The sequence below is a fragment of the Cryptomeria japonica genome, chromosome 2 (assembly GCF_030272615.1).
Source record: "Cryptomeria japonica chromosome 2, Sugi_1.0, whole genome shotgun sequence".
Taxonomy (NCBI): domain Eukaryota; kingdom Viridiplantae; phylum Streptophyta; class Pinopsida; order Cupressales; family Cupressaceae; genus Cryptomeria; species Cryptomeria japonica.
In genome coordinates this window covers 183,752,987-183,897,165 of record NC_081406.1, presented here as the reverse complement: position 1 = coordinate 183,897,165, position 144,179 = coordinate 183,752,987, and the positions used below count along the sequence as shown (strand labels likewise).

The 144,179-nt window shown below is 38.4% G+C and overlaps 1 protein-coding gene across 1 annotated transcript; it reads right to left on the bottom strand.

Annotated features, from left to right (window-relative positions):
* Window positions 1-46,456: 46,456 nt before the first annotated feature.
* LOC131053677 (protein APEM9) lies at window positions 46,457-130,858 on the bottom strand. The gene is made up of 6 exons (XM_057988283.2): window positions 130,665-130,858; window positions 130,248-130,487; window positions 77,025-77,102; window positions 76,535-76,823; window positions 48,066-48,439; window positions 46,457-47,046 (listed from the first exon to the last, which is right to left on the bottom strand). Exons 1-6 carry the CDS (start codon window positions 130,730-130,732, stop codon window positions 46,917-46,919), a joined length of 1,179 nt encoding a protein of 392 aa, XP_057844266.1. The 5' UTR covers window positions 130,733-130,858; the 3' UTR covers window positions 46,457-46,916.
* Window positions 130,859-144,179: the final 13,321 nt, after the last annotated feature.

The window sequence follows — 144,179 nt, the reverse complement described above, 5'->3', positions numbered from 1 at the left end:
AACAGGGTTGCTCCATGAAGGAAGTGTAAAATCCTTTTGCAAGGTGAATCCTAATAGATTCTAAGGTATTCTTAACAGGATACCAGTCATCTTTAACATGGTGATGTTCTTAAAAGGAACAGGATTGTAAGCTCTTAACCGGGCACTCTTTTTACTGCAGTAAAAGAGATTGTGAGTTATCCCCATCATGGTTTTCTCCCTCTAACCGAGGGTTTCTATGTATAATTGCTAGTGTTATGTGATGTTTATTTGATGCATGCAAATCTCTTTCCTTCAATGTTCTTACCTTCATGATTAATGCAATGTTTTAAGTTAATTTAAAAAGGGTAGTTGCAGACCGGTTAATTTGGAATATTATTGTTTATAAATTGTTTTTGCTGATTCACCCCCCCCCTCTCAGTCATCGGTTAATACCAACAGATACGTGAAAATATGAGTTACAATTAATAAGCCTTCAACATCACTGCATCCAACAATCTCCTTGAAAATGTAGCTACTCTTGACTCTCTACCTCAAACAACAATTTGGCAATTAAGCTCCAATACTTTAACCACACACTTCCACTACCTAAAATTTGCATATTCCTTAATCTACTCTTATCTTTTACAACTTGCAAATGAAATGATCTTGTATATATATACTATTTGCATCATCTCAAAACATCAATTAGGTCAGACATAATAGGGGAGAAGGAGTGATCCCACTAGGTCAAGTATAAAACATAATTGTGGTGCAATTGATCCAATCTAGGAGATAGAGAGGATCTAAAAACATCTTATTACATCCTCTAATATAGTCCTAAACATCAAACACACTGGCTCACATCCACTCGAGTCCGCAACAAGGTACTGTATATGGTGAAAATGGATAACAATAACAACAATATTGAAAGGCTAAATGAATTCAACCACAAAACCCTAGCCTAACAACAACAAAGATCCACCATAACATATGAAGATTACCTAAGACAATGCAAATCACATGAAATCACAAAGATTATACCATCACATGTCCAATAGGGTTTTGATCTCCATTCTTCCTATCTCCATTGATCTTGCTTGATATATTTGCTCTCAGATTTTATGTGCACAAGAGCTCAACAAAGAACGAAATGTGGTTGCAAGTAGAATCGTAGTGTAGTCAAGTCCTTAAGATGATTCATTAGGGTTTGATAATGAAAGAAGCATCTTCTTAAATAGAAGACACAATATGAAATGGAGGGATAAGATTGAGAGGTGTAAAAGGAGGTCGGCTAAGATTAGAGGGTAGGTAGAAGAAATAACAAAATAATGAGAGGGGTAGGTAGTGTATGAATTAAGAGATGAGTGACATGTGTTATAGGTAGAAAAGGTTAATGAATTAATTAAATAAATAAAGATTTATTTAATTAATAGAAGAAGTGGGATAATTAAATAAATACATGTGTTATAGGTAGAAAAGGTTAATGAATTAATTAAATAAATAAAGATTTATTTAATTAATAGAAGAAGTAGGATAATTAAATAAATAAGAATATTTATTTAATTTAGGAAAAGGATAATTTAAATAAATAAATGTATTTATTTAAATGAGAAATAAGGCTAGAAGAGGATAAATGAATTAATTAAATAAATAAAGATTTATTTAATTAATAGAAGAATTAGGCTTAGATAATTAAATAAATAAAATATTTATTTAATTAGACATGACAATTTTAGGTGTCTACATTTTGCCCCTCTTTGAGACAATGCAGCTTGTCACGTTGTTTCAAAGAAGATAATATGAACTGATATAGAGTTGCCCCAAGATGGGAATGATATGCCCCCTCGAGAGATTGGATGAAAATGTCTGAAAAGATTGCAGACAATCTCTTGATAAGAAAGAGAGGCTAGAATGGATTGACCGGATAAAGTGACAAAGTCACGGGATAATGAAGGCGAGGGCTAGGGTAGGCTATAAGATAGACCACGGGGGAAAATACATCCTCATTGTCATCTACACATTCACAAGAGCATATTGCAGAGCGAAAATAGAGCAGGAGCAGTCAGCAGCGATGGCTTTCGTGCATAGATTCGACCGTGTTCGTCGATTTCAGAGGCCAGCAGAGGCAGGAGAGCTGGTAAGTACCACCAAACCTCCTTGTACTTTGATGTATTTATTGTTGTCATTAATGCATGCTAGGTAAAGTAATAAATGCATGTTTATGTCAGGAAAGCACGTTTGCGTTTGAAAAGTATGAATTTGCATCTTCTAGGTCAAATCGGCAGTTCTGTGATGAACATACGCTGTCGATTGGATAAGCTGTTGAGGGGATACACTCAAGCAGGTCCTCTAGGAAGACTAGGATAGATCAAGGCACTTTGTGATGAACAGTGAGTACCAAGATAGAGTACTTTGTGATGAACACGGAGTACTGAAATATGAGCAGCACTTTGTGATGAACAGGGAGTGCGAATGTGAGTAACACTTTGTGATGAACAGGGAGTGTCACACACGTAGTACTTTGTGATGAACAGTGAGTACCACTAGGATAAATAGCAACACTTTGTGATGAACAATGAGTGTCACTAGGGTAGATAGCCATATGCATTCAGATAGCGAGTAGCATTTTGTGATAAACAGTGAATGTCACTATAACTGACATGATTGAGTTGTTTGACTGCAGGAGTATTTGCCTATGCTAGAGTCACGAGAGAGATTCCCGTAGATGTAGAGGTTGCGACCTGAGTTGTCATTTCAGGATAGAGCTGCCATGAAGGAGATGGGTCTGAGACATATATTGTATGTGCCTGAGTTTCGGGCAAACATGGGTTTGCTGACTGCGCTAGCTGAGAGATGGCACTCTGAGACGTGCACGTTTCATCTGCTGATGGGTGAGATGACAGTCACCCTGGAGGATGTATATAGGATACTGAGGATACCGATTGATGGGGAGCTGATTCCTTACGATCGAGACGAAGACAGGGATGCCCTTCGACGAGTGTTCTAGGAGCCAAGACTGGAGATGAGGGTGGGACACGTGGCTTGGAACACGATGACATAGACAAGATTAGCACTACCAGTAGTGTTGGCAGGAGTGATCAGTGAGTTCCTCTGTATCAGTTTTGTACCATTTTGTATAATGATGTAGACACCTGCGGGTGATTGTAGCCATATGATTTTGACATCATTGTATCATGACACTTTATATATATATATGAGATGATGCATCTTTGCGGCAGCTATATGCATGTGTACCTATGTGATGAGATGTTCTTATGTGATGCTTATGATATGGATGCAAATATGTATATGATGCAATGCAATATATATATATTTTTTGTTCGTTTATGTTTTATATGTGTATGCATGATGCAAATGTGAATGTATGTAATGTAGATGAATATGATAATGCAAATGTAAATTGTGCTAATAGGTGTTGTGTGCAGGATGTGATGCAGTTGTGATATCTATATGTATGTATGAAATGCTTATATGTGGTAATGTAGGTGTAGCTACATGAAATGCAAATGTTTTTGGTGTGTCATTATACTCAGTCATATGATAGCAGGCTACGCGGACTCGAGAAGGATGATGGAAGTCAATCAAGAAAGGGGGATGGAAGACAGAAGATATGAAAGTGAAAGAGCTTCTTGTGCGTTATCATCATTAAGCTTTATTATGGCAAGTAGGTTATGACAATCGAGGCATATGTTCGACCCAGAAAGTCATTGTACCTGTTTGCATGGAGATAAGACAGTCACAAATAAGGAATGCCCCAGTTCACACTAGACTCACAGTGTCCTCATATCCTTGGACAAGTCATAGAATTACTAAGAGACAATCCATAGATAGCAAAAGAAAATGGGTGACGATACCCCATCCTCGCCTTTCTAGTCAAAGACATCCTAGAGATAGAATCTCTAGTCAAAGACATCCTGGAAAAGCTAAAAGACATGTCACCAGAAAGATAAAATCAAAAGAAAACCAAGACTCGACACCAACATCCACTGTAGTCCTCAAGTTTAGTGTCTCTTGTCACTTGTATAAGTCTTATTTGATTGTGGTCACAATGTTTACTTTCACAGAAAGGATAGATAGCACTGAACCCTAATGTTGTTTGAGTCTGTTGAAAGATTTGATTTGTTGAAGCCCATTGTTGCTGTTGTGTCTCATCTGAAACTGACTGAATCCATGAAACTGATACTTTATTGCGGAGAAGATGAAACTTTATTGCGGATCTGTGATGCAGATGTTGCTTTATTGCGGATTGTGCGCGAATAGACTGAAGAAAGCTAGAAGAAACTTTGCTCCTCAAAACATGTGATGTTCTCAGTTCCACACCCATCACTAGACGTAGGATTTGCCTTAGCCACATATAGGGTCTGATTTGTTATGGATGGAAAGGGATGTGAAAAGGGAGGTTTATTATGAATGGCTAACAAATCTTAGGTAGATCAATAACAAGCCATGATGGGACTAGGTAAGTTTATTATGGATGAATAGGTTGTGAGTGTGTGCAAAGTGAAAGGATGAAAGTGAATCCTGAAGGAGGGAGGAGCAATGTCTCTACGCATGGCGCTAGTGACCCAGTTTTCACCATGGTACTTGCCCAGGGCGCCACCAAAGTGGTTTTCACCGTTGGACGAAATTATTTCTCTTTACCTTTTTTGATTTTTTCAATGTTTTTTATGTCACAAGGCGCCTGTTTGCTAGGTTTTCACCAAGTAACGATTTTTTTTGTTTTATAATTTTTTTTTGTATCTTTGAATTTTTTGATTTTTTTTGTATTTTTGAATTAGGATACTCTGAAGAGCTATGTGTAAAACCTGCGAAGGTGAATGCTGTTGATAAGATCCTCCAAAGGTTCACCTTCTGTAGTTGAGAGCTGATATGCCTCAGAGCCATATACTGCTGTGATGATGTAAGGACCAAGCCAGTTTGGTTCAAACTTGCCCTTCTTCTCTCTGTCTTGCTGATTTTTGGGGTTTTCTCTGAGAACCAAGTCACCTACCTCAAATGTGCGGGGCTTGACCTTGTGATTGTAGCTGCGACTCATTCGTTGTTGGTAAGCCTTGAGATGATTAAAAGCAGTTTGTCTCCGTTCATCTAGCAGTTCCAGTTCTTGTAAGCGAGAGACCCTGTAGTCTTCATCAGTGATGATGTTTTGCAAAGAGACCCGTAAAGAGGGTAACTCGACCTCAATAGGCAAGATGGCTTCAGAACCATATACTAGTGAATAGGGTGTAGCTCCTGTAGGTGTACGGACGCTTGTGCGGTAGGCCCAAAGTGCAGGATTAAGTTGGATATGCCAATTACGGCCAGCATCGTCGACTGTCTTTTTGAGGATTTTAAGGATTGTTTTATTAGACGCCTCAGCTTGGCCATTACCTTGGGGGTAATATGGTGTGGAGAAATGATGAGAAATATGGAAGCGATCACAGAGTTCGCGAACATCCTGATTTTTGAAGGGACGCCCGTTATCAGTGATAATGGAAACAGGAATACCATATCGGCAAATGATATAGTTAAGGATGAATGTAGCAATCTGTTTTCCAGTAACTTGTGTGAGAGGCACGGCTTCAATCCATTTTGTAAAATACTCTGTGGCAGTGATAATGAATTTATGACCATTGGAAGAAGGAGGGTGAATCTTGCCTATGAGATCGAGTCCCCACTGACAAAAGGGCCAAGGAGACGCAAGTGGTTGAAGTTCTTGTGCTGGCGCATGTATGAGATCTCCATGAATTTGACATTGCTTACATTTCTTGACAAACTGATATGAGTCTTTTTCCATATTGGGCCAGTAATATCCAGTCCTAATGAGTTTCTTGGCCAAGGTAGGACCACTAGCATGTGGACCACATATCCCTTCATGCACTTCACGTAACGCAATCTGAGCTTCGTCACTTTCTAGACATCTAAGAAGAGTGCCATCTAGACCTCGCCGGTATAGGGTATCAGCTAAAATGACATATCGAGAGGATTGGCGAATGAAGGTGCGGCGTTGGTTATTTGATAGATCAGGAGGTAGGATATTGTTGCGAAGGTATGTGAAGATGGAACCATATAACTGGGATTCGGGACCGACAACACATATCATCTCAGTAGGAGTGATCTCATATGAAGGGACCAAAAGGTTATCCACCAAGAACTCATAGCGGGTCTCGTTTGGAGGTAGATCAATCAATGAAGCAATTGTAGCCATGGCATTTGCGGCTCGATTCTGCTCTCCTGGTATCTACTCAAAATCTATCTTTGTGAAGTGTTGTTTCAGATCATCCACCATTTGTTTATAAGGCATTAACTTTTCATCTTTTGTTTGATAATCACCAGTTGCTTGACGGATAACAAGTTGGGAATCTCCAAAAACACGAAGTTCCTGGATCTTCCATTGAACTGCAATTCGTAATCCTGTTGTTAATGCCTCATATTCCGCTATATTGTTAGTGCAAGGAAATGATAAGCGGTATGATTTGGGTATAGAATCCCCTTGAGGAGTTATAAAGAGGATGCTAGCTCCTGCCCCATGCTGTGTGTATGAGCCATCAAAATATAGTTGCCATGGCTTTGCATGTGACACTGTTAAAATGGATTCATCTGGAAATTCTGAACTTAGAGGAACATCATCTATCATGGGAGCATCTGCTAATTGATCCGCGATGGCTTGTCCTTTTATTGTTTTTCTGTCCACATACTCAATGTCGAATTCACTAAGGATCATTACCCATTTGGCTAGTCGCCCAGTAAGTGTTGCTTTATTGAGAAGGTATTTCAACGGATCGATCCTCGCAACTAACTTAGTCTTATGAGTGAGCATGTAATGTCATAATTTCTGTGAAGCAAAGACCACAGCAAGACATGCACACTCAATTGGTGTGTAGTTTAGCTCGTATCCCACCAATGTGCGACTGATATAGTATACTGCTTTTTCCTTGCCCCCAGCAATTTGTTGTGCTAAGAGTGCCCCCAGTGCTGTTGGAGTAGCTGATATGTATAGTAGCAGTGGTTGATCTGGAACTGGTGGCATCAGAACCGGTGGATTTAGGAGATAGTCTTTGAGCATCTGGAAAGCCTGTTGACAGTTGTCATCCCATTTGAATTTGATGTTTTTATGTAGCAGGTGCTGAAAAGGATTACACTTATCTGCCAGTTGTGCTATGAATCTTCGTATGGACTGGAGTCTGCCTTGTAAGGATCGAAGTTGACTGATATTTCTTGGTGGTTGCATTTCTAAGATAGCTTTGACTTTTGCTGGATCCTCTTCAATTCCTCTTTTGGACGCAATGAATCCTAGGAGCTTCCCAGAGGTTACTCCAAAGACACATTTCTTAGGGTTTAATCTTACTTTGTATTTTTCCAACCGATCAAAGGCAACTGAGAGTATGTCCAAATGTGTATTTCTGTCTATTGATTTGACCAAGAGGTCGTCAACATAATCTTCCACAGCTACATGCATGAGCTCATGAAAGATAGTAGTCATAGCTCTTTGATATGTAGCACCTGCATTCTTTAACCCGAAAGGCATGACATTCCAGCAAAAAGTTCCCCACGGACAAGTAAATGCTGTTTTATGTTGATCCTCGGGTGCAATTCTTATCTGATTATAGCCAGAGAATCCATCCATTAATGATAGCATTTCATGACCTGCTATGAGATCAACAATCAAGTCAATGTTTGGTAATGGGAAGTCATCCTTTGGACAAGCTTTGTTAATGTCTCTGAAATCTGTGCAAATTCTGATGCTGCAGTCTGGTTTACTGACAGGTACCAAGTTAGAAATCCATTCAGGATAATCAATTGGACGTATGAATCCGACATCGAGTAATTTCTCAAGTTCTACTTTGACTAGTAATGCCACTTGTGGATGCATTTTTCTCAATTTCTATTTTACTGGTTTTGCCCCCAGTTTGACTGTCAGATGATGCATTACCAAATCTAGATCCAATCCAGGCATATCAGCATATGACCAGGCAAAGTTGATTTGTCGCTCCTTGAAGAAACTTATGAATTTTGACCTTTCAGACTCTGTTAGTGATTGAGCTAGGAATATGTTGTGTGGAACCTCTTCTGTACCGATGTTTGTTTTGATAGTCTCCTCTACCAACATGGATGATTTTTCCTCATATGATGCTGGGAGAATGTCGAGCCTTCCATCTTCGGGTGCCTCAGAGAGGTTTTCACCCTCAGATACGTCCTTTCTTTTTACTTTTTTGGAATCAGATAGCGCCACAGTGTGGTTTTCGCCATAAGACCCTTGATTTGTTCTTATTTTCACATTTTTGCGACTAGAAGGTCCGACACCCTCACCAAAATATGCCACGCTATTGAGTTCTATGGTGTATTCCACTTTATGGTCTCCAGGGGGAAGATCATCTCGTATGCCTAGATAATCAATAAAAGCTTCATCGTTTTGGAATGTATCCAACTATGCAGGTCCTTCATTATCCCAATCAATGAGTTGGTGATGAACAAGGGGAAAGCCATTAATGTCTTCGAAGTTAGCGGGGCTAAGAGTGAAGATGTGGTTATATTCGGGTATGTCAAGGTAATTATCGAGGTCATCAATGGCACTCTCCTCATCAGTCTCGATCACGAATGAATCCAAATTATCATCACTAGTAGCGCATTCCAGAATAGGTGTTCTCATCCTATGTGATTTCAACCTAGAACCTTGAGACAAGGACTGTGTAGACTCCTCATGGGTTGTTTCTTGACCAACTCTGAATTTGTTATAAAACTCCTCCTCTTCTGTGGGTTCACCTGGCTCTCTGAATGTCTCGGTGAGCTCATAGTCATTGGAGGATTTGTCTGAACCCCATTCCCATTCGTTGGAGTCTGTGGAATAGCAATCCTCTTGTTGAATTTTGGCAATTTTGATTCGTGATGCCTCTTCTGTCCTTTTAGTGTGGATATTGGAAGTCAGAAAACCAATTCCCTTCGAGCATTCCCTTTTTACAGTCAATTCAGTTTGTAAGGGCTCCATAATGCCTTCTTTTCATAACCCAAGAGGGCTTTTTCCATCATACCCAAATTTTTGTAGAATCTTGAAGCCTTTGCCATATTTCTCACAGGGTATATTGATCTGATCTTGTGTGTCATCTTCAATGTCTTTGTAGAGCATTTTGTATAAACCTTCCTCTTCCAGTTCGCCCCATCTTTGAAAGGTAGTAGGATCCCATTTGAATACCATGATGGATGTTTGCTTGTTAGGATGTGGCCTTCCATATTCTTTTGGAGAGTTCATGACTTGTCGTAAATACATGGTCTGATTTAAAGTGTATTCTCCCATGCCTTTGTCCTGAAATTTGCCTTTAAGTTCACCTTGTTTTGATGTCGAAGGTTTTAACGACTCAGGGTCAATGTATGCCGAAGAAGGAACAGCTTCACGATTACTGGGAATGATGGTCTCAGTATGTGATCTCAAGTTATTGCAATATATGAACGGATTAGGATCGCCGTTAACTGTTACCTCGACTCCATTGTGAGGAAACTTAATGCATTGGTGATATGTCGATGGGACTGCCCTCATTTCATGAATCCAAGGACGTCCTAGCAATATATTATAAGTGAGATCTAAATCCAGGACTTGACAAACCACATCCTTTGTAACTGGCCCAATTCTTAGAGGTAAGGTGACCGTGCCCTTGGATGAGCGTTCTTCATCATCATATGCCTTGATGGTGATTTGATTTTTTGAATTCACAGCTTTATCGAAATATCCCAATTCTTTAATGGTGCTCAATGTGCAAATGTTTAGACCAGCTCCTCCATCTATCAGGACTCATTTTATTCGATGTTTGTGTATGAAGGCTTCAATATGTAATGGTGCATTATGTGGCTGACTTACGGAGGCGTCATCGGCTTCTGTGAATGTAAGGGAATGTGGAATGGAAAGATATCCCACCATGGCTTGAAACTGGTCCACGTTCAGATTAGTAGGAACGACGGTGTCTCTCAAGATTTTGTCAAGAATAGCTTTATGAGCGGGGGATATGTGTAAGAGCTCAAGGATGGAGATGAGCGCGGGTGTCTTCCCTAACTGTTCCACAAGGTCATACTCAGGTTTGGTAGATGAAGAAGTGGTGTTTTTATTTGAAGCACCTGGCAAAGTAATTTTACCTCAACGAGTTGTAACATGACATTCAGAGGTAGGCTCAGAAGAAGATCCAACACCTCTTAGGACAATCTTGGGTTGCTGAGGAGGATTCTCAGGGTTTTTGTTCTTGATGGTAATAGTAGAGATATGATTGTCCATCGAGATATGATTGATAGTTGAATCATAGTTGTAAGGTGCTCTAGTATAGTTGGCTTGATCATCTGTGACTTTAGCTTTACCATTGTCGTGCTTTGGGAATGGTTCCTTAAACATCTCATGTTCTTGATTGGATGAGTGTCCCTCAATCTCAATATCACCTCTATCAATGAGATCTTGCACAATATTCTTCAGTCGATGACAATTACCTGTTTTATGACCCTTGCTTTTATGAAATTCACAATACTCATCATCATTCCACCAATTTGGTTTGACCTTTGGTTCATATGGCGGGAAATCTAGAATTGTGATCACCTTGTTTGCCACTAACTTCTTGAAAATTGACTCAAGTGGTTCTCCCAAAGGAGTGTACTTCCTTCGTGACCTGGAAGTTGTTTGAGTATTCACTTGATTGTTTGTAGAACTTGATCCCGAAAAGATGAATTTGGGTCGCACCGTGTTGGCATCAACAACACCATCATTGACTGTGTTCTTGTTTTTATTCTAAAATCTTGGCTTATCTTTTCCTTTAAAGTCATCTTTGTTTTCCTTGAATATCTTGATGACTCCTTGTTCAATTAGGACCTTTTCTGTTGCTAAGCCTTTTTCGATAACGTCCTTGAAGGTAGACAAACAAACTTTCCTTAGATCATAGCCAATGTCTTTGTTAACATTTTGTGTGAGCATCTCTACCATTTGTGATGAAAAAGACTCTCCCTCTTTTTGCTTGGTGTTGCATAAAGTAGTGACTGATATGTCTGTCTCTATATTGTAGGAGAAATGTTGAATAAATGCCTCTGCTAAGTCACCCCATGACTTAATTCCAGGTGGAAGTTGGGAGAACCATTCCATAGCTTGATCGCCTAAGCTTTGTGGGAATAATCTCATCAAATATGTCTCTTCTGAAGCCACTTCAATGCAAGCTGTGAAAAATTGTCTTATGTGTGCCTTAGGATCCCCTTTTCCTCTATACTTGTCAAATTTAGGCGTCACAAAGTGTGTAGGAAATGGAGGCATTGGAATGCTCTTGTCAAATGGATAAGGACATATGTCTCTCATTGTGTATGTTGGCTTCGGTGTATTTATGTCCTCCATTTTCTTTTGTAAGTCCCGGATTTGTTGCTCCAAATTGCTCTTAGGTGGAGATCGACTTCTTGGACCATATCCTATGTTTGAGGTACCCATTGGAGGAGGTGCATGTTGCATATATGGATGATATTGATCATACACATGTTCATATGGAGGAGGTCTGTAATGATGTTGCATATATGGACCACTTGGTATAGATTCATGTTGAGGAACACCATATCTATTTTGTGCATGTATACCATACTCTACAGGCATGTCATGTTCTATTGTATTGCCCCCAAATTTGACATGAGGTTTCCTTGTGTCCAAATTTTGAGCATGCCTTGGAATATCCCATTGCTTTGGTGGTTGATCCTTAGCATTGATATGTGATTGAGCATATTTTTCTCCATAAGACTTCCATAATGGTCTGCGAAGGTGAGTATCATATGTTTGACCATGTGTATGTGAGACCTCTGGTTTTTGAAGCAAAGCTGATGGTGATTCAGGTACCATGTGTGGTCCTCTATTTCCTTCACTATTAGGTCTCCTTTGATCCATGTTGGAGTGAGTTTGTTGCAACGGTCTATGTTCCATTATTTGAGACATGTCAAAATTGTGAGGTATCTTGGCTCCACTTTGTGCCATCATGTGTAAGAATTATTGTCTATCCCTCCTCATTATTTCCTCAACCAATCGATTGAAATGGGGATTCATAATGGATTCTTCCACATCTGCTGAATGTATTGATAAGTTGTCCAAATTGTCATTGTGTGTAGCATTGTTGTTTAGAGTGTCCATGTTCTCAACATTTGGAATGTTTCTATAAGCCTCCATGTCAGGTAATGTAGTGTGATCAGTATTGAAAAATAAATCATTGTCATACTCATAAGAACTCATGTTTGCAGACTCTTGAGCTTCTTTAGTTTCTCTCCTAGATTTTTGAAGACGGGTTTCAACCATGAACTAGGTATTAACCAAGATGTGTGAGACTAGATGAAAAATGGAAAGAGTACGGAAGACCAAGAGTTGGATGAAATGTAAATGAATCTGAAGTGTACTTGCAATGTCCAAAGTGTAAGACCAAGTATGTATGTAGTAGAGTAGGTGTGACTTCCAAAGAGAGGATAGTTTCTCTTGATGAGGTAAGCTGACCTTGACTCTAAGTAAGACCAAATGAGACCCAAAGGTAAGAAACCTTGATGAGGGACCACCTAGGAAAGTGTTGTTGTATGTAGTGTGTTGACAAAGTATGATGAGGACAAGCAAGTGACCTTTTGACTCAAGTTTAGACAAGTATGAATGTAAAATGAGATGTGAAGCAATGATGGACTATGTGAGACCCAAGGACAGGTTGAATGCTAGATGACACCTGAAGAAACAACCTAGAAAGCTCAAGTATTCCGAAACTGATTTCTTTTGTTTGCTGGACTATGAAATTTTCTTGCAATTTTAAACACAGACGCGATTGTATACTTCACAGACGCGGTTTCCTGACACAGACGCTACTCTTTTTAACACAGACGCACTTCTGAGATTTTCTTGTTTATGTTTGCTGGACTGTAAAGATTTTTGCAATTCTGGACACAGACGCGACTGTATACTGCACAGACGTTGTTATCCGACACAGACGGGTTTATATTCAACACAGACACTATTATAAACACAGACACTATTCTGCCCTTCACAGACGCGGTTAAAACAGACACAGACGCGCTTCTGTAAAATTTGTGCAATTTTTTCCAATCTGTGAAGTCGTTTTGTTGTGACCAAATCTGACTGTTTGACTGTTTTTCGTGACAAGAGGACACAATGTTGATGAGGACTCAATGTTTGCAAGTGTTTAGACTCCAAAATGACTCCAAGAAAAGTGTGTTGTTTGATGTAAAAATGTTTTGCATACACTTGAAGACACAAAAGACACAATGTTTTGCTGTTTGGTCTTGAATGTTTTGAATGTTTAACATAAGTCAAGCACAATTCTTATGGCTGGCCAAGACAATAGTTGTTGATCCCACATGGGGTTTTACCCCCGAGGCTACGCTATTCAGAGCGGATACTTAGATGCTTGATCTCACTGGCTCCACCCTCGGCACTCACTTCTCGGGTCAGCCAAGCATCAATCCCCATGAAAACTCCCCATGGCGAACTTTGTATCTCTACTAAGAACCGTATGTGTGTGGGCCGCTACCAGAGGTCTGACCTCCTGCCCCAACAACTAGAAGGATTTGGGCCTCTAAAACAAAATGGTGCTAGTAAGGGCATCCGCTCGTGTGGCCATACATGCGGCACTTTCAGCTCTGTAAATACAGAAGGCTCCCAGCCGGTAGGGGTTACGCCCTACAACTGATCAAATAAATTTGATCAAATGGGTTTATGGGGAGACATAGTGTCGGTATGAACTAATCAGCACATGTTATTCATAGTTTTCACCATGAATGCATTTGATTATAGTGGTTCGGATGAGGTGGGTTTTCCTCGCTACCACTTGGGTCGTCCTCTTCTCACTAGTAGTCCTAATGACCACACGGGAAGACAGGCCCTCTAAAGATTAAACAAAAAGAGCCTATTGCTCAAGACACAAAAGACAATGATTCAATTTTAGTGCACCAATGGAAGTGTTTGCTAGTCTATGAAAACAAGGCACACAATAAAAATCCAAAAAAACCCTTGCCAAGGACCTGCACCAAAGATTTGTTAGTAGTTTGGGTTGTTTGAAATGATCACCCCTTCCTGCAAGCACACAAGTTAGGTAAATTTTAAAACCCAAAAAACTTTGTGAAAATAGGGGCCTTCAACCAAACGATTTAGCTTCCAAGACAAGCTGCACCAATTTTGTTAGCTAGATATGAAAATGTTAGCTCGAAATAAACCAGATCTGAAACATTAAATGCAAGACAAAATGGCGAAAAATGAAAACCTAAATTTTTTTATTTTATTTTTTTTACATAGATGCGATTTTACCTTACATAGACGCGATTCCGTCCTACACAGACGCGATTTTACACCTCACAGACGCGATTTAACACCTCACAGACGCGTTTCTGCAAAAAAATGCAAAACAGAAAATCCTGCAGAGCACAGATGCGATTAAAATGATCACAGATGCCACTAGATCTCACAGACGCAATTCCACAACACAGACGCGTTTCTGCAAGAAAAAAAAAATGCAAAACAGAAAATCCTATAGAGCACAGACGCGATTAAAATGATCACAAACGCGATTAGATCTCGCAGACACGATTAAAGTGCCCACAGACGCGCCTATAATGAAAACCTTTCGAAAACCTGCAAAATAAAATTTTGTCAAAAACACGGACGTGATTCCAGATGTCGCAGACGCGGCAGAAAATCAAAAATGCGATCTGAAAGTATGCAGATGCGAAAATGTCGAAAATATTGTCGAAAATGCCAGATCTGCAACTTCAAACACAAAATCTGCAACAAAAGGTTAAATGCAAAAGGGACAAGAGTCCCACCGGGCATGCCAAAATGTATATGGTGAAAATGGATAACAATAACAACAATATTGAAAGGCTAAATGAATTCAACCACAAAACCCTAGCCTAACAACAACAAAGATCCACCATAACATATGAAGATTACCTAAGACAATGCAAATCACATGAAATCACAAAGATTATACCATCACATGTCCAATAGGGTTTTGATCTCCATTCTTCTTATCTCCATTGATCTTGCTTGATATATTTGCTCTCAGATTTTATGTGCACAAGAGCTCAACAAAGAACGGAATGTGGTTGCAAGTAGAATCGTAGTGTAGTCAAGTCCTTAAGATGATTCATTAGGGTTTGATAATGAAGGAAGCATCTTCTTAAATAGAAGACACAATATGAAATGGAGGGATAAGATTGAGAGGTGTAAAAGGAGGTCGGCTAAGATTAGAGGGTAGGTAGAAGAAATAACAAAATAATGAGAGGGGTAGGTAGTGTATGAATTAAGAGATGAGTGACATGTGTCATAGGTAGAAAAGGTTAATGAATTAATTAAATAAATAAAGATTTATTTAATTAATAGAAGAAGTAGGATAATTAAATAAATAAGAATATTTATTTAATTTAGGAAAAGGATAATTTAAATAAATAAATGTATTTATTTAAATGAGAAATAAGGCTAGAAGAGGATAAATGAATTAATTAAATAAATAAAGATTTATTTAATTAATAGAAGAATTAGGCTTAGATAATTAAATAAATACAATATTTATTTAATTAGACATGACAATTTTAGGTGTCTACAGGTACCGTGTAAGTAAAAATGTGTAGCACATAACGAGTCAACCCAAAACACATCTTCTAAATGAATTAGCTCAATGTAAATCCCCACAAGCCATTGTAGGTCCCAAAATGTAATGCCCTATTGTCTACCCTTCTGCATTGTATTCTTCTTGATGTGGAATTTGCATTGTGTCTGTGGATTGTGCCATTTGCAATTTGGGTGTAAATCATTATGTGGTTCTTTGATCTTATTCTGGATACTTCATTTGTTGTACTGAATGACCTTGCATACATATCTTATGATTTGTTTGGACATATATTTTGTGATTGTTTTGGACCAATGATGCATAGAATTGTTTCATTGTGATCTTGATTATGTTGTTGCATTTAGATGTGTGCTACCTTCTTGTGTCTGGTTGTGAGAACCATTGTGATTTTGTTTACCACGTATCTGATTGGATATTGGATCTATTGGGGATTGTTACCATAATTAAGATTCTAATTTGATTAATGATTGGAATGAAACAAGTGATGTTAACTTCATTAGTTGATTTAAAGGTGGTGAAATATATTTATGTTGTTAAGGAGATTAAATGCTTATAGATACAATTAATGATATGCATGTTAGAACCAATAGAGGATTATAATCAGTTTGATTTGATGAGATATCAGGTTACTAACAAAGATATTATGATGTTGACCTCATTCGGGGAATATTTATATGCCTATTATTGCAATGAAATAATAGTGATGTTGTTATTTAATGTAGTTAATTAGATGAAATTTCTATTAGTTTGCTTTAGTTGATGATTAGATTTGCAAGGGATGATATCACTTTTTTCAAATATATGAGAATGCATGTGATCTTAAAATCCCCTTCCAATGAATTTAGTTACTTCAATTATTTTTATATACATATATATATGCATGTGCACGTACACTTGACATGTGAATATTTTAGTGGCTATAGGTATAGAGCATTGACTCCGCCTAGCTCCATAGGTTTGAGTGTGCCCATATTCCTAACAATGGTTACAATAGATAGCACACTGGCCATTAACGTTACCTAGCCACAACCATCATTCCTAATTTGGATGATTTTTCGTAATTTCATGTGTTTACACCTCCAATTACCAATTTGGTAATGTTTGGTTACCATAACGCATATTTGTGCAAGACCTATAAATATTGTTTGTGCATAGTCAATCATATGTGAATTATTGTCATTTTATGTGCATGTATTAAATGTATTGTTGACCTTTTTCTATCAACAAAGCTACAGATCCAATCTAAGAAATCCAAGTTTTTTCCATAACTTGTGTATTATGCACACTACATTGGCAGAAGCAAAGGAGCATTTTTTCTTTTCGGGCTCCAATTCTATTTTTGAGTTGACCGGGTCAGGTGATCAACTCACTTAATCTTCACCGGTTGGAGAGTCCTAGGTTCATGGTTGTACTGACCCCTTCTAACTCGTTACCGGCTGGCGAAGGTTGCTATCAAGTGATCGCATCAGGCCGGAACACTTTCCTCCTTTTTGTTCCCCGTTCTACTTTTCCATTTTCGCACGACTGTATGACATGCGATGTTGGGGCCATTTTTGGCAAGAGTTTGGTGGTCGAAGGAGGGTTTTTCTATTTTGTTGAAGTGCTTAGTTACACCAAAATGTGTTGTGCGGGAAAAGGCCAGAAAGCATTTTCTTTGTTATCCCACGGCGGGTTCAAATGCAATCAAATGGTCGTGTGCGGCAAGCTAAGGTAAGCAGATGGATTTCTTTGTTATCCCACGACGGGTTAATATGGACATAGAAGGCATCGTGCAGGATAAAAAAAAATTGAGACCAAGGATGGATACAAAATGCCCCGTGTGGGATAACAAAGTAAGATCAGGGGGTGCCCCTTACCCTGCAGGGCAAATAGATGCACAGTAGGGGTCATCCGGGATAAAAGCAACATAGAAGACATGGTTTCCCTGCTATCCCGCGAGCCAATTGTAGAGTCCAGAGGGGTCATGCAGGATAACGACATAAAAAATAAAATAAGGTAGATGACCTCCCCGCTATCCTGCATGGATCAAAGGCATCAAAGGATGGTTGTGCGGGGTAAGATACAGCAGCAAAATATACAAATGATCTCAGCCCGCCATGTGGTATATGTGCGGTCGTGGATTTTCACTTAAGAGGCCGATCGAAGGGTCATGTTTTAAGGTTATTTTGAGCCCTTTGGAGGGATGTGTGGAGAAATATCATGCATTCATCTTCACATGAATCTCTCAAATCGATGACCGATTTTCAAATCTGTAGTAAACATTAGCATTCAAATACCTTTGTATGCGGTGGTTGTCGACTCGATGGTCAAGACAATCTTTTGCTCGGTCATGTTGGCAATTGGCACTCATCCGGTGGATTTTAGTGCATGGATAACGGATTAGGGTTTTCATTGATGGAAACTCTCCTTGGAAATCCTATCTGGTAGTTACGATTCTGGTAGTCACGATTTTTGGTAACCGGTGGAGAAATTGATTCGGTAATCTGTCTATGGTATTTCAGGATAAGCAGAGCACTTTTGGTCTGGAATCGTTGCAGTGATTGTGGTGGTTAGATTCATGCATGAGATGATAGGGCTGACATATAGAAATCATTTGCACACTATTTGGTTGATCTACATGTGTTTTGGTGATCCGATCTAATTCAACACCCAGTTACATGTTACATTGCATATTGTGCTTAGCTGACTTAATGAATGTTTATTTTGTGGTTGCAGATATACATAACCGATGTAGAAGATCTTTTTAGATGATGATATGAGTGAGGAGTGATCAAGAAACCTTTTTGGCGCAATTTCACATGCGCATTCTTGATCTGGCAGCTGACTGAGAAGCAAAACAAAGCAGAGTTGCAGAGGTGATATAGTTAGACTTTTTGCACTTAATTGGAACTCATCCAGGCATTTTTTTATGTTATTTTGGAGTTCAAACATTGTAGTTACCATTGTAATTGATTTGTAAGTCAGTGAGACTTCCATCTTGTAATTGAACCTTTGGTTCTAGGTAGTGTACTTGAATGCAAGTGCATTCCTCTTATGTAATATTTATGTACTCTTGATCATAGTATATGAATATTGTGGGTTCCAATCCCATCATGGTTTTTCCCTTTTCGGGTTTCCATGTAAAAATTCTAGTGTTATGGTTTTGTGGTTGATTATCTTGTGATTATGCATTTTACTTTCCTGCATTTCCTTCTGGTGGTCTAAGAATAAGTTTGAAAGTTTATTTACAGGTAGAACACTGATTCACCCCCCCCCCCCCCCCTCAATGTTCCTTGATTTCAACAATTAGTATCAGACCCTAGTTCCTCTGAGGAAGACTAACCACTTGAGGAAGGTCCAAGAGATTGAATCAATGGATTCTAGTCTGCAGAGACAGCTTTGTGTGGCACTTGAGGATCTTGATGCGGCAAGAAATGAAGTAAGCTCCTTAAAGAGAAACTTGAATGCAGATGAAGATTTCATTAATGATTTGAAAGATCAAGTGAACACTTAAAGAGACAAGAGGAAAGAACTAATGGACAAACTGAAGGACAAAGAATAACAAAGCATAGAAAACTAGGACAAAGTTGATGAATGTGATAAACTTGTCAGAGAGAATGTTGTATTGAAGAATGAGATGAAATCCATTGTGATGAAGCTGACTAAGGAGATTGAAGACTGGAAGAAGAATGAAGAAAGTTTGACTCAATCGTTGAAAGACAAATCAGATGAATGCTTAAGGTTTACTTACGAGAATGATCAGTTGAAGATTGAGTTGACACAATCAAGGAATAATGGTCAAGAAATTGAAAGACGGATTGTTTCCCTAAGAGATGAACTTGCTACTGCAAATGAATACAAAGAAAAATTCAATGCTAGCTCAGCAAGGCTTGATGAGATGTTGGAAAGTCAAAGACATGGAAATCACATGAGAGGACTCGAGTTTGAGAAAGGTGAATCCTTCAGATCTAGACAAAGCAATGCAAAGCCTAATCATAAGAAGAGCAAGAATCCTTTGGTAAGACAACCTAATTCCCACAAATTCAATGGTAGATGTTTTACTTGCAATAGATTTGGTCATATGGCAAACAAATGCAGAAGTAGGATGAATAATGGAATAAACAATATGAACAATGGTCCTACCTTTACCGGTCAGTGTTTCATATGCAATAATTTTGGTCACAAGTCAAACATTTGCAAAGCAGTCATGAACAATTTTCAAAACAAGATATGTTATGCTTATGGAACGTTTGGACATATCTCTAACCAATGCAGGATGAGACCAAATCAGATGAATTTCAGACCTATGCAGAGAAATGTTGTTTGTCATGCATGCAACAAAATTGGACACATTGCTAAATTCTGCAAAAGCAAGAATAATGATCCAAACAAAGGCAAATCAGATAAAGGCAAAGCAAAGGTAGATGAAATCAACAACAAGCATGAGAAGATGTGGATCGGAAAAGATGAATCCAAGGTAGACAGTGGATCTTCACCTAAATCCGGTGCGGGATCTTCATCCAGTAACTAAGGCTTTTGGCCTTAGGGGTGGCATCTTCATGCACAATCTTGCAAAACCCCCCCCTAAAGAGATATGTGATCGATCAAGGTTGATTACAGATGCTTGGAGATTATTATCTTGAATTCTTCATGTCGATCTTGGAATCTGGTTGATTGGATTATGTTAAATAGGACATCCGATTGAACTTTAAAGTTGCATTTATTTCAATTTAAATTTAGGGTTTGTGAAGTTAAAAAGGGGAAAAATGTGAATTACTTCTCACATTGCGAATGAAGAGTTGAAGCTGCAGAGCGAGGCGAACTAGTTTCTTAGGTGATTAGAAAGCTTGAATTCATCCGATAAGGAGTTCTTGTGCATCCGACAGAGGAAAAAGGTATTTACCGAAGTGTTTGAACCCTAAATTTCTTGAAATGGCGTCTTCTTTTCTTCATACTCCTCTGGTAGTAGAAGTTTTTGAATGAGCAAGGCCGCAATTCAAAAGACACCCATTTAAGTATGTTGAGGATGATCCCAATGGTGCTTTTTCATTTGTTCCCTACAAAGTTTTGCATGTTGATGATGTGAGGGCATACATTCACTGTTCAATTGAGGAGATCAAAAATAAGGACATCTTAACCCTTTATACTTGCCACATAATGGATGGAGCTGGAAATCCCAAACCAGAATATGCACAATTGCAGAGGAAGGGTTTCACGTAGTTTGTTCACTTCCCGACATTCGATGAGGATGAATGGGTGAGGTACATTTTGAGCCGTGTCCACGATGAATTCATATGGTTGGACAGACCCTACAAGATAACCCAACAGGCAATCCATGCAGTCAAATACCTGAATCAAACTAGTGGGAAACCTAATTTGAGGAAGGTAATGAACCCTACTATCACAAAGCTAACTGGTGCTCAATTTGACAATAGATCAATGACAATTGATGATATCTTGGAGCATGATGTCAGATTCTCATCGATGATCATTGGATACAAAGTTTATCAATCTAAAAAATTGAATTCTATCTCTAGTACAGCGATATATGTAGCCTATCAGAGGGTAAAAGAAGATATGCAAAATGATTTGTGTACTACTCTTCTTGAAGAGCTCCTGAGCAACTTAAAGAAAATCAAAACTGACAAGAAGAATGTTTTCAAATTCGGTTCACTGATTGTTTGTCTAGCACTATACTTCATGAATGAGATCCTCGGCACAGTCAAAGTCCAATGGGCTTATGATTTACCAATGGCCACTCAGATTAAACAAGGTTTGCAGAAATTGGGAAATAGAGAGAATCAGACAGCTACCTTGTGGAGCTTCTTTAAAAGGTTCCAAGGCAGAATGAAGAATAGAGTAAGGATCCCTAAGGAGATAGTAGACAAAATATGCAGACTCTATTTGTTTCATGGTGGATAAGAACCAGTGTCATATGGAGGCAGTAAATCCTAGAATAGTGTGGATAATGTTGATGGGTTACGAGGTTGATGCTCAAACTCTTGAAGGATATGCACAACACCTTTTGAGAAAACCGATTGACCCTTCAGAAGAAAAATTTGGAACATTCAAGGAAAAAGATATGGAATTACACAAAAAGTTCACTCAGCCAGAAAGGAAGAGAAAAGTAACAAAAATGGCAGAGGTAGTGGCTGAACATATGGGTTTTACCAAAGAAGCTATTAAGAAAGCTGAGGAGAAAGCTGAAAGGGAATCAAATAAATCTGACTAAGTCGGTTCCCTCCTAAGCTAAGCCTAAGGAGACTAAGTCTTCCTCTACTCTGGTGAAGTCATCTACAACTCAAAGCTCATCTGGAAAAGGAGTGTTGAAGCAGAAGCAGGAGCCAAAAATAACTTATGTAGATGTATCTCTTGTTGCTTCTAAGATTGAGTCAGATGAGGAAGCAGAGAAAGCAAAGAAGAAAGTAGACTTTGTCCAGGTGATTAGGAAACCGCAGTCTGGTGGTGCTCAGTTGAGCAAGAAGACACAATTTGAACCCTCTCTAACTAGCGGGCCTAAAAGGGGAAGAAGGCTAAGAACATAGTTTGATAAGGACCTTGAATCCAACAAGGTGGAAGGTAAATATACCTTTATTCCTCCATTAACTGCAAAAGAACTAACTGATGAAATAGTTAAGGATAGTAATCTTAAGAATATCAATACTATGATAATTTTGATTAAAATGAGTGAATGGAAGTTGAGGAATTTGTTGTATTGCATTTGCATAACTTCAACAAGTCATTAATTAAGTTAGAACGCAATATTCCAAAATATTTTTATAATATTATTGATGTTAGAAGGCTAACTGCAAGCAGATTAGATAAGGAAATGAAAGAGCGTGAATTGATAAATATCGATGCTTGCATATCTCAAGAATAAATTGATAGACTTATAATAGGCCAACCAAAAATAATTCAAAAGCAAAAACAAAGTAAACGAGCTTATGGTTGGCAGGGTTGAGGAAGTAAGAAAAGAAACTAAAGAAATATGGAAAATGTTCCTAAAGGACAATTGATTGTCAATCAACCCTGAGTATGATGATGAACCTCAAGAGGAAGAAATCTCTCATCTGGTAGACCAAACCCATTCAAACCTTGAAACAAAAGACAATCAAAATCCTCTGGCTGATCACCCGGAGATGGTGGAAAAGAAAGGTGAAGTGGCCCAGGAGACACCTTAAGATGATATTGCACCAAGTGGCGACACCGATGCACAGGTTAAGGATAAAGAAGCGGTTCTTATTGAGGAGGAACCGGATGCAGGAAAAGAAGCAGAGAAGAACAAGGTTCGGGATAAGGTACAGGAGAAGGGAGAGCAGAAAACTGACAATGTCCCGGTAGTCATGGCAATTGACACTCTTAGGGAAAAAGGGAAAATAATACTCCTGCAAATATCCATCAAATCGTATAAACCTCTTGATATTGGTCAGATGTCTTCAGCAGAAAAGCTAATGGTAGTTGCAGCAATCCAGGCTCAAGCTAGTCAGGACTTAGTGAAATCAGAGACTGAGGACAAGAAGTTGATTGAGATTTTAGTAGATGTTTTACAAAAGGTGGTACCGGAAGTGCAATTAGATCCTAATTCTAACCCCTTTGGTAAGCTCTTACAATTAATTAACAATATCAGTACCAATTTTGAATCACTAGAGAAGGAAACCACCAAGAAGGTATTGGATAGATTCAAGGAGGTGAGAATGCAGACCTTTCAGAAAATGATTGAAGATGACAGAGTTAGATTAAATAAAGGACCGCAGACTATCTCTGAAGCACTGAGTGAAGGAGGGAAGATATACAAATCATGCCTTTCACTGTCCAAGTTCACCTCAGATATAGATAAGCATGTAAGTGTTTGTCAGGGCAAACTTGAGTTTGATTCCAATGTTGCCCTTGCCAACAGTATACAAGGTCAGGTGATGGCTCTTACTAATCAAATCTCAAGCCTTAATTTAGAAAGGAGATAATTCTAAGATGATTCGGTGATCTCCAGAACCTTATTGCTCCCTGGATGGACACCATGTTGAGCAATAAAGTTGATTGCTTGAAGACGACAATGGCACAGCCAGTTCCATCTGAATTGAAAGGTGTAGAGATTTATGCCTATGTTTTCAGTGCATTCATCATAGTTTTGGATAACTTAAAGAATGGGTGGGATACACACTTAGGATTTTTGAAAAACATTTTTGCAGATATCTTTAAGTATATATAGAGTATCTAGTATATACCCTTGTATATAAGTTTTGGTGCAACACCCCAACTCTGGCATTGTTGTCAAAGGGGGAGAATAGAGTGAAAAATGTACAAAATGATACAAGTTTTATTGAGATTTTGATCTAAGGGGGAGCCTTAGAAATTCTGATCTGGTGTACAGGTTTCAACACTCAGTCATTTTTCACAAGTGTTGCCATCAATGCCAAAGGGGGAGATTGTTGGCAATTGACACTCATTTGGTGGATTTTAGTGCATGGATAATGGATTAGGGTTGTCATTGATGGAAACTCTCCTTGGAAATCCTATCAAATAGTCATGATTTTTGGTAACTGATGGAGAAAGTGATCCAGTAATCTGTCTATGGTATTTAAGGATAAGCAGAGCACTTTTGGTCTGGAATCGTTGTGGTGATTGTGGTGGTTAGATTTGTGCATGAGATGATAGGGCCGACATATAGAAATCATTTGGACGCTATTTGGTTGATCCGCATGTGTTTTGGTGATCTAGTCTGAGCTGACACCCGGTTACACGTTACATTGCATATTGTGCTTGGTCGACTTAATGAATGTTTATTTTGTGGTTGCGGATATATATAACCGATGTAGAAGATCTTTTTGGATGATGATATGAGCGAGGAGTGATCGAGAAACCTTTTGGCGCAATTTCATGTGTGCATTCTTGATCTAATAGCTGACTGAGAAGCAAAACAGAGCAGAGTTTCAAAGATGTTACAGTCAAACTTTTTGCATTTAATCGGAACTCATCCAGACATTGTTTGATGCTATTTTGGAGTTCAAACATTGTAGTTACCATTGTAATTGATCTGTAAGTCAGTGAGACTTCCATCTTATAGTTGAACCTTTGGTTTTAGGTAGTGTGCCTGAATGCAAGTGCATTCCCCTTATGTAATATTTGTGTACTCCTCATCACAGTATATGAATATTGTGGGTTCCAATCCTACCATGATTTTTCCCTTTTTGGGTTTCCACGCAAAAATTTTGGTGTTATGGTTTTGTGGTTGATTACATTGTGTCTTTGCATTTTAGTTTCCTGCATTTTCTTCTGGTGGTCTGAGAATAAGTTTAAAAGTTTATATACCGGTAAAACACTAATTCACCCCCCCTCTCAATGTTCCTTGATTCCAACAGGTAAGTGCCCCAGATCCAATCAGACTTTCACCACAGCTACTAGAGGACTCTGCCATTACTCCAGACTTGATGTGTAGGTCGTTTTGATGTTGCCCAGGCCTCTTCAATGCAGATTGAAGACCTTTTTGTGCCTGCAAATTCCATCTAGTGCATCTGTGCAAAGATTTTCCTCCTTATGCACAAGGATTTGTGTTTCTTTAGAGGCAGAAGATGCCCTCAAAAGCTATCCTTGCACGCCATCATATCCTTGATCTGATCTTCTTCCCCTCCTCTGATTTTTGTAACCTAACCCTAGTTAGGGTTAGAGTTTCCAGTTCTGGTTCAATTTTGAGTATGCTTAACTATAAAGGCAATTTCTGTAAATTTTCCAAGGATCTTCTTAGCTTTTTCTTCTACAAAAAACTATGTTCTTTGCACTTGTAGATTTTGTTTTGTCTTACCTTGTTTCAGTTTGAACAAATGTGTGTATTTCTCTTACCTCTTTGTTTGAATGGATCTTTTTCTTGTTTCCTTTGCATAATGACTGTGTTGATCCCTCTTTGAATGTCATATGTGGACTAGCTTCAGTCCCCCTTGTCATTTTCTAGAATTCCAACCTTCACTTATGCAAATGGGGAGCTGATTTAGGTAAAAACTAGTGTATCCTTGGGTAGTTTTATTGATGTTTTGTGCAATTATAGGCAGGGAAGATCATCATTTCAGTATGGGTGCAAACCCATTTTCCCTTCTTTCAACAACCCTTCTCTCTCTCCCTTTTCCTTATCAGATTAATAGATTAGTTTTACCAGTGTTGGGTTGGTCTAACACTCTGCAGTCAGATTGAAAGGAAGCCTACCTTCTCTGGAGACTCAACCTCACTTTTGCAAGTCCCACACTTTGGAGGTTGTTTCAATGTTTCACAAGGTTGATGACCAAGGTTTATTGGGTCATCAAGGGTCTAAACTTTTGTGACAATGGGTATTTTAATATTACTATGCTAATTTAATATTTAATTGTGTTAAGTACCTTGTATATATTCGATTTAATGAGAATTGCATGATTTTAGCTTAGGGGTCATTTTGGGGTTTACTAGATATTTGGATTTTAAATTTATTTTCATATGATTTTATTTATTACTCAAGAAGTGAGTTTATAAGTTGTAATTGAAGCTCATTTTGAACACTTAGTTATTTTACTCTTGTTTTTTGCTCTTAAACCCTTCATGGGAAATTTGATGGATTGATTTTGGGAGATTTTCTTGGGGGATTTTTGTGGGTAGTGGCGCAAAAGAATGGTGTTGGTGAATGCTTTGGGCTATCCAAATTATTCAACCTCTTCTAGTGTGTAGGATTTACATTTTCATTTTGAAGTTTTGAGCAAGATTTGAGGTATGAAATTAGTTTCTCCCTTGTTGAAAAATTTGATTGTTTTAAACTTGTTGCAAATGATTTGTTAGATGATTTTAAACATCTCTCCCATTCAAACCTTTTCATTTTAGTGATTGTAGAAAATATGGTTTCATATGGGGATATGTTGCCCATATTTTAATGGATTCTTGAAATGAGAATTTGAATGCATATTTGTGATGTTGTCTTATTATGGTTCAATGGGTTTTCTTGGTTTTTTTATTGGTGCACTTTGAATTTTTTAGTTCTTAGAGGTCCATCAATGGTGGATGGCCTCTTAAATTAGTTTTTGGTCCAAAATGGAATTTATTAAAAGTTATAATTTGGTGTTTTGAACTTGATATTATTTTGTGGCATAATGATATTATATAACCAAATTTTAATATGAGGTCGAATAGGATTGGATTTCATGATGATTTTGCCATTTGGGCAATTGTGGTTCATTTTTTACCTTTGGGCTTATTGATGGGAATTCCATTGGTTGGAACTTTGTTACTTTGGCATTTGGTTTTTGATTTCGACTTCTTGAGCCTAGGATGGATAGCAAAGTCAATGATGAGAGTGGCTCCCAATGTGTCCCCAGCCCAAAGTGGCTTGCGGGCAATCACAATGTGGGGAGTTACTTAATCAAGTGGAAATATTAATTAAAACTTGTGATGGGTTTAAACATTAAATAAGATAATTGGTGCCCCAAAGTGCCTTGAGTGCTAGTAAAAAACTAAGGAAGTCTTGGGAAGGCATGTATGTGCATGTAGATGTTGGACCTTACCCAAAGTGGTACGCCCACTCAATCTTGCATGATTGTCATTCTCGTACATATGAGAGAATACTTAGTTCTGTGTGAGTCATTCCTTCAAGATACATGATGATACTTCCCGCTCTTGTCCTCTACGTACCTAGCCCTATAGATATGAGTAGTGTCTCGAAGATAATGTGTCTTCCACATTGGTGATGTTTCATTTTGGATTCATGTGGTGGCCTTGTATGTGGCCACGGTATATGATATTCTTGAGGTGTTGAATGTTGAGTTGGTTTGTACTTTTTGACTTGGTGATGTTCTTCATTATTGAGTACATCCTTACTTTGCATGTGATTTGGATTGCATTGAGGTTACGGCTCTTTCTTCTCATGTCTTGATGTTGTATTATGACTTGTTAGCTGATATACTCATGTTGAGTGTTTGCTCCATGTTAAGTGTTGCATATGTGTAAGCCCGGTGCTTCACTTGTATACATTATATGATTTTTTGGGTCATGTGACTATCTCCAAGAGCATGGTGAGGTTGCCTTAAGGGTTCACATGGTTGGGTGGCATGCACACCACCATTGGGGACCAATGGACTTGGATCATGATCGACTCAGAGAGAATTCTTCCACCTTCCTCAACATTTGATCTTTCTCATTCTCTCTTCCTTATAAGATTGTAATTATTTTTACATTAAAACATGTATTGTAAATATTTATTATGTATCTAATGGACACTATAAGAGGAGTTGAATGTAATTTGTAACATATTGTATTGGATTGTTGTATCTTTATGTGGGTTGGTGTTGATATCAACCATAAGTATGATCTTGTGTCCTTCTCTATTCCTGATGTATCTTGTTGATATCATAGGAACACTTCTATTGGTGCTCTAAAATGAATGTAGAAGTGAATGGATTAGTTGTGGACGTTAATTTAGTCATCTCCCATTGTGGTCATAAGCACTTGACTAGTCTAGTGTGGTTTAGAGTGTTTTGGATCCATTCTAGAGTCAATCGAGACTACATGTGGGGTGTCCAAGGCGTCTCAACATTGTTTCTTGGTGGTTTAGACATCCCTAAGTAATGTGAAGTTAGTTTTGGGAAATTATGTGTATAATGAGTATGTTTTGAGTTCACCCAATTTTTAGCTAGCCTTGTAGGTTTCACTTGGCAACTCAATGGCACCATTCTTGACTCATTCTCTCATTGTTTTGCATAATCATCTCATTTTGAGAATCGTATAGGTATTCTGACTTCACCGACATCCAAAGGCTATAACACCTTGTAGCTCCACTTTGCACCATCAAGAGCAACAAGAAAGACATCACAATAGCTTGTAGCAAGTATAAGACCATCAACACCATCAGCCACAAATCCATTTTATCATCATGCTTCTAATCATCATCTTAATACTTCTAGTCCTCAACTAAATGTTTCTAATCCCCATCTAAATATGATATCATCATGATAACATCTCTACAATTGTCATTACTCTCTATCACCATCATAACACCACATCACATCATCAACAACATCATAGCAAGTATAGACATCAACATCAAGAAGGTGGGCATCCACAATAAGGAACACCTTTAATCAGAAACCATCTACACATTCATTTGAATCCACAATACCTTATTAGCATTTAGTCATCAATGACAATAGCTCTAATAATTCTACATCATAGCAATGTTTGCACTATGTGCCAACAATCACCATATCATCAATGACAACACACAAGCTAAGGGTTGAAATCAATGACAACACTTAGTCATCAATGACAACAACTACCAAAAATATCTCCCTTTTTATTGATGACAACACTCACACAACACTGATCATTTGCACTTTCTTCCTTCCTGCACTTTCTCTCCTCCATTGACATCAAGGACAAAGGAAAAAGGTCTTCAATTGAACCTAAATTAACTCATTTGCAACACTATCTTTCCTTCTACAGTTTTCTCTTTTCCTTTCATCACTATCTCTCCCTTTGAAATAAAGGTCAAAGGTCTTCAACTGATTTAGCAGTACTCACTCCAATTTGCAGTTTTCTCTACAACTATCATACCTTATCCCCCTATCAACAACAATCAACAAGCTGCCTACTCCCCTTGAGTAGACAACATCAAGGACAAAGGAAAAAGGTCTTCAATAGAACCTACATTAACTCATTTGCAGCACTATCTTTCCTTCTATAGTTTTCTCTTTTCCTTTCATCACTATCTCTCCCTTTGAAATAAAGGTCAAAAGTCTTCAACTGATTTAGCGGTACTCTCTCCAATTTGCAGTTTTCTCTAGAACTATCATACCTTCTCCCCCTATCAACAACAATGAACAAACTGCCTACTCCCCTTGAGTAGACAACATCAATCTAGAGGAGACAAAGGATATGCCTTGAACTTCTACCATTGCATAGATGCACCACCTTATGCATCTAGCTAGAAAAAGGAGGGGTGATAACCCCAAGCTTCTCCCTAAAATACCAAAACTTATCTTTTGAAAGAACCTTGTGAAAATGTTTGCAATATGATCCTTTGTAGGAACATACTCCAATTTGACTTCTTATTCTGCAACCTTCTCTCTCAAAAACTGATATCTGATATAAATATGTTTAATCCCTGAATGCATTATCAGATTCTGTGAAATGTTGATAGAACTTGTATTATCACACATGATAGGAATAGGCTCATCATATACCACCTTGACATCCTTAAAATTCTAATTTGTCCACAACATTTGGGCACAACAAGATGTTGCAGCAATATACTTAGCTTCTATAGTTGATAAAGATATTGAATCTTGCTTCTTACTACACCAAGAAGCCAATCTATCTCCCAAGAAAAATGCACTACCATTGGTACTTCTTCTATGATCCACACAACCATCCCAATCAACATCATTATAAGCCTTCAATGAGAAGTTATTATCCTTTTTGTACCACAAACCATGGTCCAATTTCCCCTTCAAATACTTGAATATCCTTTTCACAACCTTCTCATGGGATTGCTTAGGATTAGCTTGATATCTTGCAACCAAACACACTACATGCATAATATTAGGTCTAGAAGCTATTAAATACAATAGTCCTCCAATCATAGACCCATAAAGAGTCTGATTAACTCTTGGAGGTTCATCGTCCTTGCTCAAATGACAACTAGCAGTAATGGGAGTACTCACTAGTTTAGAGTCCTCCATACCAAACTTTTTCAACAACTCTTTAACATACTTAGCTTGAGAAATAAAGATATCATCATTCAGCTAAGCAACTTGAAGTCCAAGGAAGAAAGACAACTCACCAATTATAAATATCTCATATTCTTTATGCATCTCTTCTGCAAATCTCTAGCACACACCATCATCTCTACCAAATATTATGTCATCAACATATACAACAACTATCAAAAACTTGTCTTCCTAAAGCTTAATGTAAATATTACTATCTACAATGTCTTTCTTGAAACCTTGTTGAAGTAAGTACTTATCCAACCTTGCATACCAATCTGTAGGGGCTTGTTTGAGACCATACAAAGTATCTTTAAGTCTGCAAACCATGTCCAAATTCTCTGACAACTGAAACTCATCAAGTTGCTTTGTGTAGACTTCTTCCTCTAAATCACCATTCAAGAAAGTTGAATTGGCATTCATCTAATAAACCTTAAAGTTATTATGAGCTAAAAATATATGAAACATTCTAATTGCTTCCATCCTAGCCATGCGAGAAAAAGTCTCCTCAAAATCTATCCCTTCCACTTGGGAATATCTATTGCAAACCAATATTGATTTTTTCCTTGTCGTGTCTCCTTCATCATTCAGATTGTTCTTGAACACCCACTTTGTTCCTAAGACATTCTTATATGCAAGTCTAGGGACTAATTCCCATGTCTGATTCTTTTCAATCTTATTAGTCTCTTCTACCATTGCTTTCAACCATGCTTCATCTTTTCTTGCATTATCAAATTTCTTAGTCTCTACCTTTGAAAGGAGACAAAGGTTCACTTGCCTTTGCAAGTCTTCTCCTAGCCACAAAATCAGTCTTATTGTCAATAATCTGATCCTCTAAATGGTTCGTCTAAACATATTTTGCTAGAGTTTTAGGGGCCTTCTCTATCATTTGTTCCTTTTATTTTCTCTTATTCTTCTTCAATGAGGGAGATTCTTCTTATTTGTAGTCCTCGAGGTCTTGTGTAATCTAATTTTGATCTTCATCTACCTTGACATTTGTTCTTTCACCATCTTCTAAAGTCTCTTCTTGTAACATTTATATGATTTTCTTTTTGTTGAATAGCCAAGAAAGATCCCTTCATCACTTCTTTAATCAAACTTTCCAAGGTCTTCTTCACCTCTTCTGATGTAACATTTGCTACCAAATTTTTTGAAATACTTGGCTATTGCAAATCTTCCATGCCATAGCTCATAAGGGATCTCACTTTGTATAGAATATAGAAAGAAGCATGTACTACTTCCTTCCAATATACATCAAGAAGATTAGCATCTTTTAGCATTGCTCTTGCCATCTCTTGGATTATTTTGTTCTTTCTTTCTAAAACTCCATTTTGTTAAAGGGTCCTAGGAGAAGACAAATGTCTCCTAATACCACGATTCACAAAAAATTCAAACTCGTTTGAAGTGATTTCACCACCTCTATCAGATCTCAGACAATTGATCTTAATATCTATCTCATTCTCAACAATAAATTTAAAATCTTTAAATTTATCTAGGGCTTCTAATTTTCCTCTCAAAAATGTAACCCATGTCATTCTAGAATGATCATCAAGCAACATAAAGTATCTTTCACCATTGAGTCCTTTTGTCCTAGTTGATCATAAACTTGTATGTATCAATTCCAAAGGCTTAGTAGTAGAATACTCCTTGTTCTTGAACCTTGTCCTTGTCTGCTTCCCCATTTGACATTTCTTGCATAAGGTGTTTTTAGGTTTGATGGCCTTTGACATGTCTCTCACTGCATGTGAAGGGTTGATCTTTTCCATGTTGTCAAAGTTGATGTGACCCATCCTTTTGTGCCAAATCCAACATTCACTAATTTGAGACATCAGACAGCGTCTTTCTTTAGCCTCTTTTAGATGATAAACATTTCCATCAGTTCTTGTTCCTTCTACAGCTAGTCTCCCTGAGCTTTATTTTATGATTTCAAAACCTTTGTCATGAAATGTGATTTTATATCCTTTGTTGCACATCTGATAACACTAAAAAGATTATATTTCATTTCTTTTACATAGACAACATCCTTTATCTTGTTCTTTCCATCAATTTTTATTGTTCCTTCTCCACAAATTTGAGCAGACTCTTCACTACCAAACTTAACTAATCCATCATTCCACATCTTAACATAGATAAACTTCTCCCTATCACTGGTCATGTCATTGGAATTCCCACTATCAATCACCCAAGCATTTGGTTCCTCTTTAGAAGACAGTCCATACAATCCTTCATTTTTTATTGTTTATATTAGTTTGTAGAGTATCAGACGACTTATATTTTTCAACATTACTCACTTTGTCATCAACTTTCACAATTGTAAATAGTGTTTCACCATTTGAATCATTACAATCCTCATCCACAAATGAATAGATTCTCTCTTTGGAATAAAGACTTATTTTTGACACCTATCTTTTTTTTAATCTTCTCTTATTTTATAGCTATCTTCTTTGAAAGTACATTGAGAAGAAAGATGACCAATTCTTTCACAATTAAAACATCTGAAAGGTAACTCACCCTTCTATTTGTCAATGCCTTTCTTCAATCTCCTCATAAAATTTGCTTCAACTTCGTCAAGACCATCAATCTAATCAAAAGCTCCATCTTCTTCCTTCTTACTAACTTTGAATGCAACTTCTATGTTAGGGGCATCATGTTACCAACTCTCTCATCTCAAAAGTAGTCAAAGCACCATATAGTTGTGCAATGAAGCGCTAAGTCACCCTCATTATAATCCTTGTGTTTGTCAAAGAAACATTGCAAACTAGTGAACGATCTCTATCGTTATAGGGAACTCTATTCTTCGTATGATCACTATGGAGATGTAGTCACACAACAAGATATACTTGTGTTGATGTGTTTGGTACATTAGTGTTGTGTCTTTGAGTATCATGCTCTATTCACATCTCAAGTGCATGGTTGTTCAACTTGTCATCTTGATGTCACATTTGCATCATATAAAAAAGTATGAATCTATTTTTTCTCCTTTTTATTGAATTGCATTGCTAAAGTTTTTAGACAACTTGCTGCTTTTGATGTGGTTACCTGATCTAGAAAATTACTTACGTACATTGAATTATGAGTAAATTACAACATGGAGAAGGTTCTTCTGACCCCAAACACTTTGTCCTCTATATATGGTGAAAAGATGCAACAAATTGAGTATTTCGACTCTGTTATTTGTAAAAAGTGTCACAAATCTGACCACTCTACCATTGTTTTCTTGGTTTATAGGAACAAACAAAATTTTTGGATAAAGAAGGATTAAAATTAGCATTGTCTTCCTGAAGCATATGAAGCAGATCAATGAAAGGCTAAGGTAGTTAGCCAAACTATGGAAAATACAACGATTGAGGATTATCATTCAAAAGAAAGAGCTAACCTTGGAGAACTTGAGAACATCAACAATGACATTTTTTGCTACAAGTCCCTTAGTAGGGTTTCTCTAGATTTGAGGTTTCTAAACAAGGTCTATAGGAAGGGGAAGGTGTTGGTGGGGATCAAGAGTGACCTCTCCAAGAAAATAGCGGTATGAGCCTTAATAGGATAATGTAACCCTTTGTTGGCTTGCCAGCATCATTCAAGGAAAAATGAAAAACGGAGGATTTGAAGCTTAGAGGCAGCAAACTTGAAAGGAAACCCCTCTCCCTTCCTCATTGCTGCATTCTAAAGAGCATGGTTGTCATCTTGTCCTTGTAAAGAGCACATTAGAGATTTTTCTAGTATGAGATCGACAAGACGCTCTAAAAAATCTTTTGATTTTGGTTTGACAGTTAAGAAAGAGAGCTTAGTCAAGAAGGATTTTTGCTTCATTAATTCCATTGGTAAGGTTGCTAACAAAGTTCAAACATCCCTAGATTGCTATGGCTTCAAGCCACTTGTCTAGCCTTGCGCTTGCTGGTCTCTTTTGCTTTAATGTAGGAGGTTTGTTATGTGCTATACGATTTTGTCCTAGTGACATGCTTTTCCATTTTGAGTTGTTTGTTTGTGTTTGTTACTGCCGGTTTACAGCCTTACTGTTGTTCACTCATGTTGTGCTTTCACCATTGTTTGCTGAATTTTATTGTTGTAGCTCATTGTCTTTGTAAAAGGTATGGGCCCTTCGAAAACCCACCTTTAACCTTAAAGGAAAGTAATAAAATGCATGGCTTTGTTGTTCAAAATGAATTGCATCAATTTCAACCTAGTGCATCTAATAAGTTGACAGCAGTCCAAGGATAAACATGAATTATATCAATGTAACATAGATTCACAAAGTTTTCATTCAATGATTACAAAGGTTGACTAAAATGGATAAATGCAATGCTCTTCAAAGCATTCCAAGAATAAACATGAATTATATCAATGTAACATAGATTTGCATAATCTTTGTTTAATGGTTGCAAAGGTTGACTAAAATGGATAAATGCAATGCTCTTCAAAGCACTTAAAAAATGAAGTGTTGCTACAAACGACCAGATCTTTAATTTTCCATGAAAAAAAAGTTAAAAAACTACATACTTGCATACTTCCTATTAATAATGGGATGAGAAGCAAATTTTGCAGTTAAAACATTTCATTTGCCCTATTTTATACTCTTGTTTTGTGAGGAAATTGTGAAAGACCTGTTGATTCAGACTTGAACAAACAAAAAATTGTTGTTCACAAATTTCAAAAGAAATTTAAAACCATGCAAGAATTTAGTTTCTCAACCCTATGTATAGAAGTGTATTATATACACCATAGTTGGACTACTTGCGACTCGGCTCGACTCGTCAAGCCCCTAGGAAAAAAAAACTCGGGAAAAACTCGGAAAGACTCGACAAAAAACTCGTCAACTTAAAAACATGCTTAAATTTAATTAAAAATGCATTTTTTTTGCAAAATTTAATGAGAAGATGCATCCAATGAGTCAATAAATGATAACACAAAAGAAACAAGCTGATTCTAGATATATTTAAATGCAAAGTGTCTACAAAATCGCATCCTCGTGAGGAATGTTGATGGCTGGAACCCTGAAAGCAATATAGTAAATAGTTTTTGTAAAACCAAAAGTAAATACATCATTACAAATTACAATTACAACTTCCTCTTCCCAGCTCTAGCAAAAACTTGGGGAGAGGTAGAACTAGAGGGTCTAGTCCTATAAGTTTGCAGTGGGCGTGACTGTGCCTCCTCGCTCAATATGGCTAGCTCATCCTCCATCCTGGATGAAGCTATGTCTCCACTTGCTTCTGGCACTAGCAAGAATCCTCATCCTCTTCCTCTTCCACTTCCTCATCAATCTCATCCAGCCCAAATCCACCCCCCTCCTCCATAGCATGCCTTTCCAAATCAGTGATGTCAGTGTCGGAAAACAATGGAGGTTGCTCCTGTGATGTCCAATCGTTGTAAGGATCTATATCATCCAAGTCAATTGGACCACCACCTAGTTCCTCTACCTTCCTTACGCGCAATCAAAGATTATATTGCACGAAGACAAGATCATTGAATCGTTTTTGCACTAACTTGCTCCTCTTCTTTGTGTGGATTGCTTCAAACAAGCTCCAATTGCACTCACAATTGGATGAACTGCAAGGCTGACATAAGACTCTTTAAGGGAAAATTCTTTGAGATGTGGGGTGTTTCCACCCCAATTTTGCCACCAAGCATCTGCAAAATAAATAAAATGGAAAAGTTAGAAAGCAAAAAGAAAAGAGAAAACATAATTTATCAATCATTTTTTATCCCAAAATCCAAATGGCAAATGTTATACCTGGGGTTTGAGTGGTTCTTCCTCTCCTAGCTAGCTCTGAAGAGAATAGCTTACCCCTTCCCCCCTCATAATTTTGGAGCTCACTCACAATGAAGTCTCTCTCCTCAACATCAGGTACCATCCTCTCAATGCATGTACCGAGGCCCTCCATGATCTCTCCATTCAGATCTGAGTAAGAACCCCTGAACCTAAAATGAGGGTTGAGGAAGTACCCTATTGCATGAATGGGTTGGTGGAGCTGATTGTTCCACCTCCTATCAACAATTTCCCAAATCAAATCAAATTTGAGTCTATCCCCCTTGTAGTAATTTTTGACAGACTCATTGGCCCTATCCATGGCCTCATAAAGATATCTCATTGGGGTTTTATCTCCATCCACCAAGTGAAGAACTCGAACCAAGGGCTCTAACACCTACAATTGAAAAATACAAATTACAAAAAGATTAAATAATGAAGTTACAAATTAGTAATGAGAGACTTGAATCAAGAATAATTAAAATTTAAAAATTAAAGTTTTGAAGTAACCTTCACAATCTCTACAGCCCTTTGTGCAAATTGGCTGTCGAAAACTATGCATCCGACAGTCTCTCCTTCAGGCTTCTTTGACTAAGGCGAGTTAAGCCATTCTCCACTCACAAACATTTGTTTCAAAGAAGTCAATGCAGCAAAAAAACTTTACAACGTCAAGAAAATCGTTGCAAACCTTGTAACACCAGCTCTCACCAAATCTTTCCCTTGGATGTGTTGTCTCATCAAATTTAGGACCTGTTGACGTGTATTTCATACACAATCATACACAGAATAAAATACCGACAGGCATCTTATCCTCTCTTGAGAAAATAGTCTCTAACTGCTGAAGATCTGCAAAAAGGATCAGTTAGATGGACTCCAAGGTTCTTTTAGTGGGGTCTCCACGTGTGGACAAGCTTTTTAGTGGTATGATGTGATTTGCTATTTCCTCCAAGGCGTCACAAGCTACTTGATTCAATTCGGAAATGATGTCCTCTTGGGTATTGCCCACTTGCAAATTAGGTTGCACTACTTGATTCAGTCCTTCATTCGGCAACACCATTGTACTTCATGATCATGTTTGCAATGTTTTCTCTTTTCAAAATCTTCGGACTTCGAACTTCGGAAACTAAAGAGGCCCTCTTTCTAGCGCCAATTCTGTTGACGTGTATTTCATACACAATCATACACAGAATAAAATACCCAAAGGCATCTTATCCTCTCTTGAGAAAATAGTCTCTAACTGCTGAAGATCTGCAAAAAGGATCAGTTAGATGGACTCCAAGGTTCTTTTAGTGGGGTCTCCACGTGTGGACAAGCTTTTTAATGGTATGATGTGATTTGTTGTTTCCTCCAAGGCATCTTACGGATTCCAAAGGCTCGAAGATTCTACTAAACTAAAAGGAACTTTCAAAAATGGCAAAAGGACAGGGTTTAAGGAAGTCTAATCTAGCCTAACCCTATGAGCGACTTAGCATGAATGAGATTTGGCAAGACTCAACCAACTTCAATTTTGCCATAAGATAACAACTCAATTGAAATTAGTGCGATCTTCTAAGGTAATAATGGTGTTCAATGCATCAAAGACCAAGGACACTACTACGAAGGTACATATCCTAGATACGAAAATGCTTGAAGGTTAAGGACTCAAAATGTTTTCCAGTCGACCACGCAAGGCGTTCCTACAATCAGCAAGAAGCTAGTGGTTTGGATTGCGAATCCTACCAAATATCAAATCTCACACTTAGTCTTTCAAATTAACAAACTACTTTGATTGAGCGTGATTCAAGTACATCCAACAACCATGAAGATAACTTAAGAAATTTGCAACAAAACACCATAACTTCAATATTTTATTGATTTCCAAGTCATCATATACAACAATTGCTTGAATTTCTCTCTTCAAGACTCAATCTTGCTACAAAATAAAATTTGCTTCTAACTCTAATCTCTCTATTTCACTCTTATCTGACTATTCGACTATTAACTATTACACTCTTATCAAATGAAATGAAAAATGGGGGTATAAATAGCATCCCCAGTTACAATGAAAGGTCCAGATTGAAAATAAATCAATGGACAAGATCATGACACCTAAACCCTAATTAGGGTTTGTTACAAATGACCTCCTTTTTACTGAACAACATTAAATACATAGCCAAATATTAAATTTGGCACAAAAATCTAGGAGGTATCAACCAATGAGAAATAAGATGTCATGTCATCTGTAACAACCTTTCATCTAGAATCTTATTCCCTTTCCAATTCTCTTTCTTAGCATATGCAATGAATTTTGTCACGATTCCTTCGATTTCTGTGTTTGGAATCTCGGGAAGATTCTTGATACTCTCTTCTAAGTGGATAACCTGATCAAATGCATCTAGAAGAGCTGCGTCCCAAGTAGGTTCAAGTTCCTTTGTTCTATCAATCAGGAGCATGGTAGCATACATCTGATCATACTGCTCATCTGTAACATCTGCGTCCTTGCGAAAGATGATCTTGATTTTATCCTCAAATTCCTGAATATCCACATCTGTCTCGACCTCGATCCTTCTGCCAAGAATGGTACGAAGTACCTCAAATACTCTGTCCTGGATCGGATTGATCACCTCCTCAACTTGACCACATCTAACACTGATGTCCTCGAAGAGAACACTCTTTATATGGAGTAAGGTTGACCACTGAAACAAACTGTGAGAATCACCTTCTAAGATCCTCTCTTGCGCTAAAATTCTTCTGGATGTGTGTCTTATAATTTTCAAGACAGGGATGACAACGTCCTTGGTATGGGCAAATGCAGCTACTGTTGCCATCAATCTGTGAATAATCTCAAGAACTTGGATAGCCTGATGAATGATCTTCGACATCCTTGTAACAAACTCTATGGCCATTGTATGAGATCTATCCATCCAACTACATGTACGCTGGACCAGGTTCCTGAATCTTTCTGCTTCATTGATCGATTGAAGGGGCAATGCCTACACTGGTGATCTAACTGGATCCTGACATCCCAAAGGTTCATTGATGTGACTGAAATATGTCCTCCATGCACCGACCTCTCTCTCAAGCTTTCTATTCTTTTCTACTTCTTCTCTAAGCTTGTCCTTCAATGCCTCAAATGTGTCGGTGGCATCATCTAAAGTCTGCTCTGCTGTGGATGGTCCTAACTCAATAGTCTGTATATGATAGTCTTCTGCTAGGATCTCACCCTCATATTTGTCTGCTGCCAGTGTAGCTATCTGCAGTTTTCTAGATCCAGTCTCATCTCGAATCATCTTGGACATCTTTGTAGCCTTCTTCTTTTCTGTTATCACATGTGAACGTCCAACAAGGCTCTCTAAATCAATTGCACTGTCCTCGTCCTCAATTACGATCACCTTAGTCAATCTTTCCTTCAACCAATCTGGGATATTCGATCTTGTCTCTTGAACTTGAATTTCTTTATGTACTATTTCTTCTTGTCTGGGAGGAGATGTTACTTCATTATCTTCTTCTAAATCATAGTCTTGGAGAGATCCATTTGACGAAACATGCTGTGCCTGTCCTTCCTCCTGTCTGTCATTTTGTACCATCGACTCCATGGACTCTTCCACTCGAACTGTTCTATCTTCTGGTCTGGAAGAAGTACCTGGTGTTTGATCTTTGTTGGCACCTAACTTTTTCTTGGAAGGCTCTTTCTTTTCTGATCTTTCCTTTCTCTTCGAACCTCTCGAATGGAGATTGCCCTCACTGGCACATCGAAGGTTACCTTCACCTGAATTCCTAGGATTAGGATTGCCTTCACTAACACTGGCTCCACCCTCGGCTGGTTTCTCTTCCAAAGTAAAAGACATAGCTATGCCTTGTTCTCTCAACTTCTGATGCTGAACGTCTACCCATCTGCGAGTACAAGACAAGACTGGTGCCATCAAATCATCTAAATCCACGGCCTCGGGCTCATTCCAATTCAAACTTATTGTTTTGCTTTCTCTATCATATGAAGATTGGATGTGCCTGCCGTTGTCCTGAGCTTGGTCGGCCACTCTGTAAATCTTACATTTCCTGATGAAATCCAAAGGCAATCTAGAATGTATCTTTCGTTTCACTTCGAGATCATCTAGGAGATTCATCATAAAATCTTCAATTTGGTGCTCATGTCTAAATCTTCTACCGACCGTCTCCTCTAAATGTCCATGTGGATCAAAACTATTCCTCCAAGCAAAAGATGAAAAAGAATACAAGGCTAACTCCTTCTCTGCGTCATCCATGGCTAAGACATTAGGACATACCTCAACTGAATTACCCAAAATAATAGGTACCTGAACTCCATTCTGATGTCTGTGTCTGAATGCCTTCACATATGCTGCCAACTGCCTTGTTACTTCAAGTAACACAATTCTGTCTGTCGGGTACCTCGGCAACATGTATGGAGGTAAAGGACATCCATGCACTCTAATGTAAGTGAACTTGGGAAACTGAATAAACCAAGCACCGTACCTCTTGATGAATTCCTGGGCATCCTGAGAAAATCTGTTGTGAATCCCTCCTTGCAACGTCCTTGTGATGTTCATCGTGAAAGTATCATTGACTAATTTGTAGTTCTTCCCTGGTGGATGATGCAAGTAGGTATAGGATTCACAAGCTCTGACCTCGCCGGGTCCTCTTCCAATCACTCCTCTGTGAGGTAGTCCTGCGTACTCAACGCTCCTGATTAAGGCATAGATGACGTATGAACTCATGTGGAAGGACTTAGTAGCCCTGAGTCTTCTCAACTGTACGTCTAAGCAATGGCTAATTATCCTAGCCCAATGTATTGTACCCTTTCCTTGAACAATCACCTGGATGAAGTAAAACATCCATTTCTCAAAATAGAAGGCATGAGGTGCTCCTGTAACTCTGTTGAGCATGGTAATCAAATCTCTGTACTCCTCTTGGAAATCAATCCTGTGTGGTGTGTTCGGTACTTTGCTCAGACGGGGACGACTCTTAAGTAGCCAGTTCTTGTTGATTATGCTTAGGCAAGCATCTGGATCATCATCGTACACTGATCTGGCTCCTTCAATGCTCTTGTATATCATGTCCCTGTGCTCTGGAAGATGGAAGGCTTCACTTATGGCTTCCTCTGAAAGGTACGCCAAAGTGTTTCCCTCATTGGACACAATTGTCCTGGACTGTGGATTGTAGTGACGGGCACACTCGATCATCAACTCGTGGCACTGAATAGCTGGAGGAAAACCGGCTGCCTTAATGATGCCACTCTCTATTATTCTCCGGGCGACAGGTGATGGCTTGCCAATGTAAGGGACCTCTCGGAACTTCTTCGTGCTATAGCTCCCTAAGTTTGTATCTCCAATGTTGCTCCACTTCGACACGATCTTGGTCTCCACTTCTTCGGTCTTCTGATCTTCTTTCATGAGAGCAGAGCGGCTGGTGGATGCTCCCGCCTTTGGGGTCGCCATACCTACACAACATTTCATTATAAGAAATAGATTTTGCAATAAATAGCGTAAATAAGAGAGACAAATTTTTAGGAAACCTCATGATAAGTCCCTAGAGTTATCATTTCCTAAAAAACAACGATTGAGCCAAGAGATTCAAAATTTCAAAATTTCAAAATTTGAAATATGACGATGAATGAATAAAGCAATAATAATTAAATCGCCATACCTCGATAGAGAGCTAACTCTAGAATGCAAAAACAAAATTCGCCTAGGCAAAAATTGAGGTATAAAATAATCTTCAATATGATCTCCTCAAAATCGACTTCGCCACCTCTGGAGAGAACGTGATCTTCAATTATCGCCTTTGGCGTGGTCTTAAATGATCTTCAAATTTATCCTTGACAAATTGCTCAAACAAATCCTCCAAGTCTTTAGCAAATTCGCCTTAATGTATCCTCAAGTTCGCATTTGGTGTGGTCTTAAAATTCGTACCACCTTTTGATAACTAAGCGCCACCCTTGGATGAATGAAATTCGCACCACCTTTGGTCTTCAACGCAATTCGCACTCCACACTTAATGATATACTTCGCATCACCTTCGCTTCTCCTCAAGATCGCATGTGAAAGGATAAAAATAATGATGTGAAAATGAACATTTCACTCCCCTTATAAATAGCGCGCTCATCCTTTCACCCCTTAGGCCGACTTGACAAATAAAACCATTTTTTAAATGATTTGCAATAAAATAACAAGGCCGACTTGCTTAATTGGGCGTTTCAAATCGATTTTATATTAATTAAATAATTAATTATTAATGCCTTGCGTTTTTTAAATGAGAATTTCAATTTTTAATAAAGGCAAAAAATAATTAATAAAAGATAACGCCATATTAAATGCTAAATAAAAATGGATTTTCAATTTTTTAATCGATTTAGCATTTAAGGAAAATTTGAATTGTTTAATTTGGCGCCAAAACTGGAAAACAAAGGGACGTACCTCATCGCTCTGGTCCCTTGGAGAGGGACAGGAGCAATCCATGATTTTGGTCTTGATTTTGCATTTCTTACGTCCAACTCCTTCATCTTCGTGTTGAAAATCGATCATCATGATGAGTCCTTTGAATTTGATCATCCTGCATGCGTACTTAAAGGCCTCTTGAATGTTCATCGCCCATGTCCCTTGGAGAGGGACAGGAGCGATCTCCAAATTTCTACGTCCATCTTGCATCTTTTAACTTCGATCTTTATTGTTGGCGAATAACATCCTTTGTTCGTGTCTTTTGCGCTTATTCCATTTGTCTTCATTATGTGTTTGGACGCATTAAAGGGATCATCGCCCTTGTCCCTTGGAGAGGGACAGGAGCGATCCACGTTTTCGCCTTGACCTTGGCAACTTTAAACTTCAATCTTCGTTGTGATGTCTTCCAAACGATGTCCCTTGCCTTGCTTATCCTCGCCTAGCTTTGATCTTGAAGGAATATGCGTGCTTTTGATGATATCGCCCTGGTCCTTGTCCAAAGGACAGGAGCGATGTGAGCTTTTACCTTGATTGGCAATGTTTGGACGTTCAAAACCCTTGTATATCATCTTTTATCATACCATGGACCCTCTAAAACATTGCAACGTCTTGTCCCTACGTAAATTTTGCATGAAATGGCCAATGCATCTAACATCGCCCTGGTCCCTTCCTGAGGGACAGGAGCGATCTATGTTATAGGGTGTCAATCTCTTCATTTTAACGTCCTTTGAGTGTTTGCGCATGATGAAGACGCCTTGAAATGTCCCTCGCCACCTTGTCTTGACTTGTGTCGACCTTGAACTTTGGAGGAACGACCTTGAACTTGCGTAGGAAGTATCATCACCATTGTATCGCCCTGGTCCCTTGGAGAGGGACAGGAGCGATCCTTCCCTTGTGGCCACTATCTCACTTTGCCAGGTTCCAAGTTTATATTCAACGGACTCGTCCCTCTTTACTCTATTCGTCCATGCCTTAACATCATCTGTAACTTTGCAAGAAAAGCAATTATATCAAAAATCGCTCTGGTCCCTTCCTGAGGGACAGGAGCGAACTAGGCATTTAACACTGTTATGGACGTCCCAAAAATCTTCAATTTATATTCAACGCATTTATCTCATGTTTTTCCTTGTTTTTGAACGTAAACTTGCCTTAACCTTTGTCTGGATTTTGCATAATGAAGGAAATCGCTCTGGTCCCTGGGAGAGGGACGAGAGCTACAAGGTACCTCGCCCTGGTCCCTTGGAGAGGGACAGGAGCGATTTGGTCAATATAGGTCATTCTCCTTCGTTTTTGCATATCAAATTATATTCATTTGGCAAAGCATCTTCCTTTGGACGTCCTCAAATCATTAAGTTTTCGAAATCTTGCAAGGACAAGGCGAAATTTGAATTGTAGCTCCGATCCTTCAATGAGGGACAGGAGCGATTTTGCTCCTATAAGCCAAAATAACATGATTTTTCACATTTTAACACTTCACGAGGCGAAAACAAATCAATCCCAATGCCCAGGATCAAAATCAAAAAAGGTCAAAATTTGGTCAAAATATTCAATCGGACAAAAAATTCACATTGACTGTCAACACTTAGACAAATTTAAGCTCTGCATCAACATTCCAATTGAAAATTAGACCATTTTGGCGAATCCATTGCATTCAAAACTTGCATCCTAGAAAAGGAAGCTCAAAAGCACTCAAAAACGACTGGATTTTGGCCTGAAAAGACAAAATTTAAAACCCTAAGGCTTGGCCCTAAATCCAGACAACTAACTAACAAACAAAACCCTAAAAACGAAAGCGAAAACGAGCGAAAAACAAGCAAAAAGAGGGGGTCCCCATTTGCGATGGGGCGATGTGTGAAATGGTCACAACAGGACCCAAGGGTGATTGTAAATATATTTGGTGATCCTCCTTACATCTTCCACAACTGGAGTCACCCACTCAAGTTTTCCTATGTCCTCCAAAAGAAGGTCAAGGACGTGTTGCACAAGGTGTCCAAAAAAGAGTGGGGTACCTCTCTTGGAGGATTATTCCTGCAAAAGAAGAATTTATTCCTTAAAAAATATGCAACCACGTAAAACAAAGCCACAACAAATGAAAATATTGCTAATGCCTAAAGGTGATAATTCAAAAGGATTCTACCAGCTGACACATGCTGTTGCATTATTTGTGATAATTTGCACCACATTCTCTACCCCCACCTCCATGACGACATGCTCCAACATTCCAGCAAATGTTTCTGCATTTTTTACCTTGTTGGAGGCATCAACAGATTTCAAGAACACTACATTGTCCTTGCAAGCAACCAAAAAATTGATGATGGTGTGGTTCTTGCCATCTGTTCACCCATCAGAAAGAATGGTGCAGCCATAATTTGCCCATTCAATTTTTTGATCCTCCATCACTTCTCTTGCCCTAGCAACTGCATTTGTGAACAACTATAAGAGCAAAGTGAAATTAGGTCTTAGTACACAATTTTGATTTAATAAACAATAAATCTAAAAAATAATTTAAAATGAAATCAAGTGGACTATGTAGTAATTTACTAACCTCCCACTCAAATCCTTGCGAGAAGGGGCCTTGTACCTCTTTCCTGAAATTGTCATAGCAGTCACCAAATTCAGCCAATAAGGATTGTCCGCCACATTGAATGGAATGTTGTTGAAGTATCAAAAATCGGCTGTTGCAATGTCGGTTTTCTCATGTACCTCCCTATTCCATCCAGTGGCATCTACTGATGGTTGTGTTTCAGGTGTGTTCTTGGGCACAAAATAATCACCTATGGACCTTGATCGTGATGATGGAACAATGTCAAGTACTCTACTACAGGAAGCAGAAGCGATGGGCGAGGTGGTGGTGGGTTTGTGGACACGTGAGCCACGCCGAGAGCCCACTATGCCCTCAAGTGCTTCTTGTTCCTCTTCAATGTCAACAGAAACACCTTGAGATTTAGCTATGGTTGATCTCATGGCTAGCTTTGCCCTCTCCCTTTGCCATTTCTTCTCTTCACCAGTTGCAAGTAAAACATTCATTTGTCTTTTTATTTCTTCATTGGTCTCAAGGCATGCTCCAGCATCATGTCTGTCTATTTCTGCAAAGTGGTATTTGAGGTAGTTGATGCCTCCATGAAGTATTTTCTCACACTTTATGCATATAATTGACCCAGGATCGGGATCAGGTCCCTCATAGGCATACCTCCATGCCCCCTCTCTAGCACCTCTAGGGTGGGTGCCTATATATCTAGATGGGCATGGATCTAGTGGCCATTGCTCCCTTGCCATGATTAATGCTTACTTAACCTACACATACAAAGTGAAGAAAAAAATTAACATTTTAGTTAAACAATTTAGCAAACTATCTACATTAGTTTAAATAAATTTAGACATCATTCAAAGTTTAAAAAAAAAAAAATAGTAAAGTTTGAATTATTTTTTTAAAACTAGATTTTTCAAAAAAAATTTGAAAAATTCAACAAAACTTGTCAAATCTAGTGTTAAATCTTGTGCAAATAACTTAGAAAGAATTTAGACTACCTAGGAATCATTTCTAATTCATCTAAATGCAACAAGAAATAAACAAATTGCTTTAAAAAAACATAGAAAAAAAATTAAAAAACTAACCTGAGAATCTGATTTTTCTTGAAAATCTCTTTCAAATCCACTTGGAATCACTCAAAAATCACTCCAAATCACCTTGCAAGTCACTCCAAATCAACCTTCCCCCTTCTCAGCCCAAAACCCAATCAAAAAACACAAAATGAATTGTCTTTCCGCCATCAGGCGAGTTTTTGACTCGGACTCGCCGAGAGTAGAAGTCATAACTACTTGCCTTGCCCAAAAACTCGGCGAGTAGCAAAAACTCGCCGAGTTTTCGGCGAGTAGTCCATCTATGATATACACTACCACGACAATAGCAAGAAGTTCTGACAAAAAAGAACCAAGCATATACAATATTTTATTTGAATAAAGATACGTATAAAAGTGTACAAATATGCACTACCATGACATAGGCATGAAACTTTGAGAAAGGAAGAATCGAGCATATAACAATATTTTATTTGAAAAAATGATAAACATTAAACATTATCCCAATAAGGATAATAAACATGTTTGAACGATAAAAGCTCAAGCCATAAGATGTCTTATAGAATTTATTTGCCAACTTAGCATTACAAGAACTGAATGCTACATTTTAATTTGCAGCCTCTGGAACAGTAGATGGTCTCCGAAACAACAATCAGCATGCTTATTTCCATGGAAGTCAATGAAGTATGTAATAAGTAAAAAAGTGATACAGCTACTGTATAATTTGATTGTGCTGTGAAAGAACCCATACATGACCAATTTCGAGAGATGGGTGTTCTGTTAAAAAGGCCATCTTCACATTATCCCTTGTACTTTCTTCATTACATTCTACAAACCTTCCAGAAGCAACTCAAGAAATCTGCATGTTCCATTCCATTATATAGAAGAGGCTGGCTTAAACGAACAGTTTCTACCTGCTCATATGAGTTGATGAAGGAAGAGGCTGCACAGCTGCAAGCGGATTCACTTGTACATTGAATGCAAGTTGCCAAAAGTCAATCAAAGTCCTACGAAGAGCTCCTAATCGATTCCTCAAATTTCTGGATGATCAAAAGAAATATATCAAGGCAAAAATAGTTTCAATTTACATTAGTCAGTTAGTCAGGTGCTGAATCTAAAACTACTTAAATACAATGAAGTAGGTGCCTTTTTAGAAGCATTTATATTAACATTAAACTTGTGGATGGTGTAGCAGAAATGTCTTGGCCACGCATCCTACACCTCATACATAAAGATACAATTAAAAACAACACCCGTTAGATGACACTGTTATACAAGGAAAATGAATGCCATTAATAAAAAATTATTCTCAAATTTGCTTGTATTGCATTGCATTTGAGTACTTTTTTAATATCATTTATCTCAATCAAATATCTCTATTTATTGGACCAAACATTAGAACTAAGAATTCCTCTAGCTGATTATTTAATGCACTTCTTTTCCAAGGGAGAAATTTGAGCAAGCTATGATACACGAGTCCATATATACATGCATAGACATAAATATTATCTGAAGTATGTTCAGAAAATTATCATACAAAAAAAAGTTCGTATTTAAGTTTTTAACTTGATAATCACATTAACAGTGGAATGTATTAAACTATTAATTGCATAGCAGATGCAAAATAAAAACAAATTGAAGGTGCAAGAAAGTAGACCAATGTGGTTGGATGAAAAGCAAGTAGACCAATGTGGTTGGATGAAAAGCAAGTAGACCAATGTGGTTGGACCAAACATATATATACCTCATAGAGAGAGAGAGAGAGAGAGAGAGAGAGAGAGAGAGAGAGAGGCAAAAATACAGACATTTACATGTTAGTTTAATAACCCTAAAGTGCATGTAAGCAGGCAGCTACATATATAGCATTCCAAGAAAGCAAGCAATGTTGTGAAGATATAAACAGAGAAATGGATGGATGGAGAGAATTTTTATGTTGTCACATAAAATAAGGACGTATATATAGAGAGAAGAAAAACATTTCACATATGAGAATGATCTCAAATGATTCTCCTTCAAACCAAAATAGTAAATACTGAAAAAGAAATCCCAATTTTCATACCTTTTCACAAACTCTCGCTTCCTTTTCAATCCATAGACAAGAAGAAACATTGTAGCACAAACAAATATGATATTGCTCCAAGGCATTGCTATGTGCAGGTTTCCCAGCCTCAGATTAATTGTCGGAAACCACAAGGACAGTGATTCAAGCAACCTGGAGATCTTTGAGACAGCTTTATTCTGCTTGAGCGTTCCACATATTTCAGTATTTTTTGAACGATTGTTACTTTCTGATGAAGCTTTGCCCATATGCAGGACTCCAGTTTCTGCATTGTTAAGCAAATGATCTTTTCCTTTAGATGCCTCTTGTTTATGGCTTGTATCAGAATTTGCTTCCTTGAGACTTAGAACTGACCTTATCTTCAGTGCCATATCCTGATACATTAACAGGAGATTTTTAAATACAAAAAACACTAAAAGGTTAAGAAGATTTTGAAGAACAAAATATAACAAGCACCTCTTAATATACACATGAAACCCCTAAAGTTACTATAAAGAAAGAAAACAGGGACTTTCATTTTGGAGGCCTATGCATTTATAGAACATTTTAAGATTTGTAAATTACAAATATTGCCTTCAAATTAGACTGTTGCAACATAACACAGTGCATATTGGTAAAATATCCATGTAATGTGCTTATCCTATTAATTCAAAACAAGAAGTAGATAAGCATAGGTGAAAAACTATAACATCAACCATGTTTATCTAGTATTATGGAGCACTGTTTCCAAACCACAAACCATGCTGATGTTTTGTGTTAGCCTTACTGCTAGCTGTGCTAGTGAAGTGACTCTTTGAATAACATTAATCAGGAAAATTTATTCAAAGTGCCAAGAAAAACATTACTGGATTAAACCCTCTGCACCATGTTAGATGCCAATAACGATGATAATATTGGGTAGTGGTCCAACCCATTTTGTCTGTGCCTACTAACATAGTCAGATCCTCTTTGGGGCTAGTAGGCCAAGCCTTGAAGTATTAAGCCAAGTCCATCATTTTGTAACTCAAGCAGAACATTTTTTCAATAAGTAGACCATGTTAAACCCTAAACTGTATGTAGAAAATTAGATCCTACCGCCTTTTTTATGTGAAGGGGGGCATTTGACCTCTCATTACAATTATCAATGAGGGAGCAAGTTCAAATAGATTCTAAAACATGTTACCTTAGCCCTGGATGTCATGGTTTCATAGCATCCTTTTAAGTTGCTTGGCTTACCCTATCATGACCACTTGATTCCGTCCATTATGGTAATATGGTCATTTCAGTCATTCCAGCTTACAACTAACTCCATCCTCTGTTTACACGTATTTTGCCAAATTAACTTTGTATAGTCACTGTGACACGTTCAAGACTGCTTGCCTTAGTTTTCAACTCAAAAGTATGAATATATCTATTACAATGTCGTTAGCTATGAAGTACATTCTTCTTGACTAACATTAAGTGCAACAAGAAAAAGTGCAGCATATGATTTATGTGTTTAAGGATCTACCACGTGGACTACCACCAAATAGGGCAAGAAACGCAACAACACCCAAGATTACAATTACTAGAGGAAAAAGAAATTTGAAGAGAATTATTATGATGCCAATAATAGTAACTCTTCAGTGGTGAGACCAACACACACTATTTTGTAAGTGGTCAGATCACTTTTGGAATTAACTTAAAACCAAAGGGTCAGCTCACCTAACTTTTTCATAATAACGTGCCCAGATTTAATTTATTTAGGCTCTTTTGATATTTTCTCATGAGAATGCAAACTGAAAATAGCTAAAAGAGAAAGGAAATGAATATCAAAGTATACTACAGATGGATACCAAAAACTGTGTACTCTTTTATTAGGTAGATTTACACTGATGAGGACAAATGTAAGATAGATAAGAGCAGGCAAATGTACAGTGCCCAAGAAAAGAGCACAAAAAAAACACCTCAATTATTGTCCCCAGTTAATAGGAGGCTCATACCCTGACACTTGCTACTCGTCTCCTATATCAGAAATACATCCCCATCTCAGTGATCCATAGGGGGGCATCTCTGAACATTAGGATACTCCAAATGAAATTTATTTCCATCTCTATGTCTCCTGGAAGCATCTTTTGAGTATTGGGAGACTTCTTATAGAGGTTTCTCAAGTATATCATATAAATTACACTAGGTTTTCATAAAGTGCTGATATGTGGTTGACAAAAGCTACAAGCATAGTCTGCAAACTTGATGAGTACTCAACAACAATTAAGTTTTTAACAAAAATGAGCAACTCACATGAACTTAGTGAGCAGAGTTCCCAGCAAGTTTTATGCTCTGACTTGTTGTTTCTCAAGTATATCATAAAAAGTACACTAGGTTTTCTTAAAGTGCCAATATGTAGTTGACAAACTAAAAGCATAGTCCACAAACTCCCCAAGAACTCAGCAACATGCAAGCTTTTTTCAAAAGAGAATAACTCGCATGTAACCTCACAACTCAGTGAGCGGAGTTCCCAGCAAGTTTTATGCTCTCACTCACTGTGAGCACTTGGCAAGTCCAAGCATAAAACTCACGTATATGTTTTACACGTGTCAATGCTGGAAAATCACTCATTCAACATAAGAAAAACATTGGTTTTGGCCTTTCAAACCTTGTATATCCACAGCTGAAGGCCAGACAGCAGTTGACCATTCTTGACTGATTTGGAAGGAGTTTATAGCAGATTTGAAAATTGTCAGGAATCCAAGTTTCCCAAGTTTTCAATAGAACAAGGAAGAGGATATAGTGATTTCTTGTAATTCGTAACTAACATGGATATACAATTTATGACAATGATTCTCTATGACAATCCTTATAAATTCATTAGTTATCTACTGGCTGGTGTATTTGCAGGATGATGCAATTTTGTACTCTATTATATTCAAATCTAATAGTAAACACTTTCTCAATGTTTTATGCACTCACTTGATACCTTTTGTAACTGTATTTTGCATAATATTTTTTTTAGAATTGAAGTATTATTTAAGTTGTCAAATTTAGTTGAGTCAAATGAAATTTGATCCACCAAATCCAAGTTGAGTCCGAGTACGAAAACTACAACTAATATAACAAAAAAAAACACTAGTAGACTCATAATTTTGTATTTGTTACACAAGTTTTTAAGGGATTTTTTTGTAGAAGGTTTTCCTATCAAAACCCAAAGAGGCAATAGTACAAGGAGAAACAATAATAAAGCTTAACATGTGAACATGCATTAAAGTTTTTTCAATTGTTTAGAAACATAGTCATCTCTCAAGACCTCGATACCATGTTTTTTAAAATAATGGCATTCCTCTCCTAGTCTGTCTCCCATCTATAAGCAATTAGGGTTTAAAGATAGTTTTTATAGCATGATGATGATTATCAAATATCAATATAATTAATCTTTGCTTTCATTGACATCTATTTTAATATATTGAAATGTTTTCTTTAAAAATTTAAGCATTTTGGCATTTTATATTCCTTAGAGTCACACATCCATTGTAGGGTTATTTTTTCTAATATATATATATACCCAACTCTTAACCTGCTTTGAAAATGGCATACCTGAAACCATCATCTCTCATGCCAGAACTAGTCCATCTCTTGATAAATATGGTTATTGTAACTTAAATAAAATGGGTTAGGCTCCAGCAGCCTAGACCATGTGGAAGAAGAGATAATTAGAATGTATGTGATATTCACAAGAAAGTGGGTCACTACAAGAAGGCTTCCAATTGTCTCCTCCGTACTGAGAAAATTCTTTACAAAATTCTACATGACATGAGGAAACTTCTCCACAAAGATGACTTGGAGAACCACTTGTCATTGTGTTGGTACTAAGTGCTCAATTTACTTATGTTGATTGATGCAAATCCAAACATAAACAAGGGCATACTCTAGAGGATCAAAGTGAAAAGCTTTGGGGCTGATTTCTTGGAGAATAATATATGTTCCATGGACTATCTCTAAAGGGCTTCAAGCTGTGATGTTACTTGTGACAATGTTTATCATCTAAAGCAGAGTTCCGTGACTCGCGGCGAGTCATGCGAGTCGGCGGGCCGGGTGACCTCCGTCGGGTCACGGTGACCCTGACCCGGGCCCAAACGGGTCACAGGGTGTGACTCGCCGAGTCAGCGAGTCACCCCCTAACTTGCCAAGTCCAAGGGTCGTGACCCGGCCGGCGCAGCTTGAAAAGTGTGGACGCAAAAACAAAAAAATCATAACATATTTTTATTATTTGTTTTGCTATTTCCCTTTCTTATAACCCTAAAAGGGATTGGCATTCACTTTTATGAGTGGAAGAGAGGAAAAAAGAGAGGAAGAGAGAAAAATAGGAAGCCATAGTTTTGCAACCAGCTGAGAGGAAGAGGTGAAAAGCTTGCACAAATCACATTGGGGCAGCACTACAATTGCATTGAGAGCATCAAGGAGTCCATAGAAGCTCATTTCAAACACTTCTCAACAAATTTGAAAGAGGTAAGTGTTAATTTTTATTGATTATGTTGGTTTTTTTTCTATATTTATGGATTTTCGTTTTGTTGTTATTTTTTTTTTAAGTTCAACTTTCCAAATCTATATTGCATACTTCAATCACAATGAGATAAATAGAACAATAGCATAGCAAACCCTAGATTTTTTTTTTGAAAAAATTGTATACATGTATTTACAATTTTTTCTAAAAAAAATTTAGGGTTTGCTGATTTTTCTCAATTCTTAATTTCTTTCTTTGAAATTTGAAAATTTTCAAGAAAAAACATAATGCACAAATTAGTCTTTGCTGATTTTTTTAATTAGTTTAAAATTTTAAATTTAAAAGTTAAAACTTTGTCAAACACAATGCTCAAATGGTGATTTGTAAAATTGTCTTATTGCAGCAGCCCTCACGTTTTGAAAACAATTTTTTTTCCTAATGGCTCATCCTAATCCTCCACAACCTAAGCCTAGGAAACATGGTCAAAAAGATGAGGCATGGAAATACACTGAAGAATTCCCTGGTAGACAAAGAAATCAAACCAAGTGTATTTTTTGTAAGGAAATTAACCATGAGGGGATAAATAGATTGAAATATCATATTGTTGGCATACATGGTCATGATATTGAGCCTTGTACCGAGGCACCTCCCGAAGCAGTCCGTTTCTATTACGTCTAATTAGAAAATTTTGAAATACATAAGCAAACAAAAAAAAGACAAAGAGAGGAGTTATGTCATATTGGTTCCCCTCCACCCACATCCGCATCCGGCTCCGCATCCACTACTGCATCCATAGGTTGTGTTGGAGAGGGTTCTTATATGCCTCCCTTTTGTCCTAGTGCTTCTGCTAGTGCTAGTACTTCTATTTCTGCTCCTACTAGTCACACTTTTGGTCCTAGAGTGCGAAAATCCAAGATAGACAATTTTTTTGTACCACGCACTACTCCTGGCGCATAGCCCTCGCTTGAGAGCATATCTTGGAACAAGGAGGTCCATGATGCAGGAAGAAAAGCAATTTGCAAGTTTTGGTACTTCTGCAACATTCCATTTATTGCAGCCAAGTACTTTTTTATTTGATTGTTTTAAATTAAAATTTAAAATTTTATGGTTTGAAGTTGAAAATTGAAATTGAAATTGAACTTTTCTTATTTAATCAATTTCAATTTGTGACAGGTCTCCTTATTGGAAAGGCATGATTGATGCAGTAACCATTTGTGGGGCGGGGTTTAAAGCCCCTAGTGATACTGAGTTGAGTGGCCCTCTCTTGTTGGAAATGGTGGAAGATATGAAAGTTGACCTAGAGGACCACCGCCAATCTTGGAGCCACAAGGGTTGCACCATCATGACAGATGGTTGGACTAATAGGAGGAATAGAACACTCCTAAATTTTCTTGTTTCCAGCGGAGGTGATTGATCATTTTACTTCTCTATATGCATTGTGATTGAAATTGAATAATTTACATTCTAATTTATTGATAATTAATTTGTTTTATTTTCAGGATCCACCATGTTTTTGAAGTCCATCGATGCTTCCTCACATGTCAAAAATGCGGCATACTTATGTGAGGCTATTGAGGAAGTTATAGATGAGGTGGGGGAAGAAAATGTGGTGCAAGTGGTGACGGATAATGCAACAAGTTATGTTGCTGCAGGTAAACTTTAAAAGTTTATTTTTAAGTTTTAAGTTTTAACTTTTAAACTTTTAAGTTTTTAACTTTTAAATATTAATGGTAAAATTTCTTGATACTTATCACATCTAATTCTTTAACTAATTTAAAATTGTTGTAGGAAAACTTTTGATGGAGAGGCACCCAAAAATCTTTTACTCTCCGTGTGCGGCCCATTGCCTTGAACTCATGCTGGAGGATATAGGTAAGCTTGGATGGGTGAAAGAATGTGTTGAAAGGGCCAAGAATATATGCAAATTTATTTACAATCATGCATTGGTCCTTAGCATTATGAGGCAATACACGGGGGAAAGGGAGTTGGCTCGTCCTGGTATAACGAGATTTGCCTCAAATTTCCTCACATTGAAATCCTTGTTAAGATCAAAGGCATCTTTGAGGCGCATTTTTGTTGGTGAGGAGTGGACTTCCTCATCCTATGCTACGACCACTGCAGGGATGGATGTAGCAAATTGCATTTTTGATGAGGCAGGTTTTTGGACCCCTTGTGCAGAGATCGTGCAAGTAATTTTATAAATTTATATGCATATTTTTGTTTTGTTTGCATTGTGCAACTTTGCAATTTTTCTTATTTTCATGCATACTTGTGAGTTAACTATTTTTTTTTAACATTATTTGCAAGTCACTGAGCCCCTGGTAGTTCTCCTACGAGTTGTTGATGGGGAGAAGCCCGCTATGGGCTACATATATGAGGGCATGGATAGGGCCAAGGAGGCCATTAGATCTATATATGCTGGAGTTGAGGATAAGTATAGGCCTATTTGGGACATATTTGATAGAAAATGGCATAACCAACTTCATAGGCCCATCCATGTAGCAGCTTATTACCTCAATCCATCATTTCGTTTCCGTGCTGATTTCAAAGCGGGTGAGGAGGTTCTTAGCGGGCTATATTCAGTAGTACAACGGATGGGCACTGATACCACAGCTACACTTCTTGAGATGGATGCATTTAATAATACAGTAGGAGCAATCTTTGCCAGCCAATTCTGCAAAGAGGGTCAGACAAAATTGCAGCCAGGTACAAAATTCTAAAGTTTATGACATGCATTTTAATTTTTCATTTTATAATCTACCTTTAAAGTTGGAAATGAGACTAATGTTTTTTTCTTTTCCTTATCTCAGATAGATGGTGGCAAATGTTTGGGCCTTCAACCCCAAACCTTCAAAAAATTGCCATCCACATATTGAGCCAATCGTGCAGCGCTTCTGGATGTGAGCACAACTGGAGCATGTTCGAGCACATCCACTCGAAGAGGCGAAATAGATTGTCTATGGAGAGGTTGAATGATCTAGTCTTTGTTCATTACAACCTTCGTCTTAAGACCAAATAGATTTTGGACGCTGACTCCTCTCCGATCACTCTAGAGGAAGTCGACCCCGAGTCCGATTGGCTCACTGAGTCCGCCGATCTAGTCTTCACTGATGAGGACCTTGAGTGGGTTGACTAGGCAGACAGAGAGGCTGAGGCTGTGGCTATGGCAGAGGAGGAGGATAGAGCACGATCAGGCACAGCACCTATGGCTACTCAAACTGGCACATCACAGGCAGAGACTATGGCTACTCAGTCATCCAGGACCTACCTTAGACGCCTTTCTAGGAGGCAGATAGACGAGGCTGAGCCAGAGCCTGAGCCATAGACTTGTTTTTGTTTACACTTTACAGTTAGATATATGTTTGGGAACATTTGAAGTCGTGGATTTTATATACATTGGACAACATTTATAACTCTATATATCTATGTTTTCTAATTCCTTCAGCTACAATTTACATTTCTACACATGTGATGGATGTATGTTTATGTGAGTGATCAAATTAGCTTCTATTTGATGATGTTATAATGTCTTTAAGCTTAATTCAATAATGGGTGTATGAAACAAGTTTTAAATCATTAAAAATCTCTAAATTTCAAGGGTTTTCTTATTTTGCCGAGTCATTGCCGAGTCCGAGCCGAGTCACGAGTCGAGTCAGCCTTGCCGAGCCAGAGCCGAGTCCGAGTCTGGGAACTTTGATCTAAAGTTACCCAATAACACTCATGCAACTCCTTTTGTTGGCTCGAGTCTGTTGGAGAATTCCTTAAATTTTGATATAAAGCCTGGCCAAATTCTGCACAGAAAGAAAATTTATCTGATACATTCTTTCATTGGGACATATTTGGAACTCGACCAACAGAATTTTGTAAGGCAATTCTTTAAAATGTAACTCAGGGTCTTTCTTGTCAAACCTCTCTATTAATCTCTCCATGAACTCAACATAGGAGGTGATCTGATCAAGTCTCATGGTGATCATCTCATATGCCACCACGCATGTGCAATACCATCAAGACGTATTGCCACATACTTAAATGGCCTCTTCCTCTACCATAGGGTTGAGCTGAAAATAGGTATCTACCTTTTGAACCCACGCTCAAGACATAGTCTTTCTTGTGCCGATGTAATAAGAAAGAGTTAACTTCCCCACTTTCTTCTGCAAATCATAATTATGCATTCTACCACCATTGTGGGGTCTATACTTCATCCTGACATCAATATAGTCCCTCAATGAAATACCAACCTAGAACTTAGGACCTCCACCATTCCAATCACATCTGAATTAATCTTGCAAATCCATTATCTAAGGCTCCTTATGAACCTATGCTCATGCCCTCGGTGGAAAGGTAGGCATAAGAGGCCTCAAATGGATGGTTCTTGTTTGCCGATTTGACTTTCCACCATGAACTGAGTTCTCTCCATTATTGGATCCATTGTTGCCTCCCATATTAACATTATTGACATTAATTGGATCAGTAGCATTGTTTTTTCGGTCAATAAACGGCATAGCCAGAGATTTGATATTATATAGAAAATTAACAAAATTACAAAAGAAATAGCAGAATTTCAATCTGGAATTAACAGTATTTCTTAACATTAGATAATTCAAAAGTATATGTTCAACCTAGAAGCAATCCTTAGAATCATTGAACCAAAACTTTCTAGCAAGTCTACTGTCTTGACAACTTCACATTATTTCATACAATCATATTAAGAACTAAAACGAGTATATCAAAACAGTATAGAAAATTTAAAAAATTTTAACTTCATTTCTCCGACTCCATCCCTAGGCAAGAGAGCCAGGAACGGAGCAAAGCTGACCTCTTCTCAGACCACGTCCATGACCTCGTGACCAACCCCTTCCTCTTCCTCGAGTACCAAGCCAACCTCAACCATGGATCCCTTGTGGTTCATCTTGTTCATCTCCAGTTGAAGGCGGAGAGTCGTGCTCTTCTTTTATTTTGAGGAAGCCATTTATGATGGAAAAGTATCTAAATTCCTCCTCCTTGTCTTGATTTTCAGGGTCATCTGACTGGAACTTCCATTTGAGGTACTTGATTGCCATTGCTGCAACGGCCCTACGCTTCATGAGAGCAGGGGCTTTAAGGTTAAGAAGGAAAGGATAGAAACTGATAGTTTCTCCCGACTCTAAGAGAAGAGCCAAATCCCCAAGCTGTGGCAAACCAATTTCATGAAGGGCATATTTCAGAATTATTTCCAAACTAACCAATACTTCTTCAAACAAATGAGAGGCCATTGCCTTCACCTCTGCCTTCGAGACATGATTGTCAAGCAACGATGCCACAAATCTTGAGGAAATATGAGAATTATCCCTTGGATATTCGTTTTTGTCCAAATGACCCTGGCCCAAAATCATTTTGACTGCCAAGATTACCAGTGATTCAAAATTGTTGGCACCAATATTCACTCCCATTTGTTGGCACCAATATTCATTTTAATCAGTAGCATTGTTGGCACCAATATTCACTCCCATTTGTTGAGCCATTAATTCAGTTGAACGTTTTGACCGCTGATTTTGTTGTTGTGCTCTCTACTCTATAGCTTGTTTCCCTCTGACTAAGGCATCCAACAAATTCAGAAATCTCTCCTCCTGGATCTCCTACATTCCTATCACCCATATTTTTTGTGCTTTGGCTCTCTACTTCCCTTTGTTTTTCTAGAAACAAAATTGGGGCAGGCCTGTTCCTGCGATGATGTAGTGGAAAAGGTGATTGTTCCCAACCTGACATCACTGCTCTACCATATTGTACCCTCCAAGATGGCAGGATACACTGCTCGGATACCACTGTAATATGCTGCCCTGGTTTGCCTTGAGTTTTTTTTATTTTTGGTTTGTGTTTTGTTGTGACGTATTCACACATCGCCCCATTGCAAATGGGGACCCCTACTTTTTTCGCTTTGTGGGGTTTTGCTTTCTAAGTTTTAGAGTTTTGTCTGTTAGCCTTTGCTTTTCGAGTGTCGCCAAGGGGATCACTAGGATAGCAGGCTCTGCTTGAGCTAGGTTGAGTCTTTGGGGCCCCAGGATTAGGGTTTCTTTGAAAGTCTTCCTTAGGGCCTAGTTTTGATCTTGTTGCTAATTGTGTCTTGCTTGGTGAGTGAGTATCATTCTTGAAGGTCTTAGTTAGGTCGAGTTGGTGAGTGATGAAGTCTGGAATGTCATTCTGATCTTCAAATGCCCTGAAATTTGGCTAAGTCTGGAATGTCCTGATCCTAAAATTTGACTAAGTCTGGAAAACTGAAGAATCCTCCAAAAACTAGATTTTGCAATATAACTCCTGGAGGTCCGAAACCACTCTCAAACATCCTGATAGCATATATGGAATATAACTTAAAGTATTCTTTCTTATACTTAAATGTTATATTCCATAAAATGATCCTAACGGAGAGACCAAAATGTCAAATTTCGCTCCTGACCCTTCCAAAGGGTCCAAAGCGAATTTCGCTCCTAACCCTTCCAGAGGTTCCAGAGCGAAATTCTTGAAAACCTCATTTTCTCCCTTGTTTAGACCAACGTTCTAGTTTTGAGGTGATGAGATGTGAAAATGTGAAGGATTTTGGCCAAGATTAGGAATTACGCTCCTGACCCTTCCAAAGGGTCCAGAGCGAAAATCCTTATAAACCTCAAATTCTCACTTGTCAAGACTAATTTCCTAGTTTCTAAGGCACGTTTGGAGGTATTTTTGAATGTTCTAGCCTTAGGGAGTGAGTAAAGATGAAGGATTCTAGCCCAAAAGATGAATTTTGCTCCTGACCCTTCCAAAGGGTCCAGAGCGAAATTCTTAAAAACACTCATTTTTCCCTTGGCTAAAGTCAAGATCTCGGTGGAAATGCAAGAGGAAGGATCTATGTTTGCCTCCCAAAGAGGATTGGAGTTGAAAAGGTCAAGAATCAAGCTCAAAACATGATTTTCGCTCCTGACCCTTCCAAAGGGTCCAGAGCGAAAATCCTTATATCTCTTGTTTCCTTCCTTGTTTTGGCTAGGCGTTGACATGATGGGGGATGAATTGGTATGTTCTTGCCTTGAGAGGGAGTTGGATGATTTTGAAGATCAAGATTTTAGCCTAAGAGTGATTTTCGCTCCTGACCCTTCCAAAGGGTCCAGAGCGAAATTCACTATAAACCTCATTTGCTACTTGATTTGGGCATCAATCCTTGTTCCTTAGGTGGAAAATGATCTAAGTTTGCTTCTTGAGGTGGTTTGAAGTTTGAAAAGTGAGTGATCAAGCCTAAACTAAGATTTTCACTCCTGACCCTTCCAAAGGGTCCAAAGCGAAAATCCTCCTAAGGCTCATTTCCTCCCTAGATTGGCCAAATTTTGGATTTGCAAGGCATCTTGAAAGGAAGGATGGACATCTTTTGCAATTGGAAATGTTTGAAAGCATTGAAAAGTGAAGGATATTGAGCCAAATAGTGAATTTCGCTCCTGACCCTTCCAAAGGGTCCAGAGCGAAATTCCTAGAAACACCTATTTTTCCTTGGAGGTGGTCAAGTCCTTGGTTTTTTATGGCGTGGATGGAAGTGAGATAGCATGTCTTTTCCTCTTGAGGTGGTTTGGAGTTGGAGAAATGAAAAATCAAGCTCAAAACATAGTTTTCGCTCCTGGCCCTTCCAAAGGGTCCAGAGCAAAAATCTTCATAGACCTCATTGTCTTCCTTGTTAGGCCAAGTTCTTAGTGTCCAAGGCATGATGGGGGAGGGATAGACATATTCTTGCCTTGAGAAATGATGGAAAGCAATAAAAGATGAAATATCAAGCCTAGAATGAGATTTTCACTCCTGACCCTTCCAAAGGGTTCCTTGTTTGACCCAGTTTTGATGTCCAAGGCATGTTGAAAGAGAGAATGGGCATATTGAAATCCTTGGGGATGTTTGAAAGCGTTGGAGAATGAGGGTTTTGGCCAAGAAAGGAAATTTCGCTCCTGACCCTTCCAAAGGGTCCAGGGCGAAATTCCTTGCAAACCTATATTTTCAACCTTGCTAGGGCTTAAAACCTTGTTCCTTAGGCGAAAAAGAGATGAAATTTCACCTTGCAAAGAAGATTGGGATTGAAAGAATGATGATTTTGGGCTAGAAAAGGAAAATAGCTCCTGACCCTTCCAAAGGGTCCAGAGCGAAAATCCTAAAATCCACCTATTCCTCTCAAATTTGTGCCAAGCCATGCCTAGACCAAGGTGAGGAAAACTCTTAGGATTGCCCTTGAATGATTTTTGACCACCAAGAATGTGAATTTTAGGCTAGGACAAGGATTTCGCTTCTGACCCTTCCAAAGGGTCCAGGGCAAAATCTTAGATAGGTCTTGTCCTTGGCCTTGATTTTGAGCGAATTTTCCCTTTCAGGCCTTCTGGGGATCAAGCAAATGTGGTCAAAATTGAGGGATGGATCCAAATGAGGGAATCAAGGGGAGACAAAGTGAGAAGAGTGGAATTGAGTGAGAGAAGACAAGCTAGGAATGAATTTCACTACTGACCCTTCCAAAGGGTCCAAAGCGAAATTCTCAAAAACCCCTCTTTTGCCCCAAATTTGCATCAAGATTGGTGTTGGTTGAGAATGAGGGCGTCCTTGGGCATGTATCTAAGCAAGTACGGTTACAAAGTGAGAACAATTTGAGCCAGGAATGCAAAATTCGCTCCTGACCCTTCCAAAGGGTCCAGGGCGAAATTCTTATAGGGCCTGTCCCTGGGGAGAATATTGAGCAAGCTTCATTTTAACATCTTCTTGTTGATAATTTAAGGTAGAAAATGTTATGTTGAAATGAATTTATTATGTGTCCTTAATCATCTTTTGGTTTGTCTTGCAGTTAAAAGAAGACCAAGCCAAGACAAGGACGACCTTCTCCAGTCCAGCATCATCAAAGACAACCTTCTCCAGTCCAGCATCATCAAAGACGACCTTCTCCGGTCCAGCATCATCAAGGACGACCTCTTCCAGTCCAACATTTCAAGGAAAGGTACACCATCCATCCTGCACATCAAAGACAAAGGAGGTCAAAGCAAGGGTTCGTTGAAGAAGCAGAAAGTTTCAGAAGAGTTAACTAAAGTTAGGTTCTCAACATCATCAAATTGAATATATACCAAGTTGCAAGTGTCAGACAAGGTGGCATCCCAGTCATCACTCCTCCAGCCGGATTGGTCCACCTCAGCGTGTCCAGATTCAATGTACCTGACTTATTGGGGATGGCACAAACTTCGATGTACCTACCCCAGTTATCCATTGGTCGAATATTCCAAAGAAGACATGTGTCCAAATAATGCAATTATTTCATTGGCCAGAATTGAGTTGGTTGTAACAAACCCTAATTAAGGTTTTCATTGTAAAATCTTGGCCATTGATCTCAAATGATCTGAGCCATTGAATTGTATTGAGAGCGCTATATAAGCCCTGGCTCCTCATTTGTAAAGGCTAATAGTTAGTCAGTAGTTAGAAGGTGAATAGTTCGAAATAGTGAATAGTCAGTTGATAGAATAGCTATTAAAGTAGAATAGAAAGAGAAGGCAAAGATTGTTGCCAAGATGTTGTAAAAGACTTGTAAAACTTCATTGAAGAAATGGTGAAATTTATGGGTCGATTCAACAATTTGCATGGTCTCTATACTTCTCATATTTGATTTCATGTTATTAGATGAGTGGAAGAAATGTGTTTGATTGATGGTGAAATTCGTATATCCATACTACTAATAGTTTGTTGATTGCATTCTTGCCTTGTGTAGTCAACTGGAATCATTCAGTTTAAGCTTAACTTCAAATGTCGCTTCTTCACTGATATGCATCAACTTGATGGTGTCTATGCCTGTAGCGATGATCTGAACATCATAAAGTTTTCCTCCGAAGATCGCACTAACCTTGTGGAGATGGTCCTGGGATGTCAAAACAAGACTTAGTTAGAATTTCATCAAAGGTTATTCATTGCTCCTACATTCTTAGTGTCAGAATTAGATCCTTTCCTCGCCCTCATCCTTTTCCTTTTTTTTCAAAATCTAGACTAGTGAAATCCTGTGTTCCAGTAATATTCAAAGCGAATCAGACGTTCAGTCATCAAGTGTAAGTCCCCTTGTGATTCCAGCAAAATCACATCATACCACAAAGAGCTTATCCACGAGTAGAGATCCTACATAACAGAACCTTGGAGTTACTCCGACTGATCCTTCGGCAAGATCTTTAGCAGTCGGGAACTTTGTTCAAGAGAGGATAAGGTACCTTTAGGTATTTTATTCTGTGTTTGCATGTGCATAAAAAACACATCAACATGTTTGCAATTGTTTTTGAACGATAAATAAAGTGCAGATAATAGGAATGCTTGCAGAAAAATAACTCAGAAAATTGACAATATACAGAAAGTAACAAATCTCAAAATTCCACACTCAATTTCTAATCTGAATATACAATATTTCTCTATTTCTCCGAAGTATGAGCAACCCAGTTCATAAAAGAGCATTACATATGTATTTCAGACATACCCACAAAATGCAGCAATGAAATGACTTAGTTGTTCACAAAATGTGCAAACTAGCACTGTAGAAATGGACACCAACCTTCAAGAAACCCTCCCAGGGTTGCGCATTGGATAGAAATGACTGAGAACACTCGAAACGCCTCCCAAAAATTTATCAAACCAGCTTCAAACCCTAGTGCCCTCCTCTTCCAGAAAACACATTCTTCCTTGATTGGTGCGGCTAGCCTTAGAAGGTACGGCTAGCAAAAATCAAACCCAAAGACATGCAATAAACTTTGAAAACCAATCAGCCACCAAGAAAAGTCTCTAACAATCTAAAGTTCTGAGAACTGAAGAAGAAGATATAAAATCACCATTGAAGCTCAACTGTAATCTTTGTGTGAAATCACCTAGATATCCTCCAGATTGTGTCTTTCAACAATGTGGAGAATGTTGTCTATAAGGGATTTCATCCTCACAAACCCTAAGAAGAATAGTCTCCTCCAAGAACAAGAACAATATCAAATATCAAATCCAGCATGAGCAAAATGAACTCCAAAGCTTTCTTTTATAGCCTCTCCAAAAGGTTCGACCCCTTCCTCTTTTGCCTTTTTTAAATATTTAATTAAAATAATAAAATCACTTATCCCTCCAAAGCGGCATCCATGTCTCCAAAAGGCTCCTTTACTAAAAATTAACACTATACTTCAATATTGATGTCATATAGTTGTTTAGTTAAAATATTTATAAAACAATAAAGTTAAAACTTTAATTTAACTTTATAAAATAATAATTCATCGTTATTTAATTTAACAATCATAAGACTATATTAAATATCAAAATATTGATATCTACTCCTCCCATCGACATATATAAAAATGGTAACCCTGCCAGCTATCTCAGTGGGTTCCCAAAACCGACTTACTAAAAATAATAAGTATTGGAGAACTCACACAAAATCACTCCAGAAAAGGGCATTATGTTCATAATAATTGTCGGAGCACAACTAAACATTTGATACTACCATCCTACTAGATAAATTGTCTCCAGAGTTCCCTAAACCTAACACATTAGCCTATGGGAACCCACTTAATAGGCTAACTGTCCACCAAATTGAATTGGTTAGGAAGGGGACATTACACACAACAAATGAATAGACATGTAGTGGAGTAGCTGATGTTTGACTACATACTGGATAAAAATCAGTTTACTGATTTTAATATACTTTGCATCTAATTCTTAAAGTGGACTCTCATGGGATGTATATATATCCCTAACGTAAACCAAAAAAAGGCTAAAATACATATATATTTATGATTTTATATGATTTGTATGAATGCACCCAAAACATACCCAACCCTCTAAAAAAAATAGTCAAACATACCCATGATAGGTATTTAGTATTTACACTTACATTTTGGTTTTTTTCTTATTCCTCTTATATCCCCTATCATTATGTCTCCTAAGTTTGATTTATTTACAACCAATTTGATATCAAATGATTGGGTGATTAGTTACTCTTAGGAGGCTTTGGGAGTTATTTTCTAGTGATATATATTTGTACATTGTTGTACATTGTGATGATGAAGGAATATCATATTATATAGCCACACATTTATGAGTCCATTCTTCTTCCTTCATTGTCGATCCTATGAAATGTCCTTTTAGTGGTATTAGAGCCTCAAACCAAGTTCGATTCCCCAATTGGGATGGGTCTTGGACTAACCACCACACCTCTAGGAATCAATCTAATGGATGAACTACCACTCTAGGAATGTAGGACAAAGCACCCACTCAAGGCCATGAACTTGGGTTTGGAAGTTTACCAATACCTACAATTTGGTGTAATGGCAAACCTATCAACCATTGAAAATGAGAGAGCCAAAGGCTCAAACACCTTAATCAATTGGTCATATTCAACACATAATTATTACATTTCAATGGCTTTATAAATCCTTTCAACTTTCCAACTACCTAAACCACTTGACAACTAGCACAAAATTAATTACATACTCCTATTTAATAAATAACAACATTAACTTGTTGATTTATTTTCAAGAATACTTTTGGAATAAACTAAGTGTATTTTTTGTATCATTCCAAAAGCATTCTTGCAAATACAACATGGACTGTACAAAACTTATGCCAACTACAATAACCTATTATTTAATTATCTCACACAAATATTAATCTATGTCATGCACTAATTCCTAACATCCCCCTTTAGTCTTGACATAGGAACTTTATTCTGAAGTTGCATCGATAGTTCACTTGATTTAGTCGTTGCTTTCAACTTTTGCTGCAGAGGTTCACCTATTTCATATTCGATCCCCTTCAATGGAAACTCTCCATGGATGTCATTATCCACCGATAATGCATCCTTACAATGTGATCAATGTATACAAAATGTCCTTATAATTGCTATTACACCCTTAATGCTCCAAATATCCTTATTTATACATTTATACAAAGATAATGTTTCATCTTAGCTTCATTAAATATTCTACACAATATATCTTGATATGCTTTTGTATAATGCAATCTTACCCCTTCATCATTCTATCTTTCAACTTTAACTATTGAAAATTTCCTAAATCAAGCAAAATACATACCAATCACTACTCAAATAATTGCTACACAAGTACTATGTTGGTCGGTGGACATGCACTCCAAGATTTTGTGAAATGCATTGCCAAACCCTTCAAATGAATTTGCACTTTACATATCTGGAAATTTGATAGCCTTTCAACACAGATCATGACCCAAATGCCTTGTTACAAGCACCAATGCTCCCTGGTTTCAACCACTTCCTTGAATACCATCAGCATTTACTGTTGCACTGGAATGGTGTTCCATTCTCCTTTTAATAACTGGCACTTCTACTTCTTTCTTCAAATTTAAAATCTTACCACAATCAAAAAAATGCATGCCCGAACAATCTGTAGACTAGCGGCTTTACACTAGATAGACTTTAAGCACTTCATCCCAAACATGAGAAAGCAACATCCACGATAGGTAATTATTACAATGAAGAGGAAGAATATGCTCCACTAAACAAGAGTGAAATATCCACTCACACACAGCAACAAACTCTCACAACACTTCCAACCCCAAAAAACAATGATATCAGGTTCAAACAATTAAATTCATTTGTGAGGTCACAAAAACTGGAAAATCCATTAATTTCAAAAAGTTGGAAATTTTTCTATAGCAAATGAAAAATGAAAATCCAAACTAAACTGGATAAATACATCTGGTCCAAAAAATTCAGACTGAACCCCAAATTCAGTAACTCTGGTGTTCATTGTAGTTGGCAACTGAAGATCATTCATCAATTCCGGGATCATATTCATATGACTGTAATTATAAGGATAAGCTTGACCAATTTGTCTTTGATTTAACAGTTATGAGTGGACAAAGCTTTTCTGTTATTAGCAATATAATGAGTGTCCATGAGGATGAGGTTCAGATGAGGCCTAGAAACCCTGGAATTCAATTCCTGAATCACTCAATATCCAATGATGTGACTTTTATTTGATTAGAAGAACCTTGTCCTTTATTTTAGTGCACAACATCCCTCTGTAGGATGTCTGCTGTGTTTATGATAAAAACTATATCTCGACTAACCGATGTCAGATAAGGCAAACCCTTGGTAGAGACACTCAGTAAAGAACTTCCATTCTTTAGTATGAGCTGGAAGGCTTAGAGAAATTTCCATAAGAAAAAGAAATGCTCTTCTTCTGAGATGGAAAAGATCGGCCTGGGTTTGGAACTCCTTTTTGTCACTTGAGCTTCAACTCCTAAGAATGAGATGGCAAACAACTCTAAATCTTAGAGATGAGAACACAATGAGACAATTGTTGTCTATTATGGTAATAACACAACAAAGATATCCTTGAGAGTATTTTCATTTACTCTTATAGTGAGAAGATAAGAACATAACAAAGACCTCAAGCAATACACAATTCCAAGAAACGGGAATCTTTTTTTTGCATTGAGTTTTTCAATAGACTTAATTAAAATATATATAAATATTATTTAGAGATAAAAGAGAGATTTCCTTTCATTTAAAAAATTAGCCCTACAAATAAAATAAATCCTAAGTGGCAATCTGTAGCTGCACAGAAATCATAAAGAAAAATCCACTACAAAAAGATAACTACCTAGAAAACTATACTTCTGCTAGGCACAAATCTTTCTAGTCACATGGCAAACTCTCATCAACCTAGCAGAGATGTGCAAGAGAAACTTTAAAAAGATTTTTCTAATTTCCATTATCTTTAAAGTCCTTTACACGTTTGTTTTTAAATTACTTATTTCTCAATCTCAATACAGTAATGAAAGATGCAGGTCGTGGTGATGAATTAAACCTACAATAATCGTAAGACATTTAAAGCTGCTTCAATGTACCATATGTTCCAGGCTAGGAGTTCATTGGAGAGAATATCATTTGCCCAAAATGGGGGCTTAATTCCACATCCATTCAGAGCTGCAAACTTACACAATCTGACTTAGACCACAAGCTTGAAATGGAGGCTGATATTTGCATGCAGAATGTAAAGGCTACAAGTGTTAAACCAATGACAAATATTTGTAGATTTCTCATTGGACTCAAGACTCAAGAGTACTGAACTATGTTCGGATTTGTTTTCCTCAACTAAAGGTAGAGATTTGTTGAAGTCCAGATCTACAGATAATGATCTCTTTGCAAATCTATGTTGCATGCAGATCAGAAGTGGCTCAATATCTGAAAAAGTTTTGTGGCTTGCCCCAGCTTAGCTCTAGTCACCCCTGAAACAGCACAGAAAATCACAAAGGAAGATGGAAGATGGACGATTGAAGATTGAAGGATGAGATAAAGTGAAAATTTGAGCCATAAAAGGAAGCAAAGACACAAAGACACAATTTCAGAGTCTAAGATGGAAGGACAAAAAAGTTGGATTCCAGAATCTAAACAAGAAATATAGACAAACTAGGCCCTGATCTCAAATTAGATATAGAAAGTAGAAAACTAGAAAGGAAATAAATAGTAGAGAAGCAAGAGATAGCCACCAAAATTGATGTTGTATTCTCTTCATCAGGTAGGCTAAACAAATTTACAAGAATCAGGTGAGATTTGGTTGGTTAAGACAAAGTAAATGCAGGGTGCACAAGAACTAGGAACCCAAAGACATCTCAATTAGTCTAACATACCTGCAGTTGATAAAGCTCCAATGTATTGAGCCATGTGGAAGGAGTTATATTTACAATTACTGTGATATTTAAATTTTACATATAATTTCCAGAAGTGATTCTCATCAATTTCATAGGCTGAAAAATAGGTTTCCTCATACTTAAGTTTACAAAATCAGGCTTGCCCATCCCAATATGATGCCAAATTAGATCTTCTGGAGCCTTTATATTAGCAGTCGGAAGACTGATCTTTTGGCCAAACACAGGGCCCTTACTGCTATTTTGAGTCTCCTTGGCCTTAGTTGAAAGCTATAGCTTTTATGCACTCTTTGCAGATGCCATATTTGATAATATTTTTATTTAGTTTTTGTTTTTATAGCTTCCCTTCTATTCTTCTCCTCAAAATTATCTGATTCCAATTTCTGTACAGCATGCTGCTTGTGTCAGCCATTTTAGTGCTGTAATGGTAAACATTTTAAGAGCTAGTCTTTCCAGCAAATTTACCCATTAAGAAAACCCATAAATGAGTGGATCTTAAGCAGTGACATCAGCTGTTAAGAGGAAAACACCTGCTTGTGTTTACTGTATGTAAAGCCTTTAAAGGAACATTTGCAGCTATATTGTCACATCCCATTTAATTATCCTAACTTAATCAATGGATTATTGTATTAATCACAAGCGATTTCAGAAGACAATTGAAGATGTTAAGTGTCTTTGAAGTATAATGGTGATGATTGATTATATATTATTTTTTCATAAGTGCGCTAGAGACTATTTACATTCTCTTACATTGGAGAGAGAGAGTATCAACAGGGAAAGGCTCTAGCCAGAGGAGGTAACTTCTCATGATGGGATCATTCATCACACTCACTTAAACTCATGTAGACAGGTCGGTTGCATGTGTTTAAGATTTAAATGTTATGGGTTCCTACATCTGAGTATACATATAGGTGTAGGTGTTTGCATATGCACATATAGACATGTATATCAATATGATTAATGAATGTAATATTTCAATATATTACTAATTTTAGTAGCATGATTATTGTTATTACTTACCCTTTATCTCCATATCGACAAGCTAGTAGTCTTTGTTTTATTTATTTACTAAAAAAGATTATAGATTATTTAAAGGAAGATAAGACAAAATAAAGTAAAAACTAATATTTTATTTCAATGTTGGTATTCCTTTGAGAAAAAGAAAGATTAATTATTTAAAAACGAGATAAAAAGAAATCTAATAATTTTAAATAGAAACTAAATTCAAATTAGCCCACTACGTGCCTTTGAATGCTTACACAATGTTGCATGCATGAGACATAACGTGGGGGAGCTGGCAAAAGTTTGGGGAATTTTGGCTACACCTGGCTTTACACTTGCCAATTGCAATTGGCTTAGAAGTTTCTAGAGACTCTAAAATGAGGGGGGAGGAAAGGGTGGCAAATTTCCAGGAGATAATATTTTTCTAAAGATGCCAGCCAAATAGTTTGGTGTCTGCTCTGTGCTGCCAAATAGTGCACTCCAACTACAAACATAAGGAGGGATATACTTTTACCTTTGAGGGAACAAGAGCATAAGATTTATCAGATGCTACTTGGGGACAAAATGAAAATTGGAGTATATGTTTGGGCATGTCATTATCCATTCCACAGGCCAGACACTCTTCCTGGCACCATTTTCAGAAGTACTTTAAAATGTTAAGGTATTTAGTTCAAATTCTTCATTTATTATTCTGCTAAACTTAAATAACTAAATATTCTAGTTTGAATTTCAATAAGTTCACTGAGAAATGAACTGTATAGAGATGGAAATGATTATTATTCTTATCATATTGTGAACAGCAAGTTAATAGAAATCGGAAGACTACAAACCTTACAAAGAGTAAGGTTACCCACCCAGTGAGTAGTTCTCATGCAATTATGTTCAGCCACAGAAATCCTGGGCAAGAGTCTTTTACAAACTAACAGTTAAGAATCGCTAGTGATTCCTTACTTGGCTGTTGGATCCTTTCTCTTAAAATTTCATAGACTGGTATACCTACTCTCTTTAGAACCCAAAGGGGTTTGTTGTTTCTATTAGATGATTCTAATGAAGATATGAATTTACCTCAACCCTTTTCAATTAAACAAAGAATTTATGGAAGAAAAACTGTTTGAGATCCTTTGACAGACAAGTATGTTGGGATTCAATTTGTTTTCCAAAAGGAGGTGTAGCCAAAATCTATATAATTTCTATCAAATATTCTATGTATACTGAATAGAAATTTGTTGGTGCACATATATCCCTGTGCCAATCACATTATTAGCTAGGACAAATTTGGGGAAACAATAGTTCAACGTGTGCAGCAATCAAAATATGCGGTTAGTGTAGTTTTCTATTCCATTTACACCCTTTACCATTCTGGTGTTGGGGGTCTATACTATTAGAATAATACATTCTTTTTGCAATTTTGCAACGTGTTAGAGCTACAAGACTAACGCAGGTGAACTGAAATACAAAATACAAAATGATTATGAAGGGCAATATGATCATAGAGGTTAAGGCTTATAGCCCAGGGATATTTAATATTTATGTTTTTTTTTTAAAACTTTAGAAAAGTGGAAATTAGTTTAAACAATTATGCAAAGTCAGGTTACTCCAAATTAGATTTACAGGAAAATGCATAAAGATACAATAGTATAAAATTTGGAAGCTTCAACCTTTCACTTTTCATTAGAACGGGAAATGTCAGCTTCATTCCCTATACTTCATTATTTTCAGCTTATAATCTGGAAGTAATGATTTTATCTAGCCATTAAAATTTTACTAAGTTGCATACATTGAAACTTTAGAAGGAACTTTTGATTTGCATAACATAGATGTTCATGACTTAGTACAATAACCCTATGAGGAGTAACAGAAGTAAAGGAGTCTTTGAAGAATGACCATGCAAAATGTTTGGAGGTGTGAATACACTTTTCAAACACCTTGCCCAGACACCGATCTCTTTTCAGAATATCTATTATATCTTGCATGTTAATGGTAGCATTTGAAATTTAACTGTCTTCACCCCTCTAAATTGTTATAGGCAAACATTCATGGCACTGCCATTAGTTTTTCTACTCGAATGGATAACCCTCTAGGATCAATGGAAAACTGATTTACTTGTTCCATAAGTAAAACTTGGAAAAATAGTCCAAATGTCTTAAAATGCATTGTTAGTAAGAGTGGAGAACTCTCAAACATTCAAACTGAACATACATCTTCAGCTATAAAATATTAAAACTGAGTTGATTTAAAGAGAGATTTTTTTATAAAAATAATTACTTGCATAGTATAAGACTGTTATGTGGTCAAATTGCTGTTTTAGGTAAGCTGGTAGGCTGTTTTGCAGAGAATTCTGCTCGCACGTGTTAAGGATTCCTCCTAAACGCTTCCTAGGTTTTTCTCTTTAGCTTTTAAGCTTTCCAAAACATATTGAAGTTTTAAAATTGGATTAGTAACAAAAAAGTTATGACCATTTTAAAACTGTCCTGTTTCGCTGCAAATCAGCAGATTAAAAACTGATAGCTGATTAGATGTTGAAATATATGAATTCAATGGGTATTATTGTATGTATAAATGCTAATACCTTGGAACTATATTACAGGAAACAATGCCAGATTGGGTCATTGTTGACGTGTATTTTGTACACAGCCTAACACAGAATAAAATACCTAAGGGTATCTTATCCTCTCTTGAGAAAAAGTCTCTAACTGCTGAAGATTCGCATAAAGGATCAGTTAGGATGACTCCAAGGTTCCTTTTAGTAGGGTCTCTACATGTGGACAAGCTCTCCGTGGTATGATGTGATTTGCTGGAATCACAAGGGGACTTACATTTGGTGATTGAATTTCCGATCTGCTTTGCTGGAACACAGGCTCTGACCAACTTAGATTTGAAAAAATGGAAAAAGGATGAGGGTGAAGAGAAGATCTAATCCTAATACTAAGAATGTAGGAGCAATGATTGATTTTTGATAAAACTCTAACTAGATCTTGTTTTGACATCAATGGAACATCTACACAAGGCTAGTGCGATCTTCTAGGGAAGCTTTATGATGTTCAAATCATCACCGCAGGCATAGATACCATCCAAGTTGATGCATATCAATGAAGAAGCGACAAATTGAAATTGAGCTTAGGCTGAATGATTCCAATTGACTACACAAGGCAAGTCTGCAATCAACAAACTGCTAGTAGTATGGATATACAAATTCCACCATCAATCAATCACATTTCCTCCATTCATTTAATCATCTACCATCTAAGATTGAAGACTCAACAAGAAACCATGCAAATTGCAAGAAAACGACATATTTCACCATTACTTCAATGAAAATGGAGTTTGTTTACAATCAATGGCAACAATTTCTAGCCTTGTCCTCCTATTCTACTCTAATTGCTTCCAACTATTCTCTAACTATTCTAACTATTTACATACTATCTCTAACAATTGCTAAATTAGCTTTTACAAATGAAATGCCTGGGCTTATATAGTGCCCACAATACAATTTGATGGCTTAGATCAATTCAAGATCAATGGCCAAGATTTTACAATGAAAACCCTAATTAGGGTTTGTTACAACCATTACATAACATTTAATGCTTGACCAATGACAAAATTGTATTGCTTGGACACATGTCCCTTCTAGAAAAATCGACCAATGGATAGCCGGAGTAGGTACATCGGAGTTTGTGCCACCTTCCATGAGTTAAGTACATTGAATCTGGGCATGCTGAGGTGGACCACACTGACTGGAGGAGTGATGACTGGGATGCCACCTCATCTGACACTTGTAGCTTGCTAGATATTCAATTTGATGTCGTTGAGAGGCTATCTTTAATTAATTCATCTGGAATTATTTGCTTCTTCAACGAGCCCTTGTTCTAACTCCTTGTGTCCTTGATGTGCAGGAAGATGATGTACCTCGCCTTGGAACGCTGGATTGAAAAAGGTCGCCCTTGTCCTTACTTGATCGTCCTGGCGAAGACCGTCCTGGATTTGGCTTGATTTTCCTTGAAGAGATCTCCATTTGATGCCTACACAACATTTCAAAATTAGTACCATGATTTAGCAATACATAACATAAATTAAATTAATTTTAGGAAACTTCATGATTAGTCCTTTATTAATCATTTCCTAAAAACGACTATTGAGCTATGAATTCAAAATTTCAAAATTTCAAAATCTAAGCTATGACGATCAAAAACTAAAACAATAAAACAAATATCGCCATACCTCAGTTGAGAGCTAACTCTAGAATGCAAAACAAGGAATTTGCCTAGGCAAAATTTGAAATAAGATCTCTCTTCAACGTGATTTCTTCTTCAAAATATCAACTTCGCCACCTTTGATATGTCCTTGATGTGATCTTCAAAGCAACGTTCCTCTTGCCAATTTCACCACCCTTCAAGTCTTTGACGTGATCTCCAAGTTCGCTCAAATGTAAACTTCAAGTTCGCACCCCTTTGAATAATAGTTCGCACCACTTTGCTTGAAATGAAAGCTCGCACTTGAATGGTAAAACGATGATGTAAAAATGAAGGTTTTCACCTCCCTTTATAAGCGCCTACCTCTCATCATTATTTAGGCCGACTTTGTGAAAATAAAGCAAATTAAACGATTTTTTTTTTTTAATAAATAACAAGGCCGACTTTCATAAAACAATAAAATACCAAGCGCTCTATAATAATTAATTAATTTGCCACCATTTTTAATTAATAAACTTCGATTTTTTTTTTTACAAGGCAAAAATTAATTAATATTTAAATGCAATATTTAAATGCTATTTTTAATTAAATTTTCAATCTTATCGAATTTTCTAGCATTTAAATAAATTCAAAAATGTGTTTGAGCGCCAAAATATTTTGAAGATGGAAAGATACGTACCTCATCGCCCTGGTCCCTGACCGAGGGACAGGAGCGATCTACCTTCTTGGTCTTGATTCGTGCAATTTTGACGTCCAAAGTATTTATTTCCACGTTGAATTAGACATTTTCGCTAGGTCCTTCAAACTAGATCGACTTGCATGTGTGCATGAGTGCCTTTGGATGTATTATCGCCCTGGTCCCTTGGAGAGGGACAGGAGCGATCCTTGTCTTCTAGCTTGAAATTCATCGTTTTTTATTCTAACTCTTCGTTCCTTGCCTTCCAAATGGCATTTTAGACCTTGTGCAATTTGTTTTGCTATGATCTTTGAAGGATAACATGTGTCTTGGCAAATATCGCCCTGGTCCCTGACCGAGGGACAGGAGCGAATTAGGTGTCTTGATGCAAATCTTTCACTTTGGTGATCTTCGTAACTTTGTGCTTGATTGAGACACCTTAAAACATCTTTGCCACCTTGTACTTCGCCTTGAAGTGTCTTGAATTTGGAGGAAAAGGCAACATAACTAAGATATCGCCCTGGTCCCTTGGAGAGGGACAGGAGCGAATTTGTACTTGTAGTCTCCATCACACTTCGCCAGCTTCCAAATTTATCTTCAACGGTCTCGTAATGTCCCCTTTCATTCATCCATGCCTTGGAATTCATTGTAACTTGGCAAGAAATTTGTCTAAGACAAAAATCGCTCTGGTCCCTGCCTGAGGGACAGGAGCGAACTTGGGCATTTGGGTCCCTTGTTGACGTTTGATAATCTTCAATTTGTCTTCAATGGGTTCAATTCATCTCCTTCCTTACCTTCAAACATAAAACTTGCTTGATCTTTGCCCAGATCGTACCTTATGAAGAATTTCGCTCTGGTCCTTCAGTGAGGGACAGGAGCGAATTTGACCCTCTAGGCAAAAACTTCATCATTTTCATTGTTTTCGATCAAGTCTGGATGCTCTATCATACTCATTTCGTCCTTCACCATGCCTTTGATGTCTCAATTCATCCAAACATGGTCAGGAATGGCTCAACTAAGCATTTTCGCTCTGGACCCTTGGTGAGGGACACGAGCGATTCACCTTGGTCCCTTGGAGAGGGACAGGAGCGCTTTTCGCTCTGGACCCTTGGAGAAGGACAGGAGCGAAATTTGACTTTTCGCACTCTCTATCAGGATAATTTTTATGGAATATAACATTTAAGTATAAGTGTTTCTTATACTTTAAGTTATATTCCATATATACTTTCAGGATGTTTGAGAGTGGTTTCAGACCTCCAGGAGTTATATTGCAAAATCTAGTTTTTGAAGGTTTTTCAGTTTCCAGACTTAGTCAAATTTCAGGATCAGGACATTCCAGACTTAGCCAAATTTCAGGATCAGGACCTTACTCAAGCCGGACTTACTTATCCATGTGATCCCCTGGGCGACGTTCAAAATGCAAAGGCTAGCTAACAAAACCCTAAAAAACCTAAAAAAACAAACCCTAAAAAGAAAAAAACATGGGTCCCCATTTGCAATGGGGCGATGTGTGAAAACGTCACAACAGTCATCTTCTGGATATAGGTTAATTTATCTTGATCTTATTGAGGAGATCAAGACATTCCATGATAAAAGTATTAATTATCATTGATTAAAATTCTTAAGCGCATGGACTGGGTTGATTGCATTCTTTTCTATAATATGTTATCAATTGAAAAGTGTATTAGTTGAAATCTACATTAGATACATGATTCTTAAGCATATAGGTATGTTATCTTGTAAGATATTCACATAGTGAATTAGATTCCATCATGCATGTTGACCCCACAGTGCTAGATCTTTGTGATGGGTCGGGCTTCTCCAATGGAGAAGCACGGGGAAGCTAATGCTTCGTGGTAGGGTGGATATCACCTCAATGATGCTCTGTCTTCCTCTCTCTTCTATTTTAGGTTATGAAGAGGAATCAAAGCAAGTTTGCATTACAGTGTTATGATTTTATCCAAATTGTAACCTACTGGTACAAGACTAGTTACTATTGACTCTTCTCTTGCAGAATTTGAGTTATCATGATATGTGTACTTGTATCTATAATATAGGCCTTTACATTATATTGCTATGCAAAGAACAATAATCAACATATGTTAAAGGTACAGTCTCAAAATCATATTAAGTGTAAATAAAAAAAATGTTTAAGTCAAATGTTTGACTCTATCTAGATTAGATCTTCATTATTATTTTTTATTCACTAAATCTTATATTCTATTAGTGATTAACTGGGTAGATGTTACATATATATTGAACTATATTAAGAATTAGGTATATATTGAACTACATTAAGCATATATATTGAACTACAATTGAAGCATATATATTGAACTACATATTAAGCATATATATTGAACATTTATGTACATTCGAACTATACTAAACATATAGATATCATATATGCCTTCTTCAAAAATGAAGAATAAATAAAATTGACATTGAAGGTATTCAGAAAAAAATATTTAATTCAACTGAAGAAACAAACCTGCCTTTCTTCTTCCAAAAGGTCTGCCTTCTTCAACCAGTTAAGTGCAAGCTGTGCATTTTTTAAGCCCTTCACAAGCACACTGAAAGTATATAGTTCAATGATCTGCATGTATTTTTTTCTTGGTAAATGGGAACAAGTCCAGATTCTACCCCAAGGGGCCTTTTTTCTTTCCGCTTCTAAAAGTATGTAACAGGATTTGTCCTGGGAAAAAATCCACCCTTCAAAAAATTCGTCAAGAGTATCTCGAGCTATTAGAGATTCTCCTTCATGAACCTGCAAGCATACACTGCCATGCACCAATAACATGAGGAAATGGATACATGCATTGGAGGAACTATGTTGAATCTATCTCTAAGATTATTCATGGACAAAAGCAATATTTACTTGTTTGTGGGAAGCATTGAACAAATCTATGTGAAAGAAGAATGAAAGACATTCCTACAATTTCACAGTTCAACAAATTAAAGCCCCTAGGGTAAGAGTGTACCCAGTTAAAATAATGGAGTAAGGTATGAGAGAAACAGAACCAAAGAGAGGTTTAAGATCTTGAAATATATCTCTTGTCCTGCATATTGAACATTAAAATAATCAATAAAATGAATTCCTTCACTAAACAAGTATGTAATAAAATTCCACAAGAAGTGCTAGAAGAGTAAAATAACTATGAATCCGCGTATATAGAGTTTATTGCTGGTAATAATGTTAAATAAGTGGAATCTGAGAGCTCTTGCATTCCATTCCACCCATCTTTAATGTGAACTAGTGTATTATATTTTGATATTTTGATATAGAAAGTGCATTATTCATCATAATATAAGTGGAAAAAGATGCTCTTCTACTAGAAACTTCATACTTCGGTAATCCATGTTATTTACTAAACAAGCTTTTCTTTCTTTACAATTATCTTTAAAGCTTGTCTACAAAGTCCTACTATGTTTAAAATTATTGCAACTCTTGTTCACCTAACAGGAGCAATACTTGGAAATTAGTCGGTAACAGATGTAAGCAGGTTAACGGAGTTGAGAAAACAAAATTATAGGATATAAAGACACTCAGAAGATGGCTCTGCGCATCACATTGAAATATCCTTTGCCAAACAGAAATAAACATAAACTCTACTCTAGGCACAGTAAAAATATTTTTTATTGATTTTCAGACTTTGGAAAGGAATCGAATTAAAATCAGAATAATCTAGAACTGAAACATATGATCCGAAATAACTATTTCCCTTCATTACAAACTCAGACTGATTTTCCTCTACAATATTTGAACAAAATAGAATACCCGTGTACTGCTGGTAGACGTTAGAAATCTCCTCGAATGTCTGAGAAATGGCGGCCTCTTGAATCCAGAAATAGAATTGCTTAACCTGCAGATTGGTGCCTAAAGGTGGGATATTCGGAGTGTTGCTGTTGCTGTAACTTCAACAAGAACCAGAGCTGTTTCTATGCCTTCAACCATACATGCAGCCTTGGATGATCGTCCAAGCTGAGATTCCATGGGGTTTGTCGTCCCAGAGCAGAGAGAGAGAAATAATAAAATGAAACATAATAATCCCCAACTTAACTCCCAGCAAGCCTTGAGAAAGGCAGTAAACCCTAGAAACTGCGCTCACCTCAAGTCCTATAAATCAGGTGATTCCTCTCAATTAAATTAAGTGAATAATTAAAGACTTAACCTTAAAAGAATCCATCTTTTATAACTTAGGCGCACCCCTTCCACAAGGAAATAGGATTAAATTAAATTATTTGAAGTGGTGGTTTGTAATGGCCCCATCCAATGACTGCAAAATAGGAATCACTTAAGTGAAGTAGACCCCACTTAAACATCTCTTTTTATTTTATAGTTTTAACTTAGTCTGGGAGACGCCCAGCTAGAGCAGACTTAGAAAAATGAATTTAAGAAGCGTTAGTTGAGAGGGGATATTACAGTCCTCCCTTCCCAAGATTGCTGGTCCGCTAGCAATCGTAAGTTAGGATGCTGTAGTATCTCATCATTTTCCCATGAAGCAATCATCAATAGGCAATCCCTTCCATTTTATCAGATACTCTCGCACAATCTTTTTTCTCAGCTTCTTTTCCCTCCAGTCTGCAATACCTTCTGGTTCCAGAATCAATTTTCCCTCTTCATCCAATGGAGGCAACTCAAGAGAGGCAATTGTTTGCTGTCCCAATGCTTTCTTTAGGCAAGACACATGAAAATATTATGGATCCTACTACCGGCCGGCAGCTCAAGTTCACATGCAACTTCACCAATTTTCCTAAGTACCTTGCAAGGCCCATAAAGCCTGGGTTTCAACTTTTCTGCTCCGCTGCTTTTCAACGAAGATTGCCTGTAAGGCTGTAAGCGTGGGAAAACCAAGTCCCCTACTTGAAATGTTCTCTCGATTCTATGTCTATCTACATACATTTTCTGTTGGTTCTGAGCCTGAGAGATATTATCTTTCAATGCTTTGAGAATGTCTTGGTAACTTTGTATGGTTTCTTTTGCACGGGGTACTTTGCTATCATCAAAGGCTAAGTCTATAAATGACAAAGCTTCATATCCATACAATGCTTTAAACGGAGACATTCCAATAGTCATGTGATAGGTAGTATTGTACCAATACTCACCTAAATGCAACCATTTGACCCAAGCATGCTGCTGCCCTGAATCAGGGTAATGGTTGTAAAAGGCCAGCTGGAAAAGTGTGCTCTGCCTTATTCTAGAGGCATGTCAAAACATCAAACATTCACGGACATGTTGTAGCACATCATTCTTAAGCCCTTTCCAAGAGAATCTCTCTCTTACCTACCTGTAAGTTTTGAAGAACCCCTGATGTCCAGCTATTGTACCAATACTCACCTAAATGCAACCATTTGACCCAAGCATGCTGCTGCCCTGAATCAGGATAATGGTTGTAAAAGGCCAGCTGGAAAAGTGTGCTCTGCCTTATTCTAGAGGCATGTCAAAACATCAAACATTCACGGACATGTTGTAGCACATCATTCTTAAGCCCTTTCCAAGAGAATCTCTCTCTTACCTACCTGTAAGTTTTGAATAACCCCTGATGTCCAGCTAGAGGTGTGTCATGTAATGCTTTCATAATACTCTGCTTAAGTTTAGACCCCGATACAAGGTAGATCATGTTCTTGTAATATATCACTTCTCCTATTACTGTATATCTATCATCCTTTACCTTCCCATCTACTATATCACAAGCAAAGGAGTCTCTAACGTCCTCAGACAGCAGCTGCGATTTCCAATCAGCGGTTATTTCTGTGAGTGAGCAAAGAGTGGGTCTTCTAGAAAGTGCATCAGCAACCACATTCTTCTTCCCTTTGATGTATTCCACATCAAAGTCATAAGCCTGGATCTTACTTACCCACTTCTGTTGACGCTCATTGATATCCTTTTGTTCCAAAAAATATTTCAGACTATTATGATCAGTCCTAACAGTAAATTTTGCACCCACCAAGTACTGTCTAAATTTGGCTAATGCATGCATGATAGCCAACATCTCTTTGTCATACGTGGAATACAATTTCTCTGGATCTCTGAGCTTCCTGCTCTCAAACACAATAGGATGTTTATCCTGCATTAATACCACTCCAATTCCTCGTCCTAAAGCATCACATTCCACAATGAAAAGCTTTGTGAAATCAGGGAGTGCTAATACTAGACATGTGCTCATGATGTCCTTGAGCTTTTCAAAAATAACCTGAGCCTCTGTAGACCACTCGAAAACCCCCTTCTTTGTAAGGCCAGTCAAGGGAGAAGCTAACTGGGAAAGCCTCGTACAAATCTTTTGTAATAACCGCATAAACCCAAGAAACCTCTCAAATCAGAAATGGTCTTAGGAGGTGGCCAATCCAAGATTGCTTGTATCTCCTCTTGATGAACTTTTACCCCTAAAACACCAATCACATGTCCTAGATAAAGAATCTCTAACATTCTGAATTCACATTTGGAAGCTTTAGCAAACAATGACTGATGTTCCATGATACTCAGAACAGTGTCTAAATGTTGCAAATGTTCTTCCCAAGTTTGCTATATATCAATATATCATCAAAAAATACCAATAAAAACTTCCTCAACTGCTCACGGAAAACGTGATTCATACAAGATTGAAAAGTTGTTGGTGCATTTGTGAGTCCAAAGGGCATAACAAGGAATTCAAAGTGCCCATAATGACAACGGAATGTTGTTTTTTGAATGTCTTCTTCCCTCACACTTATCTGATGATAACCAGAACGTAAATCAATTTTGGAAAAGAAAACTGAACCATGCAGCTCGTCCAAAAGTTCATCTATCCTGGGTATGGGATATCTATTATTAATAGTTCTTTTGTTTAATGCCCAATAGTCAATACACATACGTAATGTGCCATCTTTTTTCTTGACCAGCACTACCGAGGATGCAAAAGGGCTAGAACTTGGGCGTATGTGTGCCATTTTCAGCAACTCCTTAATTGTCTTTTCAATCTCCTCTTTGAAGTGACGAGGATTCTTGTAAGGAGTGGTTATAACTGGTTTTGAGCCTTCTTCCAGCTCAACCACATACTCAAATCCCCTATTAGGAGGACGTCTGGGAGGAATATCTCCAAACACAGCACCGTGTTTATCTAACATAGATTGTATATCAACATGGAGTGAAGGTTCCTTATCTGTGGTAGATTGATTAGAGACAAAACAATGGGCAGCCCATTCTATGTCATCATGTCTGAAGAAGACTTCCATTCTTCTAGCAAAAACTACTCTAGGTCCACCATCAGCCATAGCTTTCAATATTGTTTTCTTACCCTCAACCATAAATTCTAGCTGCATTTGTTTGAAATCCTGAACGTACCTCTCTAATGACTCAAGCCATTGGAGTCCCAAAATAGCATCAACATTACTGAGACTAAGAACATAAAAAATCTCCTAACAAATTATAGTTTCCCATTCGAATTTTCAGCTGTAGTATGACACGGTTACAACTCAAAGGAAAACCATCTGCAACAATAACATTAGATCCAGGAAACTCTTCCGCCTGAAGTCCACGTCTACTGACTAGTCCCTCATCAATAAAATTATGAGTAGCACCGCTGTCCACTAAACATACCATTTGCTGCCCCTTTAAAACTCCTTTCAGCCGGAAAGGTCTACCTCTCATAATACCCGAAAGAGAAGCTATGTGTGGGTTCTCTCTAGCAGTAGTGTCTTCCAACTCAATCTGTTCTGGCTGATCTTCTTGAGTGTTATTTACCACAAAAATGTATTGTACTAAATCTTGACTTTCCTCCTCTTAATGTACTTCAATCAAATGAAGTTTACCTTTTCCAACGCAGCAGTGTCCTGGTTCCCAAGGCTCTTTACAGGAAAAACATAGTTTTTCCTCCGTAAATAATTACGTGATTCTTGATCAGCTCTGGATGGTACACTCCTTGGTTGATTGAAACTTGTGTTTCTCTACTGATTTAACCCCTTTTTATCAGATATCCAAGGGCTGTAATCTTTCTTCTGAGGCTGATAGGGTGCTGTAATTTCTAAGTCCATTGCTAATCCAATAGCATCATCAAGAGAACTGAGCCTATGAGTTTTAACTAGCTCTTTTAGTTTATCACTTAGACCTTCAACAAAGAGCACTATGACTCTTTTCTAAGGCATATAAGGAACCATCACAGAAACTTTTTGGAATTCATTAATGTAGGATTCAAGCTGTCCTACTTGCTACAACTGAGCTAACTCCCTGAAATATACCTCCATGTCCTTCCGATCAAAACGTGTGATCAGCCTATTACCAAATTATTCATACGATTGAACCATAGCATGATCCTGGGAAATGAGACCGTGATGCCACCAGTCATATGCTACCCCTTCCAAATGCATGGTAGCAAACTGGATTGCCCTTTCCTCTTCCATGGGTTTGAGTGTCAAGAAGGTATCCAACTTGTGAACCCATGATCTTGCTGATAATTCTCCAGTTCCATCAAAAGTTGGTATATTTATCTTATTCAAGGCATCTTCATATTCCAATGGCTAGAAAGCTTGCCTCACTGGTCCTCTAAGCCTCATGTCTAGTCTTTCCAAACGATTCCTGGCCTTGTCTCTACACTGGTTCATGAACTGATTTAAGTTCATTAGCTGCCTTACATCAGCTGGCAGCTGCATATATTCATTACGTGCTGCCAAGACATCATCTGTGATTTGAGTCTCTCTTTCTTCTTCAGGAATGGGTTCCATTTCGTTTTGTCAAGGTAAGAAATTGGGACGCAATGGTTGATCAGACCTTGTATCTGCAGTCCTTACGACATTGGAAGTTGTCCTGTCTTGGTTTCCTCGTCATGTCTCACCAAGGCTATGGCGACTACCTTCACGGTTATGATGACCACTATCACAGCTATGATGACTACTAGACCTCCTTGATTGAGTGCGATCAGTTCTCAGTTGTCCCATGGCTGCAATAATTCTGTCCTGAAACTGTTGCATTGTTTGTTGCTGTTGGTCGGCAAACACTGTCAAAAAATTATCCAACTGATTACTTGATTCTCTAGGCGAACTCGCATCTCTTCTATCACCCATCTCAGATTCAACTGAGTTAATTTCAGCTTCTTCCCGTTGCCCAGACCTATTCCTTGTATTGTATCTGTGAGATTCTAATCCTCTGGATTGTATAGAACCCTATTACAAGAACATGCAACGAAAAAGCACAAAAAAGCAAACTGAAACCCCACAGGCTAGCAGGGTTTGTGGCTTTGATACCACTGAAATATCCTTTGCCAAACAGAAATAAACATAAACTCTACTCTAGGCACAGTAAAAATAATTTTTATTGATTTTCAGACTTTGGAAAGGAATCAAATTAAAATCAGAATAATCTAGAACTGAAACATATGATCTGAAATTACTATTTCCCTTCATTACAAACTCAGACTGATTTTCCTCTACAATATTTGAACAAAATAGAATACCCGTGTACTGCTGGTAGATGTTAGAAATCTCCTCAAATGTCTGAGAAATGGCTGGATCTGGAAATAGAATTGCTTAACCTGCAGATTGGCACCTAAAGGTGGGATATTCGGAGTGTTGTTGTTGCTGTAACTTCAACAAGAACCAGAGCTGTTTCTATGCCTTCAACCATACATGCAGCCTTGGATGATCGTCCAAGCTGAGATTCCATGGGGTTTGTTGTCCCAGAGCAGAGAGAGAGAAAAAATAAAACGAAACATAATAATCCCCAACTTAACTCCCAGCAAGCCTTAAGAAAGCAGCAAACCCTAGAAACCGCGCTCACCTCAAGTCCTATAAATCAGGCGATTCCTCTCAATTAAATCAAGTGAATAATTATAGACTTAACCTTAAAAGAATCCATCTTTTATAACTTAGGCGCACCCCTTCCACGAGGAAATAAGATTAAATGAAATTATTTGAAGTGGCGGTTTGTAATGGCCCCATCCAATGATTGAAAAATAGGAATCACTTAAGTGAAGTAGACCCCACTTAAACATCTCCATTTATTTTATAATTTTGACTAAGTCTGGGAGACGCCCAGCTAGAGCAGACTTAGAAAAATGAATTTAAGAAGCGTTGGTTGAGAGGGGATATTACACACATTGCTGTTAATGGCATTACAGGCAGTACCGAGAAACATTAAAAAGTGAAAAGCAATGCTAATGCTTGTTTCAGAATGGTATCTGGGCTGGAGGCAACATTGTGAGATACCCTGATACACCATTGAAGAGCTATATCCTTTTTAAAACTAATAATGGAATTCAAGCATATGTGTACAGAAATTTCTGTCTCCACTAAGTTTTTACTACATTGAAGCTTTTACTTTCCTATTTCTGAAGGGACTTGATCTTGTGTTCTTAAAAGTATTGTTTAATGAGTTCTCACAACCCTTGATTCCATGGAGCAAATCTTCACAAGACAAAGAAAAACAACCATATAATCCACAAGGCAATAGATGTATAATGTAGATTAGGACTTGACATGCCAGTTGCTTTTCGAGTGCATCCCCAGCTTTTGGGTCCTACTCGAGAGTCCCAAAAGCAACAAGAAAACTGGCCACGCAAAAGAGGTTCATCTAACCAACAAATAACAATCTAATTTTTGCAATTATTTATTTTTGTATGCCAGCTAGCAAAGCTCCCCAGTCAAAGGATCCAAGATGTACTGCCTAGTCCAAAAACCAAAGATTGTTAAAGACATAGTACGGAAATAGAACAATTAATCATTTGGTAACATTTTTGAGAAAAAAGCAAAGTTGGTTGCAGAACTGGAGATCATTCAAGAGAAAAATACAGAAGGAGGAAGACGCTGATGAATTAACCATGCAGGAAGAAAGCCCAACAACCCAGCTACATAATGCCCTTGGAGTAAATTCACAGAAAAGTGAAAACACAAATACCCACAAAACAATTCAAAGAAAATGCACCTTATACTACTCCAGAGATAAATGTTGTGCATAAGATGACTACAATGATTACAAGGAAAATTACTCGCAAAGGACCTGATACTCCACTGCTCCGAACAAAGAGTTTGCATCCTTCTAATAACACTCGGGCTTGGCTTCAAATAATCAAAGCAAAATCTCATATAAGAAATTGCAATTTTCCCATAATCAGTAGTGAGGTACCTTCCTGAAAAGTGGCTTTGAATATTGTTCTCCAAAGGAATCTGATCGATGCCAACATAATTCAATAGCATATTCTTCTACCTCTCCCTGATCATCCAAGAATCCCCTAGAAGAGGCCCTCGCAAAAGAGAGGAAAAGTAAAAAGGAAATTGAATTAAGATTGCACCCATCCCCCAAACCCTCTAATTGTTGAACACTTCCAAAAGATATGACCAAACTATCTACTCTTACCCACAAAATGCATAAAGCATCTGCAATACTATCCATGCTTTAACAGGTAAACCTTGATACATTACTAGCCAAACAACTTGACAACACCATTGCCATCTCACCTTAGTATCCTTGACCTACCAGTGCATGCTCTACTGGAATCCAATTGCATTAGATTATCTCACACAATTATACAAATCCATTGTCTTACAGTTAAATAAGGATTTTCCAGCGCTCCACTGTTAATTTTCATTCCCTCCAATATAATGTAGAATGCAATTGCAAATTTGGAGAGACACTTTTCAAGAATAATAGTAGTGTTCAACAAGGATGAGTCCTCAGGGTCCATGTGATATCCCCAACATACTAAACATCCCGGGGACTTGGAGGAGACATCTTTTTTCAAGATGGACGGACCTCTCCTATTGGTGCATAAAAATACAATAAAGTAACTTTTTAGGAAAAAACACTAAAATATCCCCAAAAAAGCTATTAGAAAGAATTGACATTGTAGGTTCAGCACGTTGTACTTACTTTTTAAAATTAAAGCTGCTTTTCGTTTATTCAATTTATTTTAGCGGTCAACCCTAAAATTCAGGAAAAATTTTGCTGTTCCTGGAACCACATCCCCCCCCATCTAGGAAATCAGAGAAACAGTGCTTATAAGGCTCTTGAAAAGATGCGTTTTAAGATGTTATTAACACTTGAGCCCTCTTTAAGTCCTGCCAAAAGTGTCACTTTTGACCCTTACTATTCCAAAGAGCTCCCTCATAGAACAAGCCTGTCCTTTTAAACTTTCTGCCTACAATGAAAGGTGGAAGCCAGCTTGTTCACTCTATGAATTGAAGGCTCAAATTCTCTCAAGTGGTGTGAGCCAACATTGCAAATAGTCCTATATTACCAATCATATCACAATGCTGCAAAGGCTCTCTAATTTCATCTAAGTGGTGTGAGTTAATTATATTGTGGCAAGTATTTGACATGAAGCCTTATCCATCACTGCTATTATAATCCACCTCCTTGCAAGGGCTATACCTCAAACATTTTGGAGACATGGGCCATGGAGGACCCATACTCCCCACATCCCCAATTTTATGCATTTTTTCTCATGCCCTTGAGATTATTCAGAATTATTTTGGGGCCCTAGAGCCATTTCCTGTCTTAAGAGGAATTTGAAAGCATTTTAGTGTCCCTATAATATCAAGATACATCCTCCAATCTATTAAAATCATTCCCCCAACATTAATAATGTAGACTCATTGTTCGGTGTGTTCAGTGTCATGATGTGTGTAAGTACATATATATGTATACATGTACATAGGTGACTATGTATGTACATATTATTTACACATGTATATATGTATGTATGTATGTACATACGTACGCAGGTATGTATGTAGGTAGGTAGGTAGGTATGTAAGTATGTATGTATGTATGTATGCTATGTCACGAGGTTCAAGTTCATGTTCAGCAAGAATAAAATTCAGATGAAGTTTTGCAAGGGGAAAAAGTGTGGAAAATAAATCGTGATTAACCCCATAAATTTGATTTTTTTAATACATAAATGATAAATCCATCAAAATAAAACAATATTATATTAAATTTGAGTACATTATAATCAATTTAATAATATTACAGTATAAATATGTTTAAATATTTAATGTAAATACTAAATAGTAATAATATATAAATAATAAATATAATAAACTTTACATATTAAACAATAAATATATTATAATTAAAAATCTAATTTAAATAATTTAGAATATTGATTTTATTTGAAAAAAACAAAAAATTAAAATAAAATCAAAATCTAGATATTTAATATCAAATGAACTACCGGATTCAACCCTTCACCGACCCGCCATGATTAATTTCACTCATTTATCAAATGACCTATCCACAGGCTTGTACCTTGCCTGAGTATGGTAAATGGCAGCCGCTATAATTTGCAATATGGTATGCCTCAATAACCTGCACTCACACCATAGGGATTTCTCTATCCATGCTTAAGCCTGCGTGGACGGGAAAAGCCTGAATCAGACTTTGCATCAACAAGAGTTATAAAAATGTTTGTTTTTTTTATGTATTTTATTAAAAACAAACTATGTCCTTCACCTATATTAATAGCAAACAAAATTCAACAAAATTTTGAGTCATGTTTTGAAATCTGCCGAATTTCAAACCTCATGGCTGAAATTCAGCGAACCCTATGACTAAGTATATATCTATGTGTGTGTGTGTGTGTGTGTACGTATGTATACATACATATATGTGTGTGTGTTCCATGGTGTTTCAAGGATGGGGATGAGGGGACGACTAGCGTATTGGTGTGTGTGTGTGTTCTCCATGGCGTTTTGGGGATGGGGATGAGGGGACGACAAGGGACACATTTCGAGGACAACAGTCCAAGGACAATTTTGTGGGGACACTGAGGGGTGACAAATTGACAATATATATGAATTTTTTTAAATATATATATATATATATATGGATTTTTCAAAATATATTAATACCCAGCAATAACAACAATAAAAAAGCAGAGATAGAAAGGAGATACTCAGATTTAATCATGACAAAATATAAAAACAATAAAATTTAATCATGGCAGTAATATGCTAGTAGTATGACAGCAATTCAATTATGACAATATCATAACAGCAGTTTAAATTTGTAAGTTTAGAAATTAAAACTAAAATGTGAAGTCTAAATTCAAGTCTCAAATTGAAATAGTCAAACTTCAAACTACAATTACACCTCATCTAGGCTATCAATACCAAAAGATGAAGACTCAAAACATATTAATTTGAATTGTTAAATAATTTTTTCTTACTTAATATTGGACCACCTGTTGTGACATGTTCACACATCGCCCCATTGCAAATGGTGACCCCCAGTTTTTTTTGCTTTCTAGGTTAGTTGTAGCGTTTTTGGCTATTAACCTTGTGCTTGAGGAAGTGCAGTGTCTTAGATTGCCAGGAAACGATTAAGTCATGTTTGTCTCTTTGGGTGGATTAAAGTCAGTTAGCTCTCAAGGACTTGGGAAATGAATGATTATATGATGATCATTCCATTTGATCATCATCATTAGCTTGCAAGATCAGAGATGAAGTGTTGAGTCTGATTGAGGTGAATTGTCAATATAGAGTGAATACTTGGAAGGAGGATAAGCCAAGGCCTAAACAATCAAGAAGCAGTTGAGGGTAGAGAAATAATATGAGCAAAATTGAACCTTTGCAGTCACTTCCTTTGCCCTTCCTTAGCATTGACAATCACTTCCTTTGTCGGGCATTGACATTCACTTCCTTTGCCTTTCCAAGGCATTGACTGTCGCTTCCTTTGACCTCATAGAAGCCCCGATCAACATAGAAAACCTTTTGACCAAGGATGAGCATTTGATGTTTTTGCAGTGATCCAATCCTTGCAAGGGAGCAATTTGAACCGATTTATGATCATCACTTCGTTTGATCAAAATCTTGGATGGCGAAGGGTGAGAGGAAGTGTCAATTTGAGCATGGTAGGCAAGGAGGTTTGAAAAGGCAAGTCACTTGGATGAAAATTCGACTAAGTATAGGGCACTTCCTTTGACCTCCCAAAAATCCGAAAAACTTCCTTTGACCCCTCAAAAGTTCGAAAAACTTCCTTTACCCTCCCAAAAGTCCGAAAAACTTCCTTTGACCCCTCAAAAGTCTGAAAAATTTTCTTTGACCCCTCAAAACCCCAAAAAATTTCCTCTGCCCTCTAGGAACCACAAAATCCTTCCTTTGCTAGTGCTGCCTTTGACTCCTCCAAGCTTCGATCTAACCTAGAATGCATTTCTTTTGAACTCTTAGAGATCTGATCTGGACACAAGGGTTGATTGAAGGCTAATTGAAAGTGATGCTTTGATGTTCTTGTAGTAGTGGAAAGAGCTTAAGCAAATGAAGTGAGTGTCTTTAACATTTCTTTTACCTTGTCACGGCCACAACCTCTCCTTTGCTCATAAGCATGAATGATCGGCATAAAGTTTGGGCTTTAGATTGAATTAAGGAAAGATTTTGATGAGAGCAAGGTTGAGGTAGCAAATCAAGTTGGCTTCCTTTGCCTCCCAAGAAGTCTGAATTTCTTCCTTTGCCTCCCAAGAAGTCTGAATTTCTTCCTTTGCTCTTCAAGAAGTCAGAATTATTTCCTTTGCCCCCTAAAAACCACGAAATCCTTCCTATTGATCATGCCAAACAACGATAGAGAATGGGGGATCATTACTGCCAAAATCAAAGGGGTGTGATTTTGAAGTTTCAAAGAGAAATATTTGAAAGGCAGTCAAGTCGGCCTCCTAGGGAATGAGCAAAAAAAAAGGACTTTGTAAAATGAAATAGCCAAGTCGGCCTTAGGGGAAGAGATGCACCTCTTCATTAGGCACCTATAAAAGGGCATTTTGATCATTTCATTTGATCAAAAAGAAGAGAGACAAAACAAATTAATCCTTCATGTGTAGAGCAGCAAATTTAGTGCAGCGAAAGCAAGATAGATTCATCCATTCATCTTCAGCATCAGTGAACCCTGTCTACAATCAGCATCGGCAAGGAAAGCTTTCTGGACAGCGAGTTCAACCTTAACATCAGCGATCAAACACTAAATCAGACATGAAGTAAGCAGAATCAGACAGATCAAGGCATACATGGAGAAAGGAAGGTAAAATTAAGTATAAATTATATGTGTTTGATGCCTTAGTGTTTGTTTTGTAGGTCACAAAGGAGGTAATCAAAAGTGCAGGCCTGATTGTTGACATCAGAACAGCATTACAAGGAAGGTAATTCAACATCAAGACCAAGTTCGAGTCATGTGTTGACTATTTTTGTGTCAACCTTAGCCATGCAGACAACCGATCTGAGAAATCATTTACTGGCTAAAAACCTTGTGTTTCTCCCTAAGGCCTAAAACCCTAAACCCTAAGGCTTTTACCTTAAAACCTTTCTCGGCTTTGTTCTTTTCAGTTGTTGACCTGTCAAGGCGGTTATTTCACTTAAAATCTACTGGCAGAAGGGTCCCTTTCCACCCAAGGGCCAGCCCCTTCTTATCCACTACCAATTGGCGGGGCTTATATTGTTATCGTTGTTTCATGGCAGTTAGGACTTACCTTTTGGTCCCCCTTGCGATATTGCGATAACCACTTGTTTCATTGTTTTGCAGCGATCTAGGCTCATGGTCGAGTCCATCTTGCGAAACAGCGATATGGGCTGCAGTAATGATGTTAAGTTAATTCTTTATCGCTGTTTCGCAGCAGTCTTCAAAGAAACTAGGGCCCTCTTCGCGATGTAGCAATATGGGCCATGGTGGGATTATATAAAATGAAGTAAGCTGTTGGCAAGATCCATCTCATGAAACTGCGAAGCAGTATGAAGGAACAGTATTTATCGCTGTTTCACAAACGGTAAAGGCTAACCACCCGGTCAAGGTTGTGAAACTACGATGGCCAGCGGTATAGAAAGCAAATATGGATATTGCGGAGTTGCAGCGATTATGGCTAACCGCTGCTTGACCCCTACAATATAGCGATAAATGTTAGTTGAGAGGAAGGTTTTCGTTGTTTCGCGATAGTTAATGCAAAGAGTTATCTCCACCTTGCGAAACAGCAATAAGGCTCGTGGGGCCAGTTGGTTTAACTGTTAATCTCGGTTGTTCAATTTCACTTAAGGGGGAGATTGACGACCTTGTTTTAAACTCTTTTATGGCCCTCTCTGGAGCCCCCGTGGTGCGATCTCAGGCGTCCATCCGCACACGATCAGAAGGATCCAGTGGCTCAATTTCAAACTGAAGGTGGACGTTAAAATTTCAAACAGTTGTGCACGGTGGTTGCCAACTTGATGGGTCGAAAATCACTTTCTGACCCATCGCCATTACTTTGCCTTGCAGACGCTTCCTTTCGGCCGCCCATGCTCATTTATTACAGACAGAAGACTTATGGGTCTGAAAGAGGATAATCAGACGCCATCCCAATGCAAGAGCTTCCTCAATTTCAAGGATTGCTGCTCCTTCTCAGTCCAAGCGAAGATCTTCAGGCACGCAACCATCAGATCAGTCCTTACTGATCTAATCTTCCTCTTTTTGTAACCTAACCCTAGTCAGTTAGGGTTTCTAAACTAGTGTTATATCTGAGTTATGCCTGATCTATAAAGCCAATTTTGTAATCTTCTTTTAAGGATCTTCTCCTTTTTTCTCTTACAGAATTATACTTTTTTTGTGACTGTAAATTGCCTTACCTTTATATCAATAAAATTGTCTGTTTTGCCTCTCTTTCAGTTCAAATATTCTTTGTAATACATAGTACCTCTTATTTGAATGCATCTTTTTTCTGATTCTTAGCTTATGTGATTGTGTTAATACCCCTGTAGATGTTGTTTGTGAAATGCTTTAATTCCTCCCTTCATCTTCCAGGATTCTAGCCTTTGCATATTCTTAAGGAGCTGATCTTGCACCTCCAACATCCTCTCCAACAAAATGAAATTGCTAGCATATCCAGTCTCAACCAATTTGAGGAATTATTTCTTTGAATAAGATCAGAATAATGCAAGTGAAGTGTGATGGTTACATATAAACATTTGTTTGTCTCTATCAGCCACTACTACCTTCACCTAATCTATTTTGCCAATGTCCTTCAAAGCATGTACACAAATGGAGTCCAAAAATATGCTTGTGAGCACTCTCAACCATCAAACTAGCTAACTTACAAACACAAGCTGAATATGTTACAGCTTGCACAACATTATAAGAGCCAACCTCCTCTATGGCCTCCTTCAAAATGGCAAACTAGTAATGAACATCCTTGCATTTCCCAAAACAATCAATAGCTCTAAGCATGAACCAGCAAGGCATGTAACAATAATATTAATGAGTAGCCAATATCAAATATCATTCCACCCCTCCATGACAATGGAACAACCAATCCTAATCCATGCTTGTCTCATCTCCACCATCAACATGTTCACCTTTGAATATTGTTTATCAAGGAGGAAGCTACACAATCTAAGTTCTCCAGGGGAAGTATATGAGGGTCCAACTACCATTGCATCTCTCAGCATACCTTTGAAATAAGGAGACCTTGCCAAATGAAATGGAATACCATGGGCATAAAAAAAATGGCCGACTTGCTCATGTTTTTGCAAATTCATTAACCCCGCCACTATATTTTTTTCACCAAAAGTATAAGTGGCCGCCTTCTTCCCTCTATCACAACTCTCTCTAGCTAATACATTGGAACGGTCATATTGATTGACCGTTTCTTATTGTGAGTAGTACCAATAATTTTTTCCTCGCTAACTCCAACCAAACTTGCCATTTCAACTTGCAGTTCCAATGTTATATCTACACAAACTCTAACCCCATGTCCACTCTAACCCAATAGATGGTTTTTAACCCTACTATAGCTCCCATGGTAATAAAAGTTGCAAATATGACAAATCCAATGCCTATCGCCCCTTGTATTTTTACCCTTATTGATGGTTAATTGGTGGCAAATTGAAGCAAAGGTTTTTTAGGGTTGAAAGGGCCTTCTGCAAAGTTTTGAAGAGAGGGTGAAGGGCATGCAAAACAGTCTTGTGGAGTTCCAATAGAACTTGTGTTTGTATTTTAAGAATGAGAAGAAAGATCTAGTTTGGTTACTTCATTTTCTTCACTGCCCTCATTCACATTGTCATGACTGGCACTGTTGCTAGTGCTCATTTTGTGGTATAACAAACTGAAACCAAAACATTTTTTAAAATTTTAAAATAAAAACTAGTTTCAATTTACAAACCCTCCCTAACAAGCTAAAAAAACTTTTAAAAAGGCAAAATAACATACCATGACACTGTTGTATACTCTTTGAAATTTCGTCACTGTTAAGCTTCAACTCAGGCAATCAACTTCAAGTTTTCAACTGTAATTGAGGCTTTAGTTTGTATTTGTGTCACAAGGGAGGTGTCTCCACCCCTCAAATCCCCTTTAATTTAACTTGTAACACTAAACAATTAACAGCAATGGTGTTGCAGCAATGGAGGTCCCCAACAATGCTGCAGCAATCAATGTTTTATTTGTTTTGCAATCAAAAATGTGACTTTAGGGTGTATAAGAGATGTGGGAAGGTTTGTGGGACCCCCACACCCGTTTCTGTTGACGGGAATAATCATTATGTTATGTTGTTATATTATGTTTATGTTGTCGTCAGTAATAATGAGTTACGGCGATCAGTTAGTTGGCCGACGGGTAGGTAGTTGGAGTCGCGACGGTTGTGTCGCACCCCTTCGGGTATTATATATTGTGTACCTTTTCTTCGAAGTATCATCATGTTAGTCGTGTGAGATGTAATGTTATAAGCACTTATTGTACATGGACTGTGGAATTAATACGGAGGCTGGTTATTTAATATATTTCCGTTATGTTCTATGCATTTACTTTCTGCATTTAACCGTTTACCCGAGAGGGCAAACATTTGGCGCCGTTGCCTAGACGTACTCGGGAACGGAAGACACGGATGGCGCACAGACACAATGGGCCTACCCATTGGTGAAATAAACCCAGAGGTCGACGACGCCCGAACAGAACTGTACACAAGAGAAGACACAGCAACGCGAGAATTTTCAATTTTGCTCCAGGTAGCCATTCAGACATACATTCGACGAGAAGCGGCGGAGGCAGAAATCCCACCAAGTGCCGTGTGGACAGCGCTGGAGGTTAGCCCGGCAGTAAACCGGTTGATGAACCACCTCCCCCGGTTGCTTGCACAGGCATTGTTGGCACAACAGGCCCGCCTGGAGGAGATTGCCCAGGAAGAGCGACGACAACAAATCCTGCAACGCTACGAAGAGAACAGCCGACGGGAAACGGAACAAGATGGCGCCAGGCCAGGAGGAAATTGAACCTTGTAATAATCCCGACACACTGCTGATATAAATTGTGGCCGAAAGGCAAAATAAAAATAAAAATAATAAAAGTTTTTTTGTGTACATGGCATGTGTTTGCTGTGTATGGAAGTGACTTATGCCCAATAGACTAAATAAGGACAAAAATAAAAAGATACAGAGTGACGAATGGGAAGTGGCACAAACCGCGTTGAATCTCAGACAACAAATAGAACGAAGGCGTAGGCTAAGGCAGCTTGCCGAGGGACGACCGGCCGAGGGGTTGCTCGAAGGGAACCCAGGAGGTGTCACGGAGGTTGCGGAGGCACGGAGGTTGCGGAGGCAGAGATAGACGGAGAGAACTACACTATCTACACTGTTGTAGGGCTGCCAGAAGAAGTCACGGAGGGTGCCGAAGGAGAACTCTACAGTTCGCCAGAATACCACCGTAGGGTAAGAAGCCGCGAAGAGTTGGTGGAACAAACAAGGCGAAGTCTAAACCTGATCGACGCTACCAGAGACTTGCTAAAGAATTTGTCCATTTCAGAGGACAACCGGAGGGAGACACCGGAAGGTGACGGTACAACCGAAGGTGCCGAGGGAGCACAAGGGTACCGTACGGGAGGCAATTTGGTTGGTTCGGTGTCAACAACTTTTTCCGGAGGACCCACGAGTGGAGGTTCAGTTGCAGGAGGCGGAGGATCGCCAGGTACAAGCACACAAGGAATTAGAGGAGCGAGACCCAACGGAGGGATGGCGAGTAAACAAAAATTGCCAAAGTTCATAGGGGAGGGCAAGGAAGACCCCTTACGGCACTGTCGTACATGTGAAACCATTTGGTCCGCCAACGGAGTAACAGACCAGGATGACTGGGTACAGCAGTTCCCAGCCACGTTACGAGGAGTTGCCATAGATTGGTACTCCGATGTGGACAAGCAAAAAGTGGCCACGTGGGCCAATCTATAGAAGGAATTCACGGGGGAGTTTCGGTTGCTCCGTGATGACAATGAAATTGTAACGGAGATATACAGTACCAAACAAGGTACCAGGGAGACAGTACGAGCATACAGTCGGAGGCTGAAAGAACTCTTGGGTAAAATGGAAAGCCAACCCGTAGATGGATTGAAGAAACGATGGTTCGTTGAAGGGTTGAAATCCTCCCTACGGAGGAAGATGAAAATTGTACCCCCGACGTCATATGACGACGCTTATAATAGGGCGATGGACCTGGAGAGCGAACACAAAACATCAAAGAAGAAGAAAAGTAATAAATCCTCATCCGAGGACAATGACTCTTCACAGGAAAGCAGCAGCGACGACGAGGCTGGCAAACGGGTGCAAGCGCTCCAAAAAGACATGGAGCGAATGAGAAAGGAATTCAAAATAATGAGAAGCACTGGTCGGAACGAAGGGGACATATGGTGCACTGAGTGCAAAGAGGAAGGGCACACAAAGGGTACTTGCCAAAAGAAGGCATTCTGTGAGATTTGCCAAGTGATGGGACACTCCACCAAGGAGTGCCCATACAACATGAAAACCCGAGGTATGCAAATGAACCAGGTGCTGTTCACGGAGCAGGCCACAACATCCGCACCAGCAGGTACCGGCCAACATACTAACACAACGGCATCATCTGGAGGATACCGGGACAACAGACGCGGCGGCGGAAGGAATAGCAACAATAACAATAACGGAAGCCGTATCCAGTATGACGCCAAGGGCCGGCCAATTATCCAATGTAGGGCCTGTAATCAGTGGGGGCACTTCGCCCGTGATTGCACAAAGGAAGCCACCCCTCAGCACCTCTGTCGTTGGTGTGGGCCAGGCAACCATGAGGACGCAAATTGCTCGCAGGCAGGGGTTAATCTCCTCAACATTGAGAAGGCTGAGAAGACTAGTGAGAAAGAAGTACTGGCGATCACCCACGCCCAGACGAAAAAAGCCACTTATCCCGACCCCCGTACGGAGAAGGAGAGATTACGGGAGGCAAAGGCCAATATTGAACGTGAGATGACGACCGAACGACGGGACAACGAGGTGGCGAGTACATCATCCTGTACGGAAGCGGAAAATAACATCATTGGGCAAATCTTGCAGATGGAGGTGCCGATAAAGGTAAAAGACCTTCTAGACTCTATGCCACAATTGAGGACTGCCATCCTCATCAATGTGCAAAGCACCGCAGCGTCGAGTGCACCACAGGTACGGGTTCCCGCCACCGCATCGTCGAGTGCACCACAGGTAGGGGTTCCCGCCACCGCTTCGAAGAGTTCACCACAGGTGGAGGTTTCCGTCAGCCCTTCGACTGACCCAATGTTACTAGCCTTGAGCAGTGGTAGACACCCAGCTGTGGTAGAAATGGGTATCCGTGGGACCATTTTGAAGGACACCATTGTGGACGGGGGATCTGGGGTGAATGTACTACCAGAAGAAACATGGAAGCGGCTGGGGAAGTCCACCCTGTGGCCACCCACATTCAACCTGGTGGGAGCGGACCAACACGGCATTAAGCCACTCAGCCTGTTGATGGCCCAGCAAGTGACAATTGGTACGCAACCATTCCTGTTAGATTTCGTGGTTATTCCCTCGAAGAAGAAAGGCTATGACGCCATCCTGGGGAGAGCATGGTTGATCAACGCGAGGGTAAACCACAACTAGAAGAAAAATACACTTTCCATGGAGAAGGGAGGGCAGAAATATACCATTGACCTACACACCCAAGATGTTGGCGAAGAGCTCGCCTCTTCCGACTCAGACTCAGAGGACTTTAATAAAGGGGAAGGGGGTCCAGATGAAAGCAAGGGCAAGAACGTGATGGAGCCGAACAGTGAAGGGGTGCTCGAATTGGAGGGATGTTCTGAAGATGAGGTACGCTCACTTAACGGGCTCTTCCACTAGCAAATAGAGGATTACGAAATGTTCCAAAGCTACAGGCTCGAAGTAGAGGAACCAGAGCAACCAACAGAGGTGTACCTGCCAGAATACAAAGAATATTGGAAGGGAGACGCCCCAAACCCTGGCGACGTAGATAATCCGAAGAGTGTTGGCAACGATTGGAACCCTGTGTGGAAGACCGCAGTTTTCAAAATCTTTATTATCCTTCTTCTTCTTATGTACGGGAAGGAGATCGTGGTCCCTGTAGAATTTGTGGTTCCAGGTCTTCCGATGGCCATTGAAAATAGATTGGCCACCAATGGGTACAAATTGAAACCCTACCACGCGAAGCGCGCAGGGGACCCGAGAGGCCGAACAGACACCCGAGACCCCGGAGGGGGACCCGAGAGGATGGAGGGGGCCTCGAGAGGCCAGGTAGGTGACTCAAGAGGCACAGGACCACAGCAGGCGACTCTCAGGCGAGGAAAACTGAGAAGGATGAAGGGCAATCCCAGAGACAGGGGACCCGAGTAGACGACTCTCTAAGACAACTAAATTAGGAGATGAAAAAAAAAAAAACACCGTACGGGGCCGTACGACAGATGACCGTACGGTTGGAAGAAAGAAATAAACGTACGGTTGTATGACAGGAGACCGTGCAATCAAAAATTTATTAAAAAAAAAAAAAAATTGAAAAAAATTGCACGGTCGTACGACAGCGACCGTATGGTCAAAAACCAAAAAAAAAGAAAAAAAAAAAGGGGGAAAATGGCCACCGTATGGTGGGACCAAGGTGACACCACCGTGCGGTGGAATCACCGACGGTGACACCACCGTGCGGTGGAACCACCGACGGTGACACCACCGTGCGGTGGAACCACCGACGGTGACACCATCGTGCAGCGGTCACACCGTGCGGTGGGAGCCACCGAAGGTTGTTGCCGAGACATGAACCCACCACCGCACACCGCACCGAACGCCGCACAGCCCGACCTTGGCAATAAAACCCCTCGCGGAGGAAGAAGACACCGCACAGCCCAACCACCGCACAACACCGAACACTGCCGCACAGCAAGGGATAAAGGAGGAGGAAGACGCACCGCACGGCCCGACCACGCACCGCACGGCCCGATCAACTCGCATAGCAAGGGTTACGCGCATCAGCCGCAAAAGGAAAAAGAAAAAAAGAGACCAAGCCCGCACAATCCACACAGCCACGTAAGGGCAAAACGACCGCCACAGGTAGACCAAGCAGCCGCACATTGGAGGTGCCAGTGCTGTTGTTGACCGGAGGTGTGTCCGTACGGTAAGAAGGGTGTCAACCGCACGGGGAGGTGCCAGTGCTGTTGTTGATCGTACAGGGAGGTTGTATGGCCGGGGTGCCATCGGGGATTTAAAATGATTCGCTGGAGTTTGAAGCCAGAACACTGAAAATTCAAAGTGGAAAAGAAGGGTTTTGACATCATAAAATATCACTGAAATGTTGTGCGCCATGGACTTTCGTATGGTTCTGAAGGTTGTAAATTGGTGTTGGCGGCGAGGGCGCTGCCCCTCGACCCCGCCCTGTACTGCGACAGGGAGCGCACCTGGGGCGCTGCCCCAGGACCCCGCGAGGGGCACTGCCCCAGACCCCGCGAGGGGCACTGCCCCTCGACCCCGCTGGGGGCGTTGCCCCCAAACCCCCAGTTTATTTTTGAGCTACAGAGTACCACAGGAAGTGTTGTGGTTGTTCGTACTGTGAGAAAGAAGCCTGTAGCTAAGCATTGGCAGGGAAGCCATAAGCCGTAGAGGGAGGCGGATTTGGAGGTTGGGAACAAACAAAGTTTGAGGGAAGGCATTGCAAGTCCGCGCAGTTGTATGACACCAGAGAGTTATTCAGTTCAGTTTTTAGCCTTTGGGGAGTGTGATGGAGGATTTGAGGTGTTTCCTAGCATTTGTGCCAGCGGATTGTGGCCACCTCCAGGCATGACTGGTACGCTTTGAGGAACTCGGAGTATGTCTCAGCTGGACGTGAGGTTGCCTTGGTGGATGCACAGAGGGCTCGGGAGGAGCTGACCACCAGGTTGGAGGCAATAGTCGCGTGAGACTTAGTTCAGCATACCCAGGAGTTGGATGTCGAGAGAGCAGCACGGGTGGCTATCGAGGACAAATTGGCTAGGGAGACAGTATCAATTGAGTAGCAGTTGGTGGAAGCTGAGACTGAAAAACGTGTTTTGCAGCCAAGTTTGGGTTAGGCACAGGAGGACTGTGATGGCAAAGGAAGCAATATTGGTGAAATCCGCACTTGAGCATCGGATGGTAGCAGAAAAGGGTTTTCAGGCAAGGACGCAGCAAGTGTATAAGATCCGGGCCCGACTGGCGTCAGTAGTTTCTGTCGTTCATCTCTATTTTGTATTAAGTCGTCGGAGTCGACTTCTTTTCTTGGGGGGGATGATGTTGACGGGAATTATCATTATGTTATGTTGTTATATTATGTTTATGTTGTCGTCAATAATAATGAGTTACGGCGGTCAGTTAGTTGGCCGACGGGTAGGTAGTTGGAGTCGCGACGGTTGTGTCGCACCCCTTCGGGTATTATATATTGTGTACCTTTTCTTCTAAGTATCATCATGTTAGTCGTGTGAGATGTAATGTTATAAGCACTTATTGTACATGAACTGTGGAATTAATACGGAGGCTGGTTATTTAATATATTTCCGTTATGTTCTGTGCATTTACTTTCTACATTTAACCGTTTACCCGAGAGGGCAAACAGTTTCCAATCCAAAAACAAAAGTAGAAAACTTTTTTTTTTGTTTAAATCGATGTAGTTGTTTACTTTTTCGTGGGGCATACCTAGCCATCCCAAGGATGGCCAGGCGTCCCTTAGACATCCCCTAGTTTGAATACATGTTACGAGACATTTCCTTAAAAAAACAAATCAAGGGGGACAGCAAGGGGACATCCCCTAACATCCCACCCTCCCCGAAACGCCTCAAGGGACGAAGACGAGAATTTGAGGGGTGGGGAAACATTCTCGTGTAACACACACACACACACATGTACGTACGTAAGTATATGTATGTATATCAAGCATACATACACATGCACACACACACACACACATACATGCATGAATGCATGCATATGCACACAGATAATTTTCTATCCCTCTATCAACCCCAAAAACAACAGCCAAAAATCCCCTGAATTCTCGGATATAAATATATCCCAATGGGATTCTTCAAAGATTCTAGTAGATTAAGACAAAAGAATCTTTTTCCCCAAAAGAAAACAAATGCATAAAATATTCTCGTCCCAAGTTGAAAGTTTGACCTATCTGCAATTTGTTGAGAACACCTCTTTGGCATCAATGACATAATTGAATGGTCAAAGACAAACTATAAAAAGAATTCTGAATAGGATCTTCTAGAAAGGCAGGTAGGCAGAAAGAGAGAGGGGTCAAACAAGGACCAAAGAAAAGTTAAAAGTTAAAACAAATACAAAAAACCTAAGTTGCATGGACATGGATACGGATAAAAATACGGATATGGTATCAAATAAAGATACGACCATTTATGAAGACCACCAATATGGATATGGCTGGATACAAGTTACAACCTTTATTAAAAACACATACATGTATATTTACCACAATTTTCTAAGTTATTAGAGGAGATTTTTCATTACTTTAAAAGCAATATAGACACATAATTGCTACATATATAATTATAAGTTGATATAACAATTTACAATATGCATAAAATAGTAGATTTGCATTGGAAGATAACCCCAAAAAATGGGTCTCTGAAATAGAAAAACATTTCATTTGTCTTCCTCATTTGGTGTAGGTTTTGTTTATACCAAAAGAAATTAAAAAAAATGCATGATTGGAGTTTTTTAAAATTAAGTTAAGGAAAATTTACATCAAATTAAAAAAAAAAAAAATCACACAATATCCGGCATGGTTGGAAATTCAAGATTTTTTTTGTGCACATGTGGCTACGGTATCCAACATGTATTCGCATCATATTCAAATCCGATATGGATATGGGTTACAAGCGCCCAGGTAGGGGCAGAGGTGTATCTGGCTACTTGCAAAAAACATTAGAGTGGATTCAATTCTCTGTTGAAGGTTTGACTCACCTGCAGTTCGTAGACAACACCTGTCAGTGACATAAATGGAGGAGGGTCAGAGACAAACAATTAAAAGCATTCTGACTATGAGCTCACGGAAGGGGAGTTAAGAAGGAGGAGGGCAGTGAGAGAGAGAGAGAGAGAGAGAGAGAGAGAGAGATGGATGTCTTCAGGCATATGCAGATCAGACTGGGTAGAAATCTAAACTATAAGGCATGATTCCTCAAAAGTATGTAGCATCAAATTTACCTTTGTTCAAGTTGGAATAAACCAGATCTTAGAAGAGATTAATTAAAAGGACACAAATAAGACTGCAATTTAAAAGGATAGATGATTACTGTAGCATAAAAATTGCAGGTGAACATATCCACTGATAAAGCAAAGCCCATCTTTGTGATGTGAATACATTAAATTATATTCATGCATGTTCAGAATTGTCTCTAGTTCTACAATTCAATAAACCTTACTTTAAAGCAGTCCTGCCAAAAGTAAAGAGATTCCCCATTTGAAATGAAAAAGCTTTACACCTCAAAAGAGTGAGAAGGGATGAGCTAAATGATGGAATCCATGGGAACTTTCTAAAAATCAATGGCTCGGTGATAAAATCTTACCAATGTTGAAAAATGGAAAGTACAAGCAGAGAACTAGTTTTGGGAAGGTGCCTGGCTCAGTCCAGGCTTGCTACAATAGGTATACTCTTTGTGCTTCTTCTCCTCGCCTTTGTGACCTTGCAATCACCATAATGAGAACTACTCTTGTTCCCACTATCACAGTCTCCCTCTTTTGCTTTTGGATCTGCATCCCTATCTAAGATTTAACTTGAAGTTTTGCTTTGCCTTACCCTTAGACATAGGAGCCTGCTGCCTCAAACTAAGGACACCCATCTTAGTGATCTTTTGTCATCCCAGAACCAACAAGGAGCAAATGTCTACAAAAGGCAGTCTTGCCTTCCTCCACGATGGTTTTAGCAAAGAAAAGTGTGGAGAGAAATATATTGAATGGCAGCTTCAATCTCTTAAGGGCAATCTCAATGACCTCCCCATCCTCCTTATAATCCTCACTGCAGTCCAACTAAAATAGAAGATCCTACAAATGGAATAGACAATCAGATAATCTCCAATCCTCTCATATACCATTGGATCAAGTGTAAATAGCTAGAAATTCAACGCATACACCCCTTGACTCATCAACTTTGACTGAACAACATGTTTAGAAGTTTAATCAAATCCTTCAAATTTTTTGACCCCTTAAGATGAAAATGAAGCTTAGGCACAATATGGAATCTATGGTGCCCAGCCTTCTTGATTGTAACAGGCATCCTCCCCCATGGCATAAGGGACCATTTTTGGTCCCAGAAGGAATCTTCCAAAAACCCTTGGAATTGCAATTTCAATGAATGATTCCCAGGTTTGACAATTGTGTCTTGTAAATATGGTGAACCTCCAAATCCTCTTCATCTTGAAAGAAGATAAAACCACAAAAGAAACTGCAAATTCTGATAAAAATAGTACCATTGCAAAGAGATTTAAAAAAAAAAATCTAATGGTTTGAAATTAGGCTCAAAATGAATCTGTGAGAAAGTTATGTCTGTTTGAAGTTCAGGTACCAAAATCCAACTTAAATATTCACACAAAAAACTAGACCTTCAAAAATTGGAGAGAAATCACCTAATTACACTTGTCACTTCTGATTCACTAACTCTGCAAAAACCTCTTTGTCGATTGTGTTGGCTACACACTAGCTAGACCGCTCTATTGATGTGGCACCGCCACTTGGACTTTGCTGATTTACTCAAATCATTGATTAGACAAATCACATAAATGGGAAAAAGGTTGTCCCAATGGTACTCAAACAAATGTTGGCCACCTCAACCAAATTTGAAGAAAGTTTAGAACTTCCTAATTTTTCACATCAAATGTGCACTCACAATGACAGATCAACATGTGGCATTGCCATGTGAGCCAACATTTAACAAAGAAAAACACTAAATAAACACCATGCCATTGCCAAATAACCACTAGCTGCCTACCCCAACAGAGGTGGTGTGAACTGTGCAGGGAAGGCTAGAATGTAAGATCTACCTCTCCACAACATTTTTACAAGCACAACATAGATTATTAGCTGTGACAAAAAACACACACCACTGCTGCAGTGCTAACTTATTAATGGCTGGCAAAAATCCACCACAACTGCAAAGGCCCCCTTTCTCACCATCGACATTCACACAACCCTCTACCATTCAATTGTTTGCTCACTTGTGCTAACACTGAGTCACCAATATAGCCAATGATGAGCCCTCTAGCCACTAATCCCAAGAAACATTCAAAAGCCAAAGTTAGGGCAGTAAGGAATCCAATAATATGGACCCATCACAATTTTTGTTAAGAAATCCAAAAAGGTAATCACATCTTAGCTATGACACACCCCAAAAAGGGTTCTTGTAGAAACCCTACTTCTAATCTTGTGCCATAAGAGCTTCACAAAACCAATTCTCTTCAAACAAGTTTCTATAATCTCCAAACCATACATAGAATAGAAATCTGCACTTCCAAAATGTCCACTGCCCATGATCTTAGTAGATCCCTTCTCTTCTTCGAAAAGAGCAACTGTAACAAAGGATAAATATGGCCCAACACCAAGCAATACTTCACCAATCCTTCATGCACGTTTGAAGAAACAAAGGAACAAAACCTAGGAAGTTTTAATCTCTAAGCTCTAATACTATGAGAAATAATTGAGACAGGTCCATAGATGAAGAAATAATGTAACTCCATAAGCAAAGAGACGACACCAACATGTGGCAGTGTAAAGGGACACCAAAAGAATAATATCACTACATAAAATGGAACAAATTGATGAAAATTGAGTGAAAAGGTGTGAGGCATTGCCTCCATTTATACGCCTCTCAGCAAGTTACTTGTGGTTTGACCAACCAATTAAAACTTTGATGCTGATAAATATAAGTGCAAGTTACACATACAAGGTAAATATTTACACATGCAAACTACACATAACGCAATGGTATATAACAAGTATCCACAACTCAAAGGAGCTTGACAAGATAGGTTTTACACTCTTAACACTCTTCAAATGTTTGTTGTCTCAAGAAAGGCTTATATTGTCTCATAAAACCTCTACGAGCATGTATGAGAAGATAGGCCAATTTCTTCTTCAGTTAGATTTTATGATGCATCACTCTAACAGTGTAGTGTAGACTTACGGAGTTTATGGCAATCTTTGGTGCTATTGTTGTATGTAGATAACTTCATTGTCATAATAGCAACATGTGAAAACTAATATTATGAATCACTTTGAAATGACTGACTAAGACAGTCTTTATTATTTAATACGTGTCCAAATTTTCCGAACGGAGGATCGTAAACCAGCTCCTAATACTTACTAGCCCCTCCAGTTGTTGCTACCTTATACAAAAAGTTAGGGAACAGTCTTCTTTATTTGACTCACAGGTAGCCAAACATTTCCTTTTTTAGCAGTCATGACATTTCCACAGTCCAAAGTATTGCTTCAATGTTTTCAGATTTAACTGTTTTGAGATTTTTAACATCAATGTTTCAGATCACATGTAACGTACCTGGGATTTCAAATGTTACTCTGATAATATCTGACAAGGTGAATTCAAGATTAGGTCTGAAAGATGAAAAATTAGAGCATAGATCTGCACACCTATACTGACAGAAATAACTGTTTGATTGTCACTTCAACTCCATATAAAGCACAACAGTTCAAACTTTATTTGCAAATATATATGTAGAAAATTGTGTTCCAGATTGAATCAAAAATCTGAGCAATGTATGTACAGAATTAACTGCTACTGGTAAGAATATAATGGAAGATCTTGTATTCTTTGACCTGGTTAAGCCTGACCTCCAGAGGTTCTGATCTATCACAGCTTGTGGAGGACCTCTGATTACATGGCAGTACAATCACCCAATGAAGTAAACTCACCCCAAGAAGGAAGTTTGAGGCATGAAACCCCCAAACAGACGCCTCTTAGGTCTCTGATCTCCTTGTGCTAAGGTCTGGTATTATTTGCCAGTAGCCAATCTGATGTTGTCTAGCTTTCTCTTCAAGGAACTCATTGAACTCCTTCCCCAGTATATACCTTAATTTAGAAACCCGGGTTGAGGTGGGTGTGCCTACATTTCCTAAGCTCCCAAATAGGTCCTATTGTGACCTAATTCACACATCGCCCCATTGCAGATGGGGACCCCCTGTTTTCACTTTTTTTTAGGTTTTGTCCTAGCTCTGCATTTTCATAAATCTTCATTTTGAGAGAGTTTAGAGTTAGAGTTTTGAGGTCATCCAGGCCAGATTGAGAATTTATGCTCAGAATTGAATTTGAACGCTGCCAACGTGTTCAGAAGGTTTGAAGGACGAAAATCGCAATTGCTTTGAGTCATTTCTGACAACCTGCTATTTTTAGAAATTTTTGTTTTTTCTGCTTTTTTGAAACTGGCATCTAGGTTTTGTTCTTTGAGCTATTTTATTACTACCCATTTTGTCGGAATTTGAAAATCTCGCCTCTAAATATAAAAAAGAAGGGCTTTGAAAATTTTGTTTGTTTCTGAGATTAGGGTTTTGTTCTTTAGGTCATTCTAATCTTGCCCATGTCTTCAGATTCGAAAAATTTTGCTTCCAAGTGTAAAAAGCAAGGGTTTGAAATTTATTTATTTTTTTGAGATTAGGGTTTTGATCCTCATGCCAAATTATTCCTACCCATGTTCTCAGATTTTGAAAATTATGTCTCCAAGGGTAAAAAGAAGAATGCAAACCCTAAAAGGGTTTTGTTCCAAAAGATCAGCTATAAAATCAGTACCCATGTTCTCAGATTTCAGAAATGAGGTTTCTAAGTGCAAAAAGCAAGGTAGAAACCCTAACTAGGGTTTCTGTTCAGATAAACCAGCGAGGTTTCAGCATAGCATGAACACTATTGAAGGGTTCAAATATGGCACATTGAAAATTTTGTCCAGGTTGAAGAAATAAAAATGGCAGACAAGTTCAACAAGGTTCAAAGGTAGAATGGCAGACAATCAGTTAAAATGTGGAAGGAGTTAGAGCAGGATCAATTAAAAAATTGTCCAATAAAAATTGTCCAACAAGTGTTAAACTCCTACCAAGGGTTAACTAACTCATGGCAAGGGTCATTTAACTCCTGCCTAAGGTTAAGCTTATTCATGCACCAAAAATGTCTGACAATTTTCAAAGTGCACCTCATGTACAAGCAAGAAATTATTTCCAAGTCCACTTTAAAAACATGGCACAAGCAATAAATTATCTCCAAGTCCACTTTAAAAACATGGCACAAGCAAGAAATTCTTTCCAAGTCCACTTTAAAAACATGGCATAAGGAAGATGTGCAAAATTCCCCAAAGCTTGAGAAAGAATGTAGGGCCCACTTAGGCGACATTGAAGATGGCATAGAATAAAAATGATATAAATTTCCTAGTTGGCAATAAAAGATGACTTGGCAATAAAAGATGACATGGCATTCCAAGAGAATTAAAGATGGCAAGTATGATGACTTGGCATTTAAACAATTAAAGTCAAAAAAAAAATTGTGGCATGCCTTCTTCAAATTTGAGTTTCTAGGAGATTTAAAACAAATAAAACTTTCTAAAACATGATGGAAGCTTCTAAGGATATAATTCCAACTTCTTAGAGGGAGGATAAAACAATAAAACTTTCTAATTTTTGGGAATCTTCCAAGCTTCCTTCTAGAAAAAAGGCAAGAAGTTTAAATTTCCTAAAGATAGAATAAAACAATAAAGATTCTAGAAGCAACTCAAGAAGCTATAAAGACAAGGTTTTACCATCACTTCTCTTTGCCAAATTCAAGAAAATTACTAAGAGTGATCAGAATAGGCAGCTCAAAACTTAAAAGATTATCAGATTCATGCCAAAATCTGATCATATTATCAGATTAGTCTTGCAGAGATAAAGTAAATTCAAGGGTTTGAAGAAAAAAATTCAAATTCTTCAAAGGAAGCAGCTCCAAAATCCAATTAGATTATCAAATTTTCAAAAGAATTTGGATGAGAAATAAAGCAAAATCAAGGGTTTGAAGGAAATAAGTTCAATATTTTCCTCAAATTCGCCATTGATAACAGTTCGAAGGTGAAAATTCTACCTTGAACATCTCCAGAAGAAGGAATAAAGCAGATTCAAGAAAGAAGTTCGAATTCTTCTTGAAAATCACTCCAAAGTCTGATTAGATTTTAGGAGGATTGGCCATATAAAGCAAATCTAAGGGTTTGAAGGAGACAGTCAAGAGGTTTAACAAATTTGCCATTTACAGCAGACTAAAGGTTTGCTAATAATATTCTGATTCCACCATTAATCATCCTTGAATCTACCTTGGGAGAAAGAATCTAAATCTACACATAGACTTCTTAGAAATCTTTCAAATTGGAGGAAGATGCATATCAAAAGCTCATCCAAGATCATTCAAGACAGCAAATTGAAAGAGGACTTGCCTAAGGAAGAATAAACTCCGCCCTGTCAAGAAGGAAGTAATCTGAATTCACATTGTCCAATTGCTGCTATCATGATCAGCAAGGAAATTGTTAATCATCTCCAAACCCGCCTTGGAAGAGGAAGATTGTTTATATCTGATAAACATGTGATAACCTTCCAAGTTTGAAATGAAGCATGAACCAAAATCTGTCCAAAGATGTGGAAATTCCGCCCTTTCATATTCAAGGAAGAAAGTCATCCAAAATTTGCTAAGGAATAAGACATGTCCAGAGATTTTGTCCAAAGAAACTAAGCCCAAAATTTGTCCAAAAAATTGAGAACTTCGCCACGTCAAGAGGAAGACATATAAGCATGAAAACTTTTCCATAAAAATTTGACACCATCCAAGTCTGCCTAGGATTGGACAAATAAAGCATCACATAAAGATGGAATAAACTTTGCCAAAAAGATGTGACAGAAAGACAAACTGATTGATTCATCCTGAAATTTACCATGGACAGCAAACACAACAATTCCCAAAATTCACTAAGTATAAGAAAAATAGTCCAAGACAAAAGAGATGCATGATTGTCCATGTTCACCAAGACATGAAGATTCACCTAAAGATGATTAACCAAAAGTTCTTCCAAAATCAGATCCAAGACGTCAAGATTGAGACAAAATTATCTGAATTTTTCAGACCCTAAGACATGAAGAAATTGTACAAATCCTTGCAAGTTTGTCAAACACAAGTTCAAATCCATTCCAATTATTTAGACATAAATGGAATATGTGAAAATACCTAACTAGAGACCTAAAATTTGAGGACAAATTTGCCATGCCAGGAGGATAAGATTCTGATCACAATTCACATGAAATCAAACCAGCAAGTTGGAAGATAATTTTATTTTCCAAAATTTTCAAAATTATTATTTTCAACAGAGAGAAATTTTCAAAATTCAAAATTTCTAGAAAGTTCTAGAATATTCTTGGATAAAATCGAATTTTTTGAGAGAGGAAATAAAACTTTCCATTTTGGAAAGATAAAAACAAAAAAAACTAATAATAATAATAAATTATTTAAAAATTTAAAAAAAACAATAAAAAAAATTAAAATAAAACTTCAAAGTTTAGGAATCCAAAATTCTATAAATTCTCAACCCATTCACTCCATAATTCATTATTCAGGTTGAGAATTTTGGAGAGCTCTTCTCTCAAAGCTCATGAATTTTGGATTTTTGAAGAAGAATTGTCCAGAAGTGGAAATTTCTAAGTGTTAGAGGTCAAGAAATCAAGAACTTTCTTTGATTTTAGACAGATTTTCAGAATCAAAGGCAAATTTCAGTTATAAAGAGTATTCAAAACCTCAATTTGACTAAATTTCCACACCCTTTTGTCTTAATTTGTATCAATTTCTTGGCCAAACCCTTCACTTTCAATTTGTTTTTTTTTTCGAAATTTTAACCCTTTTTCAGGCTGAAAATTAAAATTTTAGGAAGGAGAATTAAAAATCAGAATTAAATTCTGGAAATAATGTTAAGTTTTATGTGTTTTGCACATAACAATGAAGTTCGCCAACAACGGAGTGCAACAGGAATCTAAAATCAAGTCAAAATGGAAGAATATCACCAACACAGATCTCGTGCATGTTGATATGGAAGAATTCAAGAAACAAATGTATGGATATGATGGACACATTCCTACACCGATTGCTCGCAAGATGATGCAAAATGGAATTGTCCAGGCATTTGGATTTCCACCAGCCAAGGAATGTACTAAATTGATAGTCGAATGTGCTTTGCACTATAAAGCACAGTCAAGAGAAATTATTGCACCAGATGGAAGGGCTAATCTTTCAGAACTGTCCCTCCAAGAGACCTTTGGCATACCAAAGCACAGTAAAACCACCTATGAGACTAAGGAGCAAACCCAAAAGGTTTATGATAGTCAATCCGAACTCTGCGCTGCGAATGTGAATAAGTTTTGGTTGGAGAAGAAGAAACTTAAGGGAAAAATACCTAAGTATTTGCTACGTCCATTCTTCAAGGAAGAATATGGAGATCTCGTCCTACTGCTAAATCGAATAATGGGCAGCTCTAAAGGTCAATTGTTCCAAACATGGATGTATTATTTTATGGACGAGATCATTGCAAGAACCAAGTTGTTCAACTGGTCACGTATAATCAGTGACAATCTTCATGAGCAGTTGGTCAGCTTGGAAAGGACAAAGACATTCCACATGAATTCCTAAATAATTTATTTGTTGGCAGCCACCTACAAATATTCAATTGATTTGTAAGGGCATAGTAGGGAGTGGGGAGTATGAGTTCAAGTCATATGATTGTTATCCTCAACTACAGCTTAAGGATAAAAGTTTTTGAGCCCATGATGCATTCCTGATGTACATCACCAGAACGCTGCAAGGAGGTACTCACAACAGACTTTCTCATGAATCAAAAAGTTTAATCAGCAAGTACAGATCCTAGTTTATCCAGTTTCAAAAGTTCGCCTATATCAGAATCCAAGGTTTCACTGGCCATCCTTACCGATTGCCAATCTACCCAACCAACAGGATGGTCTTGCTAGAAGTTCTCAGACAATTAGAGACATATCAGAGCTTCAAAAAAACAAGGCAGAAGGCAGTTGTATCATTTCCATTCTTTATTGGAAATATGGAAGAATCTTGTTCAGCACAGACAACTGAAAGTGTCAGGCTAGAGATGCAGTGGTACCTGTTATCACAAAAGCTTGCACCCTTGCTGAGCTATCAACTCAGCAACCTTGTGAAACATGGAAACAACCCCGAAGTGTGGGACTTTGCGCAAGGAGGTTGAGTCTCCGGAGAAGGCCGGCTTCCTTCTCAACCTAGGTGCAGGTGTTGAACCAACTCAACACTTCAAAACTAACTCCTAAGCCTATCCTAACAATTTGCAGAGGTAAAAGGAAGAGAGAATGCTTGAAATAAAAGAGGTGATGCACCAAGATAAGAGATTGTTTCTCTCCCTACCGAAATGGCACAAGGAATCAACTAAAAAACCCAAGAGATGCACAACTTCAATTGTATAAGTGACCCAAACGCATGTATGGAGGTTAGAGTTTGCTAAGTGTCAAGAGGGGAGAAGAATTCCCACAAGTCACACTTAGAAAACAAGTTAACACAGCATATATGGAGATAAAAGTCACAAGACATACACCTATAATGAAGGTAAGAGAGCATACACAACATACATAGGTTAGAAGGAGGCAAGAATGGTGATTTTCAATTAATCATAAGGCCAAAAGCCAATCTTACAATTGCAGAAATGCAAAAAATAGTTACAAGCCTTCAAGAGAAGAGAAAGAGCATAGGGAAGCTCAAGGTAGCAGGGAGAGAACCCTTTACAATGAGGCTTAACAGCCTTATATAGAAAAAATGGATACAAGGGTGATCGTGACCCCTGCATGTCAATCTGGAAGTGCAGGGAAGTGCATGCACTTGACTTGTACATGCAAGCAACCTAGCCATACCTCCAAAGGCAATTTTGAGGAAGGTGGGTTGACAAACCTTCAAAAGTCAGACATGACATAAGTCACCCAGCATGGTCCCCGTACCTCCCTTTATGGAAATCTTGCCAAAAACACTTAATGCACCCTTGTGGCTCCACAAAAGAAAGTGCACAAGTCACCAAGTTGTCGAAAGCATTAAAAGCCTTGAGTGTCGATCACGCGATCCGGAAGTATCGCCAGTCGGAAGGAAGCCTGGAGACTTCGGGAGTTCGGACTCCCGAAGTGAGGAAGACAAGAGAAGGAGCAAGGAACTTCGGAACCTCGGAGTTCCGGAGTTCCGGAGAACTTCAAAAAGGCTAAGGAAAGAACTTCGAAACCTCGAGGTTCCAGAGTTCTGGGATAGAGAGGAGAAGAGAAGAAAAGGAACTAGAGAGAGAAGGCAAAAAGGGGGAGGAACTTTGGAACCTCAGGGTTCCGGAGTTCCGAAGAAAGAAGGAAGAAGGGCTAGGAGGGAAATTCGGAACCTCGGGGTTCCGGAGTTCCGAGCAAAGGAGAAGCTTAAGAGAAGAGGCGAAGGAAAGGAAGGCTAGGAACTTCAAAACCTCAGGGTTCCGGAGTTCCGAAGAGGGAAGGAGAAAAGGGACAAGGAACCTCAGAACCTCGGGGTTCCGCAGTTCTGGAGAAAAGAGAGAAAGGCTAAGGAGAGGAGGGACTAAGCTAGGGAAAGAAATTCGGAACCTCGGGGTTCCGAAGTTCCGGAGTAAATGGAGAAAAGCTAAGGGAAGGAAGGGAACTTCGAAACCTCGGGGTTCCGAAGTTCTGGAGCAGGAAAGAAAGCAGCTAAGGCAAAGAACTTCGGAACCTCGAGGTTCTGGAGTTCCAAAAAAGGAAGAAGGAAAGAGACAGGGGCAAAGAGAAAAGAACTTCGGAACCTCGGGGTTCCGAAGTTCCAAGGAAGTAAAAAAGGCCAAGGGAGGAACCTCCTCCGGACAAGGCAACACTTCACACTTCATGATTCTTCTCTCCCTGATCAACTAGGGCCACGTTGGTCCATGGAACATATCTCTGATCAGTTCTCACTGATGGACCAAGGGTGACATAGAATGACAACAGTACCCTTTTACCTTCTACCAATCCAGAGCTAATTTTGACCCTCACCATAACATCAGATCAACAAAGGAAGAAAAATTCAACATATAGTGGATATAGAAGACTATTGGGCAAATGCGGAAGATGAATTTGATATCAGAAAAAGAATGTGTTCCAAGCTGTCAGTCAATTTCATCAGAATGACCGAACCTTTCCTTGTGCCCGATCAGCTGGAAGATGACGGAGAACATACTCAGCCCGGCTTTGATGAGCATGTACCCCTTCCTCATATCAAGTGGTCAGAGCCAGATCCTGCAGACTTGACCATCCCAATGAGACCAGTCATGAAATATACCAAGTGGTGGGTTGTTCAACAATGTCAAAGGTTGAATAAGAAAAATGTAACTTTGACCTATAACTTGATGGGAGCAATGGAAGGATATTCTTCGAATGAAGAAGCAACTCTAGGTACCAAACTGTTGTGACCATTTCACACATCGCCCCATTAGAATGGGGACCCCCTCTTTTTGCTTTAGGTTTTGCTTTCCTTTTGCTTGTTTTTCTCTCTGCTTTCTAGGTTTTTGAGTGAGTGAGTGGTTTGCCTGGGCTGGCTAGATTAGGGCTAATCTCTGGAGCTCGTTTTAGGGTTTCTTTCAAGCTGAGTCTAGCCTTGTTTTTGGGAGTTGTTAGTCATCTGCCTGGAGCCTTAGGTTTGCCATAATGAAGCATGCTTTTCAAGAGAGTCAAGTGGGTTAGATCAAGGAACAAGGTGAATAGGTCTCAGGTCAAGTCGGGTCTAGATTGAAGGTTTTCTTGTCAGAGTCTTGTTTGTTTCCGAGTCTGAGTCAGTTGAGCAAAGTCAGTGAAGAAAGGGAGTTGATATGATCAAGTTTGATGGAGAATGAAGCAAACCAAGGTAAGACCTGGCCTGGAATCTCAATTTCGCTCCTGACCCTTCCAAAGGTTCCAGGGCGAAAATCCTTATAGACCTCCTTTTTCTTCTCATTTTTGACTAAGTAGGGCATGTTTGAAGGTGAATTGATATGTTCTTGCCTGGGGAAGGAGTTGGTGGATTTTGAAGAGCAAGATTGATGCCTAAATGAAAATTTCACTCCTGACCCTTCCAAAGGGTCCAGAGCGAAATTCATCTTAAACCCTATTTCTTGCCTTGGATAAACTTGCAACCTTGTTCCTAGCTTGAAAAATGACCTAACTTTGCCTTATGAGGTGGTTTGAAATATGAAAACTGAGCAATCTGGCCTACAATGGAGCTTTCGCTCCTGACCCTTCCAAAGGGTCCAGAGCGAAAATCATCTTGAAGCTTATTTCTTCCTAACTTTGGCTAAATTTTGATGTGCAGGGTGTCTAGAAGGGAGGATTAAACATTCTTGTCACCTTTGAAGATTTGGAAGCGCGCAAAAATGAAGAATTTTGGACAAGAAGGAAAATTTCGCTCCTGACCCTTCCAGAGGGTCCAGAGCGAAATTTCAAAAAGCTCTTATTGTGCAGTGAAGAAGGTCAAGTTTTTGGCATGGATGAGAGAGGAGTAGTGTCTTCTTCCCTTGAGAGGTGAATTCAACTTGAAATGATGGTGGAATAAGCCTAAATTAAGAAATTCACTCCTGACCCTTCCAAAGGGTCCAGAGCGAAAATCTCTATAGGAGACATTTCTTGCCTGGTTTGGTCAAATTGAGGTGTCCAAGACATGATGAAAGGAAGAATGAACATATTGAAATCCTTGGGCATGTTTAGAAGTTGAGAAAATGAAGGATTCTGGCCAAGAAAGGAAATTTCGCTCCTGACCCTTCCCAAGGGTCCAGAGCGAAATTCCTAAAAACACCTATTTTCCTTGCAAGGTCAAGACAACTTTTTGGTTTTTATGGCTTGAATGGGTGTGAGGAGGTGTGTTTTTGCCTTTTGAAGATGATTGAGGTTGAAAAGATGAAGGAATTGAGCCTAAGAGAGATTTTCGCTCCTGACCCTTCCAAAGGGTTCAGAGCGAAAATCCTAAAAACTATCTTTTCTTCCAAATTTTGGACAAAACTAAGCTTAGACATGGGTATGAGAAGGCATTTGGATTGCCTTAACAGTGGAATTGGGTTGCCAAGAATGCAAGTTTTGAAGCCAAGAGAGAATTTCGCTCCTGACCCTTTGTTGTGACCATTTCACACATCGCCCCATTGCAAATGGGGACCCCTGCTTTTTTGCTTTCTAGGGTTTGTTTTTTAGGTCTTTTAGGGTTTTGTCTGTTAGCCTTTAGCTTTCGAGTGTCGCCAAGGGGATCACCTGGATAGCAGGTTCTGCTTGAGTGAGGTCAAGTTGATGAGTGATGAAGTCTGGAATGTCCTGATCCTGAAATTTGGCTAAGTCTGGAATGTCCTGATCCTAAAATTTGGCTAAGTCTGGAATGCCCTGATACTGAAATTTGGCTTAAGTCTGGAAAACTGAAAATCCTCCAAAAACTAGATTTTGCAATATAGCTCCTGGAGGTCTGAAACCACTCTCAAACATCCTGAAAGTATATATGGAATATAACTTAAAGTACAAGAAGAAAGATAGAAGGAAATGTCACTTATACTTAAATATTATATTCCATAAAATTATCCTGACGGAGAGTCTAAAAAAGTCAAATTTCGCTCCTGACCCTTGGAGAGGGTCCAAAGCAAATTTCACTCCTAACCCTTGGAGAGGGTCCAGGGCGAAAATCAACCTAGGACTTATTTCTTGCCTTATTTGACCAAATTTTGACTTGCAAGGCATTTTGAAGGGAAAATTGGAAATATTTGAAAACCTTGAAAAATTGAAGAATTTTGGACAAGGCAATTTCGCTCCTGACCCTTCCAAAGGGTCCAGAGCGAAATTCCTCATAGATACATTTGTTAGCTTTTCTTGGACATGAAACTTTATTCATAGAACAGTGCAAGATGGAATCTTACTCAGCCAGGAAGTTTCAAGGTGAAAAGAGAGGGATTTTGGTCAAAATTGCAAAAGTCACTCCTGACCCTTGCAGGAGGTCCAGAGCGAAATTCTCAAAGCACCTGACTCTTGCAAGATCAAAGCAATTTTTATAGATGGAGTAGGTGTAAGGAGTATGTTTTATCCTTTGAAGATAATTTGGATGACCAACAAGAAGTAACCTAGCCTGGAAAAGGAAAATCGCTCCTGACCCTTGGAGAGGGTCCAGAGCAAAAAAACCTAGAGACTAACTTTTCCTCCAAATTTTGAGCAAAGCTAAGCCTAGGCATGAGTTTGAAATGATGTTTGAATTGCCTTGAAGTGAAGAAGGATTGTTAAGAATGAAAGTTTTGAAGGCAATTAGGAAAATCGCTCCTGACCCTTGCAGAGGGTCCAGAGCGAATTTCCAAGGTTCTCTCCTTTTTGTAGAATTAAGACAAAATCTTGATATATCTTCCTTGGATAGGAGAAGGACGCGATGTGTTATGCCTTAGAGGTGATTTGAAGTCGGAAGAATGAAGGAATATGCTTAAAATTCAAAAGTCGCTCCTAACCCTTGCAGAAGGCCCAGGGCGAAAATCACAAAAACTACCTATTTCTTTGAAGATTTTGCTAAGGCAAGGATGCACTAAGGTAAAGATGCCCTTTAAGATCATGATGAGTAGTGGTTTGCTTCAAAACTTGATGATTCTAGGCCAAGAGAAGAAAAGTCGTTCCTGACCCTTGCAGAAGGCCCAGGGCGAAAATTTGAAAAACCTCCACTTTGCCCTGCAGAAACAAAACAAGCTTGAATGAGTGGATGAGGAAGGACATTACCTAGCGATGAATGAAAGATTTGAGAGAAGTTGATGAAGGAGTAAGCCTAAGGAGAAAAAGTCGCTCCTGACCCTTGGAGAGGGTCCAGGGCGAAAAACACCAAAATCACACTTTTTCTCCTAAGTTGGATAGAACTAAGTCTGGAATTCAGTGAGAAGACCTATTTGAGATGCCTTGAAGGGATTTTGAACTTTGAAAAATGTCAATTTTGAGCCAAATTATGAAAGTCGCTCCTGACCCTTGCAGAGGGTCCAAAGCGAAATTCCCTTAAATACACTATTTCCTCCAAAATTTTGATGAGCAGACTCAGTGGTGCAAGGAAATGGACCCTGGAGATTGCCCTGGAAAAGTTCAATGATCAAGCTAAGGTGGATTATAGCTCAAATAAAAAAAAATCACTCCTGACCCTTGCAGAGGGTCCAAGGCAAAATCATTAGCAAACCTATCATTCAACCTTGATCAAACATTGATATTCTCCAGTTTGTGCTAAATTTCACCAAATTTGCTAAGTTCGAAGCATTTGGAAGGTTGGATTAAATTTGCATTAATTAAGGCATTTTTCATTTAATAAATTAATTTTTAGGCCTTGAAATAATCAAAATTTTACCTTGGAGGCACTAAAATTAATTTTTAAAATTAAAAAATACAACTTGAGCGCTCAAGGGCATTATTCTTGCCTTTATAGGCAAGTCGGCCACCTTTTAAGGAGTTTTTAATTTATTTTTTACCCCCTTTTTTGTCAAATCGGCCTTGAAGGGAGTAGGGTGAGCGCTCTATATTATGGAGGAGTGTTGTTTCAAATTTCAAATCATTCATTCATTCCTTCTAAGTGCGAGATTGAGGAGCAATTTGAGGAGCGAAATCCAGCAAATTGGAGGCGAATTTTTGCTAAGTGTTGGAGGCTAAAGAGGGTGAAGCTCTTTTGAAGGCTAATGGAGGCGTAATTCATCCAAGGGAGGACTATAATCTAAATCTTATCCAACAAAATCCAGTTGTCTTCCTTCATTTTCCAAGGTTTTATAGTTAAGCATTCAAGGGAAGGTATGAAGAATCATTTTGAAGTTCTTATTCAAGATTTATTTTGATTTCATTGCCATTAATTTGAAAAATTAGAATTCTGGATTTATCATGTCATTTCCAAATTACTATCTTGAATCGTTCTCTTGGAAGGTCTTGGATTCTATGCTTTAAGGTTTGATGCTCAAAGACTAACTTTAAATCTTTTGTGTAGGCATCAAATGGCGGCCCCGGAGTCGGAAGATCAACTACTTGGCAGACTCTCAACAAAGAAGATCGGGCAAGGACAAGGGCGACCTCCTCCCGTCTAGCATCGACAAGGACGGCCTTCTTCGGTCAAGCATCATCAGGAATAACCTCTTCCAGTCCAGCATTTGAAGGAAAGCATCACCAAATTGAGCATCAACCAAGTGTTAGACAAGGTGGCATCCTAGTCATCACTCCTCCAGTCAGGTTGGTCCACCTCAGCATGTCCAGATTCAATGTACCTGACTCATGGGAGATGGCACAAACTTCGATTTACCTACCCCAGCTATCCATTGGTCGAATTTTCCAGAGAAGACATGTGTCCAATTAATACAATTATTTCATTGGTCAGAATTGAGTTTGTTGTAACAAACCCTAATTAGGGTTTTCATTGTAGAATCTTGGCCATTGATCTCAAATTGATCTTAGCCATTGAATTGTATTAAGAGCACTATATAAGCCTCGGCTCTTCATTTGTAAAGGCGAATAGAAATTAGTTAGTCAATAGTTAGAAGGTGAGTAGTCAGTTGATAGAATAGCAATTAGAGTAGAATAGGAGGACAAGGCAAGAAATTGTTGCCATTGATTGTAAATAAACTCCATTTTCATTGAAGTAATGGTGAAGTGCGTCGTTTCTTGCAATATGCATGGTTTCTTGTTGAATCTTCAATTCTAGATGGTAGATGATTAGATCGAATGAAGGAAATTGTTGAATGCACCTGTGTGGAATCCGTCTAATCCAAACCACTAGCCTCTTGCTAATGGTAAGTGCGCCTTGCGTGGTCAACTGGAATAAAATGAGCTTAATCTTAAGTCGTTACACGTCTATTGTTTCATGCATTATCTTGAATGGTGATCAGTGTCAGATGGTGTACGATTTGAACATGTTGGAAGCATCCCTTAGAAGATCGCACTGAGTTGGTGTTGAATTGTTCAGCCTGATGGTGAGACCCAGCCCAGTAGGACTCCACCTAGTCATTCATCCATCTTCTCGCAATCTGGGTAGTAGAGTAGACTTCCTGAACCTTGCATTTTTTGCCATTTGTTTGTCTCCCAGTTAGTAAATAGGACTCGTGATTCCAGCAAATCAGACGTTTAGGTCGTCAAGTGTAAGTCCCCTTGTGATTTCAGCAAAATCACATCATACCACAGAGAGCTTATCCACACGTAGAGATCCTACAAAAAGAACCTTGAAGTCATCCCGATTGATCCTTTTCGCGACATCTTCAGCATTCGAAGGCTTTATTCAAGAGAGGATAAGATACTTCGGTATTTTATTCTTTGTTCGCATGTGCATAAAAACACATCAACACCCTTCCAAAGGGTCCAGAGCGAAATTTCCAAATTCTCCTTTTTCCTTGCAATTTAAGACAAGATTTTGATTTTCATGACTTGGAAAGGAGTGAGGCAAGATGTTCTATGCCTTGGAGGTGATTTGAAGATGAAAGGATTGGAAAATTGCCCTAAAACCTGATTTTCGCTCCTGACCCTTCCAAAGGGTCTAGAGCGAAAATCCTAAAACCAATATGTTCCTTTCAAGTTTGTGCTAAGACAAGACTAGACCAAGGTAGAAAATTGCCCTTGAGACCACCTTTGAGTGGATGTTTGTTTCAAAAAATGATGATTCTAGGTCAGAGAAAGATTTTCGCTCCTAACCCTTCCAAAGGGTTCAGGGCGAAAATCCTAAAATCCCCTATTTTGCCTTGCAAGAACAAATCAAACTTGGATTGGGTGAATGAAGAAGACAATTTCCTAACCTTGTGAGGTGGATTGAAGTCAGAATGATGGAGGAGTAAGCCCAAGCAAAGAAAATCGCTCCTGACCCTTCCAAAGGGTCCAGGGCGAAAAACATCAAAGCTGCAATGGACACCCCGGAATGCCCAAAAACCATACCAATTGCTGCTAGGAATCTTATCAAACAGTTTGCATCCAACTCCTTATTTCTCCATTTAATGTTTTAAATTCCCTTATGGCTCCGGAAATGAAATGTTGGTTTGTTTTACATGGAATTGAAATCACAGAATATGGACAAGAATGAAATTACAATAATATGCAAACTGAAAATTGAACTACTGCTAATAAGATGTTATTTTCAGATTTTAATAAAATCAAATACATGGTAGATTATCAACTCACTAATTATTCCAGCATTATTGACATAATACTCCAGCAATCATTTTCAATCTTGCTGCTACAGTGACATGAATAGTACCCGCGTGAATAGTAACCACGTGAATAGTACCCGCGTGAATAGTAACTGCGTGAATAGTGTTGCAGCAATATTAATTTGTCTTCAACAGGTCCAATATCTTCATAAAATTATCTCCTCAAAATGGCATAAGCATCGGACAAGTAGGGAAGTGTTGATGTGTTTTTTGTACACTTATCAAACACAGAATAAAATACCCAAGGGTACCTTATCCTCTCTTGAGTAAAGCCTCTGAATGCTGAAGATATCGCGAAAAGGATCAATCAGGGTGACTTCAAGGTTCTTGTATGTAGGATCTCTACGTGTGGATAAGCTCTCTGTGGTATGATGTGATTTGCTGGAATCACAAGGGGACTTACACTTGATGACTGAACTTCTGATTTGCTTTGAATATTGCTGGAACACAGGATTTACTGCCTTAGATTTGAAAAAAGGAAAAAAGATGAGGGTGAGGAAAGAATCTAATCCTAATACTAAGGAATGTAGGAGCAATGATTGATCTTTGATGAAATTCTAACTAAGTCTTGTTTTGACATCCCAGGACCATCTCCACAAGGTTAGTGCGATCTTCGAAGGAAAACTTTATGATGTTCAAATTATCACTGCAGGCATAGACACCATCAAGTTGATGCATATCAATGAAGAAGCGACAATTGAAGTTAAGCTTAAGCTGAATGATTCCAGTTGACTACAAAAGGCAAGTCTGTAATCAACAAACTGCTAGTAGTATGGATATACGAATTTCACCATCAATCAAGCACATTTCTTCCACTCATCTAATAACACGAAATCAAATATGAGAAGTATAGAGACCATGCAAATTGTCGAATCGACTCATAAATTTCACCATTTCTTCAATGAAGTTACAAATCTCTTACAACAACATCTTGGCAACAATCTTTGCCTTCTCTCTCTACTCTACTCTAATTGCTATTCTAATCACCTTCTAACTACTCTCTATTCACCAACTCCTTTCTAACTGCTTCCAACTTACTGCCTTTACAAAATGAAGAGTCGGGGCTTATATAGTGCCCACAATACAATTCAATGGCTAAGATCAATTTGAGATCAATGGCCAAGATTCAATAATGAAAACCCTAATTAGGGTTTGTTACAACCATTACATAACATTTAATGCTCGACCAATGAAATAATTGTATTAATTGGACACATGTCTTCTCTAGAAAATTCAACCAATGGATAGCTGGGGTAGGTACATCGAAGTTTGTGCCATCACCCATGAGTTAGGTACATTGAATCTGGACATGCTGAGGTGGACCACACCAACTGGAGAAGTGATGACTAGGATGCCACCTCGTCTGACACTTGTATCTTGGTAGATATTCAACTTGATGTTGTTGAGAAGCTAGCTTTAATTAATTCATCTGGAACTATCTGCTTCTTCAACGAACCCTTGCTCCGACTTATTTTGTCTTTGATGTGCAAGATGATGATGTACCTTGCCTTGGAATACTGGACTGGAAGAGGTCGCCCTTATCCTGATGATGCTGGATCGAAGAAGGCCGTCCTTCTCCTTGCTTGATTTTCCAACTCCGGGATCTCCATTTGATGCCTACACAAAATATTAAAGTTAGTCTTTTGAGCATCAAACCTCAAAGCATGAAATTTAAGACCTTTCAAAGGTAAAACTTAAGATATTAACTTGAAAAAAGTCATGATAAATCAAGAATTATACATTTTCAAATTAATCATGAATGGAAATTGGATTTTCAAGACTTAGATTTTACAAAATTGCAATGGGATCACAATAAGTCTTGAATAAGAACTTCAAAAAAGTAATTCTTCATACCTTCCTTTGAGTATTTAAGTACAAAACCTTGAAAAATGAAGGAAGAGGACCAGATTTTGTTGGACAAGATTTATAGCCCTCCCTTGGATGAAGTACGCCCCCTTTAGCCTTCAAAAGAGCTTCACCTTCCACTAGCTTCTCCAAAATCTGGAAATTCACCTTCAAACTGCTTAATTTCACCTTCAATCTTCTGGATTTCGCTCCTCAAAATATGCTCTTCAAGTTCGCATGAGAGATAATGCAAGAATGATTTGAATTTGCTAAAGAACCTCTCCCATTATATAGAGCGCTTACCTTGATCCTTGTTGAGGCCGACCTAGCAATTAAGCCTTAAAATAAAATAAAAAACCACCAAGAAGAAGAAGGCCGACTTGATAAATAAAGACAAAATAATGCCTTGTGCGCTCAACCATTAATTTTAATTTCACAAAAATTAATTTTAAATGCCTTTATAATAAAAAAAAATCGATTTTTTTGAGGCTCAAAATTAATTTATTAAATGTCAATGTGTCCTTTATTAAATGCCAATTTAATTAATTTTTTTTCAAATATTTCGAAGTTGGCAAGTTTGGCATCTCATGCAATTTGGAGGATATTAATGTTTAAAATATGGTAAAAAAATGAAGAACGCCACTAACTTCGCCCTGGACCCTTGGAGAGGGACAGGAGCGAACTTGCAATTTTGCTCTTGCATTCCTCATTTTCACATTCAAAACTTCATCTAGGCATTTAAAATGGCAATTTTAATTGGAGCTTTGAGTTTGATTTCACTTGATCTCTAGGAGGAAGGTGCATTAGGACCTTTTCGCCCTGGACCCTTGGAGAGGGACAAGAGCAATTTTGCAAATTTAGGCTTATCCATCCTTTGTCGGCCTTCCAAATTATCTTCAACGGGTTAAACATGCCCTCTTCCATTCATTTCAATCACAAAACTCACCTTGTCTTTGCAAGAAAATTGCACTTTTAGAAAATTGCTCTGGACCCTTGGAGAGGGACAGGAGCACCTATTGTCACTTGGGTTGATTTCCTCCTTTGTGGACCACTCAAATTATATTCAATGGACAAAACATGCCCTCCTAGATCTCTTCAAATCATAAAATCATTTTGATCTTGCAAAAATAGTGCAAATTTGAAAATCAAGCTCCGGTCCTTCAGTGAGGGACAGGAGCGAATTTTGCCCTCTAGGCCAAAATGCTTCATCTTTCATCATGAAATGTCTTGGCTAGGGAAGATTTCATCTTGTTACATGCCATGAATAAGAGTTCAAGTCCAAGAAAGGTCTAAAAGTGTGTATATGAAGAATTTCACTCTGGACCCTTGGTGAGGGACAGGAGCGAAATTACCCTTCTAGGCAAAAGCTCCATCATTTTTATTGTCTTCAATCAAGTCTGGATGCTCTATCACGTTCATTTCGTCCTCCACCATGCCTTTGATGTTTCAATTTAACCAAACAAGGTCAAGAATGACTCAAATAAGCCTTTTCGCCCTGGACCCTTGGAGAGGGACAGGAGCGAAATTCGCTCTAGATCCTCAGTGAAGGACAGGAGCGAAATTTGACTTTTTGAACTCTCTATCAGGATAATTTTTATGGAATATAACATTTAAGTATAAGAAAGATAAGTTATATTCCATATATACTTTCAGGATGTTTGAGAGTGGTTTCAGACCTCCAGGAGTTATATTGCAAAATCTAGTTTTTGGAGGTTTTTTAGTTTCCAGACTTAGTCAAATTTTCAGGATCAGGACTTTCAGACTTAGCCAAATTTCAGGATCAGGACATCACTCAAGTCGGACTTGCTATCCATGTGATCCCCTTGGCGACACTCAAAATGCAAAGGCTAACGGACAAAACCCTAAAAAGCAAAAAAAAGCAGGGGTCCCCATTTGCAATGGGGCAATGTGTGAAAACGTCACAACAGGAAGAAGATATGAACAAACATTAAATCTGCCTGTAGCAGGAAATGCACCCAATCTGCCTGATAATGAAGCTGATAGCAATGGATTCCAAAGGCCAAACCCCAGGGGAATGACGTCTAGAATGTCACAAGAGAGGATAGACGTCCTCTAATGCCAAGAACGGATCTGCAAATTTAAGCTTATCCATCCTTTGTCGGCCTTCCAAATTATCTTCAACGGGTTAAACATGCCCTCTTCCATTCATTTCAATCACAAAACTCGCCTTGTCTTTGCAAGAAAATTGCACTTTTAGAAAATTGCTCTGAACCCTTGGAGAGGGACAGGAGCGCCTATTGTCACTTGGGTTGATTTCCTCCTTTGTGGACCACTCAAATTATATTCAATGGACAAAACATGCCCTCCTAGATCTCTTCAAATCATAAAATCATTTTGATCTTGCAAAAATAGTGCAAATTTGAAAATCAAGCTCCGATCCTTCAGTGAGGGACAGGAGCGAATTTTGCCCTCTAGGCCAAAATGCTTCATCTTTCATCATGAAATGTCTTGGCTAGGGAAGATTTCATCTTGTTAAATGCCATGAATAAGAGTTCAAGTCCAAGAAAGGTCTAAAAGTGAGTATATGAAGAATTTCGCTCTGGACCCTTGGTGAGGGACAAGAGCGAAATTACCCTTCTAGGCAAAAACTCCATCATTTTTATTGTCTTCAATCAAGTCTGGATGCTCTATCACGTTCATTTCGTCCTCCACCATGCCTTTGATGTTTCAATTTAACCAAACAAGGTCAAGAATGACTCAAATAAGCCTTTTCGCCCTGGACCCTTGGAGAGGGACAGGAGCGAAATTCGCTCTGGATCCTCAGTGAAGGACAAGAGCGAAATTTGACTTTTTGAACTCTCTATCAGGATAATTTTTATGGAATATAACATTTAAGTATAAGAAAGATAAGTTATATTCCATATATACTTTGAGGATGTTTGAGAGTGGTTTCAGACCTCCAGGAGTTATATTGCAAAATCTAGTTTTTGGAGGTTTTTCAGTTTCCAAACTTAGTCAAATTTTCAGGATCAGGACTTTCAGACTTAGCCAAATTTCAGGATCAGGACATCACTCAAGCCGGACTTGCTATCCATGTGATCCCCTTCGCGACACTCAAAATGCAAAGGCTAACGGACAAAACCCTAAAAACAAACCCTAAAAAGCAAAAAAAAGCAGGGGTCCCCATTTGCAATGGGGCAATGTGTGAAAACGTCACAACAGGAAGAAGATATGAACAAACATTAAATCTGCCTGTAGCAGGAAATGCACCCAATCTGCCTGATAATGAAGCTGATAGCAATGGGTTCCAAAGGCCAAACCCCAGGGGAATGACGTCTAGAATGTCACAAGAGAGGATAGACGTCCTCTAATGCCAAGAACGGATCTGCAACTCACACATACCAATTCTTCTCATATTCCACATATCTAATGAAGCCACAAACGCTTTCTTTTATTCTTTTTCCAAGGGTCCACTCAACTCTCATGGGCAATGTGGGATAAAAGATGAGCAATATAAAACATATATTAAAATATTCACTTATGTCTCCCTTGGGTACAGATCCCCATAAAATAAATATTAGAGTAACACTTTAATATTTTACAATTAAATTAAATGTTACTTTAATAAAACTTTAGGCATTAAAATGTATTAGCAATTGGACTCCGAATAATGCGAGTGATAGCTAGTCGGAAAGCTCTCACCGAGGAATATCAAATCCAAACACCAAAACTGGCCTCCACTATGTCCTGCTGACTTACTAAAAATAGTAAGTATGCCTGAAACTGAGTAAATCAACTTCGTTTTGGCCCAAACTAGAAATGACTAGGCCAAAACACAACAGGATCCCCTTAAACCCTTCATTAGCCCTCGGGACCATGTAGAACAAGGCTAACGCACACACACTTGGTCAACTGCTAAAGTGGGGACATTACAAAAGCCACCTTTTCTTCCAAAGTTTAAGTAAAACTAGGCCTAGACTATAGTGATAGGACCCATTTAGAATGCCTTGGAAAGATTTGGATTTTCAAAAAATGAGAATTTTGAGCTCAGAAGAGAATTTCGCTCTTGACCCTTCCAAAGGGTCCAGAGCGAAATTCCCAAAAAGCAGTGTTTCCTTCAAAATATTGATGAGCCAAATCAGTGGTTGAGATGGATATACCTTGGAGATTGCCTTGGAGGAGGTCAATGATCAAGCAAAGGTGAATTTTGACCTAAAAAAGTGAAAATCGCTCCTGACCCTTCCAAAGGGTCCAGGGCGAAATTCACATTATCACCTAAAATTCACATTATCACCTAATTTGCTCATGTGAAATGCTAAAATTTGAAATGCAAGACTTTGATTAGGTCAAAACAAACATGAGCTTGCCTTCCGAAAGATTTTGGAGTCAAGAAAACAAGGTATTCGAGTCCTAATTTGAAAAATCGCTCCTGACCCTTCCAAAGGGTCCAGGGCGAAATCATCAAAAAGCCTATCATTCAACCTTGTTAGAGTGAGTCAAGGGTAAATTGCAAGATTGTGAAGACAAGGGCATGGGAATTTGCAAATCTAAGTTGTGAAAATTTTGACTCGTAAAGTAAACAAGCCTGGATGTGAGGTTCAAACAAGCTTTGAAAGTAATTTAGACCTTCATCACTTTGGATATTTCAATGCCTAAGGAGGCAAGAAGCTTCATTAAGCCTTGATCAAACCTTAATATTCCTCAGTTTTCACTAAATTTGCCAAATTCAAGACATTTGGCGAGGCTAAAGCAAGTTCGCATGAATTAAGGCACAATTGAATTAATTAATTTCAAGCCTTAAAATAAATATAAAATTCACCTTGGAAGCCTTGTATTTAATTTTAAAATTAAAAAAAATTAAGGTGAGCGCTCAAGCCTTTTATTTTGTCTTTTTAGGCAAGTCGGCCTCCTTTTAAGAGGGATTTTATTGTATTTTATTGCTAATTGACCTAAGTCGGCCTCATGAGGAATTAGGGTGAGCGCCCTATATAAGGGAGGTGTATTGTGGACAAAATGCAAATCATTCATTCATTATTCACATGCGAATTTGAGGAGCAGATTAGAGGAGCGAACTTTTATTAGGTTGAAGGCTAATTTCCAGAATTTGCTAAGTGTTTGGAGGCTGGTGGAAAGCGAAGTTCTTTCGAAGGCTGATTGAGGCATAATTCATCCAAAGGAAGACCAGAAATTCAGTCCTTATCAGCGAATTTTGATCTCCTTTTCTTCATTTTCCAAGGTTGATAGTTAAGCTTTCAAAGAAGAGGCATCAAATGACGACCCCCAAAGCCGGAGGATCAACTACTTGGCAGACTCTCATCAAAGAAGATCAAGCTAGATTAAGGACGACCTTCTCCATCTATCTTCCAGTCCAGCATTTGAAGGAAAGCATCACCAAATTGAGCATCACCCAAGTGTTAGACAAGGTGGCATCCCAGTCATCACTCCTCCAGTCGGGTTGGTCCACCTCAGCATGTTCAGATTCAATGTACCTAACTCATTAAAGATGGCACAAACTTCGATGTACCTACCCCGGCTATCCATTGGTCGAATATTTCAGAAACAAACCCTAATTAGGGTTTCATTGTAAAATCTTGGCCATTGATCTCGAATTGATCCAAGCCATTCATTGTATTTGAGGATGCTATATATGCCCTCACTCATTTCATTTTTAAAGGGTTAGAGAGTTTAGAGTGAAGAAAGTTAGAAAGTTGAAGAGAAATAAGTTATTGTTGTAGCAAAATTGAGTAGTGAAGAGAGAAATTTGAACAATTGTTGTCCATTTGGTTATGAGATCAATAAAATATTGAAGTTATGGTATTTTATTGCAACACTTGTGGCTATCTTCATGATTGTTTATCTTCTTGAATCACTTTCAATTGAAATAGCATTTAAATTTTAAGTTTGCAGGACGAATTGTTGTGCTTGATCTTTGATAAGATTCGCATTCCAAACCACTAGCTTCTTACTGATTGTAAGAACGCCTTGTGTGGTCAACTGGAAACACTGAGATGAATTAAGAATTCAATCATTGTTAGAAGTATTGATATGTATCTCCTTGATAGTATCTATATCCTTGATGATATGAAAGTTATTGAATCCCCTTAGAAGATCGAATCAATTCCAGTAGAGTTGTAATCTCTTGGCGATATTGAAATTGGTAAAATCTTATCAAGTCTAGCCTTCATTGAGTCATTCTTAGGAATAGTTTAAGTATCTCTTCCTTGAAACCCTTACCCTTTTGATATTTTTGAAAATCTGTCAGCATTAGGAAAATCCTGTTTCCTCATTTGAAAGGAAGTAACACGAACAAGCTTTCTCTGAAAGTACGTAAGGCCCCTTGAAGAAACAGCAAACACAACGACCACTGGTGCTTATCCACAAGTAGAGATCCTACAAAGCAGAACCTTGAAGTCATCCCGATTGATCCTTTTGCGACATCTTCAGCATTCGGAGACTTTATTCAAGAGAGGATAAGATACCTCTGGGTATTTTATTCTGTGTTTGGTCGTGTACAAAATACACATCAACACAAACCAAGCGAGAATGCTAAAAGGAAAGGGAAGGCAATTGAAATTGAAGAACCTGTTCAAAAAAGGCAGAGGATAGACCCATCTCATTCCGCCACATCAAGGAATGAGAAATACATACTAAATATTGATGAATCATTGGTTGAAATAAAAATTCCTTCTCTGATCCATAGAGAAAATGCAGAACTAGTCCATCAAGAAGATGAACAGCCACCATCACCTACTGGCACAGAAATCCTAGAATTAGAGCATGATAGAGATACTGAAGCAAAAGAAGGAAAGTTTCAAGAAAGAATGATTTCCGCTCTCCGAGGAATTGCACATGACCAAGAAACAAAAGAGGACCAAGAAGTGGAAGGCGTTGAACAGCCTATTGTTCCTGCATGGTTGAGGGAAAGATTAAAAATGAACACACAAGCAAAGAGCCAGAAGAGGATGACATGGCTGAATTCTTAGCCAGGTTAGAGCAAACTGCTGTGAAGAAGCCGGCTAAGAGATATTCTACCATCAAGAGAGATGAAACAGGCAATCGCACAATGCAAATAGCAATGCCTAAAGTAGATAAGGCAAAGGGGGACATTGGTCCGCATGAGTTTGAAATTAAATTTATGTCAAAGATATTAAATTTCCACAGTTCATGATGTATTATGCTTGAAGTTTCTGGATTCAACTGTGTATGTTTTGTTAACATCAACGTTTTGGATCACACTCCATGATCCATCATTTTTCTCTCATTTGCTCTCTCTCATCCTGATGATGGATCATGGAGTGTGATCCAAAACGTTGATGGTAACAAAACATACACAATTGAATCCAGAAACTTCAAGCATAATAGATTTATGTGGTAAGTCCTTGACAATATGCCAAGGAAACATCCTCGAGGCAAGGTATCAGTAATCTTATTGCTGAGAAAAAAAAATCACAATCTTCATGCAGCTGTTGTTGTTATTACAGTTACTTTGCCTTCAAGGCAACAAAGATTTATGGAATACCTTCAAGATAACAACCACCATCAAACTTAGAAAAAAATCCTTTAAAGAAATTAGGAATTAGCTATTAAGGGAAAACCGGTCTTTCCATAAGATTTGTTTAATTCTTTAATTGCTGTCATTGTCCAACAAGGCAGACCATGCTTTTGACCAATAATTAATATAGAACAGATCATGATTGGAACCGGCCATAATCTAAATGCTTCTAAGTTTGCAATATCTAGTCTTGCTTTTGTCTACTTTAATCAATTATTACTTCAGCTTGAAATGTTCAAGTCTCATAGTTTTCTCATGTAATAGGCATGTACTGAGAGTTTTGATCACTGTAATGGGGCCAAATGTAGCTCCTGAATTCATTTTGTGGACAGCTGAATTTTCTTGGATCAGAGACTGTTCCGTTCTTGGATGGTTCGGTTGTTTCCGTTCCTGCTATGAATAGGTAAGGAATGCCTATAGATGCCCACTTTGAACTATACAAATAATATTTTTGCAAATGAATCCCAAGTTCCCCTCAAAAAGCTGCCTTTAGGATAGACCTAACATTCAAATTATGATCTATTTTTCGGGAAACTAGTTCACAAACTAAGACCCCTCTTCAGATGGAGCACTCCCCAGTTCTGTTCAAAACAAGAAGCATTTCATTCATTACTGATTTGAAGAATTAACTAGAGAGAATATCGACCCACTCTTTAAAGTCTAATATTACTTCAGCAAGATTTATCCATCCTTAGAAAGAGATAATTACATCTTTTTATTTTTTATTTTTGGCGCTGCTGAGACTTGGAGCTCAAATGCTAACCTGTATCTTTTAGGACATTCAAGTTCAGTGCTCAGCTGCAGAGAAATTTTTCGGCGGGTGCTATGTGCTGTTAAACAGAGACCAGGCTATCCCAGTGGCCTAATGATTACACCTGATCACCGGAGGAAACAGCCATCTTTGTAAAGAGTACGAATCCGATAGTCTCATCTCTACCTGCCTTGAAAAATTGCTTGCCCCACTGAATTGAGTGTCTTTTTATAGCGGTATGCTAATAGTTTACCAATGAGAAAATGTCACTGGCTAAAAAGCACCTTGGCAATGCAAATTCAAAATAGAAAACGTAAGGATGGCCGTAACTGTTACTGGGAAAACATTCATATTTCAAGTCTAATTTTGATTGCTTCGAAGGCAATAAGCGCATATGGTGCTTTTCAAAACAAATGGTCCGTTAGCATCATCCTTGTCTAAAGAAAATCTCAATCAACATGATGACCTTAGTTTTTAGTATGATCTAACCCTTTATATAATTTCCCGTTGAGCTCTTAGACCATAAGAAATGTTCCTTGGAAGCCCTGATAAGAAGTATTCTGCATAAAGCGATCCCCGTGTTCACTTAAGAATTAAGTTAAACCAAATTTGGAGCAACGAGTTTAGAAAATACACCATGATGCATCCAAAATTAATTTTCCGTAAAAACCCTAATACTTATAAATAGCAAAATTGTGACCTGTTTGTGTGCTTGTAAGCTTGGATAAACACCATAGCAGCAGCCTCTAACATATCATTCACCTCCAAATTATCTTCTTCCTTAATGCCACTCTCCCTATCATCTTCTTTCTCAAAGCCATTCTCCAAAGTGGGTTTATGCCTTGAAGATTCCAATTCAATGGATGTTGCTTCCCACAACTTCCGAAGCACAGATGATGATGTTGACGCCGCCTCTTCATACATACAACTCACCAAATAACTGAACACAAAAATACCCACACAAAAGCGAACATCAATAAGATGAGACTTCGCATACCCATTGTTTATCAGAATCCTGAAACATTATAATATACAGAAACTCTAACTATACCAAAACCAAACGTGAAGGAAATTGGAAAAGGAATAGAGATTTTTTATTTCTTTCTAATTCACAAACCGTTCAGATTTTTCGATTTCTTCCCACAGTTCATTATCTCTTGGGGAATTGGATTCACTCAGCTCCATGAAAATCCTGATCTATGTACAGTTTTCCCCGCGTAGGGATTGAGTATATTGGTAAATTCCTGAAACGTACTGCGCCAATATACATGCGTATACGCTAATTTCCACTAAGTTTGGGCTCGAAATTATCTATTCAAAGGTATTTGTCATTTAAATTTTATTAGTATTTTAGGTATATACATTTTTGCTCTTTATTGCATTTTTGTTATTTAAAGGTACTCATTGTACAACTGATTCATATTGTGGAACAAGGACCAATCATTCTAAAGAACATTTAATTAGAATTATGAAGTAGATTGTTTTAAGAATCAATTATTAGTGTGGATTAGGGGAGAGGATCCAATAGTTGTGCACCTTAACTTCCCGCTTCTCAAAATATTACGTGGAACTTTCAAATCACTCCCAAATTTTTGCAATGGCTTCTTTGGAAAGCCCCCTACTTATAATTAAGGTTTCAAGGCCACATCATCAAATATGATGCCACATAAGCATGCTTTTTGCCAAGGTGTCCAAACACAACCCAAAAAAAAGTGAGACCAATAGATGTGCAAAAGGGGCCCCAATACTTATGCAGCTGATGTGGCATCACATGATTGGTTACGTTTCACAACAAATGGTATATTTCATTCAATTATTAGTACTTATCATCAGCAATAACAACTTTAAGTCACAACTATTAGTGCAATATTGTACAAAAGTTGGACATCAAATCAGCAAGTATGGGGATATTAAATCAACAACTTATATCACAAGAAGTGGAACGCACTCAACTACTAGGTCATTTCCCCTAAATATAGAAACCCTTATTTAAGTTTGCTAAACCTCTTTGAGTGATGAGTAGACACAAGATTTGATGATTGTTCAAAAAAATTATTTCATATTACATTTTGATATTATAGACGTATAAAAATGATCATATTCCTAAATGAATATTTAATGTTCATTTTATTCTCATTCCTCTATTTAATTAAGTAAATTATTCTATTTATTTATTTAAATTCACTTAAGTCTTTCATATTATTTAATTGAATAAATCATTCTATTTAATTAAATCCCTTCTCTCTACTTTTAATTAAATTTATATTTAATTAAATAGTTCACCCCAATTAAATAAATCTAATTTATTTAAATCCCCCACTTGCAACCATAATTAAAATAAAGCAATTTATTTTAATTAAATCCTATTATCCCTCACCCACTTGCATTTTCCTACATCTCCCACTTGCAATCCTAAACCCCTTCTAGATTCTTCTAAACCCTTCCTAATTAACTTAATCCATTCTCTAATTATTGTCACATTCCTAAGCAACTTGGAGTCACTTCTCAAAGACTCCAAAGTCTTTGAAAAGCATTTAATGTTTTATGTGTCTAACAAATTTAACCTCTAAAGTCTTCCAAACCACTAATGGCTCTTACATAACCATTTATGGTTAAATCCACTTGCACCCATGGTTAGGGACTTTAACCTCCAACTCAATCCTCGTCTAACCATAAGGTCTCATCAAGCATTCATTGTTTTGACCATGTTTATCCCTTTAACCCTTGCACAAGAGTTTATCCTTTGGGTAAAAGCTTTATCCAATGGATAACCTTAACCTAACCTTGACCTTTACCTCCTAAGGTAACCATGAAGTCTTCTCAAGCATTTAATGCTTCTTAAATCCCCTCTCAAGCAGTCTTATGTTGACAATTGTCACCATTTCATTGGTGAGAATTGTAAACATGGATTGATAGCTTTCAATCCTGACCCTTGATAAGATCATTCAATCCTGACCACCAATTGCCCTGTTTCTTCTATAAATAGAGCCCTTATCCCTCCATTTTAAAATCTAAGTCTTTAGCATCATACTTATACTCAATTTTAGCAAGCATCTAGCCTCTCTTTGCAATAGAAATAAATCTAATAATCATTTTAAAAGCATTTCTATCATCTTAGATTAAAATCATATAACTAGTATATCATGTTAGGATAGCATTTTACTAACCTTGTCATCTTATCATCTAGTTTAGTTCATTTGTTAGAATCATGCATAGATAGGATGCATTCATACTAAATTTGATCTAAAGCATCCCTCATTCTTTCATTTGTCATCCCTAAGTCACTTTGCTTAGTGATCTGAGAGTAAAGGCATTGACTTGAGGGACCTTGTGAGATAGAGAACCATGGAACACTCCTTAGGAAGTTGAGCTATTCCTCATAGCTCCATAACTTGCACCAAGAGTCTCATGGGTGTGTGGGCAAGTCTTTAAATAATTTTCATAATTTGAGTTTCATTGAACCGTTTTTCCCGCATACATTTGTAGCGCCCACCGTGGGGCATAACCCTATTAATCAAATCAGTTTTTGAATATGACCAACTTTGCAGATACGCGAAAAATGAGAATCCGCGCGTAAGGAACATTTCATAGCGCATCCAGTTAAAACTTCAGCGCATCCGGTCTACTATTTGGTGTGTTGGACTCATCTCTTAGCGTGTAGGAACCCTTCTTTAGTGCAAAGACTTTTTAAAATTTCATGTAGCTTTCAGCGCTGGGATTTAACAGTCCAGCGCATCTGGCTAACAGTTCAGCGCGTCGGGTATTTTTGATAATGCATCACAGGTTTTTCGTAGCACATATAGTGCATCCTATAGCATAGCATAGACAGAAGGCGGGAGATAATTTGTAACAGAGACCTCAAAAATTAGACTTGTGGAAGTCCACAAAACCATTCTTTTGCTAACTGATTAACTGTTATTTTGCAGGTTACTAACAGTTTAATTGCAGGTTTGGGGTCTATTTTATTTAGGCTAGAATTAAAGTAGTTTAAATTTTACTGACTTTTCTAGGTTAGTTAAGATTAAACTTCCTTTCATTTCTTGTTTAACTGAAAATTGAACTCACACCTTATTTTGGGCACCTAAAAAGAACAACAACCAAAATCTTTCTTGCTTTCTTAGGAGGAAATTTTCATTTGAGTTTTTAAAAAGAACCAACAAATTTTTCATTTTGCAAAAAAGCTTTAAAAGGAACCTCACCATCCTTTGGTGTTTAAAAGGATCAACTTTTATTTTTGCAAGTTAAAAGAACCTCACTTATCCAGTTCCATTCAAAGTAAAAGAGGGAAATTCTTCCCCTTTTGTCAATTTCTTTTGTTGACCAAAGTCAAAATCTTTGCTTTGTTGACTAGGTTTCTTTTCACTAGATCAGATAATCATTGATTTGAGGAAATAAAATAAACACCATGTTTTTGTGGAGCAATATCTCCACGTAGGCTTTAACAAATCATTGTGATAAAAGGCTAAAAAGAACACTTGTGTGCTTTGATTCAAAAGTGGAAGGTATATGCTCTCCCCTTAACTGGGTGATCAAAAAGTCAAACCACTCTTACGCTTTCAGTGTTTACAGCATTTTAAATCCTTTAGCAGGCCTGCCTTTCCGAGGAGTCAACAAACTCTTAAAGACATTCTTTGGTCGGTGTGAGGGGAATGACCTAAGTGGGGAAGGGCTTTGACGCCAAGTGTTCCAACCCACTATAATAAAAAATGGAAGGTAACAAAAGTCCTTTTCAACAGTTGCGCGCAGCAATTATCCTTCCCCCAGTATCTTTACGATACATAAAGCCTTTGTTCTAAAGGTTGGGAAGCCTCCTGAGGGAGTTTATCACTGACGACCGAACAGGAAGCCTGATTACGAACCTTAGCATTGGAAACCTTGAACCGAGTCAATATCCAAACATTTGCAATATCATGGTGCAAGGGTGGGGAAGAATCTGCCCCCAAGATTACTCACCATATATCTCCCAAGATAACTACTCAATTGTAAAGAAATTCACTTTGGGTTAATTTCTGGCAAAAGGCAAAAAAATGGGCTCCCCCTAGGGGGTGACAAGGTTGTTTGAGCTAATGGAGTATTGAAACTAGTGAGCTATGGTAATGTCGATGACCCTTGAATAAATAGTCTAACTGAATTGTTTTATCTGTATCAAAACTTGTTAAAACACTAGGGATTTGAACACATCCTCGTAGAATATACACTTTTTGTTTAGACTAGGCAAAATGGTTATCTCTTTTATGCTGTGTTTTCATGTTATACTTCAGAAAATCATCCATCACAGTTAAGAAAAATTCAAAAATCACAGAAAAACCACCAAGTCAAACCAACCAGGGCAGTTTAGCGTGTAAGAGCAACATCTTAGCGCTTTGAAACCATTTTTTTAGCACGTACAAGCTTTAATTTAGCTCATAAATTATGAACTTTAGCGCATAAGCAATCCCAACATTCAAAAGTTCGAACCTTAGTGCTTTTTGAATGCAGCCTAGTGCTTTGGAGCAACAACTTAGCGCGTTGAGTTAGAACATTAGCGCATTGAGGTCAAAAGTTGGCGCATTGGTAGGACATATTAGCGCATAGCTTTTAGAACCAGATCACAATCAAACAGCCCAAGTTAGAGTGTCAGAAAGGCAGCTTAGAGTGTTGAAGACATTTGGTAGCGCATTGGGTTTCTGGCTTAGCGCATAGTCGAAACTGAGAAAACAAAGAGCAAAGCAAAAAAAAAAAAATTGAAAATTCTAAAAATAGTTTAGGAAGCCATTTTTCCTCACTTGGACTCCATTAGACAGAAATTCAGAATTCAAGTATCAAAACTACTCTAAAAGCAAGTTTTCCTTAAAACGAAGTTGTCAAAAAGCCAAAAACTAGTCAAAGGATTAACACATCTTTCCTATCAGAATCGGGTAACACCATCACACATATCGAAAGGTCCTCCAGTCAAACGGATTTTTATCCCAAAAACATACTTGTTTCAAACTCACAGTTGTCAAATCGAGTTTCCATATCGGGAAAGCTCTTATTCCATAACATTTGACGCACTTTGTTGTGAGGGGGCATCTAAACCTTCATTTGATAAAAGTAAACTTAAGTTTTCAAACAAGATATCTAAATCCAAAACAAGTCAAAGTAAACCATTGATCATTTGTGCATGACTAATCCTCATATTCTGAGAAGAAAGAATATTTATCACAACACTAAGTTGAGGAAACAACAACCTAGTTCTCTAAGACTTGTCAAACGGAATAGATTTGTATACATCAATTGCCAACTCTTCAAATCTCATCGAACATTCCTCCATCATATGCGCTTATATCTTCAAGACAAAACAAATGAATTTGACAAGGAACCATTAAGAGGTAGAGCATTCTGTCAAAAAGCGGCATTTAGCCAACGCTTGAATCATGGAGGAAAAATTAATCTAGCTTTCTTCCCAACAGTTTGCATCACCTACAACACACCTCGAGTAGAGCCAACACCTGAACAAAACACAGAAGGAGAATTTGTTCCCTTCATCACAGAAAGTTTCTACTAGATGCCCACTATCACTCGCTCTCAACGAAACAAACAAAGAGAAACACAACCAGAATCTAGTATGGGGCAACGATTATCAAATCCCTTCGACTATCCAAATCTAGAAGACACGAAGATCACTGAAGAACTCCTTCAGGAATGCCAAGAAAGTGCCTCGTTCCAAAGACTTATGGAACGACTCATAGAGGCTGACAAAGAGAAATATCTACTCATGCTCGCAAGCAAAGGAGTTAGGATTCCAGAAGACTTTGATTCAAACACTTTTAGAACAAGGTCTCGACTCTATACTTATCAAGAACAACAAAGAGAAGAAGACGCACGTGACCTTGAGCAAAACATCCCCAAGCAAAACATACCGGAGCAAAACATACCGCTACACACGCCATTCCAAACTAGAGACAATGAGAAGGAAGAACTCTTCCCTCGACAGACAAATGCACCCTTGGTTTCTCTTACACAGCAAATGCAAATGTTGCAAAAACAAATACACGACATGCAACAAGGGTCAATAGTACGGTATTCCTTGAATGAAATTTGTCCTTATCCTTTTGACAGAAGGTTAAACATGGTACCTTTCCCCCCAAATTCAGACATTCCCAAATTTGACAAGTATGATGGGAAAAGCGATCCCTGTGATCATATCCAGGAATTTTGTACCATGAGTCTGGAATTTGTCCATGATGACACCTATTTAATGAGATTATTCCCAAGAAGCTTGGGAGGGCAAACGATGGAATGGTTATCCAAAATCACACCTCCTGTCAGATCCTTTGATGAATTAGTCAACAAATTTATCGCTCAATATTCCTACAACATTCAACATGCCATCACCATGTTGGATGTCTGCAATACTAAACAAAAGAACAACGAAACATTCATGGTATTCCTTCAACGTTGGCGACGAATGGTCTCAAGATATCCTCAAGATGTGCCTAAAAAGGAAAAGATGGAAATTTTCATTGACAACTTGAATAGCGATATGAGTTACATACTCAAACTCCAATGCATACCATCTTTTGCCAAATTGATTGAAAATGACATCCAAGTAGAGGAGGCATGTGTAAAGAAAGTAACATTGAAATTCTTCAAAGAAGGAACAAATTCATCCAACTACAATAACCAAAACAACAATAACTTAGACAAATCCAGGTTCTGGACTAGAAACAAAAATACTGGGAATGAAGGAGGAAATGAAGCTAATGATGTGAAGTCCAAACAACCAGTGTTAGCTCTATCAGGAAATCCTCAGACTACCAAGAATCAAAAGGGTGCAAACCAAGGCACTAACACTTATACACCCAATACCAATCAAGATCATCTTAACACAAACAACACCAACAATACCCAAAACAATAACACCAATCGAGGACCCAATACAAACTCATGAGGTAACACCAACAAACTTTCCTAAACACATTTACACACCATTAGGGAAATCATTGGAGTCTGCGTTCAGAGAACTCTTGGCAAACAAAATTATCTCCTTACCAGCAATCAACAACTTTGAACGACAAGTCAAACCACCTTGGTGGAATGACTCGAACTTTTGTGATTTTCATCGAAACAAAGGACATCAAACAAATGAGTGCATGAGACTGAAAAACATTGTTCAAGACATGATTGATAGAGGTGATTTAACAGTCGATGGCCTCAAGACAAATGGTGACCATGGAGCCTTTAAAAATCCTCTTCCGAACTACAACAAGGATGGAGCTTCAATCTCAAACGATACACGTGGAGCTCGTATCAATCACATATATAATAACACCATCAATCATATCTCAACCGATGACAATCAAGTAAATGTCATTACAATCAAGGACAAACGTGAACATGAATCAATCAATGTAACCACCAGGGCTCAAAAATATGTCTTGAAGGGACATACATCAACAACAAACACCATACCCAAAATTCAATATGATCTGGTCAGTCAACTGCGCAAAACTCCTGCTCAAATATCTATACTTCAGTTACTGAAACTTTCACCAAAATGCGAGGACATCTTCGAACAAGCGCTATTAGAAACAAATGTACCTCAGGATCTGGATATTGACAAATTTCAAGCTATGGTGGCTCACATGACAGGACCTCATAATCTCACCTTTTTTGAGCATGATAATATTTCATTGAGCCATCCACACAATACCCCACTCCACATTCAAGTCTTGGTCTACAAACATCGAGTCAAAAGAGTATTAATAGATGGAGGAGCTGGACTCGATATCTGTGCATTAGGCTTCTTTGAGCAATCTATTGATCCATGCAAAAAGATCACTATCAAAGCATATGATGATGAAGAAAGATCATCCAAAGGAACGATGGTGTTGCCAATTCAAGTGGGACCGATATAAAAGGACACTATGTGCCAAGTCTTAGACATAGACCTCACATATAATATCTTATTAGGTCGACCTTGGATACATGAAATGCAAGCAGTACCCTCAACTTATCACCAGTGTGTTAAGTTCTCATACAATGGACAAGATATTTCTATATCAGTAGACCATAACCCTTTTCAATATTGTAATGCTATGGGGGCAGCCCAAGACAGTTTGGTTCCACATAATAGAGAAAAACAAATTTCCTCAGCACAAGATCTTCAACAAGAAAAGCTCAAATCTTTATCTATGGATTTCAAACATAAGATGAAAATCAAAGAAAAAGGCATGGGAGAGTACTATTTGGAACCTTTGTGTCTAATCAATTTACCAGCATCGCCTAAATCTCATGAGCTACCTACAACATCAACACATCAAGCAACACAACCCATCACCAAGTTTAATGGCAAGTTTATTCAACTAGGCACACTAGCACATGAATCAGAAGAAAAGGACATCCTTAGTTGGCTATATAAAGATGAAGAAGAAGTTTGAAAAACTACTATGGAAGTAGCACTACCAACACAATTGTATGGGAAAGGCTACCTAATCATGCAACAGATGGGATACAATGGCAAAGGACCTATCAGCAAGTGTCAAGAAGGCATCACAGAACCATTAGATCCTCCTTCACAATTTTATAAAGACAAAACAAGATTGGGCTACGAACACACTCTACCACCAAGGAAGACACCAAGTAAATATCAAAAACCTCAGTGGAAGGCAAAGAAGAAATACAAGGAAGACTCGTGGCAGGAGGCACTATTTGAATCAACAGAAACAATAAGAAAGGAATGTGAATACCAAGAAAAAGAGAAACAACATGAAGAGTTGGCCATTCAAAGAGAAGAAGCATATTATGTGGAAGTACATCATGTTTAGGAACCTGTTTCAAACAAAGAAGAATCACCCCTTGACAACATCACTACTCCCCAAGGAGAGACAATATATGAATAGATGCAAAGAGTAGAAGCAAGATCTGATACAGAATTAGAGAAGACCATCAAATTGGTATCAATCATTAGGGACCTATTTTCACCCTACAACATACCTGTCCACAGCAAAAAAAGAATCTGGGATAATACCTCTGAGACTGATTCAAATGAGTATGAATGGGGTAGCTGTTCAAATGTTACTGAAGATATTGCTGAAAACACCAGTCATCCACCCCTTTCTCAAGAAGAACAAGGCACATAACCTAGACTACTTGAATTTGGTCCACAGAATATCTATGACGCCAAGGAAAGCGAGCAGTGACATTACGAGCAAGTTTACACGGAAGATGATACCATCAAAGACCTCGACAACATCATTAACTTATTGAATATCTCGGCCAACCTTGATGACACCTCCATCCTGACACTTACAACAGTTGAACTCGACCCACCCAATGACTCTTTACCACTCATCTTTCCTGACCTCATAGACTGGGATGAACCTGGAAATCATGATATACCAATATTCCCAAATGATGAGTCCATTATCCATTACTTATGTACCGTTAACCCGAAAATAGACTCTACCAGTGAACAAAGTAACAACATCTGCAATCAAGGGAGTGCCAAGTCTCTCAGTCGCAAAAATGAAAGAAATAAAGGATCTACTACTAAAAACCAGTCAATGGCAGCACTAAATCACAAAAAAGTAAAAATAAAGGACGCATTTGTGGGTGGAAACCTTCTTGAGGCACCTAAAGATGAGAGACTTGACACTTTTCCTGAACATTACCAGGAGCGATCACCCATATTGATTGAGCCCACTCAATCAATTAACATTGGTACAATAGAAGCAGCCAAAAACATACACCTAGGAGAATCTCTGACAGAGGCAGAAAAACAAAAGTTTATCAAATACTTTAAAGAAAAGCAAATCAATTTTGCTTGGTCATACGCAGATATGCCCGAGATTGATCCACATTTGATCATGCATCACTTATCTATTTCTCTAAGAGCTAAGACAATTAAGCAAAAATTGAGAAAGATGAATCCACATGTAGCCCTCATGGTCAAAGTTGAGCTAAAAAAACTATTAGACATCGGATTTATTCGACCTATAGACTATGCTGAATGGATTTCCAACATTGTGCTAGTTTCAAAACCAGATGGCAGTATCAGGATATGCACCGATTTTAGAGATGTCAACAAAGCATGTCCAAAGGATGACTTCCCTTTGCCCAGTATCGACATAATTGTAGACCTCACAGCAGGCCATGCAATGTTATCACTAATGGATGGTTTTTCCGACTATAATCAAATCAAGATAGCTCTAGAGGATCAAGATAAAACAACGTTTACCTATCCTTGGGGAATGTATTGTTGGAATGTCATGCCTTTTGGCTTAAAGAATGTTGGGGCAACTTATCAACGAGCAATGACAACAATCTTTCATGACATGATGCATACCTTCATGGAGGACTATGTGGATGATTTACTAGCTAAGTCATTTACTTGAACAAAACATCTGGGCATCTTAGAGAATTTTTTTGAAAGATTGGAGAAATTTAAAGTCGGGCTCAACCCTAAGAAATGTGTCTTCGGGGTTACATTAGGCAAATTATTAGGCTACATTGTCTTAGAAAAGGGCATTGAAGTGGATCCAGCAAAGGTACAAGCCATCATGGAGATGGCACCACCTAAGAACATCAGCCAACTTAGATCATTGCAAAGACGACTCCAGTCAATCAGGAAATTCATTGCTCAAGTAGCAGATAAAATTCTACCATTCAATCTTTTGCTACATAAGAATGTACCATTTCGATGGGAAGCCAAATGTGCAGAATCATTCTATCAAGTCAAGCAATATCTAATGAACCCACCAGTTCTGGTACCACCAATAGCAGGGAAGCCACTTATTCTTTACATATCAACAACAGACATATCACTAGGGGCGCTGTTAGCACAAGAAAATTAGAAAGGCAAAGAAAGAGATATCTATTACATCAGTAGAACTTTGAATGGATATGAGCTCAATTATACATTCATTGAGAAGGCTTGTTTAACAATAGTATTTGCTTCTCAAAAGTTCTAACACTACATGCTCGCTCACACAATCAAGCTAGTAGCAAAAATTGACCCTCTAAAATACTTACTCAGCAAAGTAGCTCTCACAGGCAGATTGGCTAAATGGGTAATGATTCTCAGCGAATTTGATATCCACTACACAGAGCGTCGAGCTATCAAAGGAAAAGTGATTGCAGATTAATTAGCCGATGCACCACTACCAAATAAACAACCAATGGAGATTGAATTTCTAGATAGGGATGTTCTTACTATGACCACCAAGCAATGGACCCTATACTTTGATGGATCCTACACTCAACATGGCTCAGGTGTCAGCATTTTGTTCATCACTCCTGACAGGCACACCATACCAAAATAATATAGACTCATGTTTCCATGCACAAATAACATTGTTGAATATGAGGCACTGGTTATAGGGATCAAAATGGTCGTGGAATGGAGAATCACATAATTGAAAGTCTACGGAGATTCACAACTAGTCATAAATCATATCAACAATGACTATCAAACGAAAGATGACAAGTTGATACCATACAAACGAATGGTGGATGATTTCAAATAGTATTTTGTACACATCGCCTTCGAGAAAATACCAAGGTTGGACAACAGAGCAGCCGATGCAATGGCTACTATTGCTTCACTGCTACAAATTCCAGAACAACAGAGTCATTACGAGTTTTTGGTAGAGCAATTATTTTCCCTAGCCTATGACAATTCAACATCCCATGTTATCTATGCCCTAACCGGTTCCAACTCTCCATTATACGAAATGATATACGACTATCTTAAAACCAATACCCTACTCATTGACCTATCTCGAAATAAAAAACGTAACTTTATCCGGCAAGCCACCCGTTACACCCTAATTGTTGATACTCTTTACTGTCGAGGTCTAGATGGTACTCTTATTCATTGTCTTGACTGTAATGAATCCGACTCGGCTTTACAAGAGCTTCACGAAGGTATATGTGGCACACATTCAAGTGGTCCTACTCTTGCCAAAAAACTTCTACGAATGGGATATTACTAGCTGACCATGGAAAAGGATTCTTATCATTTTGTGAAGAAATGTCCTAAATGCCAAATCCATGGCAATCTTATACATGCACCCGCACAGGAATTGCAGCCATTCACAACATCCTGGCCCTTTTGCCAATGGGGACTGGACTTAGTCGGTAAAATACACCCTTCATCTTCAAATGGACACAAGCTCATTATCACTACAACAAAATGCTTTACCAAATGGATTGAAGCGGTCCCCCTGACCACAGTAACTAGAAAACAAATTGCCTCCTTCATTCTTAATTATCTGATCTACAGATATGGCATTCCAAGTTCCATCATCACAGATAATGGATGACCTTTCAAAAACCAGGATGTACGAAAACTATGTGAACGATTCAAAATCCAACATCATTTCTCTACACCTTACTACCCACAAGGGAATGGTCAAGCCAAGGCATCCAACAAAACAATATTGAAAATCCTCGAGAAAATAGTGAATGAAGCAGGAAAAGATTGGCACGTGCAACTCAATCTAACACTTTGGGCATACAGAACTAGCATTCGCACACCTACAGGAGCCATATTCATTGGTGTATGGATCAGAAGCAATTTTACCCCTTGAGGTAGAAATCCCATCTCTCAGAGTATCTTTGAAAGGCCTCATTTCGGATGAATAGTATTGAGTAAACCGACTACAAGAGCTAGAACTTCTACATGAAAAGCAACAACATGCCTATACTCACCTCAAAGCATATCAACAATGCATGTGTCGAAGCTACAATCACAAGGTCATCCCTAGAATTTTTAAAATTGGTGATCTAGTACTTAAAGAAAATCCCAGAAATCAGTAGGATCGAGAAAAGAAAGGGAAATTTGAACCTAACTGGTTGGGTACCTATGTCATCATATCAGCCTATGGATTAGGCGCATATCAACTAACAACTTCAGAAGGAGATGTGCTCGACGAACCAACCAACAACATCCATTTGAAGAAATACTATACTTGAGCAGTCTAATGCACAAAAAAATAAAAAAAATAAAAAACATCAAAATCAAAAAGAAAACAAAAAGGTGCAATAAAAACAACTGGTGAAAACCTGGCAATAGGCACTATTGTGAGCGGACAACTCCTCTATCTATCTATATTCTCGAGCTTTTTATAATCACAGTCAAGCACTATCGGCCATCGCCCAACACTTTATCAAAATAGCATTATCTAGGACATACTTAACGTAGTCACTACCCTAGTTTATCCAAATATCACTTTATCATATTCCACCATGGCTTGGTAATCACTATAAATATCCACATCAGGAGGTAAATTTAGCTAGGGGCAACATTGATCAAACATTTCATCCTAAGTCAAAACTTGCAGCAGACTCAGAGCATCATGTCCAACAACAAATCAACAATCAAGCGAACACAACATTGATCACTTAAAAGGATTCACAACACATGATGGATGATTTTCTCAAGTATAAAATGTTTGCATCTTGCATGAAGTTTTGACTATTTTTGCACTTGAACTTTTTTTGAATCATTGGATCCTCTACATTTTCTCAATGATGTATCGAGCTAGAGAAAGTCATTGGGACTCCAATTTTTATTTTTTTAGTTTTCTATCTGTGAGGCGATCACTTGTACTGTGCAAATACTTATCTCGAGACATGATTCAAAGCATATCACTAAAGACATGGTTCC

Coding starts and splice junctions, on each gene's coding strand:
- LOC131053677 (XM_057988283.2), bottom strand. CDS start 130,732: ATGGAGCTGAGTGAATCCAATTCCCCAAGAGATAATGAACTGTGGGAA. Junction 77,103..130,247: donor GCTTACAAGCACACAAACAG/GTCACAATTTTG, acceptor TTCAATATGCAG/GACAAGAGATATATTTCAAG. Junction 76,824..77,024: donor TACTCCATTATTTTAACTGG/GTACACTCTTAC, acceptor GGTGCATGGCAG/TGTATGCTTGCAGGTTCATG.